The 144,179-nt window shown below is 38.6% G+C and overlaps 5 protein-coding genes across 10 annotated transcripts; 3 read left to right on the top strand and 2 right to left on the bottom strand.

The window, feature by feature from the left end:
• The first annotated feature begins 30,024 nt into the window (after nt 1–30,024).
• On the top strand, nt 30,025–63,055 carry gatad2ab (GATA zinc finger domain containing 2Ab). 6 transcript variants are annotated; one of them, XM_056256453.1, is made up of 12 exons: nt 31,977–32,132; nt 34,567–34,689; nt 52,954–53,212; nt 56,922–57,051; nt 57,165–57,293; nt 57,403–57,474; nt 57,562–57,672; nt 57,758–57,952; nt 58,861–59,125; nt 59,201–59,631; nt 59,722–59,941; nt 61,154–63,055. In XM_056256453.1, exons 2-12 carry the CDS (start codon nt 34,572–34,574, stop codon nt 61,285–61,287), a joined length of 2,064 nt encoding a protein of 687 aa, XP_056112428.1. In that variant the 5' UTR covers nt 31,977–32,132; nt 34,567–34,571; the 3' UTR covers nt 61,288–63,055. The 6 variants fall into 6 exon arrangements, with proteins under 6 accessions (XP_056112430.1, XP_056112427.1, XP_056112432.1 ...); XM_056256454.1 differs by having other exon boundaries at nt 31,979–32,132; nt 34,570–34,689; XM_056256455.1 differs by lacking the exons at nt 31,977–32,132; nt 34,567–34,689 and adding an exon at nt 30,025–30,375 and having other exon boundaries at nt 59,722–59,851.
• A 667-nt stretch (nt 63,056–63,722) lies between these two features.
• On the bottom strand, nt 63,723–64,646 carry tssk6 (testis-specific serine kinase 6). Its single transcript, XM_056256449.1, has one exon. The coding sequence runs from the start codon at nt 64,578–64,580 to the stop codon at nt 63,765–63,767; it is 816 nt and encodes a 271-aa protein (XP_056112424.1). The 5' UTR covers nt 64,581–64,646; the 3' UTR covers nt 63,723–63,764.
• Nucleotides 64,647–66,093: 1,447 nt separating this feature from the next.
• yjefn3 (YjeF N-terminal domain containing 3) lies at nt 66,094–102,622 on the top strand. The gene is made up of 6 exons (XM_056256450.1): nt 66,094–66,273; nt 90,921–91,029; nt 96,886–96,996; nt 100,607–100,720; nt 100,834–100,984; nt 102,245–102,622. The coding sequence occupies exons 1-6, from the start codon at nt 66,215–66,217 to the stop codon at nt 102,439–102,441; spliced, it is 741 nt and encodes a 246-aa protein (XP_056112425.1). The 5' UTR covers nt 66,094–66,214; the 3' UTR covers nt 102,442–102,622.
• A 2,493-nt stretch (nt 102,623–105,115) lies between these two features.
• Nucleotides 105,116–119,306, top strand: cilp2 (cartilage intermediate layer protein 2). The gene is made up of 10 exons (XM_056256438.1): nt 105,116–105,466; nt 110,720–110,815; nt 111,359–111,628; nt 111,755–111,937; nt 112,720–112,872; nt 112,962–113,279; nt 114,188–114,296; nt 114,384–114,541; nt 115,815–118,243; nt 118,326–119,306. The coding sequence occupies exons 1-9, from the start codon at nt 105,403–105,405 to the stop codon at nt 118,229–118,231; spliced, it is 3,768 nt and encodes a 1,255-aa protein (XP_056112413.1). The 5' UTR covers nt 105,116–105,402; the 3' UTR covers nt 118,232–118,243; nt 118,326–119,306.
• A 2,033-nt stretch (nt 119,307–121,339) lies between these two features.
• On the bottom strand, nt 121,340–129,365 carry si:ch211-212d10.2 (uncharacterized protein LOC557710 homolog). The gene is made up of 3 exons (XM_056256448.1): nt 128,985–129,365; nt 128,385–128,500; nt 121,340–121,564 (listed from the first exon to the last, which is right to left on the bottom strand). The coding sequence occupies exons 1-3, from the start codon at nt 129,154–129,156 to the stop codon at nt 121,466–121,468; spliced, it is 387 nt and encodes a 128-aa protein (XP_056112423.1). The 5' UTR covers nt 129,157–129,365; the 3' UTR covers nt 121,340–121,465.
• Nucleotides 129,366–144,179: the final 14,814 nt, after the last annotated feature.

Raw genomic sequence — 144,179 nt, 5'->3', positions numbered from 1 at the left:
CCGACTTTGAACATGCAGGGCATATGCACATGTTTCCTTTATCGCTTAAATCCTTTTACAGTCTGTCTGCTTTATGTTAAGCTGCAGTAGCGTTCTATCATTGGAAATGGGTGAAAAATATGGCGTTAACACACACAAAGCATCTGATGCCTGTGCCATCTGTGACATCTGTGACTGGGTAGTCTAGCTACATAAATCCCTCACTCGCAGGGCCTGGTTCCAGACAGCCTCCCATAATGACCTCATTAGCATGCACAGCACTCCTCACTGTAGGCCCTGGTGCACTGCTGTGCCGTGGGACCCGACAATCCGCGCCCTTCACACAAACGCTTGCCGGGCAACATTGTGTTCCTCCTTACAATACAAAACTTCACACTTGTTTTATTACAATCATGTCAGTGGAGCTGAAGATCTGAAAGGGGCTTAGGCAGTTAGCCTGTATGCTCAGGGAGATGTCTGTGTACATGCCTGTTGGATTTTTCAGCCAGGCTAATGAAGAAGTTGTTGGGTTGATTCAGATTGTATTTATTTTATTTTAAGCTGTATGTGCTGTTTCAAGAAAACACAGAGTTTAAAAAGTCCTCAATAGATGTAAACTATTTAGCTTGAAATTGCAGCATCATAGTAGTCGAAACTGACTAGATCCAAACTCGCGCAAAGACATAATAATTTGTACTAGATGGCAAAATGGCAAGAAATTGTACAAGTTGGGTTTTACAAAAATGCATAACACAAACCGTAAAGCTTGAATGAAAGGGTACTACGTTTATACATTTTTCTCCTATTACCGGTACATTTATGAGACAAATTTTCGCCATCTTGTACGAACCATTACGAGTCATCATGAAGTGTGATGACTAGTTCCGGTCTCTTATTATTATGTTTCATAGTGATAAAAGGGGTGAAATTCTGAAACTAGGGTGGGATGACTAGTACCGAATGGCAGTAAAAATAAAAATTTTTCTCGTAAAGACTGCTCTACGATATTTGTAAGAGCGATACAGAAAAAAAAAGACCCTGCAAATTTCTTTGGTAGCATTGTTAGGGACAGCATGAAGTTGTCTCAGCAACTGTAAACAATTTGACGCATTAATATTGAATGCTTGTATTTAAATCAGTTCATTCAATTCAGCATTTCTCAAAAAAGGTTAAAAAAAAGAGAGATTCTTTTTAGCTATAGCTTTGTTTCAAGTCTCCTTTTTCAATTTTGATTAGTTTTTTTTAAAAGTAGTATATTGGATGCTAGTGATGCTAACTAGAATAACTGTCTGGAATAACCGTTTCTCCTATTGGTTTTATCGTTTGTGGTTCATAGATTTGATATGTCATGTGGGTGGGGTGATTTGGTTTAAATTAGGCAGAGAGGGCAGTTAAATTTTGGGGTGGGTGTGGGGTTATCCGTCTGTCTGGACAAGTTGATGTCTAAAACGCATATTAGCAGCAGAGTGGTACGTCTAGTCAGGCAGTCTGCGTTTGTTCCATATTTGCATATTTACAACAGCTGGGGAGCCCATATGTTTTAGCCTGAGCCAGACAAAATTATATATAGCCTGACACGCTAGCAAGGCTACTGCACTCCATGCACCCCCCCCCCACACACACACACACACACCAAGCAAATACACACACTCACACATGCTGCAAATCTAGTGCCATTCAAGTTCTCTTCAAAACACAAAAATATCCCCCTCCCACCTGAAAAAAAAAGGAAAACCAAAAAGCTTTTATGCTAATCGGAGCGTTAGCCATGCGTGTGAGTACACTAGTGCAATTATGCATAATTCAATGCAAAGCTAGGCTGGGAGGCTGAGTACAGTAAATCCTGTTAGCAGCCCGCAAAGGCGGGAAACGAAAGGAGGGGATGGTGGGGCGAGTGTTACGCCCATTAGGTGCCAGAATAAAGGCCACGTTTTCACTAGGACCCAGCGATATGTTAACCTCCCACCCCTGTTGTAGGTGTACACGTGTGGTGGACGGCACAAGATTTATGTGTCATAAGATTTTTTTTTTGTTAGAGACTTTCAATTAATTTATTAGAGCTGCCTTTTTATTATCTGCTGTAACAGCTACATGTCCCAAAGCTTCAGTTGTTCTCACAATATGAAACCACACTCCTTATGGCTGTCTTACTTGTAAACCTTTTACACTTGAAGGCCTGAAAGTCTTGAAGCTTAATAACTGGGCTGAACTATCTCAAATGAGTGGTATATGGCTCCAACTCTATCAAAATATAAAAACGACAACATAAAAATTCCCCTCGCTGCCTGTCTGCTACAAGCTTTTCTCCAATTACTGATTAGCCTTGAAGAAAAAAAAAAGTCTGGACCGTTTTTACATTCCACGCGTGCTGTAACATCATGTGAGAGCGTTGTGGCTCCCCTCTGTGCAGAGACCGGCTTATATGTTTAATGTTTTAATGTTAGCTGTGCCTTAGTGCTGTCTCACCGTTATGAGGGGGTTTCTATGCTCTGAGTACCCGCTGCTTTTATTTGCTTGGTTATTGATTGAATGTGGTCCACCCACAGAAGTAATAGTTGCTAAAAGCATTTATTGGCACTGCTCAGTTCTGCCAGGGTGATATGCAGTTTTTTATTTTATTTGATTGTGTTCCACCTGTGATCTGACAAGTGGCTAGCCAGGCTAAAGACTCTGGGGAAAAAGGGAATCTGGCTACTCAATGCCTGTGTATTCATTAGCAGCTCATTTAATAATATTTTAAACCTATTTACCACAAAGCATTCATGGATTTTTTGTATAATAAGTCTCTCTTTTTGTCAAACTGATTAGCATTTAGCATGTTAAGCTGTATATGCAGCGTTTAAGAAAAGAAGACCTTAACTGATTTTGTTTATTGCTTTTCTATTTTTTTAAAGCAACTTTCATGCATATTACATACAAGCAGTGCATTTTGTAAGATTGTAAGATGTGTGTGTATATATATATATATATATATATATATATATATATATATGCAGTATATATGATTACCATGTCATGTTTGGCTTCTGTTTAAGCACTAATAAGTAATTTTTAAGATCAAGTACAATATATGCAATATCAAAAGCATCAAATTTTGCTTCATCTACACAACTTGATCCAAAAAGAGCTACTGGCCCTTTAAAACACACTAGCGTCAACCATGGCTGATTACAGTCTGAGAGAAAACAGGCGTTTATCCAAGTCACTGATTATGTCATTTTTAAGCCAAAACACAGCGCTGCGTGCGGAGTGTGTGGGGCGCAGAATTATGAAGCGAGGAGTGGAGTGTGTGAAGGAGAGAGCTGGAAATGGGAATGGAGTGCTGTTTGTATGATTAAACTGTCGGCTCGGTGGCACAGGCCACGTTGAAGAGCCGGGCCTGAGATTTGACCGTAATGAAAATGCCCCCGAACTGCACCCCCCACCCTTTCAAAACATTGCTTCAGACCAGCTCGGGTCTTTCTGTACGCTGAGAAGAGAAAGGAGACGTGGAACAAGATAGACAGACAGGGAGAAAGAGAGGGAATGAGAAAGTACCGTTCCGTGGCAAATGGTTTCGTGGCTGCACGAGATGTAGACAGATGTAGACAGGAAGTGTAAGGTTGGGATGAGGGCTTGATGAGTAAACTTCAAATTGTGCTGTGCCTCATATTCGGGTATTAAAGGGATAGTTCAACCAAAAATTTAAATTTTGTCATTATTTACTCACCCTCATGTTGTTCCAAACCTGTATCACTCTCTTTTTTCTGTGGAACAAAGAAGATATTTTCGAGAAAGGTTTTTTTTTTCATACAATGGAAGTCAATGGGGTCCAAAATGTTGTTTGGTTCCCTATGTTCTTTATAACATCTTCTCTTGTGTTCTGCAGAAGAAAGTCCTACAGGCTTACAATGACATGAGGGTGAGTAGATTATGACAGAATTAAAACATTTTGGTGAACTATCCCTTTAATGTTTTGTTTACATTGCACACCAATCAAATTTGTTTTTAAATCTGATTTTTAGGACTGATTGCATGCTGTCATTTTGGAAATGCTGAAATCTGTTCTGTTTGTTCAAGTTGTTCTTTGTTCATGTTCATCATGACATCTTGTCAGAGAGCTAAAATCATGAGGAACATGTGAACATATTGAACGTGAAATCGTTCAGGAAAGAGTGATAAAAAAGAAGTGTATTCAGTCACATCTATCTATCTATCTATCTATCTATCTATCTATCTATCTATCTATCTATCTATATATATATAATTGCATATTTTATAAGATGTTACACACATTTAGCGTTCTGAATGACAAAAAACAAAAAACCACTTGAAATCTGAGCGTTTACACTGAAACGCATTTTGATTTCATGCCACATTTGGATTGCATTAATAAACATCATATTTTATGTGTTTTTGGTTGTTTAGACTACACAAAATTTAACAGATTTGAGTCAGATATACCCCCAGACACCCCCCCCCCCCCCAAAACTTAAGATGTCACATGAGTCAAAACCTGCTAAGGGGTAATAATAGAACAACAGTTTTAAAAAGGGATTTTCACTATTATTTACAACAGGATCTGCATTTTCATGAATTTAAATAATATATTTTTGTTATAAGAGACAATAAAATTAACTTTGTGCATCAAAACCACTCCTTTTTCTAAATAAGAAGTAAATCTTTTTTACTTGATTTTCAAAAGTCAACGAAAGACAAGCCAAACATATTAGTCACTGTAATTTGTAATTTATTTTAAGTCATGAAATAAACTTCATTCGGTAAAATAAGTAGAATTTTACGCAAAAAGCATTTAGTCTCCAGTGCATTTTATAATTACCCAAAAATCCAACAGTTTACACCTTAAGGTCCTTGCACACTGAGACCGAAATTTTCATATTCGTCATTCGGTGGCTCTGAATTATCAAAACACCATTCAAAATGCTTGCTATGGATTTGAAAAACGCAAAAAATCAAACCTGATCCGAATTCTTTTATATTGGAGTATAAAGTAAAAACATCGACATAACACATTCATGGGCATCAATCACTTCCCTGAATACTTGCCAGCTAATAAATTGATAATTATTACCCTATGATCCCACTGTTTTCAGATCCACATCATTTGAATACCACAACATCAATGTCTGTCAAAAAATAACGTGCACAATACACACTAGTATTTACGTGAAGCTGAGGTTCAGGGAGTAGGCCTACACGCATTTCCTGGAAAACCCACACTACCGGATGTTTTGACTATGTCATCGCTTTCTGAGAAGAGGGAGAAAATGGCGGCCTGAGCGGCTTCAACTACCTGTCTGTCAGAGAAGATAGTGCATAATATATAACGCACGTGAGTATAAATTTGTTCTTCACTCGCTGAAGTTGAATCGGAATGATCAGAGAACTGAGTGAAATACTTCACACTGCATGCTAAAGAGAATAAATGCCAATCCAATTGAAAAATTTCGCCGGGTTAGTGAACATCGTTCAACGTGTTGGTTTTGACAGACATTTTTTTATACTACTACGCATTCTGATTCTGACATTCCTTATTTAAAATTTTTCAAAAATGTTCTATTCTTGACTGATCTTTAAAAAAAAAAAAAAAATTGGCTATAGATGAACTGTTAAAAGAGTGATCTCGAGATGAGTCCCTCTAGTCGTCCAATTTGACTCATAATTCGGGAACTTGACAGGGGATTTTTATCAAATGTAGCTTGAAAACTATCTTAGTTGTTTAAAAGATTAAGGCAATTATCAAAGTTTGGTAAAAAAGTTGTTTAATTTTCCAATAAAAGATGATACATTTTGATTTGTTTCCCCTTAGCAGATTTTGACTCATATATGACTAAAGGCCTACTCATACCAAATATGATAACTATAACAATAACAATAATTGTTTTAATTCAATAAGAATAGGAAAGTCCTCATCACATCTATAACAACACAAAAGAATGATTCATTGTAGTCACTTTGATTGACAGCCAATTAGAATCTATCCAACTTTAAAGACCTGAAGCATTTAGAATGACCAGCAATAAAACTGCAAGCACACTTACTGTATAATAAACAGAAAGGTTTCGTTCCTTGGTGTGGATGCTAATAATCTTTATCATTGGTGTAAACAGGCCTTTAATTAGGAGAAATATCACAGATAATGGTAGAACGAGCACAGCAAACATTACTCCCTTCCACAAATACTTAAGATTGTCTCGGTTGAGCGTGGGAACGAGTAAAAGTGTCAAATATTCCGTCATTCGCTGGCTAGACGGCCCAGCTGCTCTATTCATCTGCAGGTGAAGAAGGACCCTAGAGGTCAAGGTCAGGGGGGTTTGTTGTACGGTCAGACGTCTCGCTACACCCCAAAACGTATTTGACTAGCAAATAAGGGGGCGCCTATTACCGCGGCTTCTTTTCTGCGCTAACCTAGCAACCGTTTTTTTTTTTTAAATGTGTTCATTTACATGATCCTAAGCATGTTTTAATGAAGTCCACAGACATTTATTTATAGCATCGTTTGCAAGGAATCAACATCGCCGCTATGCCACATTTGTTCCTGCTGTCCATCTCCTGCAGTGTAAACAATGATACCCCTTTAAGAGGAGGGCTTTTCTTCCTCTCAACATGTTTCTCCAAAGAAACCAAGTTTTTGAATAGCGGACGAAGACACCAGCCCACCCTCTGGAAGATTCCATTATTCATCTCCACCTATGGTTCATTAGCTCAGCTGAAAAAGCCCCCCCCCCCCCCCCATACCAGCGTCTCAATGGACCGGTCCCCATCTTTCCCAGAGAGCCCCCTCTTCCTTGTCCTTCACCGTTCCCCCTAATCGTCTCAGCTCGCGCTGAAATCAAGCTTAGAAACGTCGCTGCTGTGAGCCTCTCTCCTTCCTTCCCCCCTTTCCGGCTCATTCTCTCACCTAGCTCACACACGCATGCACACACACCCACCCACTGCTTAAATCCCTATCAGCATGTCAACAAAATGTCCGCCCAGCTGGGGTTGACACTCGGTCGCCTCTGGGGCTTCACCTCCTCCTCGCTGACCCCCTCGATCTCTCGTGGTCATTTGTTCTGTCTCTAGAGCTCCTCTCGGACTCAAGTATATGATGTTAGTTTGTGTTTTAATGATGAATTGGTTCTTGCAGAATCCAGTATCTGTGCACTCTTGCGGTCATCAATATGTAGTTTTTAACTAAAATATGGCTGATATAATGCTGATAAATTATTTCAGTATTTACTAAAAAGTAACTCAAATTAGAAAATTATTAGATATTAGTTATTAGAATGAGCGTTAAGTTTAAAGAAAAAAAAAATATATATAGTATTAGGGATGCAAGATATATCAGCCACCATATCTGTATCGGCCGATATATGTTCATTTTTAATGTTATCATTATCGGCCCAATAAGAAAATTTGCCCGATATATTAAAGCAGATAAATAATGGATTATTTCCTTCAGCTGAGACACTTCAGATTCACACTGTTCAGCGTGATGGTTTTGAATGGCTTGAAATATGATTGGAATCACTTCAAAAAAGGAAAATACAGTTAAGTGCAACATGTGCAGCGCCAGTCTGTCATATAGGCTACATAAAATTATGATGAACATTATTATAATTGTGTTTGGGACGTGGCTTTTGAGGGTGAGACTTCTGTTTTTGTAATCAGGCTCTCGAAAATTGTTACAAAAATTTGGATTTAGATTTATCAGACAATATATCGGTTATCGGCTTTCAAATATCGGATATATTTTTCCGAATTATTTTTGTTACTTAAGTCTTTCATGTGAACTATTAAGATAGGAACTATTATTGTTATTTATTAACAAAAACAACACCAATACTTAATGTCAGCCGTTGGCTGCAGTGAAGAGCACGACGATGGAAAATTCAATAACTCATAAAAGTCTTTTATCACAAATATAGCAGGGAAAATATATGAGAAACTCAGAACTATAGATCTTATTCAAATAAGCGCCATCTTTGATTTTCAACGGGAATGAAAGCGAGGCTGTGAGAGATAGACATGCATCTCTTCAGTGGGTTGAACTGTTATTTAAGGTGTTTTTGGGTTGTTCTGCTGATGAAAAACTGAAAAAATATCTTTCAGAGAAATTTCAGTAGACAAAAAACTCCAGACAACATGAGCTGTGGAAATGTTTTATTGATCTGGGAGCTTTATGCAGCTTTATACAGCAGATGCCATTGAAAACACAGGTAAGTCTGTCCCTCACAGCCTTTCATACATGTCATGCTGCTCTAAATAAGGTCTATAACATAGGCCTATAGACACGTAAAACATCAACGCAAACAAGACCGAACACGAACTGAGGAAACTCAGGGCTTAAATACATGGGGAGAGTAATCAAGGTAAAACAGAACATATTTTTAAATGTTTGTTAAAACATTTGGCAAATATAACCAGAATACTGAATTATCTATTTATTTTTTACACATGTGTATGTCCAGTTGTGTATTTATGCATGATTATGTGGATTGTGGAAATTAGGCATATGGACATATTTATACCTATCTGTCCCTTAAAATCGTTTCCATTGGTGTTACCCTGGTGTAATCAGGTTGAATCAGTCATACTCAGTAATAATTTTGACTCTTATAATTATTGTTATTATTCCATTTTTCGTTTTCCTGACCAAAACATTTTTACAGTGTATGTACATGTTGATTTGTGTATTTGCATTAGTTTGACTTTGCTGTTTTATAATATTCTAATGCATTTGGCACATCCTGTCCTGCCTAGCAGCTCTTTTCCCATCTGGATTGTTCAGTTATGATTACGTAATTATGGGATTGCAGTAAGATCGTGACACTGTGGTAAATATGTGGCTGATTTAGTCGAGAAGCTGTCTGATATGCCTGTATATTATGATTTTTTTGGACACTGTCTTGCTCAGTGAAGTCTCTGCGGTGCTTAGTGTCTGCCAGCCTAGCACAATTTGCATGTAAATGTATTCAGATGACAGCAAGCAGGGAGACCACCAGCTTTGCTGGATCTTGTGTACCAGAATACAGGTGTCTGTAAAAATGAGTCACATCCCAGCAGTAGATTATGAGAAGAAGAAAATGCCTGTATTGCCAGAACAGGTCACATAAACCCCCAATAAATCGCATCTGAAAGTAATTACATTCACCTAAAGCTCTGTGATCCACACTGAATAATGAGTTTTTACGTTCAGCTCCCGATACGCCGACCCCGTTGTTTTGCATTTCAGACAGGCACGTTGCAGGCAGCCATAAGGAAGTATCCTGGGGTCCTCATGCTGTCAGTGGAGAGAAACGAGGGAGGGAGCGTGATGGCCTACAGTACAGTACTGGCTGTGTCCGAAATCTAAAGTGAATGACTAAACAGGCAGCATTTTGTGTATGGAGCTACTTTTTACGGAAACTTGTTTCAGATAGACTTTTAAGAGGCCATAAAATCATGTCTAGTGATCTAAAACAGTTTCAAATGAGCAAATATTAAGTACGACAATGCTTTTGTTAATCCAAAGAAAATTTTAAATATGAGCGTTCACACTAGCACATTTAAATCTGGTTTCACACCACATTTAAATTGGATTTGTAAACAGCAAATTTCATGTTTTTTTTGTTTAGTTTTTTTTGTTTCGATTACACAAACATAAACATTTGTGTCAGATATGCCCGAAAAAACTGATTTTTATGCTGCTGCTTGTCTGAATAAGCCTTACAATGACCTATGTGGTCACCGTGATTTTGCCAAGTAAAACATGTTCCTGGATCAACATATCTTGTTGATCCTGGATCAACATTCCTGTCTGAATATTTAGCCCTAACCCTATCGCTACTCATAAACCTAACCCTATACCTATAAGTTATCCCTAAAATCAGAGGGAAATGATAAGGGTGTAGAAGCACCTAACCCTGGTTGTCGCTCAAATCTGATTGGTTGATTGGAATGTTGTTCCAGGTTCAACAAAGGTGTTGATCCAGGATTATGTTGTACTTGGTGAAATAATGTCCCCCCATGGTAGAGCTTGGGAACGAGTAAAAGTGTCAAATATTCCGTCATTCGCTGACTAGACGGCCCAGCTGCTCTATTCAGCTGCAGGTGAAGAAGGACCCTAGAGGTCAAGGTCAGGGGGGTTTGTCGTCTCGCTACACCCTGAAACAAATTTGACTGGCAAATAGGGGCACAATTATTACTGCGACATGGGATGTAAATGTTCGTTTCACTGCAGACCTGGCAACCCTAGGGACGTCTAAATATCCTCTCTTTCTTTTACGGTGCATCTCTGCTGTCATTGTTTTTTTCTTTGCTTAAAGGTTGCTTTGCTGAGTCCATAAAGAAGAGTTGTTTTAAAGCAGTGTTAAACAGGGGAACAAAGCTTGGTATGAGCCCCCCTTTATGGAGAGAGGGGTCTCATTGGAGACTGGATGCTTTTCTCCACTGGCCTTGACTGGTGTCTTTCTCTCATTCAGCCTCTGTATAGCCCAGCAGAATACATGATTGACGAAACAGTGATCCAGTGGCATGTATTTTAATGCCTTTTTACAACTTTTCGAAAAACATAGTTTGCACTTACTATGATAATATGATCAGAAGGCAGAATTTTTACTGTAGTATCAAATTGAAAGTAAATTTAGTATAAATATAATATTATTAAATGTCCATTTTTATTAAATATTTTTAAACATTAAATATAAAAAGACTGAAAAAAGTTTTGTTTTATTAAAATATTATTAAACAGATTTTATGAAAATATTTTAAAAGCACAATAATTATTAAATTAAAATAGTAATACATTAAATATAAGACATTTTATTATATTTATTTTTATACTTTTATATTTTGTATTTATATTACATTTGAATAAAGTATAATTTTAGTTTTAGTTTAATCTGCCACGTCAAGACAGTTCTTGCATTACAGTTTTTTATTATTTGTAATAAATGAATAACATAAATATTATAATTGAAAATAAAAAATATTTTAAAATAAAAACAATTAATAACCATATTTAGTCATATTCTATTTGAATAAAATATCTATTTTATTTTTGATAATAAGATAATCAGTCTCTATATTTTAACAAGCTTTATTTTGTTACAAATTATTTTAAAATAATTTATAAATAATAAAATGGTGAGAAAATAACTAAAACTAAAATGAGACCAAAAATATTTACTTGTAAAAAATATTAGATATTTCATCATGCATTTTATTTTTTATTTATTGTGCTTTTAAAATATTTTTAAAACTTGCTTAATAATGTTTTAGTAATATTTAAACTAATTGTAAAAATAAAAAATGTCCTTAATCATTTCAATAATAAATAAGAACATAAACGTTCTATGTAAATGGTCTAGTGGTTAGTGCATGAGCTCTGACACATTAATCTGTGGCGCTCCTGTGGATGATGCAAGTTCAAGTCTGTCTCACAACATTTCCTGCCATTGCTGCTCCCCATCACTTCCTTTCCTCTCTCCTGACAGTGTGTATCATTAGGCCAAAAGGCCTAAACTAAATGAAAACTAATGCAGGTCATTTCAGCTGCATGATTCCAGGCTCCTCCTCTTCCCTGCAGAATGATGCAACTAACCAGTTAGCGAGCTGTGTTAACCGAGCGAACCCTTTTTTATTCAGTGCACTGGACGTTTGCCAGTACGAGTGTGTTTAGTGAGCATATATATATTCCTTCCATACAGGGCCTCCCTTCTGCGCAACCTTTATTTCAAACGCCGCTCCTCGTACAAGCCCGATTCATGACTGAGTGATGCAGAATTAGTATGCAGCCAACAGCTTGCCTCAAATAATAGGACCCAGGAGCGGTAGCAGAAGTCCAGGGGGGTTAACCAGCGTTCTGCCCCTCACCCTCCAGTCCTGGACTCAAATCTTAATGGGACATCAGACAGGACTGTCTAAATCGAGGACTAGCCCCCCCCCAACAAAATCCCTGCCTGCATCCTAGTTGCTTTCCTTCTCTATGGAGAGGGGGGGGGGTCCCAGATGGGCGATTCCTGCCCCCATCCAAACGCTAGGTACATTATAATGTCTCCTGACGCCTTTGGTGCGACTCGTCCTCCCAACCTGTTCCCTACGGTTGCTAGCCTAGCATCACGCTAGCTGTTTGTTTACAGTAGGAGAATTCAAATAAATCACATCCGCGACTCTCGTCCAATAAAACGCGTCCTGTTTCAGACGCTAGCTGGACAATGAACATTGTATCTCTGTAAGATGGAGATGAAATAACTTAAAAACTAGACCTTTTCTTTAATTCAACACCATGATATTGTAGAGTTGTTGTTTTTCAGCTGTTTACCTCTGTGTTATTCTACTTTATTATCTTGATGGTTTTGGTCTGGTTTGAAAGATCTCACTCAAATTCATCAGAAATCCACTGCTTACATTTGCAAAAATATAAACAATTGCATTCTATTGACAAAATGCATATTGTGTTTGAATTTTTATTTACAGATTTTATTTAAAACTATATGCATGCTTGCACGCATGTTTGTACGTGTGTGTGTATATATATATATGTTAGTGCTGTCAAATCGATTAATCGCATCTAACATAAGTTTTTGTTAACATAATATGTGTGTGTGTGTATGTCCGTGTATATATACATATATAAATATATTTGTGTGTATACAGTATATATATATACACACATGTATATTATGTAAACAAAACCTTTGGTTAGATCCGATTATTCACGATTAATCGATTTGACAGCACTAATATATATATATTTATTCAAATAAAATACAATATGGCAGCCATGTTTGACTTCCATAACGCATGGCTTGTACCATGACCAAGCAGACTAGACGTTGCGCACTGATGATTAAGCAGGGTCAGTCGTTGAGCTGTCTGCACCTCAATCCCCAGAGGTGATATTAAGCACCCTAGACTGGAACCAACAAGCACCCCCCACCCCCACAGCCCTGAGGTCAATCCCACTGCCCAGACAGTCCTTCCCCTGACCCCTGTCTGGCTCTAGGCTCGGGGTCAAACATCACGGCTGATAAAGTCTGCTTCCCCGCCCCTTCAACCTGCGTGCTGGTAAACACACTCATGCCGTGGCGTGGCACACACGCAGCGTCATCCCCACACACACGTGACTCTGAGCATCCCGGCATCTGTGTGCTGTCAATCAACTCTCAACCCCCTCCCTTCTCATCCGAGTCTGCGCCCAAGCCACACCTCATTCAGACGGCGTACAGTCAATGGCTTGACCGTTTGCAAAAAGATTTTATGCTATGAAAAAATTTTCATTATAGGAAGTGCATTATTGGTATAACATTATAATTCTTCAAACGTTGAGTGAAACTGATACTAATTCTCTCCTATTTTCTTGTGTCTCCTCAGGTTTTGTGAGACTGCAAGAGAAACTGACTAAATCTTGATCCCAGGACCAGCAGAGACCATCAAGAGGAGATATTTTTCCATTTTTTTCTTTATTTTTCTATTATTTAATTACTGTACATAACTGTTTTTAGTAAGACTGTTTGTGTTGCTTTTGTCGGATCTCTTTCTTCATCAAGTAAGTATTTTTGGACAATAAAGGTAAGTTCAATATTTGAATAAAGATTTTTGAAATCTACAGTACAATGGACAGTTAGTGATACTGAGACTTTGACTTACTGCTAACTTGAATATTGTACAGAGAGATGGATGGATGGATAGATAGATAGATAGATAGATAGATAGATAGATAGATAGATAGATAGATAGATAGATAGATAGATAGATAGATAGATAGATAGATAGATAGATAGATAGATACTTTTTTGCTATTGCTGTCAAACATTACATTTTATTAATTTGTGCCTGCTTATTGCCTTGTATTAAAAATAGAAAGTTACTTAAATAAATCTTGAAAAAAACGTCCTTGTTATCTTTGTGATTTTTTTTCTGTCTTTTTTTTTGGCAGTTTCCATAAGGAACATGTTGGTGTCCTATGAGTAGTGTTTTAAAGCATTAGATTTGCAAACAGTGCTGGGTAGTAACCGATTACATGTAATCTGGATTACATGATCAGAATCCAAAAATTAAGTTCTTGCAATTAGATTGTTTTAAATACTTGTAATCAGACTACAGTTACTTAATTATTGATTACATGTTATTCTCACAATGGCAGTTCATAATTAATTGATTCTCTGTTCTACTACTTTTTTATCTTTTAAATTTCCTCTTTAAAAAAAGCCATACGTTCAGAAGATCACAATTGTTGTCATGTAATTAAGAATCAGTAACTGATTATAATTTGTAAGTAATCTACCCAGCACTGTGTACAAATCCCATATTGTTTGGTGGTGAGATAATATTTGATATATTTAATCAATTATTATATAACATAATTATCCCACAATGAAAAGTAACTCATTTTAAACACCTTAAGGGCCGTATGGTGATTTTGGCCTGTCCCACCTCAAAGGTCATAATTTTCTTTAACTGCATTTAACAATTAAAATCATACAACTTTATAATTTTGTCATGATCTGTCGAATCGCTATTAAAAATGAATTATTAAGGTAAAATAATAATAATCCTTAACTAATTTTCTTTCCCAGTATAATATTTAACTACCCTCAGCTCTGTTACTGCATGATTCTGGTGTGGAATTGTTTTTACATTTTATGCCTATTTATATTTTTATTACTACTAGAAAATTATATATATATATATCAAAATCACACAAATCAGGATTATGAACTGTTTAGAAATGTATTTGTTAACAGGGTTGAAAACCTGCAAACATCCTATAAATCTAACAGAAACTAAACCACCTTATGTAATACTATAACGGTGAGTTTCGCTCAGCCAGAAAGTGTTCATTACCAGAGAAGGAATCCAGTTGACTCAAACACACACACACACGACACACACACATCAGGCTTCTCCGGTGGCAGTCCTGCTTCCTATTGTTTTCCTTTACTGTCAGCTCAAGCGCTGGTCCAGTGCACTCCAGTGCACCTACTGAAATCTGCCCCTCTTCTCAAAGCGCCTGCGGTCACCCAGCCACACTGACCCGGGATCAGGGCCAAGCCACCCTGGCCATGACTTAGACACCGGGAGGCCAGGCTTTGGCCTGAAAAAAAGCGAGAAGGAGAGATTATCCTATTCTGGGCCGGTCCGGCGGAGGGTACGGTGGTATTGACCAGGAGGGGCCACCCATGGAGCGTCCATTGAGCCATGAGATGGCCTGATATACATGCTTACTGAGCATGGCAGATTCCCTTACTCTCAACGGGATAAACCCACAGCGAACAAGCCTCTTTCGGAGAGATTAGGGTGGCAGCTCTTGTCCCCTTGTTCACCCCCCCCCTCGACCATCCTCTGCCCAGAGACAGGGCTCAAAATCTGCGGTGAAACAGTTCTTGGTGGTCTGCCAAGACATTCATTGTCTTTGCCATAAGAGGTGAGGAGTGAGTTTAGCCGTGAAGTCCAGCAACCTCTGGCTGTTGCGTCGTATTGCTTTTATGGTTCTTGAAACATCAGATGAGAGAAAATACATAGTTTAATCACCTCTACAAAATCTACATGTAAACACCAAGGCAAAGCAATAGAAATAAATATAATTTTGATGGTTTGGGTGTATTTAAATACATGACAGAATGTCCCTTTACCTGCTAAAAATACAAGTTGAAGATGTTTTGAAAATTCCCACTTGTTTTAGCACTATGTTATGAATTCAGAAGTCAAAATAAGTGTGAGTGATTTATCTAACAAAATGTTTCCAGTAAGATTTTTGAATTCACTGGATGTTTGAATTTATTTAAATTATTTGTAAATGTATACTTTTCAATAAAAATACTGCATTTATATAGGCTAGTTTTGGTTCTTGGTTTAATAATAATAATAAATATTTATATTAATTTGTATTTATTTATGTTAACCATTATAAAATGTTTATTGTTGATTGTTGAAATATTTAATGTTGATCACTCACAACAAGATGACTCAAACAAAAAAACTCTTTTACTTTGAAAATCTTTTTTTACATTTTTTTTGTGACTTGCCGTTTCTTTCATCTTTGTAGTGGTTTAATACATAAATAATGGTTATTTCTCTAAACAAACGGATCTGAAAAAAATATTTATGTATTAAAAAAACAATTATTTATACAAAAGTGTTTGTAATGCAGTCTGTGCTGATGATGATGATGATGATGATGATGATGATGATGATGATGATGATGAAAATAGAAACAAAATGAGCCAGTGTTGGCAATCATATTTAAAATAAATAGGTTTGAAGATTAGGAAGATGAAAGAGTGAATTCATCAGTATTGAGGTGAATTATCAATTACATTTAACATTAGTCAAATTATAACATAATACTAACTACATATTAGTATATGCAACATAAATCGGGTGATAACATATAAACAAATGCAGAAAATAACTAAAGGGTAAAAGAAAACAATAGTTTCACAAACACTTAAAATAATAAAGCCATTAGGCTAATTAAATTTAAATAATTGTTTCGATTGAAGATTATCTTGAATATGATATTCTGTGCACGTCTTAAATTTGCACATTAGGCCTACATTAAAAGCCAAACACACACATCACATTAACAAAAAAACTTCCACAATACATTTCCTAATACATTTTAAATGGATAGTGTTGCGTTTTCCGTTTGAATTGCCATGTGAGAAGTGCTTCGGTTATTCCTACATAAATAGGCTAAATAAAAAGAAAAATCATGACCTTAAAAACATTTCCTCCCAAGCAGATAAAGCATTATTGAAATTTCAGAAGTAAGATGCCCTTTGACTAGCCTGAAATAGACTTGAGAATGAACGAGGGTCAACAGCGGGAGTGTGTGTATGTGTGTGTGTGTGGCTGCGTGCGGGACGGGGGAGGTTAGGCTCCTCTGTGAACTTGAAGAGCAGTTTGTCATGCTAACCATGCTGGAGCTATTGAATTCACACACAGGGAGCAGAACTTTCACAGGACCTCGTCTTTTTTTATGCAAAACCAGCGAGACCCCGCACCCCCTGGGTTCATATATGTGTCTGTATGGACTCAATGCTTTTTTTTTGGGGGGGGGGGGGGGGGGGGGGGGGGGGGGGCTTGATCACGTAGCCTAGTTAATAGCCTAATCCGTGTGGAGAGGTATTAACTTGTTTTATTATTTACAAGTGGAATAATGTAGCACCATGTCCATTGCTGATTGAAGTAGAATTACATTTCATTTAAGCAATAACATACGAGAGGCCGTTACATTGTGCGATTAGTAACGGTTACAGCGAGCACGGTATTTAGGCTATTCGGCAGGCCCTGAGTGGTTAATTGCTTTTAAAAAATATATATATATATATATTTTTTTTAAATATGCCTATTATAATAAAAAATATTAGGTAAACAAAAACAACGTAATTTTATTAGCAAATTAAAAGGAATTCTGCCGCTATACAAAATAGTTCTTCGCGATGATGTGGCGAAGTGTCAAATCTGCACTGTAACAAATTGCTGTAGATTCTACAGCAAAATTCTACAGAAATTTATTGTTTTATCATTTTACAAGTTATTACTGTAATTCGCAATGCATTATGGGTCAAAAAGAGTATTACAGTTGTTAACAGTATATTTCCCTATCAACTGTAAATTGATTTACAGGTAAGAGGTGTTTTCACTGTAGTTCATACGTTTTACAACAATTTACTGTGATGTGGCATTATGGGATTGCGCGGGCTGAATACAGGTTTGAAAACTGGTGGACTGGAGCAGGGCAAGAAGCGCTGAAGATAAAAGGCACTATTTACTAAATTTTTGGTAAGTTAACTTAAATGTACATCCATAAATATTACAATCTACTGTATTACTTAATGCTGTTTGAGCGATTCATATTTTGAACAGAATTCATCATGTCAGATATGCAATTAATTTTATCGACTTGTTAACAACTGCGTGTTATCAGGACATTTAGTGTGATGTAAAAGTGTTTGATTCCAATATTAACGTTACGTTTATTTAGTAAAGGAATGTGTCTTTAATTTTAAATGTATTGTTTCAGGCGAGGCATAGAATCGCGACGGCGCGCGCCATAACAGTGGTGAGACGAAGCTGAACTGTTACAAGGTAAAACCATCGTAAATGTTATGGAATGCTGCCGTTTGTTACAGTTTTATTCGCAATCCGCATATATTTGCTCTCAAGAGAGTATTTTTAGAGCATTTGCTGTTTCCAAGACAAGACAAATCCACTGAAGTGTTGGTGAGAAAAAACTAGTAACGTGGCCTATACGCAGTTAGCTTTCTTGACGAAAAACATTAGAATCTATGATATTATTAACATCGTTGCATGCTGCTATTTTCTCATTTATTTCACCAGTTTTGATTTATTATTGAGAGCATGTAAAACCAGTGTTTAACAAAGGCCTGCGTCATAACTAAATTGAACGCAAAGCAATTTGCAGTTTGGAAGACGAGACATAATTACTGATGTTGTGCTGTTGAGACAAAACTACATACAGTATACGCACGTGCAGTTAGCTTTGCTGATTAAAAACATTACAATATGATTTTAACATCGTTGGATGCTGCTATTTTCTCATTTATTTCACTAGTTTGGATTTCTTATTGAGAGCATGTAAAACCAGTGTTTAACAAATCCCTGCGTCATAAATAAATTCAAAATGACTGGCAAACGATTTGAAAGTTCATTTTATTTTCTGTTCAAAGTTCCCATAGTTATTGTTTTCTTAATATAACTTGAACCTAAATCTAAATGAGAAATGTATTACTGTAAATTGTGTCAACATGAGAGCAATACCATTGTAGGTTTTACTAAGCATATGAAAGGTCACAGTAATGTTCCAAGCTGCTGTTTTACCTGTGGTGTACCTGACTGTTCCCGTGCATTTACAAAATTTGCAGCTTCTCATCTATATAGAGACCATACAGGATATCAGAAGTCTCGTAAAGGTTCCAGATTTGACCAAATAGACACAACACTGATTTGCCAGATTGGATATTGTCATTTCACATGCACAACTCTGAATGACTTAATTAGGCATTTAAAATGCCATTTTGATGAGGGCAGGGAAATCGGTCTGTACTGCATTTACTGCATACTGCATTTAATTACATTTACAATGTTTTCCTTTTATATTTTTTCTTGTAGATGTCAGCAACAGCAGCTGATGTAGAAAAAAGTTCTACACTTCCAGACTCTCCGAGACTGATTGTCTTAGGTAATGTATGTTCCAAAATCTTTAGTAACTTAATACATTTTGCCTGTTGTATGTTAGCATACATGTTTATAAAGTGTTTTCTTATATTTATTATTTTTAGGTGAAATTCTCACTGCAACCCAGTGGATGCTGAGTATTGAGGGTCAAGTGTTTATGAATCCACACCCCAATTTCATGGCTGGAATTGCTGCTTTGTTTGCAACTTATACTACAACTTTAATCTGGTGTACGAGCACGAGGCATCCTGCACAGTTGAATTTGTTCAAAGGTAACAGTTTACTTAAATATAAATGTGTATATGTTAAAGGATTAGTTCACCCAAAAATTACATTTCTGTCATTAATTAACTACTGACCTTCATTCATTTTCGGAACACAAATTAAGATATTTTTGATGAAATCCGAGAGGTTTCTGAACCACACATAGGCAGCAAAATCATTGCAACTTTCAAGGTCCAGAAAGGCAGTTAAGACATTGTTAAAATAGACCATGTGACTACAGTGGATCAACCTTAATGTTATGAAGCCACGATAATACCTTTTGGGCGCAAAAAACCCCCAAAATAACGACTTTATTCAACAATCTCTTCTCTTCTGTGTCAGTCTCTGACGCTGTTAATGTAATAAACACAGTGCAGCGCTTCCAGGTTCTACGTTAGAACAAAAAGTATTCTCATCACTTCATAACATTGAGGTTGATCCACTGGAGTTACATGGACTATTTTAATGATGTTTTTACTACCTTTCTAGGCCCTGGAAGTTGTAATGACGTTGTGGTCTATGTGTGGTTCAGAAACCTCTCTGATTTCATCAAAAACATCTTAATGTGTGTTCATGAAAATGAATGTAGGTCAGTTGTTAATTAATGACAGATTAATAAGTAATTAATTACAGAAATGTAGTTTTGGGGTGAACTAACGCTTTTTAGTATTGCAGCGAATGCTTAATGTAAAGTGGTATATTTTCATTAGTCTGCACGTGATCCTAAAGCTTCTGCTTGTGTTTTTCTGACTAATTTTTGTGCAGATGTTTTGTTGGAATCAACCCATCCGGTACCAAGACAGTCAAAAAAAAGTGGAAAGACCTCAGAGAAGAGGAACAACAATATCAATCCTCATGTGTCTACTCTTCTCAGAAGGCTAATGGACTTTGAGTTGTTAAGCATGTAAGTTGTCAAATGTATATTTAAAAAAAAAGTACTTTAAATTAAAATGGTTTAAATGTTTTTAGAGAGAATGTTGTCAATCACCATTGTTGTTTATCACAAACATTTATACCAAAAATAATTAAAAAAAAGGCAGAAATGTGAGTTTTAACAGGAGATGTAAGTTAAAGGGTTAGTTCACCCCAAAATGAATATTCTGTCAGTAATGACTCTCCCTCATGTTGTTCCAACCCTCTAAGACTTTCGTTCATCTTCGGAACACAAATTAAGATATTTTTGATTAAATCTGAGAGCTGGATCACTCCTCACACACATGATCAGCGTTGGCCAATAGTGAGCCTACGTGTGACGTACAACACAGAAGCGCTGCGCTGTTACACTACGTGAAATCTCGAGGCCCACAGAGAAGGAAATGAATTGTTGAATAAAGTCGTTATTTTTGTTTTGTTTTTTTTGTGCACAAAAAGTATTCTCGTCGCTTGATAAACTTCAGATTGAGCCACTGTAGTCACTTGGACTATTTTAACGATGTCTTTCATAACTTTTCTGGGCCGGCAAGTTACGATCCCTTAGAAACCTATGGAGGAGTGATTCAGCTCTCAGATTTAATCACAAATATCTTAATTTGTGTTCCAAAGATGAAGGAAAGTCTTACGGGGTTGGAACAACATGAGGGTGAGTAATTACTGACAGAATTTTCATTTTGGGGTGAACTAAACCTTTAACCATAATGCCATTCTGTTGGTTGAGCTTAAAGGAATAGTTCACCCAAAAATGGAAATTCCGTCATCATTTACTCACCCCCATGTTGTTCCAAACCTGTATGAGATTCTTTCTTCTGCTGAACACAGAAGATATTTTAGATATATTGAAGAATGTTGGTAATCAACAGTTGATGGTAGCCATTTACTTTCAATTGTCTGGTTACCAAAATTCTTTGAAATATCATATTTTGTGTTCAACAGAAGAAAGAAACTCATACAGGTTTGGAACAAATTGAGGGTGAGTAAACACAATGATGACAGAATTTTCATTTTTGGATGAACTGTCCCTTTAACTTTTATTGAACCCAGAATCTTGCTTTTAAGTCTTACAAGTTATTTGTAGTTATTTTGTGACTGATTTTGAAAAGATTTTCTGTACTTGAAAAAGTAAAATTGTTGTTACCAGTCTTGCAGTTATTTGCTTAATATTTTAATAAATATTTTTCAACAACAGCTTTGACTTTGTGTTTGTTTTTTTAAATGTTTATTTTAATGCATTTACATCAATATAATAAAGTACAGTTTACTGTTAAAATGATTCTTTTCAGCTTTTTAAATGTTAAACTATTACAGCATCTTCTTAAATTTTGTGGGTATTTCCAGGATTTTATTGGCAACTTTATTGCCAGGTTAATACTGTACTTTAGTGAAATTACAAAAAATTGCTGTAAAATATATTTACAGGATTTTATTGGCAACTTTATTGCCAGGTAAATACTGTACTTTAGTGAAATTACAAAATATTGCTGTAAAATAAAATACAAGTTTAATTCAATGTTACTGTAAAAAAAACTATAAATTACTGTATTTCATATACAACAATTAACTGTAAGTTGCTTTACAGTCTTATACTGTAATCAATTTTACAGCAATTACCAACATTTTTACAGGACTTTATTGGCAACTTTTTTGCCAGTAAATTCCTGTAAATTCTACAGGAAATTTTTTACAGTGTGTATATGGGCCGTTCTGTAGAATTAGTTCAAAGTCAGAGTTGGAAACGTCTTGATTTTTTTGTGTGTCTTTTTTCACAAATGTTGTATGTATGCAAATTGTATAAAATATAATATGGTACACATTTCTAGTAATTGTGCAGTTAATTATCATATTGTATTTTCAGAAAGTTTTGGAATATTTTTCCTCTCCCCAAATTTGTCACTACCGATACACAATAATTAATACATTTAATAAGAAGGCTTTTTTCGGCTTATTAATATTATGTTTACATCTACCTTTTACAAATATTTGTAACTATTTTGAAAAATGTTTTCACAGGTAAATCAATCAATAACAATTAAAATTTTAACAATATTTCAAGAGCAATTTATAAGATTTGTTGTAGGCCTAATTTGAATCCAATCTTTGTAAAAGGCATTAAGTTAATCATACTGATTTCAAAGTTAAGGATTCATTAGTTTGAATATGCACTGAACCAGGCACTATAATAACATCTTAGTTGATAATTCAATAGGCCTACTTTATTTTAGACAAAACATGCATGTTTCGGTAGTGAGTCACATTTTCGCTATGACAGGCCTAATGTTTTGGTAGCGACCATCACATTACAGAATTTTAACTCGCATACTAAAACACTACTAAAACATACTAGCCTACTAATGATTTGCATAACTGTACTAAAATTTTGTTTATTTCCCCCAAATAGGCTAAATGATTATGTGTTCCCTTTTGTCACTATACAAAACAACGATGACATGTGTCGGTTATGACTGTTTCGGTAGTGACAATTTTAGATACTTTTGAGCCTAACTCAAAGATGCTAATCAGCACATGACTAGCACAGTTCTGAAAAGTTGTACACACATAAAAACTACATTTTATGGAATAACACCCAAAAAAGTTTGCTTAATTGCAGAAAAAAGGTGTTTGGTAGTGACGTTCCTTAAAGTTAGGCCTACACACAGATTTTCAGACTTTTGAACACATTTCCCTCAACATGACAGTGCCTATCTACGATGAAAGAGAGGTATGAGAGAGAGAGGGACACGGGAATATTTCCTGATAAAAAATGTAGGGGTGTGGTTAAAATCAGTCTCAGCCAATGGACTAAAACACACACTGGTTCGGCAGTGACATGAAAATGCGGGGTAATTTTTTTTTTTTAATGTTTCACGATTTAAAAATAAAAAGTAAATAAATGTTGTTTTTTTACTTCACTTTTTAAAAGAAATCAAAATATATATTTTTAAAACAACAATGGAAAAAAACAAACAAAAAAACAACAACATTTCAATATCATTCTCACAAGTTGAAATTTAGGGGTTAGGCTTCGGGACAGCCCCCTCCCAATTGAAAGTACCCAATAAATGATGATTTTATATATATTAAGCTTACTCATATTTTAAATACTATTGTGGGATTCAATAGATAATAGAAGGATCTTTGTAAACATCTCAAATTTGAATACTAAAATTCTTTTTAAATGGTTTTTTTTTGTTTGTTTGTGGGACAGCAGTTTGTACCAATTCTGTAGAATGGCCCATGTTGACCAATCCGATGTCAGGACCGGAAAGTCTTTAAATTATGACGATTTATGAATTAAATACGAGTGTTTAATTTATTTCAACCTGCAGTTGAACTTGAAAATATCAGATATTTTGACATTTAAATAGCATTATTCAATTTTCGTTTCAGGGAACATAAATAAACACCAGTCTGCTCTCGTTTTTGCTTTTATTATGTTCAAAACCAGTTTATTTGTGAATATCTTCTGTCCGTTTCTCGTTAATACACCAAATGGCTTGTTTGAATCAAACAGCCGTGCATTTTTCGCAGTCTATTATCTTCAGATTGTAGAGGAAGGGTCACTCACAATTATGTGTAATTTATTTTTCAAATCATATGGGGGGAGTCTAAAGAATGCAGACTTGCACTTGGAACATTATAGTACGGTGAGCGCATCTGATTGGCCGAAAGGAAACTCGGGCTGCGCGCTTCTTCTAATAGAAGAACCAATCACGATTCAGTAATGCTTTCTTTGAGCCTGAACGCTTTTACTGCACCACTCGCTGATAAGCAACAACACCCTCTTTCATATAAAACCAACAACTGTAGTAGAAACGTGGGAAAGGTAAAAACAGAGGTAGATGCAGATAGCGTGTAAAAATAGATGTTTTTTCACCTCTGAAAATGCCATTGTCTTGTGTGTGTAAATACGTTTTGAAGTTTTTCCTTGCCTTTTTACAAGCCTTTCCATAATGTCGTGTGGGGCATTTTAATGTGGTGGTAATTTATGGAAGGTTCTAGTAAGTGGATGCTTGTGAAGCTGCCAAAAAGGCCATATAATGTGACGTCGCTCACATAGTAACACACACAGTGGCGCATTTGTTTTTACCTGAAGAAAGCCGTAGACTTTGTTTTTAGGGGCCGTTTTCTTTTTTTGTACTGTCCGAAGATGATCTTGAGTCGACTGTTTTTCTGTTTTGCCTTCTTCAAGCCTTGTGTAAATTATTTATGCGTCATTTTAATACATGCAAATGAGATTTCACCCAGCCCTGGTACCCTATTCTGTAGAAACACCGCGGGATTGGCAAGAAAAGCAGCCCGGAAGCCCGGAGAAACAGAAGTTACTCATCTCTAACAATCACTGAGTTTATTAATTAGCAGGCAAATAATTCAAGATAACCTTCATGGTTCAACACACACAATATCTAAGGAGGTTTTGGAACCAATGGGTTTATAATTTTGAATTTGAGATATTATTCTATATTGTATTTACATTTATAAATAAGTATATTTATATTGGTATTGTTTTCTTAATTAATTTGTTAGTTTGTGTTGAAAACCTTATCATACATAACCTATAACCTACATTAGCCGTAAAAAAAACCTTTAAGCATGTTGAATAATAATAATAATAATAATAGAAACTCTATTAAATAAACACACCATAGGAATTTATGTTGCAATGTGTTGTTAAAGGGCACATATATTGTAGGCTACTGCCAAGGTCAAGTTCAGGCCAGAATCTCATCAGGGTTTTTGTCAATACATTGAATTGCTGTATAATAACGCCATCTAGTGGTAGAGACCAAACTGATCCTAATCTGACGTGTCCTTTTAGCCTGGAGAACTATCAGGGTAATTAACTCTATGATGTTGTAAGATCTAAGATTTGGTTCAAAATCAGACGAGAAGTATTTATCAGACTCTTTTAATACGCATATCAACATAATTCATATATTTGCTAATCAATGTAAGGATACCCTAGCCTTTGCTGCCACCTAGTGGTGTGGAAATGGGCGTTTAAGCACGCCATCATTTGAAAAATTATTTAAAAACCCGAATCAAATCTTTAAAATTAAATCAAATTAGCAATTCTATAAAAAAATAAACTGAGAATCGTAGTAATTGCACGTATGTTGCTTGTTTCCAATGGTATTTCATATTAAATATTTTATCTAGCTATAGCCTATTTTGTAAAATTATTAGTAATAATAATTATTAACAGAATTATTGTATTATTTTATGCATATTAAAATAATATAAAGCGTTATTTTAAAATAAACATATTTATTGTTTAGTAATTGATTTGTTTGACTATTTGTTTTTTTTTAAATCCTTGTTGTTAAACTTGTAGGCTCTTATTAATTTTCACTTGAAGATGTAACACACGCCTTTAATAACCCCCATCATGTAAAAACACAAACTTAATTTAGGATAATAACTGATGAAGTTAGTTTAAAATTATTACTGCCCTCTAATTCTAGGTTAATGATTTTTTTAACTTGCTTCTCTTGTGTTTCTTAAGAAATTACATATATATATATATATATACACTCACCTGCCACTTTATTAGGTACCCCATGCTAGTAACGGGTTGGACCCCCTTTTGCCTTCAGAACTGCCTCAATTCTTCGTGGCATAGATTCAACAAGGTGCTGGAAGCATTCCTCAGGGAGTTTGGTCCATATTGACATGATGGCATCACACAGTTGCCGCAGATTTGTCGGCTGCACATCCATGATGCGAATCTCCCGTTCCACCACATCCCAAAGATGCTCTATTGGGTTGAGATCTGGTGACTGTGGAGGCCATTTTAGTACAGTGAACTCATTGTCATGTTCAAGAAACCAATTTGAAATGATTAGAGCTTTGTGACATGGTGGAAGTAGCCATCAGAAGATGGGTACATGGTGGCCATAAAGGGATGGACATGGTCAGAAACAATGCTCAGGTAGGCCGTGGCATTTAAACGATGCCCAATTGGCACTAAGGGGCCTAAAGTGTGCCAGGAAAACATCCCCCACACCATTACACCACCACCACCAGCCTGCACAGTGGTAACAAGGCATGATGGTTCCATGTTCTCATTCTGTTTACGCCAAATTCTGACTCTAACATCTGAATGTCTCAACAGAAATCGAGACTCATCAGACCAGGCAACATTTTTCCAGTCTTCAACTGTTCAATTTTGGTGAGCTCTTGCAAATTGTAGCCTCTTTTTCCTATTTGTAGTGGAGATGAGTGGTACCCGGTGGAGTCTTCTGCTGTTGTAGCCCATCCGCCTCAAGGTTGTGCGTGTTGTGGCTTCACAAATGCTTTGCTGCATACCTCGGTTGTAACGAGTGGTTATTTCAGTCACTGTTGCCCTTCTATCAGCTCGAACCAGTCTGGCCATTCTCCTCTGACCTCTGGCATCAACAAGGCATTTCCGCCCACAGAACTGCCGCTCACTGGATGTTTTTTCTTTTTCGGACCATTCTCTGTAAACCCTAGAGATGGTTGTGCGTGAAAATCCCAGTAGATTAGCAGTTTCTGAAATACTCAGACCAGCCCTTCTGGCACCAACAATCATGCCACGTTCAAAGTCACTCAAATCACATTTCTTCCCCATACTGATGCTCGGTTTGAACTGCAGGAGATTGTCTTGACCATGTCTACATGCCTAAATGCACTGAGTTGCCGCCATGTGATTGGCTGCTTAGAAATTAAGTGTTAACGAGCAGTTGGACAGGTGTACCTAATAAAGTGGCCGGTGAGTGTATATATATATATATATATATATATATATATATATATATATATATATATATATATATATATATATATATATATATATATATATATATATATATATAATTATATATTTATGTCTTATAATTGAGATATGTATAGCCTAGTAAAGTGCTGGAAATTGCATCACTAGTTAAATAGTATGGTTGTTCATCATGAGCTGTCATACCTCAAAACAACCAGTAGATGTCACTGGGTATCGAAACAAGCTATGGGTGTCTGTGGCCTGTCGCACAAAGCCGGTTTCAGTTTCTACCCAGGTAAGTTCAAGATTAGTTTGAGCAAACTCTGGTTTTTCGTGCTCAAGAAGGTGGATTTGTTTGTAACTTACGCTACACGGCTAATCTGTTCCGAAGTAAGTTTTATTCTGGGATAGAGATCGCATAACAAAACTGGACCAAACCGCTGTGAGTAAAGTGACATGTCTCTGATGATATAAAGCCCCTCCCCCTGTATCTCTCGCTCCAAATTAAAGCACTTTGGAAAGAATTTCAGAGAACTTTCGCTGCAGCAGCAGTGTTTATTCCTGCCTTGTAAATGCATAAAACTTCATGATATTTTTTTTCATAATGATCACTTAAAGGGTTAGTTCACCCAAAAATGAAAAATTTTCCATAATTTACTCACCCTCAAGCCATCCTAGGTGTATATGACTTTCTTCTTTCAGACAAACACAATCGAAGTTATATGAAAAAATCCTGGCTCTTCCAAGCTTTATAATAGGAGTGAATGGTAACTGAGATTTTGAAGCCCTAAAAAGCGCATCCATCCATCATAAAAGTAATCCATACGGCTCCAATACGGAAGTTTTTGTATTTGTAATATCCATATTTATCCATACTGGCTTCTGGTAACAGTCGTACGCAAGTCTAGTTCTGCCAGAAGAGTGACCTCTGACCCGGCGCTACATAGGAGTACCGTAAGCTTTGACGCCTCACACGGTTCAAACTAACAGGGCTGGGCAACAAACTCCTCCAACATTTCTTTTTTTTTAAATTCTCGTTTTAGACTTCTAATTCATGACCGGTGTTTTGTTTTGCTCTATCCTCTGCGCTTCCGTGTTTGTCATATGTTGGGTCAGAGGTCACTCCTCCCGCTGGAACAAGACTTGTGTATGGCCGTTACCGGAAGCCAGTGATTATAGTTTATAAAGTTATAAATATGGATATTTTTTCTTAGAATAACGCATCACTTCGCTTCAGAAGGCCTTTATTAACCCCCTGGTGTTGTATGGATTACTTATATGATGGATACGCTTTTTTCAAAATCTCAGACTATTCACTCCCATTATAAAGCTGGGAAGAACCAGGGTCTTTTTTAATATAACTCAGATTGTGTTTGGCTGAAAGAAGAAAGTCATATAGAATGGTTTGAGGGTGAGTGAATTATGGGATCATTTAAAATTTTAGGTGAACTAACCCTTTAATCTTCAACAGAGAAGTGAATCAAACTGACGCTCTCCATGTTTCATGTGATTGGCTGTTGACTGGATTTGACAAAAAAACATTATAGCAAGTGTTATGAGCCCGTTAAACCTGATCTAAACCAGGGGCCTGTCCCATGATGGTAGTTGAACAAACTCAGGGTTACAGGATTAGTTTCAAGTTGACAAAACCAAACCAATCCAACCAGGCTTTGTTAGTACCATGATGCTGATCATCAACTTTCTCTGTCAACTCAGGCTTTGATCCTGAGATTAGAAGAAGTTTAAGTGTGACATCAGTAGCAAACAGCCAATCACATGCTGAGAAAGAGTGAAACTGCAATTCATTTCTCGCAAGAGAAGCAGCGCGATTCACTTCTCTCTTCTGCAGAATATTACGAGATTAATAGCTGTCTATGAAAGAGGACAACTAAAAGAAAAAGGATTGCTATATCAGTGCAAGTAAAAGTTGTGAAGTTAATTTATACAGTGAGAATTGAAAATTTAAGCTCACATGAAGTCATTTTATAGCTTTATCTATTAATTCTAAAGCATATTTATATTACCTTCATGTATTTATTCATTTAAACTGTGTCAGGTTAGCCGTGGAGCGTAAGTTACTATGGCGATGAATACTGCTAAAAGCCAAACCACTTTCATAGTGCCTAAAACCCAGGGTTGGCGAAAACTAAACTGAAACTGAACCGGCTTCATGGTATAGGCCCCAGGTTTGATTGGGTTTGTCAACTCTAAACTTAGTCTGAAACTCAGTTTGTTCAACTAGCTTCATGCAACAGGCCTCAGATCTGAATTCTTTTAGCAATATTGGCCCGGTTTCACAGACAGGGTTTAGCTTAAACCAGGATTAGGCCTTAGTTCAATGAGAACATTAAGTAGCTTTTATTAACTTGCCTTAGAAACATTACTAGTGTGCATCTCGAGACAAAACAATGACAAGACATATTTTAAGAGATATGTCAGTGCACGTTGCTTTCAGTTAAAACAGCTCAAGCATGCATTTTAGTCTGAGGCTATAGCTTAAGCCTCGTCTGTGAAACCATGCAGGGATAATATAATCTCCCTGGTTAAATATAGATGGACAAAATATAGCAGACAGTAGGCTATACGCGATCATTACTTCATGATAAAACTTGTAGACATTGAAAATGTGAAACTAAATCATTTTGGGATGAATAGCCTATGATTTAGTGTAGGCTAAGTCCAAACCACAGCTGACCACGGAGTGAAAGTAAAATGAAAGTTTAGAAAACAACTGGTAAAATCTCTTCTAAACATTTTCAAATGCTTTAAATATGTATACATTTTACGTTTTTATCATCTAAGTAACTATATGTTGTACTACTCAAAATAAAAAATAAAGTTTTGTTTGGAAAACAATGCAACTTCTCCCTATTTCCGTTTGCCGGTGTTCTGCTTCCGGTCCGTCTCATTTAAAAAAAAAGAAAATTTTATTATTTTTATATACGCACACAGCGAACTTGAGTTTAAAATGAGCTCCGGTTCGACCTGTGCTGTATCTGGTTGTTACAACAACTCGAAAAAACTCAAGGGTTTTTAAGAAAATATCTGTATTGAACACCAAAAAATCAGGGATGAATGTCCGTGCCCTGCGCCGTATGCATTACACTGTATGCCGACTAAAGAGGAGAGGAAACAGGCTTGGCTCGCGGCTCTAAAATTAAAAAATCCTCCGAAGAGAGTGTATGTGTGTTCGTTTCATTTCGTCGATAAGAAGCCCACGGAGCTGCACCCGGACCCTGAGCTATACCACAATCAACAAGGCAAGCGGAAACTAATTCAGGAAGCTAACGGACCTGGTATGTTTACGGAATTAGATAATTTGATTTACATGTTTATAAGACATAAAACCATGATGTATAAGACTGTTACGGTATTACTTTTTTCTGTTATCGTATTACTATTAGTTTGAGTCTGCTTTTCGTAGACGGCGTTGCAACGTGGTTTCTGTTACTATTCGCAGCGCTTGTCGGGATGGACAAATTACAGTCGTTTGTGATTACAGGACGAGTTTATTTATTTATTTATTATTATTATTTATTTATTGATATTTGTGCAGAGTATTTTCATTTCCACGCCAGATACTAATAACTGAATTTTTATAGATTAAAAGATTAAAATAGATAGATTAATAAATAGATTTTGTGAGCCGTAGAGCGCCCCCTTTTGGTATACAACTGTTTTGTTGTATACCAAACAGAATCAGTCTGGAATGAGATAATAATAGTTGACAAATTATTAGATGAAGTCATGTAAAATTGGCCAGATTATGTTGGAGTGTTCTAGAATCGCGTTTAAGATTCAATAGCAAATATCTAAATCAATGTACATTACTTTAAAACTTTTTGCCACACCTGAACTGGACATGAAGCAATTTGATTTAGGCCTACGGTACCTGAGAAAAATGTGTGTCTTGACATTTTAAAAATAAGACTGATCTTCATAAGGACCAAAATATATTCGAATGGTACCACTTTACAATAAGGTTCATTAGTTAACATGAGTTAATGTAACTAACATCAACTAACCATGAGCAATACATTTGTTACAGTATTTATTAATCTTATAACGTTAGTTAATACAATTACAGCTGTTCATTGTTAGTTCATGTTAGTTCACAGTGCATTAACTAATGTTAACAACATTTTAATAAAGTATTAGTAAATGTTGAAATTAACAAAGATTAATAAATGTTGTATAAGTGCAGTTCATTATTAGTTCATGCTAACTAATGTAACTTATGTTAACTAATTAACCTTATTGTAAAGTGTTACCATTCTGATTAATGTAGGCTAATTTAATTGGAGAAATAAAGTGTCTTTTTTTAGCCTTTATTTAATCAGTTAAGTCACTTAAAATCTAAATTCTTATTTACAATCACGTCATAGCAAGAGGAAATTATGGTACAATTGATATTTAGGAGGTATTTTATTAATTTAATGGTTTTAATTTAAATATTTCAACTTTGATTTATTTATTTATTTATTTTGAGTCAGTCCTTCGTAATATTTTGGTGAATTATTTTATTGAAACAACATTATCTATTCTAGATTATCATATTTTAATAGTTCTCATTTTGCCTTTGCATTTTTATAGTCGTGAACTATTTTTGTAGCATAATTAACATTTGGTTTATTGTCTGACCATTTCATTGATAAATATCCAAAAATGTGACTGACATCATTGCCTTTACAAAAAAATATACAGTATGAGCGGTCAACAGAATACAACAGTTGCTATTTAATCTGAAACTATGGTTACCTCAGTAAATACTTGTAATGGTGGTGGTGACTATGGTGTTTGGATGCTCTTCCTCATATAAATCCCCTCTTCATTTGGGCCAGTGCGCCACTGCGCATGCGCACTGCGGTCTCTCGGGTCCATGTGTAGGCAGCAGCAGCGAGGATCTTTATTTGGCGACCGGAGCGGCAGCGGGCAGGGCAGATAGACAGTGAGGGGATCCCCGGGATAGTTTTACACCAAAATACTAGGGTAAATAACAACAACCAGACGCGTGGAGGTCCCCCAGAAGACCAATAAGCGTTTCATCTTCTCAGTAAGTTCTTCTAAAGAGAGATTGAGTGATACTTGAGGGTTTTCAGGGTGTTTTGACTTCACATTAGCTTTGCTAGCAACTGGACTGTTGAGTTAAACAGGGGACTTACAAACTTAACCATCAATTTCATCAAATAAATTTGACAGATTCCATCTAACTATATCGATACCGATACAGTGCGATATAATAATCAACTTTAGAGAAGAAACTGCTCAATTGTTTTCTGTTTGGGTGATATAAACTATTCATTTAGCTCGCCTGCTAATTGGACTTGATGAGTAAGTCAGCATTAGCTAATGTTAGCCGGGTTAGCTAACTAGTTTTGCTTCCTCAGCACTAAACTCACCGGGGTCTTATTTATTCAAGAATTGGTTTGTTGCCACTGAGCTTTACCAAGCTCAAACTCCTTTTTAAACACAAGTTATGAAATGTTGGATTTAGTCATTAGATCATCTGTCAGAAATTGATGTTTATGACCATTGTATTGGATTTGATTAATACAGAGAAGTGGGTAGTTAAGTTAATTAACCCATTTAATCCCATATTCTTCCAGATAAGTGGGCATGTGTATTTTACTCTTTGAACACCCCAATGAAACACTTTTTATATTTTTCAAAGTTATGAAAGTATGTGTTTAATTCCTGCTCACAATTGAAACCAGTGGGAAACTACAGGGTTAAAATTACTCAGTTGGTCAATAAGACCCAAGAAAGTTGAAAACAATAAAGTAATACTGTAAGGCAATTTTACTTTCACTTTGTTTTGGTTAAATTTAACAGTACAGTACAGTTAATCAAAATGAGTCTCTGGGTTTCCCACTGGTCACAAATATCTGTTTTGATTATGTATTGTGATTATGATTAAATGAGACGGAGCTCTCGTAATAATATTTTAATAATTGACCGTTTAAATATATACCAAATGTGGTGGTATCTGTATTATTCCTGCTTCCTTTTCTGGACCTTTGACACAGACATAATTCTTCAAAGAGGGCAAACTGGCCATGTGATATTTACACCATCCATGTAAAAGTGTTCATGTGAAACCAAGACGCTCTGAACTTTCATTTACAGTGTACACTGCTATAAGATGTTTCAATGGGTCTGAATGGGTTAAAGATTAAGATTTGTATCCTAGTACCGTTTAAAAAATGTTGTCTGCCTGGTTTACACTGTTAGATTTGTGACTAATAACATGCAAGTCGTCAGTTCAGAGGTTGAGACCAAGGTCAGGGTTCAGTTTCACTAGTTTGGGCTAGTTGTCCTACCATTGATGTTTCATGTAGCGCATCTCAATATGATGTTATTTACACGCTACCATTCAAAAGGTTTGGGTCAGTAAAGAAATGAATACTTTTGTTCTGCAAGGATGCATTAAATTAATCAAAAGTGACAGTAAAGACACTGATAATGTCACAAAAGATTTCCATTTCAAATAAATGCTGTTGTTTTTGAACGGGTAGCACCTTTACAAATATTTGGCCTAATCAAAATGTTTTCAAAATTGGTTATAATCAGAAATGTTTCTTGATCAGCAAATCAGCATATGATGTGACACTGAAGACTGGGGTAATGATGCTGAAAATTCAGCTTTGATCACAGTTATTTTGAATTGTAATAATATTGCACAATATTCCTGTTCTTACTGTATTTTTGAGCAAATAAATGCAGCCTTGGTGAGCAGAAGAGACTTTGTTTAAAAAATCTTACCAACCCCACACTTTTGAATGGTAGTGTTGTTGTTTAAAACAGTTTTAGATGAAATATAGCATAAAGGATTTTGTGTTGTTTACGTGCACACTTGTAATTATGTTGTAATATGTGAATCCAGTAAACATACACCAACTGACCCAAGATGAATTTAGCATCTGTGTTGGTTATAAAATGGCAGTTGTTTCAATTCTGAGACTTTGGACTTGTGTAAAAGTCTAACTGAACGTCAGCTCTGATGATGTATGATATCAGATGATATCACGATCCTCCTGAAATATTTGTGCCGTTTCTTAAGGTGGAGCAGAGGTGTAGTTCAAGGTTGGTCTGCATGGGTGTGGTGGTTGTGGTGGCTTAAGGTGTTTTGTCTGAAGGATGACTTGAGGTGGCTTTTTGTAAATAAATAGGGTGGGACCAATTTACTGTCACAAGAAACCACCAAGTATAATCATAAAAAACATTTGCAAACACTTTGATTTCGGTCCTACCACACAGAATTTCCCAATATGCTCCTGTCGTTATGTGCCGGGTGTTGTCGAATCCTTGCGTACCATGTTGAGTGTCTATTAGGCAACCAGTTAAGCCACTTTTCACCACTCATGTGAGTTGTTGTAGGCATGTCTCTCAATCTCATGCCATGCCAAGGACAAGCCTGAATACCAGTGGGCTTCTCCTCCATAACAGACTTGTTGAAAAATAATAGTTTTGTTTCCATGTATATTTAGCAGAAATGAGGGCTGGGATCCATTCATCAGTACCTGAGAAACACACCAGAGCTGCTGTATCTGAGACGGTGGCTGCTGGTAAACAGGAAGGGCTGGAGACTGATACATGGCCGCTGCAATCTAGTGAGATCTTTTTACTGTTTTACCTCAACTTCCTGAAAACGTCAGATGAGGAAAGTCAGGGGAAGAGAGCTGGAGACTTCTAGATGTGTAATATGAAGGACACACTAGAGCGTTTTCATGGATTGATGAATTTGAAGTGATTGGGTTGATGTGCGTGTTTATGTCTCAAGCTTCAAAGCAGAATTGATTTTTCAAAATGCACACACTGCATGAATATACAGATTCCCGCTGTTTACGCATATTTATCTATTGTGGATCCTTATTTGGAGACGAAAAACACATGAACCAATTTGTCGTGCTGCTTATATTTATCAAGCAGTAAAAATTTCCATTGCCCAATGAGAGTGCGAAGGACTGGTGAGACGTTGTCCTGCTCCACTTCACAGATGATGAATGGAGGGAAATTTTAGAATGACACTTCATACAACAACAGCTGTGACATATGTCATTACGCCATTTCCACAACATTGCACATGCGCAGTACTTTCCAGTTTCGGGTTTTAATCTGATCAAGTGTTTACATTACATGTCCTCTCAATCAGATTAGAAAAGGTTTAAACCACCCCATACAATCCGAATGAAATTTCAATCGGATATGGCCAATTTATTCCGATTGACGTGGCTACATGTGACTTTTTTTATTCTACTATTTTTTGAAAGACTCTTCTGTCTTGGCTATAGACCAAAAGTACACGCCATTGTAACAGTTTGAGCGTTTCACTTTCAGCTGACTGTCATTATCAGTAAGGTGTGGTTTTGTGCAGGGGTTGCTCGCTGGTTTCTTGGAAATCACCACCATTTTGCAGGGTTCATAAAAATGGAATTATGAAATCAACTTGTCTATTACATACTATTAACTGTTTATTACTTGTCAATTAATAGAAAATTGCAGTTTTAAATTGGCACAGTTCGGAAATAGTATTTCTGTTTTGTGCATATTTTATCATTTGTTATTGGTTAAAAACAATATGGTTGTTATTATTATTATTGGGCATAGTAGTTCATAATTATAATTTCCTGAAGCTCAAAATCAAACAGTTACTTACTTTGGAATTTTAAAGGGATAGTTCATGCAAAAATGAAAATTCTGTCAGTAATTACTCACCCTCATGTTGTTCCAACCCCGTAAGACCTTCGTTCATCTTCGGAACACAAATTAAGATATTTTTGATTAAATCTGAGAGCTGGATCACTCCTCCATAGGCTTCTATGTTATTAAAACTTGCCGGCCCAGAAAAGTTATTAAAGACATCGGTAAAATAGTCCAAGTGACTACAGTGGCTCAACCATAAGTTTATCAAGCGACGAGAATACTTTTTGTGTGCAAAAAACCCCCAAATAACCACTATATTCAACTATTCATTTCCTTCTCTGTGGGCCTCGAGTGAGTTCACGTAGTGTAACAGCGCAACGCTTCTGTGTTGTACGTCACACGCATCACACACATGACCAGCGTTGGCCAATAGTGAGCCTACATTCTGACGTACAACACAGAAGCGCTGCGCTGTTACACTACGTGAACTCACTCGAGGCCCACAGAGAAGGAAATGAATAGTTGAATAAAGTCGTTATATTAGGGTTTTTTTGCGCACAAAAATTATTCTCGTCGCTTGATAAACTTAAGGTTGAGCCACTTTACTCACTTGGACTATTTTAACGATGTCTTTACTAACTTTTCTGGGCCGGCAAGTTTCAATTACAATAGAAGCTTATGGAGGAGTGATCCAGCTCTCAGATTTAGTCAAAAATATCTTAATTTGTATTCCGAAGATGAACGAAAGTCTTACGGGGTTGGAACAACATGAGGGCGGGTAATTACTGACAGAATTTTCATTTTTGGGTGAACTATCCCACATATTTTGAGTTTCTGACTATTTGTATTTTGTAAGTTAAATCATATACAGTATACCATTATATCAACAGGTGTGTAATTAAATACTTTTACGTTTAAATACTTTCTCATATCCCAATTTAATATGCTTATTTGGTTTACGGATGTTTGTTTACGTTTTTGCCAAAACCTGATAATTCAAAGTTTCATGAGTTGTTGGAATGACCAGTGATAATTGTTTGGTCGTGCAGAAATTAGGTCAACTTTAACATAGCATTCTTTTGCCCAAGCAAAAGCATGAAACATTTGTGTAAAAAAACAATTTCTAAAAAAATGTGTAACACCCTTAATTTCATAGATTTGTTAATATTTATTTTTTCATGTTATTGTCATTTAAAAAAGCAGCAGAACAAGTTTTTTTAAAACCCCACCATGTAAGAGTTTAACCATAAATGCTAAGAATTTAATTAGTTTTGCTTCTAATTCTGATAATTTAGTTTTACACAGGCAGGTTAAAACTAAGGACTTGTTTAGTAAGAATTTGCCAGAAAATAAGTTTTATCATATCTAAATGTAAAACATCTTGTGTAATTTTAAACTGCTGAATTTTTCTCTCTCTTTTTTGTTTATTTATTTCCTTATTGTATTTATGCAACTCTTGTATAACTTGTAACTCGGCTCTTGCCATGAAAATAACCTCAGCTGCTGACATTGCATTAAAATTTCTACTTCTACTACTAGGCTACTACTACTGCCCAAGGAAGGTTTAGTAGAGTTAAGCCATAGTAATGGTAAAAAGTCTGTGACTAATAAATCAAGGCTAGTGAATTCAAGGTCTTGAAGTTTAAAACCGTTATCATTTTTGGAAGAGAAGAGGAAAATGAAGTCGTCTAATAAACTGCAGATTTATACATCAGACATGTTATTTTCCCAGTGCATTGAGTTGTGTAGGAATGGGGCTTGTTATGAACCAAGAAGCTAATTCTGTGTTTTTCTAGAGTTTCTCCAGTAGTATTTTCCACTGTGTGTCCAAGCTGGACTTTGCTGACGCGGCAACTCTGGAACTCTCTGTGTGCCGTAGTGACATGAATACACCATTAAGGTATTCATCCAGGAGTGAAGACTTATGGGTCCTCGCACACCTCGGACACATTGGGGCTTGTTTGTTTTCCCCTATATGTGCATTTTGCCCAAGCATGTAAGAGATGTCAGCGACGATATTCTTGTCCTAGATATGGGTTGGGTCCCTCCGTCAATGCAAGTTTGGGTTTTTATTGCCCATCTTATTGTGCAAATTGTAAATCTGATCACTTGGAAAAGTTTTAGCACACCTCTCCTCAACAAGCTGCATGATTTGTGGTATGATACCATATACACCACAAATTAAGATGCAGTTGCAAAATTCAGAATCATGTCTGGGGTAATACGCTTCAATATTTGATCAAAATGAAGAAGTGCAGAAGTTTTCAAGATCAGATCAAGCCTATCCACTTGTTTCCTCTGTCAGTTCTTGTAGATCTGACTCTCGGCCCGACAGACCAGAGAGATTAACTGCAGAATCCTGCTGTCATTCAAAATAAGTGCTTCAATCTAAATTTAAGTCTTCAGCCGATTAGTTAAGTTTGACACCAGGATTATGAAGGTGAACTGTCCGTATGGATTTGTAACAATCAAATGGCTGTCCTAGAGCAATTGTTGATTAGATTTAACTAGTCTTAATAATTATATATAATTGAGCTGGTTTGCGTTAAAAGTTTAGAAACATTAGAAAAACATTAGTCTGAATGTGTTATGTAACAGCGCTTAAAAGGGATTGAACTTAGACGCAATTTTTTCCAGAGGGTTTTAATGTCTTTTTGCATGCTAATTAGGGATGTACTCATATGAACATTTTGGCTAATACGATAACCGATAATTCTTTATATCGGAAAGCCCATAACTGATATATTGGCCGATAAATCCAAATTTGTATATAATTTTTGAGAGCCTGATTACAAAAACTCACCATTAAAAGCCATGTCTCAAGCACACAATTATAATGTTCTAATAAATGTTTTATCTAGCCTCATTGAAATGTGACCAATTCCGATTTTTTTGCTCATATGTGACACAGATCGGATGTGTTCGCATCTGCAAAGGGACGGATGGCTCAACGAAACGTTGTGTCGTCGTAGGAGAGGAATGTGGACAAACGTTGACACAACATATCTAGGGCTGTCAACTTTAGTCGTTTAGTCGACTAATCGGTCGATGCCGTCTTGGTCGACTGACATTCTTATTGGTTTACCAATAGAAAGAAATTTTCAATGATTTACTCCTTGATTTGTATTCCTTTATAAGCAGTTATATATTACTGTATTCTAAATATAATTAGCCTATGGTTTATCCCCAACTTTAAATGCTTTAATTTAGGCTATTTTGTAACAGCGCCACAGTTTAGCACACACACATAGAACACTCGGTGGCTGGCTGCGCTGCTGCTTCGTGCTCACTAAGGGATATAGGTAGTTTAGCTGTATTCATTCAGTTAGAACGCTACTTGTTTCGGTTTTTATACACTATATGTTTTATCTCGATGCGGCGTGGACGCACTCGGAAAAAAGAGAGCGTCGCAGCACGACCGCGTTGCTTCCATCATGAGCGCGCACACCGCGCGCCTACATTTGAAATCGAACTTGAGCGCGCAAAAGACGTGAGCAGTCCCTTTAACGGCTTTATCATGCTGACTCAATAGATTGTGTTTTCTTGATATGTTTTTGTTTTTATTTGTACACTTGAAGTATTTGAAAATAGCCTAAATAATGTAACAAAACGAACATAAACCTATATGCGGGCCTACAATACAGCCTATTATTATTAGGATTGTTTTTTAGGCTCTCTGGTTTTTTTGTGTGTTTGTTTTAAAACGCCTAGATCGGCTGGACAAAAGTTAACCCATAGCTTTGAAAGTAAAGAAAAATATACAGCCTGTATAAACGAGAGCTTTTGTTAGGATGTTTCATTATGTGGCAGATAGCAGTTATATTTTTTTGTAGCGTGTGGTGTGGTCAGGTGCGCAATTGTGACTGTCACTATAGACCTAGGACAGTGCTCCTCACTTTTTGCAGTTAAAAAAATCACTTAATTTTCAAAGAATTGTATTATTATTATTATAGTTTTATGTATTTTTGATGTTTTTTCGTTGTTGTTTTATAAATGCTCTATGACAATTGTTAAAAAATGTTCAATCAAAACATTGCGTCTTTTTTTTTTTTTTTTAGTCGACTAATCGTTGCGCATGACAAGACTTTGGTCGACTAAGGATTTCTTTGGTTGACTACAGCCCTAAACATATCAAAGGTTGGCTTGCTCATCCTAAAATTTCGGACCCACTGCTCCTCGTTAAAGCCTGCCACAATATTATCTAGTGGTCGACCGATATTGTTTTTTTGATGGCCGATGCCTATATCTTAGAGAGCAGGATGGCCGATATAAAGCCTATATATATATATATATATATATATATATATATATATATATATATATATATATATATATATATATATATATATATACAGTTTATATTTATTTTAATCAATATTTAATAAATTATAAAACAAATCTTTAAAATAAACATGCTTATACTTTAGATGGCAACTTCTTGAATCTGCAATCCTATTACAGTGTTTTCCACAAATAAATTCTCTTCTCAGGCGCTGGTGTTCTCAGGTGCCGCCCATCAAAATAAAAGTCCCTCTTCCAACACATCGGCCAATCAGAAAAACTTATCGGCCAATGACGATTTTTAAAAAATGCGATATATCGGCCGACCACTAATATTACCTCACCAGTCCTGAGATCTCTCTCGCACACAATAACTGAAGCATATGCGCAGGCTGCAATGATGGCCCTTTATGTCCTCCTCCGCCTCAAAATCATGGTGATGTTTGGCGAACTTTGCATATATCGCAGAGTTAGCATCAATCATATTTCGCGTTCGTCTATCTGTGCAAGAGAATTTAACCCTTTAAGCATGCAGAATGTTTCAGATAGTATGGCAAGTTTAAACACATGAATCGGATATGGGTCACAATTGAAAGAAAGCGTAAACGGACGATCAAAAAAATCGGATATAGGCAACAAATCAGAATTTGGCACCAAGACCTGCAGTGTAAACAAGGCCTATGACTGCACACTTAACTGTATTTTCCCCTTTTGAAGTGATTACAATCAAAGTTCAATGCAAAGGGAGATATTTTATTTTACAGAAATCGCTTTAAGGACTACAACAAACAGCTGGTAGGGACTACAACAAGCTTCTTCCCAGGTTGGTGACATCACAAACCCAAAAATTAACATAAACACACAACAAAAGGGGTTGAGGCCATGTTGGGCTGCTTTAAGCCTAGTTCACACTACATGATTTTAAAACGTCGGGCTGAACTGTGCGGTTCACACTACATGACTTGCTCTCTGTAAAATCAGGAGTGTTCAAGTTGTTGAGCTAGTTCACACCACACCACGACACACCGTGATTGATCCGCAACAAGGGGTAACGCACTACACGAGTTGACAACAACTCTGTCACCCAACGATTCTATCTTGTCTACAAACCACGTTTTGTCACGAAAAATCACGCGATAAAACGAACCGGAAATGACGCGAAACAGCACGCGCGCCAATACCCAGCAAAGAAGACGAAGAAGAACACAACACGCGAACATGCCTTGCTCTGATTGGCTGTAGCTCATGACATCACGTGAGCTTGAGTCGTGCGACAGCTCTGGATATCTAGCATGCTAGATATTTTTCTGGGCTCGGCGACGCGTCTGCGAGCGTCTTTGATGCGTTGTTGGCTCTTTCATACTAACAGATTGGCGAGCATTCAACGCCCGCTAATCTCCCGCGATTTGCACGCGATAACACCATGACCTTTTGGCGAGCTCAACGATTTGTAAATCGGGCTTAAATCGGGCTTAAAATCATGTAGTGTGAATAGGCTTTAGAGAAGAGGAAGAGGAGTTGTCGCTGTTTTTTGTCTTAAGGCTGATGAACGTAGAGAGGTTAATTTATTTTTTACACTGTTCCTGAACATTATCACCTCAATGTTTGTCTTTGCGCTGCACATTTTACGGAGAACAGCTTCCAGAAGAGAGTACAATGAAGGCTATACGCACATAAGCTTCTCCTGAAAGACGTAGCCGTTCCCATTTTGTCTGGATAATCTGTTATCACAACTTGTAAGTAGAGGTCGACCGATAGTGGATTTTGCCGAGACCGATATCTAGGTTTGTCCGTACATGCCGATAACCGATAATTCAACCGATATGTTTTTTAATAGATACTGGATTAAAAACAAACATCATACTCACAATAAAACAGTGCTGAACTGAAATGTGCTCAATTAAATAAATAAATATGAATATATTAAAACTTTATACAGAAAATAATTTAAACATTAAAATATTACAGGTTTCGTTAGCTATAACCTAGAAACATACGTACATTTCATAGGTAACACTTTGCAAGTCCCATTTGTAAACAAGGATGTATTAACTAGCTTTCATGAACTATATGCATAATGCAATATACCTTTTTACTGCATGTATTAATATGAGCAATACAATTGTTCATTAACATTCATAGTACATTAACTAAGGTAATAAAAGATAAAATAAGAATTAAAACTCCATTTCAAATGCATTAGTAAATGTTGAAATTAACAAACTACCGTAACAATGAATAATTCTTCTACAACTTGTATTAACCTTATTTAATGCTAAAAATGGAATGTTATTGTAAAGTGTTACCATTTCATATGATTCCAAAGAGTCGTGCTTAAAGATGGCCATTAAAATGTAATAAAGACCTGTAGTATGTATACGTAATATAGCCTATAGTCTCTCACTTTATTTGCTTCTATATTTTAGAACACTTGATGATTATCTAATCAAAATAACAAGATCTATTGTAGTGATTAAAAAGATCTTAAATCGAACGCGTTTCTGATTGGTTTACGTTTCTGTCGGCTGCATGAACATATCAATGTTGAGAAAGCAATCACGTCACTAGTTTTAAATATGCAACTTCGTCGGCTAATGAATGCATAAAAATGACCAGCCGGATAAAAATAATGCAAATAGATGGTAACAATTGCGCCATAAAACATTTGGGTCAGGTCTGCGTGTGTTTTTGTCACATATATGGTTGACTGAGGTAATGAGTCCTCACAGCCTCGATGCAGCATTTAGTCAACAAATGAATGAATTTGTAATGATATGGCAATATGTAGCTACTTTAGTGTTATGTATTCATACCGTTTCGCTGTCGGTGTTTTAAATGTCAGCGCTCTCGTGTTCTCTCCGTGCTGCGCGCTGCCTCACGTGTTAACGTAAACAACTCAGCCAGTGATAGTTTGTTATTTGTCCTCTAGAGGCCGCTCTCACTCTGTATAATGCCAGCAGTCTCTTCTGTTCTGAGCGCTCTCGTGCTGTGTAATGACCGCGCGCACTTCTCAGCCGCTCCAGCAACGGACGCAACCCGGAAAAACTATCGGTGTGGATTTTTGCCGATAACGATAGTTCCACCAAACAACTATCGGTGCCGATTAATCGGCAAAACCGCTGAATCGGTCGACCTCTACTTGTAAGTATGTCTTATTATTTGTAGTTGTGTTTTCTATTAACAGTCCAATTATAAGCTTTATGTAGTTGCTATGATAGCTATGATGTAAATAAAGGGCAAAGCTTTGCCTCCGCTAGCCTGCTAATTAACATTACAATATTGATGTAATGTTTACTTTAGCTTTTGTAAGCCCCGCCCTTAGGGAAATTATTCATGATTTTGTGATCGATTACTGTTTGTATTACCATAGTTTTCCGACCAATATGATTAAATAGTGGATAACAAAAAATTACAAAAAAAGCATACCTTGCTTCCTCTTAAACGTTCTGTGAAATCCGTGCTTTCAAAGTCCGTGCATTAAATCCGTTCAGCACAATCCTCTTGTTCGTTAACATGTTCTGAATCGGGCTCGTAATGGTTCGAAATTGACACAATCATTAATATTTACACACAGTTTAGAAGGGGTGTGACATTTCCCGAACGCACTAAGCGCTGCGAATCACAATACACGGGGCCAGCTAACCAATCACAGCTCATTTCGGACGGATGAGCTTCATCGAAACAGGAACTAATGACGCGTTCGAGCCAGATAGAGGAAAGAGGAGCTGTAATGTAAAATAAGTGAAAAATTATGCGTTTTTTTTAACAATCAAGCATGAAAACATATTCTAGTACACCCCAAAAACAAAATCAAGACTTCGTAAAAGGGGATAATAGGACCCCTTTAAAAGTTGGCACCCCATTTAAAAAAAAACCCCACAACATTCATGCTGGGACATTCATTAACAAAACCGGTTTTAATTTGTTTGGGTGTAGCGATGGTGCTCAAGAGGGATGTATTTCCAAGAGAGTTTTTGTGTCTTCTAACATGCAGAATAAACCACACTTAATTAGGTTGATGTGTTTCGGGGTACACGAGCTACATAATATGCTCTTTTTCGTGTTCAAAAACAGCTAGCGAGCATTTAAAAAAACAAAGTTGGTATGCCAGCATTCGCGCTGCCTAAAATGACATTTGTTTGAATGTGTTTGGCTATGGCAACATCAAGGGCGCAACTTTTCCAAAAAGCATTCTTTTGCATATGCAATTGGATGTTTCTTAGAGGGCGTTTAAAAAATAAGTTAGGGTTAGGCTAACCCTAACCCTATAGCAGTCGTGCTTTAAAAGGGATTTAACCCAGTCAAATATGACTTTTCTGAAAAGGTTTGACTGTCTTTTATCAGTTAGCTATAGTCATGCTAATTTAAAATATTGAAGTAAAAAAAAAGAAAAAAGTTGACCTCACTAATCAACAAGTCGTTGGTCGTGACCGTCCCCAGTAATTACTGGAAATTTTAACACACTTTTGGTGCCCCAGTGGTGGTTATTCTTATCTACCAATTTGACTATAGCTAACTGATCTGAAGACCAGTATTGTAATTGTGTGTGCGTCAGTGACAGTGTACATTTGCACTCTAGTCTGTTTGAGATCACAGTGGGGGATGGGTAAATTCACGTGCGTGTGTGTGTGTGTGTGTGTGTGTGTGTGTGAGAGAGAGGGGGTGGCTGCTCGCGACTGTTCTTACAGCACAAGTTATTCTTTGTGCCCACGTGAAAAGCAATCGGGTGTACTTTCTTTCTGTGTCGTCCTGTTGTTAGGGGGCACACCAGGTGGATCTTCCAGCAGATACAGGGTTAACAACGTCCATTTTGTTAGGTAACACCCTCGTGGCCTGATCTGTCTGTGGTGTTAAAATGGCAGGGCTTAACCCTTGATATGCAGGACTGGAGACGACAGAGGCACCTTTGGCTCAACCCTCTTGGCAGCCACTTCGCCATTGTTGGATGACAAGATGAGCTAGTTGTTAGAGATCCAGAGGAACATCTGTAGCATGTTAGACTTACCTGGAACTTTGTTGCTTATCTGATTGGTTTTTAGAAATTTGTTGGTGACTCAATCAGGAAGTCCTTCTGAACTGGACAAGCTCTGTTAAAGCAACTCTACTGTCCAGGAAGCACTTAGACTTGGGCACGATAATCCTGTGCAGTTTGGCCCGTGTCTTGATTCTCATCTCTGTTTAAGGTGACCTGTGGTGGTGTTTTTTCTAACTTGAGTATCAATTATATCGCTCATAAAGTACTATAGTTAAAGGCCTGTGGTGAAAAATGAAAATCAAGTTTTTAATGTGGTTTATTTGTCTGTGTTGTTTTTAATATGCTTTAAGACAAACCATGTGCACATTCATTAGTCAACACCATTGCTGAGTATTTTCTCCTTAAAACTGCAGTGAACCAAAGACAGTCTCAAAAACGCGGTTTGAAAACGCCCTTGTTCTCCACGTCACAAATATGGTTGTAACCAATCAACCCATCAGTGTGTGGGCGGGGCTTTAGCATATCTTTTAATATGACGCTCTGAAGCAGGGGAGTGCCAAGACAAGCCAGGTTATCCTGCTATATTTTTCTGCTGATATGAAAAATAGGTTATTATGTATGATGTATATTACAATGTTATAATGAACTATATGCCTTTCTCCACTGACGTTGTTCAAAGCATTTCTAAGGATACTGATTTTTAGAAGGCAGCTGTCTGACTATGAAATGGTGAACAAGACCATGGTTTGTGTAACATTAGCAACACGTTATTAGCTGTTTGATAACTTAGTCAAGCGAAAGGCTAATCATATTAATTACGTTATGTGTCCGACTTTGTAGAGAGCGATACATAAAACGCATCACCATTCTGATATGTTGACTTGTAGACGAGGCACTCTTCCACTTCTTCTGAATCAGTTTCTGTTTCAAACATATATGGCTGAATTAAACCAGTATTTCCACTTGCCATTGTGCAGCGTTTACTACAGTAAAGTTGACCGAGTGGGGATCATTTGCATATTCAAGGATCATTAAACTTGATTTGAATCCATTAAATTCGATTTAATACTCGATTAGTTGTAGTTTGATAAGGATTTAATAACAGTAGTTCAGTTTTCAACTCGTTTTGCAACACACACATACGTCACATACAATATCTCAGACTAAAATGCAGGTTTGAGTTGCTTTAACTGAAAGCAACTTGCACTGACATATCTTAAAATATGTGAGTTTGTCTCAAGATGCACACCAATAATATTTTTTTTCTAAGGCACGTTTATAAAAGCCACTTAAATGTCCTAATTGAACTAAATCCTGGCTTAATCTAAGCCCTGTCTGTGAAATCAGGCCTATAGGTTTTATATTAAATATTGATAGTTTTTTTCACATATACTTTCACATATGCTTCATATATTCTTTACAAAGAATATATTTTTCTTTAAATGTATTTATTTATTATTTTAAAATAAAATTTTATTTTAATTATTTATATATTTTATATTTTAGCCTATTCTTCTTGATGCTATTACAGGTCATTCTTGCGATGTCAACCAGCTTGATAATTTTACCTAGATGACAAGTTTAATAAGGTCCACGAGCAGAATTTGTCACAGAAAAAAATCAAACATGTATGCTTGCAGTAGGTCAGGTGACAATTTCGTCTCTCCTGGCCTGGGCCAGCGGGTCGTCCTTATAGTTGACCAGCTGAATGTACCGATCCAGTTTGGGTTGTGTTGGCGCCATGCTGTGTTGTTGAATAGCACTAGCGATGCCTCCTATTGTCTTGCTCGGCCTGCGCCCTAAGGGCCGTCATTACATCAGACGACTCTTCTTCAGAAGGCCCCATGAGGATAGTCACCGCGCTCCCAGCTCGTCGTGGCGTGGCATGAACAGACATGTTTTTCACACAGCTCAAGACAATCCAATACACCCCTGTCGTGCTGTTTATGCTTTATCGAATGCAGACGTCACCGAGATTTGAGTATTTCCTCAGTGTAATTGTTAGTAAACAAACAAATGCTCAACCTTTATGTGGCAGGTGGTTTACATGACGTCTCAATCCGATTAGTAAAACCCAAACACTGATGTATAAATAATCCTCTGCATACTGTTTGTTGATATTAAAATATTAAGCTTCCTGTCTTGCGTCACACTGTGGTCCGTTTTAAGCTTCGGTTATATGAAAGTGAGGAAAATGTGTAGGTTGACAACCTTTGATTCTTTTTAAAAAAAGGGGTTTGGATTCTTCATTTCAAAACCTGTTTTTGTAGAGGCGCGAGTGTTGCATATATGATGCCATCCGCTTCCCATGAGGCTGTGCAAGCCACGTGTCTGCAGCTTTAGCGACAAGCATCCATTTCCTAACCAGAACAAGTGGCTTGTGTATGACTCAACTGGTCGCTCAGTATGAAAACATGGCAGTCCGGTTCTCAGTATGACATTAAGTGGTGAATTTTTTTTTTTTTTTTTTTTTAGCTTCACTTTGTCTTAGTTGGAGATCATTTGGGATTTACTATGTACTTTTAAAAGTCTCTTTACTGTCATTTGTTTATGTACAGCAAAGACTCCTTTAAGCTAATGATTTTCTTACCGATGGACATGTGATTGTGCAATGGGCTCGGCTGACTGCATTTCTAACTGACAGTATACATTGACAGGTTTGGTGACCTACTTTTAAGAGCCCTGTCCAGTGTTTATTTACATTGAGAGGTTTATATCTGTGACCCCACAAAAAAAAAAAATGGACCAGAAGCTAATTTAAACGTTACTGTGGATCTTTCAGAAGACCGGGAATTGATTCAAATCGAGATTTGATTTAAAAGCTTATTCAGTATTTTTAAAGTGTATTAATAGGAACTTTCGCCAGTATAACTTTCAGGACAGTATAACTTGATGGGAAACATTACAGTTACTTAATACGGTTGTAATATAATTTCTCGTCTGCTCACCAAGGCTGCATTTATTCAAAAATACAGTACAAACAGTAATAATGTGAAATATTATTACCATTTAAAATATTTTTTTTCTATTTCAATATATTTTAAAATGTAATTTATTCCTGTGATCAAAGCTGAATTTTCAGCATCATTACTCCAGTCTTCAGTGTCACATGATCCTTCAGAAATCATTCTAATATGTTGATTTGATGCTCAAGAATGTTTTTTTTGTATCATTAATGTTAAAACAGTTGTGCTGCTTAAATATTTTTGTGGAAACCGTGATGCATTTTATTTTAAGATTCTTTGATCAATAGAGAGTTCAAAATAACAGCGTTTATTTAAAGTAACAATATAAATATCTTTACTGTCAGTTATTTCATTCGTTTTTAGCAAGTTTGACTCAAGACCACCATAGTGTTGTAAGGATCATTTACTTTTATTAGTATTTTAATGATAGGATTATTCAGTTACTGGCCAATTCAAGCAATTCATGATGGAAAAGTTGTTTAAAGTTGATGCATCCAAAAAAATTCGTTTTTTTGTTACATCCTTATTAGCTTTGACGTTCTTCAGAATCTTGGCAATATATGAAATTGTGGTTTCCAGGCCTAATAAAGCCTAGATATTTCATCACCTATAACTTGTGAGTGCTATCTCTAAAAATCCTTGTTTGATAACCACAAACAAATGTGAAAGTCATGGATCACGAGACACCGAAGCCCTTTCAATTTCAAGAATGAAGATTATCACACCCTACAGTTTGTATAAGCTTGTTTGGATCAACATGATCAAATGTGCTCTTAAAGTCGTTTGGTTTATTGACTACCTTTATTGTCGAGACCACTGTGGCGGTTGTTATTTTGTGAGCAACAAAGGGGCGGACACTTCCTCCTCATCTCTGAAAGACTTGTGTTTTGGAATGCGTGCGGCCCTTCCCCCCACTGGCAAAACTCCTGCGTCTGTGTGGCCGCATTCACTGCCAGTCAGTCTCTCAAGGGGTTAAAAACCTGCTTCAGTCTCCCGGCTGCGTCCACCAACCGGTTCAGACTGGTTTTCAGGGGAAATGCTTTATGTGTCCCATGGAATCTTGGGAAGGGTCATGTGGAGCCCTAGTGATGTCATGGCAGATGAGAGCAGGCCTGGGTGTTGAGTCAGCTGTCTTGCTATCAGATGGCTGATATCATATGTAAGACAGGTAGGTCGGCACGTTTCGTATGTGCCTTGATGTGCCCAAATGATGGATTAGCTTCCTGTAAAGTGGCTGTTGGGGTTTGAATGCATGTTTTAAAGCTCACAGCCTGGCACAATTCAGGCTTCTGCTTGGTGCGATTGTCTTTCCTGTTTGTGGGCTTTGCTTCTGTGGTCTCTTTCAGAAATGCCACTTTAAAAACTGTTGTTTGAGTTGTCTTGCTCAGGTACAAACATCATCATATACCTGTAATTCTCGACCGGTCGTGACCCAAAATAGGGGTGCAGATCTGTTCTGAAAGGATTAACAAGGAAACACTCAATGTCAAATGCAAGTAATCGTTTTAAAGTTAGGGATGCTCATGATTAACTGGTCAACCGTTAACCAACAGTAAGAATTTTTACCAATTAATACTATGTTAAATGGTAGGGATGCACGATATATCGGCCACCATATCGGTATCGGCCGATATATGTTCATTTTTAATGTTATCAATATCAGCCCGGTAAGAACATTTGGCTGATATATTAAAGCCGATAAATAATGGATTATTTCCTTCAGCTGAGACAACCGTGATGGTTTTGAATGGCTTGAAATATGATTGGAATCACTTCAAAAAGGAAAATACAGTTAAGTGCAACATATGCAGCGCAAGTCTGTCATATAGGCTACATAAAATTATAATGAGATCATAATTGTGTTTTAGGTCATGGCTTTTAATGGCGAGACATTTTTTTTTATCAGGCTCTCAAAAAGAAAAATTTAGGATTTATCGGCCAATATATCGGTTGTCGACTTTCAAATATAAAGAATTATTGGTTATCGGTAAAATTTTTAATAATGGTGCATCCCTATTTAATGCTTTAAAAAGTAATTCAAGTCATTTTAAAGTATTCTTTCAAGGCTGCATGGTTAAAAAAATACGATACACAGAAAATTGTGTTTTTGTTTATTTTTTGAGGAAAAACAGCCACATATGTTACATTTGATCATTTCCTTCAGAAATAATGTAAAATACCAGTAGATTTGTCTACGAAATGTTTACAAACTTTATAAACATTATGATAGGCTATTTAAGCTCCCCTCACTCCACAAAAAATCCTTTAAATTTAGCAGTATTCAGAACAGAAGAAGAGTGAAAAATATAAGTGACTATAAGCCAAAACTAATTCATTTAAAGTAGGGATGTCCCGATCCGATCACGCGATCGGAAATCGGGCCAGATCACGTGGTTTCAGACTCGATCGGAATCGGACGTTACCTCCCGATCAGGACTCGGATATATGTAAATTAGGGGTGTAACGGTACATGTATTCGTAATTATTGAACCGTTTCGGTTCGAGGCTTCCGGTTCGGTACGCATACAAACCGAACGATTCCCAGGACCATTTTTCCTGCAGACAAAATCCGCGCTGGCGCGACCACCACAACGTTGCGCAACATCAAATGGCAAACGTAATGAAAGCGGAACGAATCTTCGCTACTCATTATATTGTGCTTAACGGGCCATTTATCAGTTCGGACCAGCAACATCTGTGCAGCGGGAGATCAAGCGACACTGTGCTAAGAGATCCAGTCCAGTGAAGAAAACATTTGAATTCGCCACTGAAGTAATAACATTGCAGCGAGATCTAGTGAGAAGCATTCACATTTCTCCATTATTAACCGTAGATCTCTATTAGATCAAACAGCGCTGACGTGGGAACCAGGAGAAACATTGTGAACATGGATTTAATGTTGCACTTCAAAACTCAAATATTATATAAATATATATTTAAATGTTATTTTTAATGTGATGACCAAAACATTATTTGTTCATCCTTCAAAGATTACCCCCATTTATAAACTTGAAAGTTTCAAAATGTAGGAAAACTTAAACTTATTTAAAGGTTTTTCTTTTAATAAATAGGAAATTTCTCTGGCATTTCTTTCTTTTTGCTGTATCGTATCGAACCGAACCGCAAATTTTGTGAACTGTTACACCCCTAATGTATATATATATATATATATATGCTCATTATTTTTTTTATACACTTTTAAAACATTTTTATTTTTTGTTTACATGCCTGCCGGGTATTTTAAGTTGAGGTGCTATTTGTTTTTATATTAGACTTTTTCTATATTTACTGTTGCACTAAAGTCTAAAAGTGAAGATTTTATGTTATTTATTACTTGATTGTTCAAGCTACCTCACAGAAGTGCTCTGTTTGTTAACAGAGTTGTTGAATGTTAAAATAAGGTGAATTAAATAAAAAATAAGGAACATCCTGGACCTGTTTTTTCTCTCTTCTTTATTCTTTTTTTATGTATTATATAAGTATCGGATCGGGACTCGGTATCGGTAGATATTTAAAATCAAATGACTCGGACTCGGAAAAAAAACCCTGATCGGGACATCCCTAAAGTAAAACTGAAACATGTAGCCTCTCTCATTCAGCACAAATCCAAATGCTTACATTCGTGATGTGTTTTGGATGCTAAACTTATTTATTACGTAAACTAGGCTTTGTACCTCACTCGTGTATTAGTATCGACATAAAACATCATACTTCACATGAAATGTGTTTGGCATCATTCACTGTGGTCAGGCTGAACACCACAGATTGTACGGAGGACTAATTTAGTGTTCATTTATAATATAAAGTATTAATGTACTAATTTAAATTGAGCACAGTGTCACTTTTTATATGTTTGGTTGACTATTTTATTTTGATAATGAACAGCCTGCGATGTCAAGTTAGCACTGCTAGAACCGATATGTTGTGCGTGAGGCATCCGTCATTTATGGTCATATGGATAAAAGTAAGACACCATTCGAAACGGTTTACTTTTATTTGTGTATTAATCTCACAATAAAAACAAAACCATGTGCTTTTGTAAAATAAACCAAACAAACAGGATGCGCTTTCTGCTGTCTCGTTTTTCTTTTTTGTGGAGTTGTTCAAAAGCAAGCAGTATGGGAAACATCACAACAAATATTATGTATTTATTCTATTTGTAGTAGTAGTAGTAAATATATATATTTTTTACTTATTCCACAATAAAACATTAAACAAATTATTTTTCTAAAAATATTTTTGTTTAGTCTAGACATCAAGTGGCAACCCAAAACAGTACCAAAATTATTTATTGTCCTACAGTAAAATGTGGGTCCTTGATATGGTATAATGTTGTATTAGTGATAGATTTCAAAGTTCAAAAGAACAGCATTTATTGGAAATAGAAGACATTATAAGTGTCTTTAAAGTCACTTGACCAATTTAATTGTTTTAAATGTTTTTTTTCAAACAAGTTAAAGTTGAAGCATCAAGAAAAAGGAGTCTTTTGTTACATACTTAGATTTGATGTTCCTCAGAATCCTGGTGGAAATATTGGAAATTGTGGTTTCCAGGCTTGGAAACCGTTTAAAAAAAAGGATTTTTCTTAAGTGAAGATATACATGTCTACTCTAAAATATTTTTTCACCTATAAGTTGTGAGTTCAATCTCAACAAATGGGAAAATCATGAATCATATACATGTATATTGATATTGTGTTTTTAGTCATTGTATTTTACAGTTTTAGTCCATTTTTAGATTATTGTCATCAGATGATTCAGTTCACATCCTGTGTGAACGCCACTTAAAACGCATCTGTTCAGGCTCTCTACATACATATGATCATTTCCTAAGTTTATCAATATTGTTGAAAAAAAGCATAATTGTGAATTGACCAAATATTGTGTAAAATATGCATTCATTTGTTTTAGCACTTGTGTGTACATATTATTTGTCATTAAGACAAATGACACTATATAATATAATAGTCTATCTGACCTAATATGCTTGACTGTGGTGTTGTTTTACAGGCGAGAAGATGTCGGAAGAGGCGGTGCGTCAGACTCGTAGTCAGAAGCGGGCTCTGGAGCGAGATGCCCCTGCTTCGGAGGCCGACTTGAAAAAGGTCAAGCTGGAGAGAGGAGAACTGGGAGCTGTAGATGGACTGAAGACCAAAAGTGAACAGGCCAACAAGGTGGCTAACATCCTGCGGGCTGGGGAGGTGAAGGCCACCATCAAGGTGGAGGTACAGACCAGCGACGAGCCTGTGGACATGAGCACATCTAAGAGGTAGACCACAGGTCGAACATAAGAGTGTATTTTTATTCCCGAAACTCCTTTAATGAAATAACAAAGCTGATCTTAGGTAGTCGTGACCTGTGAACTGGAGAATTAGCGTGATCTCGGTCCTGCTGTTTCTCTCTTGTGTTTGTTCCGAGGGCTCTTAACCTCAGGCTGCTCCGCTGAGACTTCCTGCTTGTAGTTCTGAATATAAAGCGTCTGCTAAATGCAAAGTAAACAAGGTATCAAGTAGATGCAAAAGAGAACGGCCCGAGTTCACTCGTTTATATACCATGCGTACAATTCGAGTTTAACTTGAATTCCACGAATTTGGTCCAATATCGAAAAATAACAACTTGGGATGTAGAAAGTCAGAAACCATGCAATAAAGCATATGCAATAACTTTTTACTTTATTTTTCAATAAAGTTAAGTGATGCAGATAAAAGACTAAGTGCATAAATAGGAGAACGTTTGAATATTAATATGGTACCATTTTACAGCAAGGTTCAATTAAATAGCATTAGTTAATTCCCCAAACTTTTGAACGGTAGTGTATATATGTATGGATGTATGTGTAATATATAATAATTTATTATTTTTAATTTGTTCATTCATAATGCATGAAATAATGTTGAGTTATACAACTTGAATTAAGTAATTAGTATACCGAGAAATTAAGGTTAACAAATTGAACTTCACTATGAATGAAGTTTTACTATTAATATAATTACTCATGGACTTTATTTGCATGCAAATTTTTCCTGTTCCTGTCCATTCTTCATTATTGTATCGATAGTAGCGGAAAAATGTAAGTAGATTTCTTGCGTTTTTCTGAATTGCCAGGCCCGTTGCAAAGTAATTGCAAAGCTATTCTTAATGGTTTTTTATCATTAGTTGCTATTCAAAAGTGACCAAATCCATTAATAATAAAAAAAGATCTTGAAATGGTAACAAAATATTCCAAATAGCAATGCATCTTTGATAGTTAGTCTCGAAAAGTTTGTTTTGATTGTTAAACTCATTGCATGATAAACTAAAGGCAATTCCTATTTGTTTGTGATTGCATGATTAATGTAAAAAGCAAACAGAAGTCGTGATGAAGCAGAGTCGAGCTCGTGATAAAGGACAAAGGAGGTGGCCTGATGCCATGTGGGATGGGGGAGGGGCAGAAAGTTGAGTTGAAAGATGTCACACTCCACAAACACGACCGTCATATGCTCAACTCTTCCCAAAGACCACACTCGAGTATGCGCTTGCTCAGCACGCCAGTCTTCCCTCGGGTGGCACGCTGCCCCACTTCAAAAAAGAAAGAAGCAGCAGTCCGAAGCACTTTCCCCGTCGTACCTGAACCCTGACTGACTTTGCAAAAAGAGGCCTATGTCACAAACTGGTTTCAACCAGCCGTTGCCATGGTTTCCACACTGCCAGGAACAGTTAAAGAAAAGGGAGGGTGTGAGTCATGTGACCAGGGGGAAATTCTTGCATCACGTGATCTTGTTGATGCTGGTTAATACACAGGAAGTGATATAAAGTCACTTCTAGTGAAGTTTTGGTTGTGCACGTCATTAGATAAACTCCCATGAAGAACCTCAGTGGTTCCAGTAAACTTGGGCATGTTGTGTTTTGACGGATGGATTTAATTGGTCGGTTTCCTTTTAAGGAAACTGACGTTCTGCCCATGGATGTGTTATGTTTCTTCCTGTCCTTTTTACTTGAATGGGCCGTACTTTAGGAACGTTTACTTGTCTGCCTGATGAAAAGGGTACAATACTTGTTGCACATTTGAGCTTAGAGGGTGATAAAATGCACCGAAAAGTAAGTACTATAAGAAGAACTTTAACCATATCTAGGGACCAGAATGACTTTTTAGTCTTAGACCAGTATGCATCCACTCAGAAATCCCTAGCAACGCCCTAACAGCCTAGAACACTATATCATGAAACAACACATTAGCATCACATCAGCATGCAAACATGTGAGGGTGTGTTTTTGCATGCTATTACTTCAGGAGGCATTTTTACAATTCTAGCTCAGCAAGCGATTAAAATGCACTAACAAAATTTGGTATAAAGGAACTTAAAGCATATTTAGGGACCAGAATGACTCGGGGAATAAGCTCTTTAGACCAGTATGAGTCCATTCAGAAAACCGTAACAAAGGCCTAACAACAACCTAGAACACACTAGCATTGTCAGCACACAAACGTTAACTTGTTGTCTTCAGAAAATGTAGCTGCTACAGTTGCCTCCCAAGAAGCCAATTTCACTATTGACGAGTGTGTTGTTGCGATATGTTTAGTATTTGACCCTTATCCTATAAGCAGCAGATTTCCTATCAGCGGTCGGAGCAGAAGCATGAAAGAGGTTGTCTTTGTTGATATGCGAGCACCCTGTCTTCAGTGAAAGTTGAGGACGGAGTACACACAATAGCCTGGACGCTAGCCATCCCATCCCTTCCCCCTCCTCCTCCTCCGTCGTCCCTCAGGAGGGGCCGTAGACCTACTCTGGGTACAGCTCTACTGTCCTTACAAGTCATCAACGTGACACCGCTCTCGTATTGCTCCTTATGGCTGATTTGAACTTGGAGCAGCTTGTGTTTAATCGAACCGTGAAAATGTTTCATTTTCGTGTTAAGAGGCCTTCTAAAACTTCTTGCGCCGCTTCCTTGAAGAGCATTTCTTTTTAAGTGTTTTTTTTTACCAAATGTGCAAACGGAGGTCATAGGACGACCTCTAGTGGGCAGTGCAGGAAATGCAGCTTTAGGTGAGGAGCAGTGGGCCATTAGTATATAGTATATACTGCATACTTAGCTTTATAATATGTAAATATATACTATTGTAAATAATCAAACAAATAAAATTGTAAATGTCAAACAATGCTAAACGTTTTAAACAGTAGCACACTACATTGTCATGATGTAAATCAGCATGTTGGCTTCCAGTAGTTATCTCTGAAAATAAATAAATAAATAAAAATACAATCATGAATAAAGAAAAATAATAACAAACATAAAATGTTTATAATTATAACAATAATAAATTGATTATGAATGCAAAATATTTCCTTTTATTTTGTGTAATAATAATCATCGTTGTTGTTTTTATTTATGATATAAAATAAAGGAAATATTTTTGCATTTATAATCCATTTATCATTATAATCATTTTATGTTTGTTATTATTATTTTTGTTTATTATTATTTCTTTGCTCCAAATATTTTCTATTTTATATCATAAAAAAACCAACAACGATGATTAGTATTACACAAAATAAAAGGAAATATTTTGCATTTATAATCAATTTAAAAGAAATGCAAAAAAATATTTTGCATTTATAATCAATAAAATAAAGAAATAATAAACAATAATAACAAACATAAAATGATTATAATGATAAATGGATTATAAATGCAAAATATTTCCTTTATTTTATATAATAATGATAATAATAATAATCGTTGTTATTATTACCATTATTATTATATAAAATAAATAAAATATTTAGTAGTTTTAATCCTGTTTTGATTACAAAATAATAAAGACAATATTTTGCATATTTAATCCAGCTTTTTTAATAAAACTCTTTGGTAGTATGAGCAAATAATGAGTCTAGAAAGTGTATTGCATTGTGGGATGAAGTACTTCACATTCTGAATATTCAGGTATTTAACATCATGTTTTCAGCCCTGACTCATGTTTTCCCGTCTGTCTCTCTCAGCGACATAAAGAAAGAGCGACCTTCGACGCCAGATGATGATGTCATTGTTTTGTCAGACAATGAGCCTTCTAGTCCTTGTATGAATGGGGTCAGCTACAGTTTTAAGAAGACAGATACCGAGATGCTAATGGTAACAATGTCATGTCTTTTTGACACGACTTGTCAAGTTTTGCACACAGACTTCATGCTTTAAATGCCCCGTTCACTTGCTAACGTGACCTTCCCTCTTCATGGCACGTGCAGAAAAGCAGCCCGGCAGAACGGGAGCACATCATAAAGCAGCTGCAAGAAGAACTGCGTCTGCAGGAGGCCAAACTCGTCCTGCTGAAGAAACTCCGGCAGAGTCAGACACAAAAAGACGTTGTGCAAAAGGTAACGGGTTTAAAAGAAACGTAAGATGAACATAACACAACAACAAATAATGTCTTTCTAGTCAAATCCAGTTGTTTGAGGTATAAAACTGACCTTTTCTGTTTTGCAGTCAACCAATTCTGTGGCTGCTCCTCCACCTCTCGTCAGGGGCAGCATCTCATCCACTAAAGGACCCCTTCAGGTCAGTGCCAGTCACTCACACAGGACATGTTTTTTCGAGCTGAACTGTGAAGAGCTATTGAGACTTAAATACGTGGGTTGATTTCAGGTCTCCAACCGAAACTCAGGGACAGTCATTCCTCCTCCTCTGGTTCGAGGTGGAGCGCAGGTCTCCAAGCACGGCTCTGTAGTCATGCCACCCTTAGTCAGAGGCTCACAGGTATGCATAGTCTTTGCTATCTTAGCTAAAAAAACAGCTTTAGCTTTGAAATGAATCCTCTTTCTTTGCCGTTTGTGTGTTGTAGCCCATTGCCGTGACCCCGCAGCAGATTGCGACCCTACGGCAGCAGCAGCACCAGCACTCGGGGTCTGGTCCTCCTCCTCTCCTGCTGGGCGCGCGCACCTCTGTACCCAGCGTGCAGGTGCAGGGCCAGAGGATCATTCAGCAGGGCCTGATCCGGGTCGCCAGTGTAGCCGGCACAAACGTCCTGGTCTCACAGGTCACTGTCATTCACTTGCTGTATATTATATATTTATTACAGTAATATTAGTAGATGCAGTAAAAATATTTATAATGCTTAATGTTTATAAATAATATTATAGTATAGTACATTTATTTTAATATTTATGTGTTTTGTATTATATGTATAAATATTTTATATTGTATTTTTACAATTAAAGCTACTAATGAACATATTTATTTAATATTTAGTAATATTTAAGTATAGTATTAAAACATTTAGTTTTATACATTTATTTGAATGATTTTTATACATTTTTAATAATATATATATTTTTTATTAAACTACTAACTAGAAGCATATACAATTTATAATATACATTTTTGCTATTATAGTATTAGAACTTTTACATTTTTACATTTTATAATTGTATACATTGTTATACATTTTATAACATTATTTTAATTATACTATTAAAAACTAGTAAATATTTATAATATTTTTGCTATCATATCCTTAAATTAACTTAGTACAGTAGTTGTATTATACATATTTTATTATTATATATAAACATATTATATTAGCAGTATATTTTATTGTACGTACACAAAGCTACTATAAACTTGGTGTGTGTGTGCTATATGCATATATACATTTTATATTTAATACGGCATATAAAAGTTTATAATTTTACATTTTTGCTATTATATGCTTAGTTAGATGTAGTAGCTATATTATACAAACTATATATATATATATTTATATATAAATGCCATAATAAAAATGTATATACTTCACGAAGTATGCTATGAACAAAAGGTTTATGAAAGAACAAAAATGCTTGCAACATGAAAGATATTTTGTATATTTCTGTGTACAACATCAAATTTGTCTTGATGAACTGATATTCTAGAAATCATCTCACCGTCATGTTTTCCCATGTCCAGGCCTCTTCAACCGGTTTGAAGACCTCTCAGTCTGGTCTGGGCAGCAGCACCTCAACTGTCAACTCCAACGATTCTCCCGCCAGCCGGCAGGCCGCCGCCAAACTTGCGTTACGGAAACAGTTGGAGAAAACCCTCCTTGAGATCCCACCACCTAAACCTCCAGCACCAGAGCTCAATTTCCTGCCCTCGGCAGCCAATAATGAGTTCATATACCTGGTGGGGCTGGAGATGGTGGTGCAGAACCTGCTAGACACACTGGCTAAAAGTGGGTACAGCCTAGAAAAGCACATGCATGAGCTGTGAAACTATACCATGCTAATGTCACTTCTTTTCTATCCAGGTAAGCAGCCGCAGACTGAATCTGCATCAACCACGGCACCCAAGGAGCCTTTTAAGTGTTCCCAGTGCCAGACAGACTTCACCTCTCGCTGGAGGCAGGAGAAGAGCAACGGCTCCATCCTGTGTGAGCATTGCATGAGCTCCAACCAGAAGAAGGTGCTGAAGGCCGAGCACACCAGCCGCCTGAAGGCCGCATTCGTCAAAGCCCTGCAGCAGGAGCAAGAGATCGAGCAGCGCATCCTGCAGCAGGCCGCCTCCTCGCCCGTCTCCAAGACCACCACCACCTCATCTTCGTCGTCCTCATCCTCGCCGGTGATTAAATCCGAACACGTGCTGGTGTCTCCGCAGTACAAGCAGGTGCGCACGTCGCTGGCCCAGCAGACCAACAGAGGGACGTCGGTCGGTCGCTACCACACCATCACCACTAAGCAGGTAATGGATCCGCCTAGCTCGGCTGGTGTGTGTCCACACTCCATAACAAAGCTTTTTTCAGATTTTTAACATGTTTTTTTTTCCTCTCAGACTCCAGGCCAGCTGTCCCGCAGCATACAGCAGGCGGTGAGTGCGGGCGCACGCGGGGTGAGCCACAGCTTCTCCACGTCCTCTCAGCTCCAGAACGCCGTCACGGCCGCCGCGCTGGTCAGCAGGCCAGGTAAGCATGTCGTGAGGGCTGGGGAAAAGGGCTCCAGCAGCAGCAACCCCAACACCAATACCTGGAGGAAACAGAACAGCGGCACCACAGGTAGATGATGCCTACTTAAAAAAGTGTCTGCCCCTTCCTGTCTCCTCTTTTCCTGTATCCTTTTCCTGTATCTACGCACCTTTTTTGGTGTACAGTAGCTGATTGATACTGCAAAGGGCACACATACAAAAATGGCCCAAAAGTGCCCGTTAACAAACATACATACACACAAATCCAGTATATTTTATTTTATATATTCAGTAGTCAACATTTAAAGTGGATCAAAACCTTTCATCAAAGTTATACATGAATTTTGAACAATACCCTTTCTTGTCTTAGGACAACTTTGATGAACTTTAAATGTTGACCACTGTATATTAGGTATATTTTTTTTGTATTTTGATGAACGGAATAGTACAGAATTTTAACAATGATCATACTTGTAATAAGTAAATGTCCTCTTTTTTATCACTTTTTTATTGTATTTGATTTTATTTATTTATTTGACATTTTTTGGTATGTAAAAAATAGAAATTTTTAAGTTGTCAAATCTGTTACCATCATTTTGTGTCACTATTGATTATTACAGTTCTGTATTTGATTATTATTATAAATCAATGATTTTTTAATTAATCAAAAACCATCATATGACATCATCCTTTCATTTGGTACTTTTTGATTATTCAAAAACCGTTTGTCATCTTTTTTAACTCTGGACAGGTAAATGTCTCTTCTCTTCTTTTTTTTTAACCACTTTATCTTTATCTTAAATTTGTAAGAAGTGGACAATCTTAAAATGTCAACCCTGTTACCATCACAACTGTCGATTTATTAAAATTCAGTATTATTCAATTAATTAAAAACTCATATGGCATCATCCTTTCCACTCTTTGTGGATGCGTACATTTTTCCTTTCTGTACCTTTTCTTGCATTATTAGGCATGTTAAACTGAAAATCTTCCCTGTTATCATGAATTTTGCATAGTAAACAATTGATTATTGAAAAAAAAATGGGTATTGGTAAAAAATATCAGCAGTTGTTTTTCTAATAAACAACTTGTAGTGTCATGACCTTTAGCATAGGGCTATAGTAATTGCTAGGTAAATATCAAACTGTGTCAACACGGTTACCTCACAACCCTGTTTTGAAAGGCAAAGCTAGCTTGCAGTGCAGTCATTAACGGTCTTTGTTCAAAAAAATCTTGTAGATATGTATTTGGTCATCCTTTTGAAATGAATGATCATTAACCACTTCACATTCTCCCCCGACAGGTGTCACCATGGCTTATGTCAACCCCAGTCTGTCCGTGCACAGGACTACGTCTCCGGTGGACCGTCAGCGAGAGTACCTCTTGGACATGATCCCTTCCCGCTCCATTTCCCAAACGGCAAACACATGGAAGTAGTGCCCTGATTAAATCACCCTCAATTTTCACACAATTATAGTCCTGTCTTGTTGGACATTTGGTCGGTTATCAGTATCAGACAACCAGCCCTTAAGCAATAATAAAATTAAAAAATTATTATATTTTCTCTCTATTTCTCCTGTGTTCCGAGACCCTCAGTTGTACAGTCTAAGGTAAGACCCCATAGGCCAACAAGTGTCCTAGAGAAGAACTGTACCTGGATCAGAGATCAAGGAGACACAAGGACCTTTTCTTCAGGCCTTTGTATCCATCTACTGAATTTCTCCATTACCCAATGGGCTTTAGTGATCTAATACACATCCATGGTGGTGATATCACCCACAACTCTCAATTTACGGCCCTCCAGGTGGAGAAATTCCTCCATTATGTGAAACTAAAGCCTCCGTTCAGCATTTTCAGAGACTCATGGACATGCTTACCCACAGAAAGTGGAGGACACAGGACCGGAGAGATCCTGCGTGACGCCACGGATTGACCTTTTTGTGGACCATCTACATGCTATCCAATCACTTCAGCTACGATTTCTGCCCCACAGCGTCTCATGAACAGATATGAAAGTGTATGTTTGTGTATTTGATGTCAATACATTGCTTTTTTTGTTTTGTTTTTAAGCTTCACTGTGGACTCATTCCACCCTTTTCAAAATGGCCTTTTTTAAAGGCTACGAGTTTACGGAATTGTTATACTGTTGAGGTGGTTATACATCTGCTGGTGTAGTGTGTGTTTTTAAATACTTTGGGTTGTTTCTTTTTTTTCTTTGTAAGCTTCTTAAAGACATTTAACCAAGAGTTGTGCATCAGGGATGGTTACAGAGATGGACGTAACTAACAAAAAGCAGCAGCCACAACAGGACTACTACTTCTAGACCTTCATGTTTGTGCGATTTGTTAATCAGATGAGTCTGACGGTAGCTCATTTTTATTTTTCTTACAGGAACAATTGATATATTACGTTACACTTTGTTACCGTTGTGATGTGCTCCCCCTTAGGCTTTCTTGTAACAGCATCTAGGTAATATTTGGATGTTGTGTTATTTATAAATGTCACTTTAGATGAAGGAAATCCTGTTAGCTCCTTCCCAAATAGCTTCAAAGGGTTGTGAATTTAAGATTGGACTGTATTTAGGGTGTATAAATGCAAATTTTTTTTGTTTAAAGCACAATTCGTTTGTGTCCCGTCTACCATTTTAGATCCTGTTGGAAGTCGTACCGCTTAAGTCACGGCTTTATCTTTCCTTAAAGGAAATGTTTGGGTTGAAAGCATTTCTGCTTATTGAATGTAGCACACAATCTTAGCTAAATGAAATTGAGTCCTACCTGTCAGGTGGTGGTCATGTTATTTTTACCATCTCTTATTTTCCTTTCATCCGATTTGGTTTGCTAGCAGTACGCTCTGTATTTTAGCAGTTATGTATATTATATACTACAGCTCGGGTCCTTAGTCATTGCAGTACAACAAACACATCAAGTAAGGTCTGCTTCAGTCGATTCATCTTTTTCTTTTCTCGGAATGATCCGTTCCGTGATCTCGAATGCCTGTGTAGTGTTTCGGTCACAAAAGCTGACTGTTGTTCTGACTACTGCCTGCTGCTGACAACTAACACCATTCCATGTCCCCCGGGATGCTGCCATTGTGCACATCTCTTTTATGAATTGTTTAAAAAAAAAAACCACACAAAAAACCTTATTTTTTTTCATCTGTTTCTGCTCTATCAGCTATTAATTATAATAAAAACTAATTTTAACCAGTTTCATCTGTTGTGTGGGTGTATTTTGAGTGTTTTTTTTTAATATATAATCTAATTTGAATTCATTTAATGAACTTTCGGGTGTTTGAGGGGCAATGTGAATGCTTTTAGTCAGGGTGGACAACGTGGGTAATTTGATATGAATGAAAGGGCTATGAGGGATATAGATGTAAGTTTCAAATGGAATAAAATTAAAAATTGCAATTATTTACTCATGTTGTTCTAAACTGATTGCTGTTATGTTCAAGTAGAATGGAAAAGTAGACTTTTTAAATAAATTTGAATGGCTCTAACCATACAAAAGCACAGTGACCAATTGATCATTTTTTTTAGCATTTAAATTGTTGTATGAATGTAATTTTATATCTACAATTAAATGCAATAAGATTGCATGTATGAATAAATAGTGTGAATTGTATTATATTGTCATTTGGCCACCTTGCTCTCTAGATATCACTATCTTCATGGGCCATTAAAAGACACGCTTCGGTCACCCACTTACCTTTCTCAACCATTCTTATTAGAGCAATTTACGAGTTTCTCCATTGCTTGAAGATATTCAGCCTCAGATTGTTCTCCCAAAACAATAAAACTGATCATTTTCCTCAATCATGATTGATGTCCATGAAATTCAGAGATTATGACACTCTTTTCTAAACACTGACTGTTTTTCTGCAATTGCACACATTGTTTTATTAGCTCTTGTTCTTCAGCCTTGTCCCATCTGCAGCCACTGATGTTCTGCCACCTGTTGAATGGTCGGACGTGTGGAAGGATTAAACTGGAGCAGAGTACGGATGAAGACCCGACATGGTTCCTCAACAGGAGCGTCATCCGGATAAACCAGAGACTTCCGCTGAAGCCGGTGAAGTCTTCTCACATTGGTGTCATCGAACGGCATCTTTCCAGTCACCATGATGTATAGAATCACCCCGAGGCTCCATACGTCATACTTCTTTGGGTCGTACGGCGTTCCCATGATGACTTCAGGTGGAGTATAGGCTGCAGAACCGCAGAAGGTGTGACTGAGCTCTGATGGGTCTTGAATGCTGCGGGCGAAACCAAAGTCTGTAATCTTTACTTGTTCTTCGGCTGTCAACAGTATGTTTTCGCATTTGAGGTCCCGATGGACGACGTCCATCTGGTGGAGGTAGTTGACAGCACTGACCATCTGAGAGAACAAGGTTTTGCTTTGGTCTTCTGGGATGCGATTCACTTCATGTATCTTCTGAAGGAGATCTTTTGCAGCAGCTTCCATCACGATACAGAGTCGCTTACCGGCCACCTCGATGAATTCGTGCATTTGGACAATGTGGTCGTGCCTCACTTGTCTTAAAACTGCCAGTTCCCTTGGGAGAAACTTTCGGACGAAATCCTCGGGGGCCTTTACGCGGTCCACGATTTTGATGGCCACATTACAGTGGTGCTTCTGAGAGGTGGCGAGCTTGACTTGGGAAAAACTGCCTTCACCAATCGAGGAGATGAACTTGTAGCCCATGCCTTTCAAAATGTTATTAATAGACATCGTTGTATATCTCACAGGAGTTTAGACACCTTGGATTGAGTTTGGATCATGTTGCTCACCTTTGCTGCAAAGTGTCTTTTAACAGGCATTGGCATTTGAATAGCATTCTATTCTGTGATGTCATAATGGAACACCACATGGTGTTTGACTGGACACATGCTGTTAAGAAACAGTAATTTAGCCCACTGATTTGTATCTTTACTCAATTAAATCCCAATTAATGCCTGATATAGTTTTGTATTTGCTTATTTTTTCTTAAACTTGACTGACTGTTGAGAACTCCATGATCATAAAAAAAGAAAGAAAAGTTTTTGTCCATTGTTGACTGTTGTCAAAATTGCCCAAAGTCATAAACACAGCAACCTTTGAATTGTTTTGGTTTGTTCGCCCTGCTCCAGAAAAATATAAAAATTTGGAAGTGTTTTTCACCCAGACCAATGGATGGTCTGGGTGAAAAACTTTCCGACTTTCTGGCAGTGTCCGACTTTCTGATTAAAAAATAAAGGTAACAACTTTATATCTCTGACTTAATATCTCATATTTGTCATTTTCTTCTAGTCATCTATTAATATCTCACAATGTGACTCAGCCTACTTTAAATACTAATTCACAATGACGTTTTTATTTTTCACTATTGAGGCGGGAAACAGGCTTCCACACACAATGGACGACTCCTCGCGCCACCAAAAGGTTGATTCAATTCCTAATGATTCTACAACCATAATTTTAAAGATGTGCAAGGAGAGACCAGCGTTGAATATTCGAGAAGATACGTCTTGGGAACAGTTTGTTTCACGGAAACGTCCTTAATCCACTTACCAAAAATGCAGTTTGTTCAGCCTCAACGTATTATTTCGACGCCCTACTTTACGCCTATGGTGAGTGATAAGATTAGTCATTAAGTTGATTCTAATTGTACATTTACACATTCGTCTCATTAGTTTTCGATGAACTCGAGTTCAATTTACTGTGTTTATTTCCCCATTCTTTTAATAGGAGAACTTTGTGCTTGTCTGCAATGACACGATACGACCTCTAAACGGCAGTGTGGCGCTAACTGTAGCCATCTCCATTAATCCAGGTATGTTTCCATTAATTATAACACACATTATTTAAAACATTGCATACTGCTTATGTTAAATGTAAACAAACTAACCAATACATATGTATAATAAGATTAAGTACTTTAAAATGCAACATTGTTTTGTTTATATGTTAGTGGCATCACAATTTATATGAATTAGTCTTATATTGTTCTCTAAAATCATTCTTGAATATGAATACTGCAATGCATGAATATATGCATGACCAGTAGTATTTCATAGATGATGTGCCAAAACAGCACAGTGTTTGAACTGAAATAGACATACTCTCGGACTGAGGATGCTACATCTGAAAGGGATGTGGTTTATGCTTGACTGAGCTCTCCAGCATCAGGGGTGCTCAGCCAATCAGACGGCACTCCCGGTGTCTCCCTGCCTCTTAATTGGCTGACACTTCCAGCAAGAGTAGCTGATCTACGCATGGAGCCTGGGTTTATCAGGCAGCAGACAGAAGCAGGGCACACAGACGGAAAAGAGAGAGCAATAACGGGGTGATTGTTGCCAGAGATAAGTGCTACTGAATCAATCAAGATGAACCACAGCTCCAACGAGAAAGACCCTGAGACCATAGAGCCACTGCGTCATCTCAGGTATGCTGTATTTTTTGGGTATTAAGCATCACAATGTGACCAAATTAGACATTGATCCTTTTAAGGCAGATTTGTGTTTAAATGCATCACAATAGGGAGCCTGTTAAGGGTGAGTAGCCTAACATTTGCACCATCTTTTCAGTCTGACTTTTAGGTAAATGAAATTTGTGACACAGAAGGATGGCTGTAATATCCACCACTGTCTAAAGAAAATGCATCTAACTTAATTTCCTCCCAGCTTTCCTGTTTACAAAAATAAGGCACACTGATTATGATCAACGTGCTTTAATAACCTGGAAACGTGGCTTGTAGGCAAACAGGTGGAAGGAACAACACACTTCAGCTCTCCCTACAGCAGTTTGTTGGTGATTTAGGCATGTCGGGAAAGGTGATGTGACATTTTAGCTGCTGGACGTTGTGATGGCAACATCATGGCCAATGATTTGCTCTTTAAACAAGCAGGGGGTCGCCTGTTTCCTGATCTGAGTGAAATATGGCATGTGTCAGAGAGCTTTCTAAAGCATTACCAGTACATAAAAGTGTCTAATTCAGTCTAACATCTAACAAATTGCCTCATATTCGTGTGAGATTTAGATATATAGCAGATGCTACGGAGTGTAACCGGAGAATATCTTTAAAAAATGACACAGAAGTGACAGAGAACAAATGGTGTTTTGATCTGAAGCCTGAGCGGCACAAGGTTTGTTTTCCATACTGGGCTTTCCTGACAAGAGAGGCCCTTGAAGCTCTTCACACCAGCCCACAACGTTTAAATACGCTGGTCGGCAAGAGACGAGGCAAATTATACACTTTAAGGGAGGATAGAATAATAGGATTTAAGGATTTGAGGTTTAACGGCGTGAATTCTGGGGAGATTAATGTTCCTGCTGTAACTTAAAACCCTCATAGCGTGTTGGTTTTGCGTGGTAACCATGCAGTGTGAACGCAAACAATTGGCTTTTCTATTATTATTATTTTTAAATCAAATCAAAACAGATTGATTTGTGGATTCACAATGTGTATCCTGGGGATAATGTGTGTTAATGGCCCCTGCGTCCTTTTATTGATGTCAAGTATTGACGCCGAAACCAAGACGGACAACATTGGGTCACAAAAAGTTGGATGTTTGAGTCGTTTTGCTTGTTAGCATGGCCTGTGCAGGATCTTCACTGATGGCCATTCAAATCTAGCCATGTATTGAAATATTTTTGCTGGCTACTTACAGTATCCACCTTAATTGTTCATCGCGGAAGTAAGCCATTTTATTGTTAATGTGCGAGACTTCTGATTCATTAGCCGCTATAGGTAAAAAAATAATAAAGTGAAGTAAACCGTACAACTACAAACTCGTGCTTTAAGTGTTAATAAATAAAATACAAAAAACAGCTTATGACATCAAGCAGCATAATGTGCTGTTTTGTACAGCTTATATGACACATTTTCAAGTTACAAATGGCCACGCCCACTTTTACGTAAAAATAAGCTGGATAAATCGCTACTATTTTGTTCTACAAGCACGTGAAGGCTTTTTACATTTCAGTCGTTACCTCAGAAAACATGGCACATTTCAAGCCTCCTACTTTTGAGATGAAATGCTTATGGCTAGTTTTCCTCACATATTATATGTTGAACTTTATTCTTTATTTAGGATTGCACACCTTTTCGACCCAACGGTTGCATCACATGAAGAAAAAGGTTTTTGTAACTGGATAGGAGTTAACAGGTGGATCTTCTATCTGACAGGGTGTCCACCCTGTTGTCGTTCTCCACAGCTATGTGCAGCTCTGTTTCTTTTTTGCCGGGCACTGTTTTTTTTTTATAGGCCTAGACTCTAAATGCAATAATGGAGCAGCCTGCATGATTTGTGGTTTGTTACCAGGCAATGTAATACTTCTAATGGAGGCCCCCATTAAAGTTAGATTATGGCGAGGTCTCGATTTACTCAGTTTGTCAAGAGCGAAACAGAGGTGTGTGTGCTTTTACTAGATGTTCTTAGTCCTCATGTATTGATGTCTAATAAGCCACTGATTTACAAGATCATGGAGCTGTGGACACCATTCTGTCTCTTCAGCTTTGATGCCAGAAATGGTTTGATGTGCCATCAATCCAGATCTATCAAACATGGTCCAGCTAGACTCAAACTCTTGAGCACCATTTTTTACTGTAACCACTGGGCTATGGCTCTGACCAGAGAATATTTTAAGAGCCAAAATTCCCATTAAATTTGCTAGGGGAATAATAAAATTGAAACTAAGGCTGATTGAGGCTACACTTCTTTACAAACAAAATTTCACAGAACTAATAAGAGTAGTATGATAGTATGCTATTTCGAAGTCAAACTATGATGCAGTGCATGTCAGTTGGAAATTTTGTCGTAATTTGATCAAATTTATCTGTTATTGGCCAGATTTTTGCTAACAACGATGACATTTCATGTTTATTCAGACACCTTCAATTCTGTTGTCTCTCACAAATCTGTTTTTTTTTTTATTATAAAAATCTCTTTTTGTGTAATTTTAACTTTTCTTTCATTTACAAAATGTTAAAAATATAGGCTAGACTTAAATAATTATTTAAAATTTATTTAAATAATATATGCTTATCTTGTATAGGCCTATACGATACCATACTAAGCAGCGTATACCTTAGCTATTCGATAACAGTGTTTCTGGGTGTTAAATTCAAATGTCTGTAAATGTTACATCTAATCCACTTAATCCACCGAGGTCCGCGAGCCGGGACTCAAACTCGGGTTGCCCGAAGCACAACGGCGCTTTACTCTAATCCTCTTGAGCAAAAAAATAAACATCACGCAAGTGTCACTACGGGAAACTGCGCGTTTTGACTGCTTATATTTCTGCCATGTTGCGCCAGGTAGCCCCGCCCACAATGAAATGCAGCTTCTCATTTCTTATTTGTGCATCCTTGTTTCCTTTCCTCGCCTCCTTTCCTCGTGTCTCAGCTCCACCCCCTTAGGATGCGAGGGAAGGATACACCATGTGCATCCTTACTCATGACTCAGGAAGCTTCCTCGGTCCTCGCCTCCTCACGGTGCAATTAAAGGAATTGAGATGCCCTTCAAGATGGCTGAGTTCGATTGGTCTCCGGGTCACGGGCTGGAGGACGGAGGAGCAAGGAAACGAGGAAGCATCAATTTGAGTATTGAGAAGCACCCCTCGCACCTCACGCGCTGTCGTATATTTCCTACTTTCCTCTTCATGTCCAATTTTTAACTAGGAAACAGCATAAACATCGAACGTGGATGAGGAGTGGCTGGGAGTGTATTATCGAATACTATTCGACAAATCCATGAAATTTCAAAGTGGAAAACAAAATCAAAAATGCAGTCTGGTGAAGCATCATGAAAGTCATAAAAACACGAGGTATGTTCCTTAATGTACGCTTTTCTATGCTGCCCTGCTTTGCGAGTGAACTCGCAAATGGAGATAACTGTTTTGATTGGCGTTTTTGTGCTGGATTGCATCACATCAAGCCATATTTTTGTGCTCTTGACAGACAAATAGCTTGTCAGTAGATAATGGCATCAAGTTTGGTTAGTGCGCACTCGGAGGGCTTGGTGACGTCAGCCGAAAAGGATAGCCGTTTCAGAACGGAGCAAGTTACATTTTATAAAAGAATACGAAAACAAATAGGTTTTAATGGAATAATGTGCTCCATGAATCGTTCACAATAACACCAGATGTATTATGAATGTAAATAGTCAATTTTGATTTGAAGTTGACTATAATTAAAGATAAAATTATTCATAATTGCTAATATCTCTGAGAACAGAGTTAAATAGAGACATGTTTTATTATTAAAGACAGTAAAAGGACAGAATGGAAGATAAAGTGCTTCTTTTTCTCTTTTGGGAGAAGGATTTTAATGTTCGTTTTATTTTAACCACTTTTGCTTATCCATCCGAGAGCTTGCCCACCAGAGTCAGCTCATATAGAGCCTCATTTATTGAGCTATAAAGAGGGGAGATTAAAGTTTATATCACAGGCAAAATAACTGGCTAGTCGCTACAGTAAAACACCACCACTTCAGTTTCAATATCTGCTTTCATTGTTAGTTTGGTAAATCAAATCTAGTTTAAAAAAATAAATACCGGTAGTTTATCATATGCTAAACAGGTCCAAATCTCTCCATATCACACCAATTTAGTGATTACAGAGGTTGACTTTTCTCAAATGTCTATTCTTCAATCAAGGGGTTGAAGGAGATTGACAGTATTTCTTTTTCTCCCTTTGACGTGTATAATGAGTGTCATCACTGCTTGTGGTTGTGGTTTGGGCTGTGAATCTGTTGGATGAGATTGACAGTGCTTCGTTTTTCTCCTCCTGATGTGTTTAATGAGTGTCTTCACTGCCAAGCTGCTTCGTAAAGAAGTGCCTCTATTTCTGATAGACTAGGTGAGATGTAGGAGATGGGGGAGGTGGGATTGTTTATAAGAAAGCACCTTCCTCCATGCAGGCGCGGTGTCCTCAAGAAAACTGAGAAATCAAACTTGATTGAGATCCCCTTGAGTAATTGTCCTCCATTTTTGTCTTTTTCTCTGATTCACACGGCTATTGTTTATTTTGCAAGTCAAGTTACAAATGAAAAGAATAATTTTTGCTTCATAAAAAATTCAAAGGTCTGTCCTAGAATGCCCTACATTTCATTGATCTAATTGAATTTCATGTTTTACTCAGAAATACATCAGATGAGGGAAGCAAAACGCGTTAAGAAAGGAATTTTGTGTAAAGTCATTTTCCTTTGTTCCCCCTCCCCTAAAAACTCGCCCACATTCCAGCATGGTGGAATATGAGTACTAGGAGGGTGGTACAGGTAATTTTAAGACTATCATGCAAGAAAAAAAACGCATCAGGTATGTGATGTATAATCAGTGAGGCTAGACGCATGTAGTGGGGAACCATCAACTGTTAAAAGTGTCAATAGGAGCTGTTTTCACGAGCACATGGTACAATTTCCATTAGCAGAGAACAGCTGCGAATCAGGGACTGATATATGGCCAAGTCACCATAGAAACAGTGGGACTGCAACATATTCCTATGAAGTCCACACACATATTTGACAGCATGGCAGTTTCTATGAGAATGAGGAATGAAAAAGGACCAGTTGACCAGCCACGAACTGAGGGAAATGTGAATATTCTCTTGAACTGTATCAATTAAATTATATTTTGTCATTTCGTCAGACAGAACGATGTCCCGCAGCCTTGTCCAGATTAAACATCCGGAATGTTCTGCTCCAGATCAAGTTCTTTGTAAATCTTGACGGATATGGATGGCCAACATTTTAGCAGTTTTCCGCTGCCATGCCTGTCTTAAATTGTCCCTTTTTGTTTTGCCAGAGACAGCATAATTGGGTTCACTCTCTCGCTCGGTTGGGCTTGTTACAAAGCCATTATGGTCTGGCAAAAGCCGACAGTCTAGAAACCAGGAGTTATAATTTGGCCCATGTCTCTTTTTGCTCCGCGAATATACTTGGTTTATAGCTCTCAAATGTAGTTTGTGTTGTAATACTTAGTCTACATTTATTACTTTAATTTAATAAATATATACCTGTGGGTCATTCTTGGGAGAAGGTGCTGGTTTTTTCCCAGTAAATTTCAGGATTTTGACCATGTATTTTGAGGATGATGTTGTCCTGATGGCTTCATCAAGCTGTGACTTTCAGCGTTTACTTGGGTGGTTTACCGCAAGGAGAGGGAATGAGGATCAGCACCTCCAAATCCGAGAAGGGGGGGCCTGATTCAAGGCTTCTCGCAACCGACTTTTTGTCCAAAAAATCCTCAATTGTGTGATGTCATTATGATTACCCATGATAGCCAGTGAGATTGAGGAAGCTTCACCAATCGGATGTTGCCTGCTTCTATAGCTGAAACTTTGCAGTCACAAACATGCCTCAAAAGTATTGAGCATTGAGAAAGAAGATCACCCATATTCGTTTTTTCCCTTTGTTTTTCTTCCCGTAAAACAAAACTCACGCCAAGAGAACCAGTTGATGACATCGAAATGGAGGACCCATTTGTTTTTCTTCTCAAGTCACGTTTGATCTCGCGAGTCTACGTTAGATCTCATCTCACTGTGCAAATGTTACTACAATCGACAGGTGTGTGTAGTCTCTCGGTCCGGACGAATGTGTGCATTCGGAGGATTATAATGCTAAAAATAGGTGGAAACTGCCCTTATGTCTAAAGCTTACAGATAGTATGAGATGTAAATAGTGACCGCGTTATTGAGGATCAAATCAAATCAAATCACATTTTATTTATAAAGCACATTTAAAACCAACCTTGGTTGGCCAAAGTGCTGTACATGAAAGAAAAACAGAAAAGGCAAAAATTGATAGAAAAATTAAAATAATAATAAAAATGAAGCCAAGAAACGCAGTAGAATTACAAAGAATTGAAAGCACAAGAGAAAAGATGAGTTTTAAGCATGGATTTAAATTCAGCTAATGTAGATGATCTGATATTTCTATTATTAACTTGTGCTTACTTCACTCAAGCAGTGCGACTGGCCAGATACAGAGAAACTGGTAGCCAGGCAACAGACAAGTGACCAATCCTGAGTGGCGACGTCACTAAACGCATTCTACCATCACAGAGAATTTCCGAACCGAGAACGGTTTGTAATCTTGAGATGCCGAACCAACCTCAAGTGGGACTGTAACCGTTCCCTACCGTTCTTAGAACCAGTCGGTCTGACTATTGGTGTTACTTCAGAGAAATCGAAATACCTGTTGCTATTTTTTTGGCATATCTTAAGTAGTCCCTTCCATCTCTTTATCTCCAATACTTCTGCATTTTTGACAATTTAGAACAGACCGTTCCCATTATGAATTTGAGTATATAAACAAATTATGTTGCATTTACCATTGAAAACAGTTCATGTGAAAAGATGAAAGTGCTGTTGGGTTAACACATGTCTTGTTGTTATAGTAGGCCTAACTTTTTTTTTTAAATGCCAGAACAAAAAGGCTCTTAGAGGAGAAATCACTGACCTTTACCAGGCGTTTAAATCTCATCAACTGCATTTTTTTATGTGAATCAGCCCAAAGGCAGCTTGCTGTCTTGTGATCTGAATGACCGTGACCAAGGGTGAGAGGGGACTTGCTCTCGAGGCTGCTAGCGGTCTCTGTTGATTAGCGCTCTTGCTAATCACAGTCAACAATCAACATGTGGCGGCCCTCGGCAGCCCTGGTGTCGGGAAGAATATATTTATATGACCATGCTGGAGGTCTAGAAGATGTAATTTATCTGTTCATCGCTCCTGACTAGAGCAGCATTACTCAGAAGCATTTAACGTCACATTTTGGTTGTAGTAAGCCACACTTAAAAGTAAGACGTGAAAATGAATGCAATCGACAGTTGTGGAGGTAGCCTCAAAAAACGTTAATATAACATAGTTTTACTACAAAAACCAGATTGAACAGCAGCTACGTACTGAGAAAAAAATATATTCAGTCTAATTTGCAAAATTTTTGGAATGGTTTTTATTTTTATTTTTTAATGACAAGCTTTTCACAAAGCGTTTTTACAACGTAGTTGTACTGGGCATGCTTTCAGCAACTTACAAGACCAGAGCTGCAAGGTGTCTACGATATAATAATATCCATTTCTGTTTAATTACAAAATTTTTGGTAGCGGAATCTTGGCAGCTGGCTTGCTTATGCTTTTCCCGCACAACACATTTTCCATGATGAGTCTCCTCAGTAATGTTCCAGCAATGGGAAAAAAGTCTGTAGCAGGGATTTGCCAGCCCCGGGCAGCCATTTTTAACTAATCTCTGTGTCTAAAAAATTCCAGTTTTAGGCAATAATAGACTCATTGTTCTTGTATGAGCTAGTAGCTATATGTCCTGTTTTCTCTTTATTAGAGCCCTCTGAAAAAATAGCAATAAACAAGGTTGGCAGCAGCACATTAGTATCTCATAAAAGTGACAAAATGCCTCACTCCGTGCGTGACCTTTGGGATATTACACTTTAGATGTGCTAGAATTAACAAATTGAGATACTTTAATGTTTATTGCTTGGCACAGTTTATTGAGAAACAAAATTTGTTTGTTTGAACACAGAATCATGGAGAACATCATCTTTCTATGAAATACATATTTTGGTTTGGTTCGGACTTTAGTTTTTTGGCTTTGTTTGATAGGAAAGCACAAAGTAAATTTGACATTTCTGTAATAATGTTATCAAGGGCATCTGAAAGAAAAATAACGTTCTCTTTCTTTCTTTTATTCATTTCTTGTCAGTCTCCTACTGATAGCATCACTCCTCGGTTTTAGTCATATCCTTTCTATTCTGCCTGGGAGATTTTGCTTTATACTGTTCGTAGGATTTGATTTTCTTGCCAATTATGCATGTCTTTTTCCTTCTTGGTTGGAGGTGTAGAGGTGTTTTTCCTTACCGCAACATTTTGCAAAGTGTTTAGCTGCAGCTTTTGGCTAATTTAAAATACTTCAAGTGAAAAAACATTTGTAATTGCAGGTGCTATTCTTAAATATCCAAACTCTCTGTATTAATCTTAATTAATCTTATAAACACTTAATTCAAGATATTAGTGGTTAGCAGTGTTATTTTAGTATTATTTATAGCTTTTATTTATATATTTTCAGTTTCCATTTTAAATTTAGGAATTTTTTATCAGTTTTTTCACTTCTATTTATTTTTAATTTATGATTTATATCAGTTTTAGTAATTTCAGTACTTCAACTTTAACTTTTTCATCTAATATTTATATTTTATTTTATTTTATTCAATCTTTATTCCAAAGAAGGTTTTTAGCTTAGATTGGCTTTATTATCAGTTATTGACTATTTTGAAAATGTTTCTCATAAACGTGAAACTTAATAGTTAGCACTGCATAATTTTTATTATTATAAAATAGAATTTTAAATGTATTATTATTATTATTATATTAGATGTTTTTATTCCAGAATGCTTCTGTCCTCCATCTCCATCTTTTGATAGTCAGATTTGTGAGTGTATACATGCTCAGGTTAACTGACTGCTTAGTGTTATTATATTCAAGTTAAATATTTTTCATTGTGACGGAAGTGTTTTGTCCATTTAAAATGGCATAATTTATTCAATCTCATATTGACTTCAACTGAATGTCCTCCCTTGAATGGGCTTCTAGTACCAGCGCTGTTTTAATCTCCATTAAAGATGTCTATAAAACTTATGAATTGGACTCCGGGCACACGATGCAATCAGATATTGGAATATGAATGCAAGCTTGTTTTCCTTTGAGATGCTCTCAACAGGGGAACATCAGAATGCCAGAGATGAGGAACAAAGCTTTTATTCAGCACGGCTTGATAGCATACTTGTCTCCTGTATGAAAGACTTCTGAATAGGTAAACAAGCTATTAAACCGTCTAAACCAAGATGTTTTATCACATTTTTCTTAATAGAATTTCGAATTGCGAACATATGAGCACACATTCTCCATGTGCCATATGGCCGTCTCAACATAACAAAGCTGGAGTATTATATTGACAGTTGTCAACATGACTTATTTTCAGGATAAATTGTGATTCTCGGTTCAGCCAGATGAGGACATGTCATGGACCCCTGCCTAAATGCTCTGGCATAGTCTGAATGTAGTTTATGGGCGTCCTGAGCAAGAGAGCGCTGAGCTGGATGAAAAGGATGAGAAGAGAACAAGGATAGGTCAGTAGAGAGAGAATCTCAGAGGATGCACTCTCATTGGCTCGTGTTGACAGGTCATGTCAGGACTGGAGCAACGTTATTGGTCAGGATGATTGAACAAATTGTTTATCCTTACTCCAGTGAGTAACATTTTCACAGGTTAAGAGACACTTTGTCAGTGCGTAAAACACATGGGCAGTTTATTAACAAGTGTACCCAATAAAACATTAAAAGAATAGAAAAAAAACATGTCCAGGTCCTATTTCTCCCCAAAATCAAAATGATTTTATTTTCAAGGTAACACTTTATTTTAATGTGTCCTTGTCACACATGACATGTTACATGTATTTACTATAGTAATAACTATAAATTAGGCATAGTTACATGCAACTTACCCTAAATCAAACCCTAATTATCTACCCTAACCCTATAGTAAGTAGTCAGTACATGTAGTTAATTACTATTACTCAGTACTTAAATGTATAATTACACTGTAACATGGACACTTTAAAATAAAGTATAATCAATATATAATTTATATTTTGCTCAAATTTTAGAGCCATTTACGTTTTTTGGGCATTGTGACTTTATTATCATTTCAATTTAGCATTTCATTACTGTATAATAGAAAAAATAACTGTCATGCAAAAATATATATTAGATTTTAGATAAATTGTTTTAAATATTTCTGTATTATAGTAGTATTTATTGTGCTGTGATTATGCAAATTTTATGATAAAAAAAAAAAAACTAATTCTCATTACTGTCATGCAAAAAATATTTAAATATTTCTATATTATGGTATTATTTATTTTACTATCTTAATGCAGATTTTGGCTTATTTTTATAATTATATTATTTAAATGATTTTAAATAAATTGTTTTAAATGTTTCTTTATTATGGTAGAATTTATTGTATTGCCTTAAGCTAATTTTATGTTTGAATATTTTTTTTTTTCAATTCTGTTTTTCAGTAAAGCAATACTGTATTAAATTAATAATTCAGGTAGCCTACAGTATCGTTTTCTCAAGAACAAAAAAATTCTCAACTAATGCTTTAAACTATAAAGTAAGTCAGCGGTTACATTCTACTATACTATTGAAGGTTAACATATACTGATTTGTATAAGCCTACAAACAATTAAATTACACACAAGTAATTTTTCTTTATAATAATAAAAGTAAGTTTAATTATTAAGTAATTACACTTCAATTCTTTCTACTTTAATTCGTTTTTCACTGTCATAAAAACTTGACTGTTTTATTCAAGCATACATTAAATATTGAATATATATAATGAATATGTAATATGCTCCTCTCTAGGGTATTTTTTCTAACTAACTAACTATCGAGTTTATGGTCACTGTCTAAATGGCTTTTCTGAGGTAAATGTAACTAGGCCTGTCACAATAACTACTTTTGGTTTTGATCAATATATTGTCCCGCAGAAATAATTGTGATATACGACATTATTGTCACTTAAAGACCATTTCATGCCACTGAATATATAATCATAATATAACAGTATAATGCAAGTAGGCCTACACACTTTCAAAAGTCAATGAACTTAACTCTTAAGAATATTTAGATACTGGAATTGAAGTTTCAAAAAATAATAAAAATGTTGGATAAAAAACCCAAAAAACTCTTTTCTCAGCAAAGTTAAGTTGCACACTATTGCAGAACACACAAACCCTTCTTAGCAGTCAGATGTCCATATGAACAAAGGCACAAAACAGGTCATATCTGCTGCTAAATCTATTTTTCTAGAGGTGTTTTTTAAAAGTTGAAGAACTTGAAAGAACATCATGCATGTGATGCTGCAAAAGACGGTCAAACACGTCCGTCTACTGCACATTTATATGCAGTGGAATGCAAAAACACCTTCTCTTTGAAAATGAACTTGACACTTGCGACTGCGCATCCCGTGTGAAACGGCCTTAACGCTAGCTGTGAGCGTGCACCATTTAGCTCTGTCATGTTTATATTTGCACTGAAACAGTGGATTGTCACTTCTTTCAACCTGTCGATGTCCGCTCTGGGCTGCCTTGAGCCCCGATATCGCTTCCGTCATGGAGAGCAAATAAGACGACTGAGGCAGCGCAATCGGCGAAATGTTGGTGTAAACATAATGGACAATATATCGCATCACCAAAAATCATCTTGGTCATGTTCATATATTGTGCAATACATACAAAACATTGTTTACAAGCTGTTTTATTGACGTCCTTTCGTGGTTGAAACACTTATTGAGCGATTACACAAGACATGATATGGATTTCTTTATGCAAAATAACTTCTTATTCTTTTCTTTTGGATTTTGTGGTGAAATGTGTGATGGACATGTTTTCGTGACATTCATAATATCATATTATATGGCTTGGCTACTTGAGATCTTTGGAAGTTTTGCATTGTAACGACACTTGTTGTTTGAGCAAGCCCGGTGAAAGAGCATATTAGTATCACTACATAAATAGCACTGCAATGGCAGATTGGGGTCAGATATAATACATTGCCTTACCTAGCTTGTCATGTATCTGAGTTTTCCTTGAGGAAACACTTGAGGTCTGTGCGAAAATGCAGAAGCTGCTCCTGCTGTCCTTTATTTATGTTCTATAGTCCATTCAGAGCTCTGTGTTCCAGTTCATGTTTTAATGAAATAATAAACATCCCCTGAGAATATGAAAGGCAGCATGCTAATGAAAATATATTGCAGAATTCTTTAGGCCGAATTTGTGCTGCTTCCTGCCCTGGAACTATACTAAGCAATGTTATCTAACACTCTTTCATGACAATGTACTAACTTGTACGAGATTGCGAAAATCATATGATATCATCATCATGCAACTTGCTTTCTACGAAAAAAACCCCCAATATTTTTTGTATTGGATAAAGTTTGGGTGGTACATCATAGTCATACATGTTTTTTCTCCATACGATTTGTCACCATTTCGCCATATCGTACGAATTATTATAACTATTTGTAGCGCATGCTCATCACTTCATGCATATTATTCACGCAACTTCGCTTCTTATCGCTCTCATGCTGCGAACACCGAAAGCAGTGAAGCGTGAAACGTAATTCATATTCAAAGCATATTCGTCATTAGATGCCAAAAGGTAACACTTTAACCCTGAGATTGTACTGATCCCACCATTAATTCATGCATAATGACTCATCATACATCCTGGATTATTCCAGATGGCAGTCAGAGTTGTTTTATCACCCCTAATTAAGCCTGTTAAATTACACTTGAATGCTTATAGAAAATAACCACAGGGCATTTTATTCAACCATATCTATGGCCAAACGCAGCTGTTATAACGCTTGAATATTCACTTTCTTCATTTGCCCGGTTTGCTGTCGAACCCCGGTTTTAATTGGGCCTGAAGGACTGTACCTGCGCTATTTTCAGTATCTTTTTCTTATCTACATCCTTCAACCTGTCTGCTGGCATCGTCGGTTCAGTGACCTGACTTGCTCTGTTACCATGGTTTCCTCCACTTGCACAGTCTCCTGTGGTCCTCTGGATATATATCTAGCTGGGCACAGTTACTTGAGAAACTGCCAACTGGCACTGGCCATAATTACATAAGCACATGACCATCGAAAAAGTTCCACTTTGATGTAATGCTGTTGAAGGGAACGAATGGATTCAAGCCCTAAATTGTGGTTGCTAATTACATTTCGTGGTTTCTCCATCTTTGGCAACCAAACTGCTGCTCAGTGTTTCAGTGTCTGGTCTACTTGAACTAAACGGCCTGTGTTAAAAAGTAACATCCCTCAATGGAGCATTCATTATCATGCAAGATCGTATTTTACAGCGGGTGGACGTGACCACAGGGTCTTTGAGTCGAGCCTCCAAATGAAGATCTCCTGTAATCGCTCCCTTGGTGCCAAATGCAGTTCATCAAAATCAAGCCTCCGTGTCACCAAAAACGCTTCCATGGAGACGGGCAGCCGGCCCAGAGCTGACTAGTCGCGGAACAGGCCCGTTCCTGAAGAGGTTCATGCGCTGCATGCTCTCCGCCAGATTCCCAGAGCTCCAAAAATGGAACAGTTGATGTATTATTGTCATTTTGGAGGGGAAGTTGAACCGCCTCAGCAATGGGTTTCAAAATCGAGTTAACAAGCCCATCTGAAGTGTTGTGGAGATGAGTTTATCGGTCAGCGATTAGACTTGAGACGATGCCCATGACCTGTTTATCGATTTTTCTCCGAGTAATGGCCGAAACATGATCCAATAGGGGCATTAGAGTAGCTCCTTGTTTTCATGCCTTCAGAAAAAAAAAAAAGATTTAAGCTCCGATGTAGCCGGCTGTTGTTTACCGGTTCATCTGGCCAGATGAAAGTCATTGTGCAGTGAGATGGCCAGCTGGGTCGAGGCCTGAATGCATTTTCAGAGGTGCCTGGATCCCTTTACACCTAAGTGGACAGTTGAAATGCATTATGAGGGAGGGATTTGGAGTCAAACATTTGGTCTTTGACCAAAGGCGGAGGTGAACATTTAATAATGCAAAAGTGGGGAGGATGATACCTATATGGGTATCATTATATTATTGGCAAACATTTTTTTAATCATAATTCTCCAGCATTATGGGACATTAGTCCTGTCATTTCTGTCAAATCCTTGTCTCTTTGGCCTTCCTGTCACCAGTCCAAGCACCTGATGTTTATTGTGCCTCCACTGCTACCATAAATCTAGCACTGGGGATCTGAAAATGTTCTACCCGCACCACTCACATGCACCAAGCCAAGATGATGATGCTCTTCTGGACCTATTGTAACTACTTGCTCATCCCAAACAATAGCCTGGTTTCCATTACAGATTTGCGCAAAACTTTTGCTATATTTTCTAAATGTCATTTTAATGTCAATTGCCAAATGACGGCGTTTCCATTAACCGATGTTATGCGACTAAACTTTTTTTTTTTTCTCACGGTAAGTCATTTAAAAGATCATGGTGACGGATGTTGTTAGTTTCACGTATATTCCAGCCACCGCACTAGCCATTATTTTTAATTGAAGAAGACGTAGGTGTGTTATCCAAGCATTAATGGCAATGAAAGACCCTCATACTTGGGAGTGCCACGAATGAGATGTTTATGGGTGTTTCTCCCTCATATCTGCTTTGAGGTCTTGATAAATTGTGGGATTTATTTGTTGTTTAGAATCTACACTCACCTAAAGGATTATTAGGAACACCATACTAATACTGTGTTTGACCCCCTCTCACCTTCAGAACTGCCTTAATTCTACGTGGCATTGATTCAACAAGGTGCTGAAAGCATTCTTTAGAAATGTTGGCCCATATTGATAGGATAGCATCTTGCAGTTGATGAAGATTTGTGGGATGCACATCCAGGGTACGAAGCTTCCGTTCCACCACATCCCAAAGATGCTCTATTGGGTTGAGATCTGGTGACTGTGGGGGCAATTTTAGTACAGTGAACTCATTGTCATGTTCAAGAAACCAATTTGAATGATTCGAGCTTTGGGACATGGTGCATTATCCTGCTTGGAAGTAGCCATCAGAGGATGGGTACATGGTGGCCATAAAGGGATGGACATGGTCAGAAACAATGCTCAGGTAGGCCGTGGCATTTAAACGATGCCCAATTGGCACTAAGGGGCCTAAAGTGTGCCAAGAAAACATCCCCCACACCATTACACCACCACCACCAGCCTGCACAGTGGTAACAAGGCATGATGGATCCATGTTCTCATTCTGTTTACGCCAAATTCTGACTCTACCATCTGAATGTCTCAACAGAAATCGAGACTCATCAGACCAGGCAACATTTTTCCAGTCTTCAACTGTCCAATTTTGGTGAGCTCTTGCAAATTGTAGCCTCTTTTTCCTATTTGTAGTGGAGATGAGTGGTACCCGATGGGGTCTTCTGCTGTTGTAGCCCATCCGCCTCAAGGTTGTGCGTGTTGTGGCTTCACAAATGCTTTGCTGCATACCTCGGTTGTAACGAGTGGCTATTTCAGTCAAAGTTGCTCTTCTATCAGCTTGAATCAGTCGGCCCATTCTCCTCTGACCTCTAGCATCAACAAGGCATTTTCGCCCACAGGACTGCCGCATACTGGATGTTTTTCCCTTTTCACACCATTCTTTGTAACCCCTAGAAACGGTTGTGCATGAAAATCCCAGTAACTGAGCAGATTGTGAAATACTCAGACCGGCCCGTCTGGCACCAACAACCATGCCACGCTCAAAATTGCTTAAATCATCTTTCTTTCCCATTCTGACAGTCAGTTTGGAGTTCAGGAGATTGTCTTGACCAGGACCACACCCTTAAATGCATTGAAGCAACTGCCATGTGATTGGTTTAATGAGAAATTGAACAGGTGTTCCTAATAATCCTTTAGATAAGTGTAGATCCAGTATTCCCATAATTCTTTTGTCTTTGAGTTTAATACTCTTTGAATTCTTCATGCTTTAGTTTTTCATTGTCCGTGTTTTAGTGCATTACTACGGAAAGAGCGTGTTCACGACACAACATCCTGACTAGAACGTTCCTTAAGTTCATTTGTGCATTCATGCTATTTTGTGCAGATACAAGTTCACTGTAAAAAATCATATGATCAGTAAGTTATGAGAGCATATGTTTTTACATTGCTGTAACTCATCAAAATAAGTTAAGCAATTTTCAACTTTTTCAACTAATTTAAGTCAGTTTAATGTAATTTAAGTTGAAATTACTTAAACATCCAAGTTGATTGTACTTAAATTTAAGGCAGCAACTTTTTTTTACAGTGTTGTAATATTATGTTTATGTTGTCTATATATCTCATATTTATTGGATTTGGGTGAGCTTGAGTGGGTTAATTAACCCGCTAGCAAAGTGCTTCAGTTTAACAGTTCATTCATTTTTTAGATTCAACATTATTGACTAAGTGGATTATTAGAAACAATCATGTTCTTTCTAGATTTTTGATCTTCAAAAAATATTGTTAGCGCATTGTCAGTCAACATCTTGCGGTGTTGTTTTTAAAAAATTTTTTGACAGTATGTCGTAATTATAGTGTTAAATGATCGTCATGATATATTTTTCTTTTCAGTATTACTGGTGAACATTTACTTCAGTAATTTCTTTGACAATTAAAACTGAAATTTTACATGCACAAATCTGTGTTGAGCTGTTAACTTTCTATGCAGCTAACGCATGTTATGGTAAACTGCTGATCTATTACACAGTCTGTTGTATTTTGCTTTGTACTGTTTGTACTTTGCACTGGTGTTTGGAAAGGTCAGGGGTGGGTATAAGGGCAGAGATGAATAGAGGAAGTGTGACTAAAATATGGTGTGTTTATGATGAGTGTATAAATGGAAGGCAACCATGGAACAATGTGAAGAGCAGACTGTATGTTCCGGCATTTGTTTATCTCTTTAATACGTAGTTCATCGAACACGGATAGGCTCAGGAAAGACGTACCTCTTCAGATGTTAATACAAGACACGTTAAATATGCTCTCTGTCTTCGTAAAATAACACTTCCCTGCTCGATTAATGTCATACGCAGGCTAATCTTAGGATAAGATTGTCACGTTTCATGCATATTTCATCTCCTTTCTAAACATATGTCAGGCAAGCCAGGCTCCTCGCTGCCAAAAACTGTGAAGTTGTTCCAGAAAGCTGTCAGCTCTGTTCCTGTTCTTTGGCTCTGAAATTACCTTTGGAAACCAACGTGTCCGCTGACTCAGACACTATCACACTAGGTGTTATCATCGCTCGCCATACTCTGCTCTTTTTCTCTACATCGAACTCACAATCCCTTCCTGTTCTCTCCACTTCTGTGATTCTTTTCTATTAAAAATACAATTCTGATTGATTCATTGCTCTTAAGTTTTACCTCACATGGAAAAAGGTTCAAATATCCCATGGACCATTTTGTGTTTCTCATTATTCCCAAACCATTTGTGATATTGCGGCGGATGCTTTCATTTCATGTTTCCAGTCTCCAGTCAACAGTCCTTATGTTGACTTCGCCCCAATGCAAGCTGTCCACAGGACCCTGGTGACCATTCCTCCACTCCAGTGCCTCAGACTGGCTTTTATGTCGTTAACGAACAGGAAGTCGAGACACTCATTAGGAAGGAATCAGCAAGGGCTTGATCTTCGCCCCCTTTTAGAAGTTTTTAATTGCTTTAAGAGTAACATGAGAGTTCAGCTCCTGGATCTTCAGCATCATTAGATGTTGCTTCCCGCTTTCCTTTCCATGACTCATTCGAGGCATTTGAAACCTTCGTATGAGCAACCTCTGTACTGTCTGGGATTACAATCTATAAAAGGCAGATGCTGTCAGTCACTTTTGATGCTGTCAGTCACTTTTCGTTAAGTGAATAACCTGAAATACAATAGAATATAACTAAATATTTTATTTCAGTTAGTTGCAGGAGCAACACAAGACAAGAGATAACAAAATAAAAACGGTATAGAGAATATATAAACTTTGATGCACTTCTGTTATGTGGGAACTGGGAAGTAGTTTTCTGACACTTATGCAGTCACTATGGATATTTTCACATTTGATTCCTATTTAAATCTTTGCGTGTAGCGGCTTTTTCATGTTCTAGCTGAGCACGTTGACATGATTATTAGTTTTTTATTTCAAATGTTACATTAAATTGGAAGCAAATGCTCATAGCAGCATTCACACCAGGGCACATATCATCTGTCATTAAATAGTGGATGCGACACTGTGAAAATGATTTTGTGTTGAATAAATTAGCATATGTCAGCCGTGCCACAAAGGCCATCCACCCCCTGTCTATAACCCCTATCCACCAATCGCATTATTGGGAGCCCGGTGGGGCCATGCGCTAAGTTTGGTGGCTATGCAAATAGCAGTGTACTCTCGTGCTCCCTGTAGTCATTACTTTCCTTTGTATCGTTTTCACCCACTCATTTCCTTTGTTAAATGGTCCTCACTGAGAACATTGAGTTGTAAACAGGATCCTTGTCAGAAGCGGCTGGTCCCCTAAAACAAGCCCACTGATTTATACCAGAAAGGTGGTTATTTAGCTGTCTCATGGTGTTCTGAGGTAATTACAGTGGTTGAAAATGAAGAAAACAAGGCAAAAGGGGATTTTTGAGAAGTATCCCCCATTTTCTGCTATGCAAATGAAGGCTTAACACAAATGTCTGTGTATTCTCTCACAAACAGGCGAAACCGTTTCAACTCTCCTTCGTGTTAAGCAAGCTAGCAGACTGGAGGTAAACAACCTCATTAGCCGAGTTGTTATTACAGCTGATCAGCACAATTCATGACTCGCAGATAACGCGGCTCCTCATGGGGACATTAGGGAGACTCTCTGGGCTGATACTGTTGTTCATTTGGCTGTGTATTCATGTGTGTATTTGCTTTAAGGGTGATCAACAACAATTAGCCGTAGCTCTGTGGAATAGCAATGTCAGATGCAAACTTGGTGTCATTTTCAAGGCCTGTTACAAATTAGATATACACATTTACATTTATTCATTTAGCAGACGCTTTTATCCAAAGCGACTTACAAATGAGAACAATAGAAGCAGTTAAACTTAGCCTAGAAATCTAGACGCACCCTAGATTTAACCCTTGAATAAAACAAAATTTTTATTTTGCAGCCAGTGTCGTCTTGCAACTCTCCGTTGGCTTGCGAGCTGGATAAACCAAACTCTAGTCAGGACAATCACATCGTGTATAGAGTCGGTGGGCGGGCTTAACATAATGATGGCAGAGTTAAGACGGTTTCACGTGAATTCCCTGCTACTTAAAACAAAGAAGATGGCTGCTGCTGCTGCTGGTGAACAGCGGTTTTCAAATCGGCTTTGGCCGCGACTCTGGAAGTTCGAGTTAAGCTTTTCTTTGAGAAAAAAAACAAAGAACGTCACTGAAGTCCGTCGCTCTGACTACGCCACCTTCTTCGTTGCTCTGGTTGGTAGCTATTAGGGATGTGAATTTCTGCCAAAAATGACATTCGAAAATCGAGGAGCAAAAGTCGATTATCGTTCGAAAATCGAAAAAAAAAACACACAAAAAACCGCACACTCAATGGCAGAAAGGGAGGCCAATTTCATCTTTAGCGATTTTGTCATCAAACAAACTGTTTATTATTCGAATAATTAACATGTTTTCGTCGGGTTTTTTTTAACATACCGGTAGTTAACATAGAAGAAAAAAACAATAAGCACGACAGTCCGTTTTTGCATCGCCAAACCAGATGCTCGTTAGATAAAAAAAATAATGTCATAATGATTTTATGCAAACCTGCCTTGTTACTGCAAAAGCCTACTTTTTAAACAAATTAGTTTCAATCAAAATTCGTGTGATGCCACTGCGCAATACACACACATTACTGCGGGATGGCGGGTGTTCATTTCATAAACTGTGGACAATGGTAGCTTATTTAATGTAGCCTATAAATGAATGTATGTCCAAAAAACGGATAATGTCATCATACTTGTAGTGCTATCGTCGAGTAATAATCTGTTTGGTTGTAAAATGTATTACCTGAATGAAATGAACTAGAATGTATCGTCCTGTGGAATCATTCATTCACAGACATCATACGAAGATGTTCAACTAGATCTTCATCGCTGGTAAAAATATGATGCATTTGCAGATTTTTTTTCACTAGACTAAACTGTAGGTCCACGGCAACTTCATCCAACGCTCTTGATGTTCTTAAATCTTCCTGTTACGACTCCGTGTCGAGTGTGAATTGAAAGCGCTTCAGAAGATTCAGTGCGCGAGGAACTGAATAGATCATTCAAACTGATTCGCGAACCGATTTAGACAGATCTGCCAAATTTGATCAAGTCTTTGAACAGAATCGACTCAAAAGAGTGATTCATTTGTGAATAGAGCATCGCTCATCATGCCCATAAAAAAGACACAGCGCGCTTGGAATAAACTACGCATTTAACAACATTGCATTAAAATAAAGTAACGAGAGGAACGTCGCCCAACGTAGTGAAGTAAATGTAGCCTACTTTGTTACTACCATAGACGGTTAGCTACTACCATAGACAGTAAAGGTTAGTCTACTACCCACCTCTGTTGGGCGCAGAGTTAACGGTCACGGTGACAATACTCTTCTTCTGTTGTTTGTTTACACTATGTATAAAACACTGGTATCCTAGATCGCGCAGGAGGGGGTTTCATTCATGTTAGTGACACCTTGTGTCCCTGACAGGAAAATACCCTGCTGCGCGATCTGTGACAGTAGGCGCGCCGTCAATTATGTCACATTGGAATTGCGCGAAAATATAACGATATTCGAATAAGCAATTTTATGATCGAATTTCGAACGCAGTTCGACTATTCGACTATCCGAAGATCGCGACTCATCCCTAGTAGCTATCCTATTGCGTACAGAGGGAATTTGGAAAGACAACCGTTTATATCGCCCCTCGGATTGAGCCCTGCCAATAGTGTGTTCCCAGACCCAACATCTTGATGTGGGTCTGGCTTGTCAGGCTAAGTTAAACTAACTATAGGACAACAATATGCAAGTGCTATGACCCTTCCCAGTTTAATCTAACACAGTACGTGTACTTTTTTTTTTTTTTAAGATAATAGATATAGAATAGAAGATAAAGTGTTAGTAGCTATTAATGGATCAAGTGTTGCCGAAAAAGATGCGTCTTCAGCCGTTTCTTGAAAATGGTCACGGACTCAGCAGCTGGTTGAGTTGGGATGGTCATTCCACCAGCATGGAACAGACCAGAAAAAGGTCCACCTGTAGCGTAGCCACAAGGGGGCCTGCGGGGTTCCTCATTTACCATTTTGGTTTGATTAACGTGTACGCTGAAATTCTGTTTGCGTGTGAGAGTTCATTAACATGCGGTGACAATGGCGGATACACAAAGTTCAATATTACGTTTTTTCAGGAAATCACGGAAAGATGAGTGAGAGAGAAAAATGTACATCTGATTAAATGATTTTGTCTCATTATAACAGCAGAAATTTTTTTTTAAATACGCAGTCATTTATGGTCATACAGTTACACATCATCACATGATATTCATTCTATTCATCAGGAGCAGTTTCCATGTTAGGATTGGGTAGACCTTTATTTTCACTGGGTTATTTTGTATATTTTTTAATGACTGTGGAGGCTCATACCAATTTACTAACTTAATTGTATTAACAAAAACTAGTTTGGGACTGCTATTTATTATCTCATCCGTATTAGTCATATTCTTACAATTTATATGTATGTAAAGTAATTGTGTGTGTGTCAACCTTTTTTGTGAAATAAAATAGCTAAATTAGATATATATACACAGTGTATATATATATAATGTGTGTATACACCCACACACACACACACACACACACACATTTTAGATTCTTTTAGGAATTAGATCAAATTCCTAAAAAAAAATTGGGTCACGGCTTAATGACCAGGGGGAAATTTGGGTCCCATGGCCAAACCATTTGAGAATTCCTGCACTTTAGATTATTATTCACACTTAGAGAAAAAATGGTTTTAACAACTGTTTACTGAAAGGTTCTTTGGATAACCCAAAATGGTTCTTTTATAGCATCACTTTAAAAAATAATTTTGGAACCTTTATTTTTAAGAGTGTAGAACCTTCCCATTACACAAAAGGTTCTTTATAGTGGAAAAGGGTTCTTTAGATTAAAATGTTCTGCACGCTATGAAAAAAACCCCATTCTTTTTAGAACTGTTTACTGAAAAGTTCTTTGAGTAACCAAAAATGGTTCTTTTATGGCATTGCAATGTGTAGATGTGCTGATATATGTCAATTCACCTAATATTATAATGCAATTTATACTGATGAGTGTGAGGATGCTGGGAGAACATTCTGGGCCAGGCTGTCCCCTGGTGGTTAGATTTACTTATTGCAGTTTGCCCACCACAAAAAAGCCTAACTTGAACAAATAAGGCTCAAGAATGCATTCAAAGTGTTTTGATGTTTGAGAGATATTAAGTGAAGCAAGATTTCTTTGCAGGCCAGAAATAGTTTTTAAATACTGGAAACGTTACGACATTGAGGTTTTAGATACCTGTGTTCTGGTGCCTAGAACCTTTCTGAGAACTTTGGAAATACAGCCATCAGGATTTCCCCGAATAGGTCGTTGGGGACGGAAATATCAAAAGCGCTAGACTCGGCTGAACTTTACAAATATCACTGTGTCACAGTACGCCAGGAAATCTCCCCTGCAAACTCGGCTTGACGGCTGTGGAGCTCTCTTGGAGACGGTAAATGCCAGAAGGCTGGAAAACTCCATGCCGAGGGTTACGGCAATGATCAGAGTGCATCGCCGACCCAAGAAAAGACTTGGTGACCTGTTGCATTTTAAGTGACCAAAGACAAAAATATGGCTGAGGTAGTACAGACCCTATTAGCTCTGTACATGGCCCCAAAAATGTCAAGCACAGACAGATTGTTCAGGTGACTAGCTCATCATTTTTCTTTAGAAAACTCGATATTATTTTTTCTGAAGAGTGAATGAGAACTAGAGAGTTGCAGATAGATGCTTTGAATTGAAATGAAAAAGGCCTCATTCAGCCAGGGAACTTCATGTACACAGTTGAGAGAACTCAATAATGTGTAATCATTTTTTGTAAATAGTTCTTTCTTCTGTTCCTCTGGTGCCTAAAGCAGTTGCAGACAACAGACACAACACAAACAAACCTGTTGTCCTGGAAACACTGCGGAATATTCCTCGGGGTGAAATACTACATTAACTAATTGCAATAGACAGAAAGGTATGGAGAACATTAAACTCTGAGGAAAATTACAGCCATCAACTGCAAAATCCTATAATGATGTCGCATGTCGGTGTTGTTTTAGTATTATTCATGTACTATTATATTATTTACAAATACTTTAAAGAAGGTTTTATTTTAATTTTTCAGTTTTATTTTATTTTTATTAGTACTTTTTACATTAGTTTTACACTGTAAAAAAAGTTGCTGCCTTAAGTACAATCAACTAAGATGTTTAAGTCATTTCAACTTAAATTACATTAAACTGACCTAATGACTTAGTTGAATCTTGTATAACTTATAAAAAAGTTGAAAATTGCTTACCGGTAACTTATTTTGATGAGTTAAAGCAATGTAAAAACATATGTTGTCATTACAGTGTAGTAATTTAGTATGTTTTTGTTTTCCATGTAATATTTATATTTTATTTCAGCTCTATTTCATACCAAAACAGTTCTTAGTAGTTTATATTTACAGTCATTATTCATTGACATATAACTTTTTTTTGTGCCTTGGCTGCTTTTGTTCCTCAACACTTCATAACCTTTCTAATGTTGAAAATATAAGCAGCAGGGATGTATATACTAATAAATAAATAAACGAATAAATGAATGAATTAATAGGTAGCACTCATTAAAAAAATTAACACTTTGAAGTAAGATTATATTTGTTAACATTAATGCATTAAGTATCATAAACTAACAATGAACAATTTCTACATCACTGATTAGTATAGGATATATCGTATAAATATACTATATTGTTCATTTATCCATGTTTGTTCATAGTGCATTAATGTTAATTTATACAACTTTACTATCAAGATCTTGACAGCACTTCTGTGTACTTCCAGCAGAGGGCTCTGATGTTACGACCGTACAGTTACGGTTACTGAAAGGCTCTTCGTGTTTTAGATGTGAAGTAAGGGCCTGGATTTTACAGATACGTTGTGCTCCCATTAAACTCACAGTAACATAAGCTCTAAGTACGGCTAAACAGGCACCATGCCTGGAATGGATGGCATGTCTAATACAATGTGCTTAGAATACACACGTAAATGTCAGGTGGTGTATTGCAGTCCTTGGTTTCCATGTAATCAAACCTACCCATTTTTTATCTTGGCACTTGTTAACGTTCATGTCGAAACATGAACATGATTTATTTATCGTCCCCACTGGTAAGCTAATACCGTGCGTGTCATGAGCTCTTTTTTAATGCAATTTGTTTCTTTTTCTGTCTTTTATAGTAAAACAGAGGTGGCGACCGTTGAGATGGAGCTCCTGAGGGACTATCGCTTTGGGCAGCAGCAGCTGATTGAAATATGGGGCCATGCTTGCGCTATTGCCGTCACCAAGGTTTGTCCGACACGAGAACATGAATTACACATAGTGTAAAGTGGCAGTTAACGTGTCTAAATCCTGATTCTAATCCTGTATTAACTGCATACAAGCATAACTGTGATTTACACAACACTGCATTTACTGCTCTCAGCATCTGTCTGCATTTGCCGAACTTCAACCAATTCTCTTAAGAGACGAGGCCCTGCTGCAAGTGATGATGAAAACAGTGGGACATCTTTGATCTCGCTGTTTCTGTAGAGGGTTTGACCGCATCTGTAGCTCTGGGGGGTTTCTTATGAAAAGGGGTTGAAGAACGATCCAGAATAGCAATCCAGCATTTTAGATTCCAAATAGACACAATAATTATTTATTTATTCATATAATATATATGCGCATTTATTTTTTGACTGATTTTATCCTGTGCTTTTTGCTAGTTTTATAGCAATTATAGTACTATCACAAATGGATGATAGTGTGTTGCTGCCTCAGAGTAAATAATAAAAAAGATAATTGAGAACTTTAATGTTTAATTTAATGTCACAACCGAGTAGCAAAAAGCCGTAATTATGAGAAATAGATGCTGTTCTGGGGAAAAAGTTGCAATTGCGAAACATTGTGAGATATAGTCATTTTTTTCTGAGAAATAAATTCACAATTTTGAGAAACAAAGTGACTGTGAGATTGTGAGATTGCAATTCGGTTATTATAAAGTAATAATTTCTAAGATGTAAATTTGCAATTACAAAAAATTTCGCAATTTAGTAGCAAAAAGTCATATTTAGTCATGTTGTGTTGTTTTATGAAAGTAAAGACACGCATCATAAAACAACACAACATAAAATCAGGCCTGTTCCTCTCTCCATCTTCACTGTCGTCGCTCCTCCTTTATGCTTCTGCTCCTCCGTGAGAGATACGAGACCGGTGCGTCGCGCAGGTGTGGCTCATTATCAATCACGCCACCGGCCTCGCGCCGTTCTCCTACTGCCCTCGACCTCGTCCTGCTCGCCACAGTCACAATTACAAGAAATGTCGCAATTAAATAGCAAAAAGTCATAATTATGAGAAATAGTTGCCGTTCTGAGAAAAAGGTGCAATTGCGAAACATGGGGAGATAAAGTCACAATTTCTAAGATATAAATGTGTAATTATGTAAAATAGTCGCAATTACAAGACATGTCGCAATTAGCAAAAAGTCATAATTATGAGAAATAGTTGCAGTTTAAAAAAAAAAAGTCACAATAGTGAAATATAGCCACATTGTGAGATATAAAGTAACAATTTCTAAGATATAAATTTGCAATTATATTAAATATAGTCACAATTACAAGAAATGTCATAATTATGATTTCCAAAAGTTGTAATTAGAAAAATTAGCTGCATCTGAAAATAATCGCAATTGTAAACATATTAAGTCACATTATGATATATATATATTCATTTCTGAAATAAAACATAGTAGGATATAAGGTTGCAATTATGCGAAAAAATATGGCAGAAACAGGCTTCCATGCAAAAAAAGGGGATTTTGCTTTTTTGTGGGATCTTGCCGAGTTCCTGTGAGCACAGTAGGGTTCACCCACCTCCAAAATCCCACTTTAACTTCTGCTTAAAAATCCCTTGTGACAGATCCAATGCACCATCATGGAAGGTGTTGAAAGTCTCTCGTCTGTGTCCGGCCTGCAGTCAGGCTGTCTCAGGGCCTTACGTTTCAGGGCGGCCTAAGGGTTCCGATAGAGCCAGGCCAACCCAAACCAGACTACTGCGGTCACCATCCCATCTGGATTCAGTCAGGCTGACAGGCAGCGCGGGGCTCCTCTTGACCTACCTGAGAGTCGGTTAAAGCCCAAAATTGTTTCCTGATTTGGCTTGTGTGAATTTTCAAGCGCTGTTAGAAGCGTTTTACAGACTGAACCTTCCACCGCTCAAAGGCTCCCGGTCACCAGCAGTCGCCGCGGTTAGCATCAACAAAACTTCCTGTGCTGTGACCTCTGTGAGGTAGCCATAAATTGCAGCTAAAGAAAACATGCCAACTAGTAGCTGTAAAACAAGCATTACATCAGCACACATCAGTGTGTGTGTGTGTGTGTGTGTGTGTGTGTGTGTGTGTGTGTGAGGGGGACGGAATCTCGGTTGAATTTTACCACATTGTGATTTCACAACCAAACTATCCACCACAGTGGACGCCAAAATCAACGTCATCCGTCTACATCGGGGGGATAAGGGCTTTGGCGTTGAGCTACGTCAAGGCTGATGTCTGTGATCATTCCCTGCTTTAGATATCAGGAAGTTATTTTTATCACTATGGCTCATGAAACGCTCTTTGTGTGTTGAGTAAAAAATGCAGACTGACATGACACTCTCTGTGATCTCTCTGTATTTGCCCTTTATCTCAACATGACTACACGATAAAATAGAATAAATGAAAGATGTAACAGTTATCCACAGAAATTATAAACAAAGGAAATTTGTTTTTTCTTTATTCTAAAAATGATAAATGATTTTTGTTTGTTTTTAATAATTCCGTTTTAGATGTCAGTTTTTGTTAGTTTTCATTCTATCATTGTTGGTTTAAATTGAGTTTTAGTTTTAATTTGAGTATTTTAGGGTATTTAAGTATTTTCTCATAATGGAAACAAAGATGCCGTGAAGCCAAACCCCCTCATGGAAGAAGAACACCGTCGTGCTTACAACTGTGACAATGAGCGCTTATCAGGATCAACTAAACACTGGATTATCAAAAGTATGTGAAGTTCACAGCACCATTGTTGCAGTAAACTTGCACAACATTTTTGAATGAATAATTTAGTAGATGCACACCGGTCCGTTATTGTAGGGACATCGACTTTACATTTCCACGCCCCTAAACATGATGTGGAACAAAACAAACTGTGATTGGTTGCGTATACATGTTTTTTTTTTTCAGACAGTTTAATATAACTTTCAAAAAGGTCCAGTACAAACGTTACTGTCACTGCAGCTGTCACATTTACTAGACAACAAGAACAATCCTCCGTAGACCAGACCGTCCCATTTAACAACGCCCAGTCCAACCTTCGCAGCCTTTGAAGGATGCAGCTGCTGAATTGGGAAACAGCTTAGAGACCTTTTTTTTGTCATTGAACTTACGTCTTTGCGGAAGCTCTGTATATTTCTATGGCATCGGTGTCGAAGAGTAATTAACTGGTGAAGTGTATTTACTTATTGTAGAGTTAACGAAAGTTATCATGAGCTTTGTACTGTTTGAAGCAGATGTCATAACAAATGTCAGTTAGACCCGGAAGATTTTAAAACGAGCGGTTCATTCATAAATACGCAAGATCTTACCTTCATGCTGTGGAATAACAACCCAAACTTACCCAAAATACAGAACACAAGTGAAAATGGGCAAATGGGAATTCTTTGAATCCTCAATTCAAATTTCCCGGTTTACTTTAAATTTAAAAATCATTCTTAGTTCAATTCTGAATTAAACACAGCCCTGGTGTTTATGTGTGTCATGTTGAGGGTAAAAAACTGCAAGGCTAATTAGTCAAGACCCTCTCTAGAGAGCTCATTTGCTGGAAGCATGGAAGCGAAATCTAGGGGTTGAGTTGCTCCGAACAGGAGCAGATCAGAGCGGCGGTCTCCAGAGTCCTGGCAGGAGGTGATACGACGAATTCCAGCACAGCTCAGCAGACCTGTAAAAGAAATGAACGGTGAATCCATTGGCTACGGCTCACAGGAACACTATTCCATGTCATTTTCCAGAGAAGAAGGAATGGACAGAACAGAGATGGAGGGAGAGGTTATTATTTCATACGACACATACTCACATGAGCTTCATGTGAATCGACTGTCCATATCACATGGTTGAATCTTCCGGAATTATTCATCAGTATACCATGAATACAAATTTGAAGCACTAGCAAAGGACTCAATCCATTACATTTTGACAAACTGATGACTCAATAACCAACAACATGATTGTGAGCAGATGATGCAAACTGGTTTTATGGTGCAGTGAATTTCTGCATCTGGGAATTTTTCTGGTAGGGAATGTTGTAGTGCACTTGAATTTGACAATGAGACAGCCTTGAAAATGGTTTCCTACTACTTTAGGAGACCACTAGGGAGCATATTGAGACGCCTTACTTTCCATGTCTATACTGCCTATACTACTGTCTATACTAAAACTACACCGCACCCATTATCAGTGTTGTGGAAGCTACTTTAAAAAATCAAACATTAAGATTGTTTTTGACAGAATACTTGTAAAAAAGATGCAAAGACTTCTGTTCAAATCTGCAAATTATTTCCATCACCATTTGAAAACAGTTTAGCTACAGTTCCTCTACTGAAAATGGAGTTGAATTAACAGCTTTGCTACTTTAAGCAAATACTGCCCACTATAATCAACTTCATTGACAAGCTCAGTTTTGGCCAATGGGAATTTTTTCTACTCAGATTCCTCTCAAAATGGCAACAGATGAAAACAGACGTTCATTTTCCACACTCAGACGTGTGTTCAACTCTTGTTCACCCAGCACTGAGACTAAGAAGCCCAGCAATGATAATGTAATCTAAACTTCATCAGCTCGCTAATGGAACATCCATGTCAGCTGATAATTTCTCTCCAAAGTGCCATTAGCTTCATTAGCGTCTGGCTTCTTCTCTTTCTTGGAAGTCTGCAATTACGCCCACAGTTGTGCCGAGGTTCCATATTTCAGCGACGGTTAATTGGAGATGAATAAAGCAGGCACATTACCTTAACTGTTGGTTTTACTTCATTAGTCTGTTCAAAACATAAGCTTTATGGTAAGATATGCACCAGGTGGATGAGTAACAAATGTCCATTCAGGTTGACTGCAAACATGTAAAATGTTAAAATGTTTTAGAGCATAATATGCATAAACGACGAAGTACGGCATTTGCAGTCTGATTTCCCTAAAGAGTACTTGCTCTGTGGCCTATCAAAACATTGCTGTATGTTTAAGTATGAGCAGCAAGGCATAGCAACAGCTCAACCAATGGCATGCATTTGGGGCGTGGCTATGTGTCTTGCTGTCCAATAGCACATGGAAATAGCCTGGATGCCAGCCGAACTTAGCCCCGCCCACAACATTTGAGGTCGGGAAGTTCGGTCTGGACTTGATCCGTTGTGAAGCAAGTATGCCCGAACCAAAGCTGTTCGGACCAATCATATTGTCAGGGCGGGCTTTATACGATGATGAACAGATGATCAACAGTAACGTAATCATCCACGTCACCAAAGAGCGCTTGGGTTGAATTCGTTTACAACAAAGGTGGCTGCCGCTGGAGAATTGAGGTGTGTAGATTCCGCCATCTTGTCTGTTATAGAAGATATCGACAGGCTCAGCACATTCATTTTAAAAGAGGAAAAGAGAACCACGATCGGAAAGATGTTTTTGTTGTCCTTCCTATGGGATTCGGTCTATCCAATTGAATGCAGAGGCATTTTCTTTCCTGGTTCGGTTGAAACGCCCCATAATCACAGCCCAATGGAGCAGTATCAGACTCCCATTCTGACTAGAATCTGAGTATGACGACGTCAGGCTAACATGTAAACCTATTAGACAACAATTCATATTTTAGCAATTCTGTTTAGTGACAGAAAATACACTCTTCACCTTTAAAGACTTAGTTTTGTGAGTGTGAGTTGGACACACTGTGCAGGCCTAGTTTAGAAACCTGTCAGAAAGCGTGTTATTTTAAGCCTGCAGCCTGTGGTAATGTCTCCCCAGCTTTTTACTATAGTTGCAACTGTTGCTGGGTTATTGTGATGAACATTGCCTCTCCAAATGCAGATATAGAGCAAAATGAGACGTCTCCCTGCCCTGTTTAACTGTGTCCCTCTCCTTTGTCTCCCCCCAGGCTTTTCCTTTGAGCTCTTTGAATAAAAAGCAGCCCACCCTGCTGGTTGTTTGTGGTCCTGAGCAGAACGGCTCTATCGGTCTGGTGTGTGCCCGCCATCTGCGTATATTTGTAAGTATAGAACACCATGCCAAAGGGCACTGAGACAGAATGGATGCTGACAGGGTGTATTTGCTTTCCTAGTGCACTTTTCTGCTATTATTGTGTATGATTCATTGCACATTGTTCCAAAGTTACTTGTATAAAGTAAGTTGTGATCGTTCATTAAAACGTAGCATTTTTCTACGTTTCTTAAATTACTTTTCTTTCTGGTGACATCAACAAACCCTCTTAGGCCCTGTCCCAAATGGCACCCTAAACACTTGCGTTCCTCCCACTAGTCGCACTTTCGTGACGTAATGGCGCGTTGGATAGATGTCTGCTGAGGAGCTCGCTTCAGTGCGGGCGCGACAAAATTGTGAATCGATGGCGCATATTGGCCACAAAGTGAGCATCGTGAGCTCGTGAGCACCCTTCTGAAACCTAAAATGACAGATGGCATCCTACGGTCTCATGGACTTCACGATCATGCGAATGCGGAGGCCAATGTATAGTGCATACGAAGTGTGCCATTTGGGACAGGGCCTTTGTTTTCCAGCCCTTCCCCTCCTGTCATATTCAAACCACTTTTATCTAATGGATAAAATCAAGTCCCTCTCTTCATTTGTGTCATTAAAAAACCTGTTTAACTCAGAAATGCAGAATATTATGAATGTAAAATGGGTTTCTGAATGCTTTTTATGTTGATTTTAAGTGTATCTTTAGAAAGAATCATTGCATCTGTTGCCTAGCGGTTAGCATATGCTCCAACATTTCCAGATCAAAAGAAAAAAGAAAAAAATGATATGCCATATATGTCAACCTCACCATGCTCCTCTGTGAAGCTAGATTTATGGAGCATCAGTATTCGTCTAATAATCATATACTCTGTTAAAGTTATCCTTCTTTTCATTCTGATGGAGTAAAATTTGGCCAGTTAAGATTTGGCCAGTTTACATTATGGGATTCTTGGAACGGATTAAAAAAAAAACGGAACGGAAAACTTAAAAAAAAAACTAACAATAGAGGGTCATCACATGATGACAGCTGTTTTATACATTCCCAGTGTACATCTGCATGGAGTCTTGTGTCTGTACCAGCGTTATGTAACAAATACATTAAGTTTAACTGCAGGATTGTAATGAATGTACCTGGCAACTTATCCAGGATGTGTAGACTTCATCCTGTATTTTGAGCAAATGAGGTGTTTAAAACCATACATTTTAGTCCACATTAATCACTACTAATGTTCTTCTGAAATGAAATTATGAGGTAATTATGTAATGTGATTTATGGACTCAAAAATCCCCCTGCATATCCATAGGGGGAAAGAATATTGCTTTAAAAAACAGAAAGCTTTTTGGAGACCGTTTGTCCCGTTTAGGTGAACGTGTTTTCACCAAGTACATGTTCATCCTGGAACAACATTCCAATAAACCAATCAGAATTGAGGGACAAATTTACAGTTTATGTCAAGTTTAAGCTTAAAATCAGGGTTAGGTGCTTCTGTTATTCACCTATCATTTCCCTTTGATTTTAGGGATAACTTTAGGTTTTGGGGTAGAGATAGGATTTTGTTCCAGGATCAACAAAATACTATTTGACGATCCAGGAACATGTTTTACTTGGTAAAATCATGGTGACTGTCTGGTTCATATGGAAGCTTGTTTCCGCCACAGAATGAAAAATAAAAAAGGTAATTGCGACTTAAGAAATAGAAATAAACTATTCTGAGGGGGAATACGTTTTTTGCCCCCTTAGAATTGGCCTGATAACTCGCAATTGTGAGTTTATATCTCACAATTCTGAGAAACGATGTCAGAATTTCGAGATATAAACTCGCAATTATGTGTTATAAAGTCAGAATTGCGAGATGTAAACTCGCAATTGTAAGAAAAAAAGTCGCAATTCTGTTTTTTTTTTCTCGCAATTGCGACTTTATTTCTCATAATTGCGACTTAATATCTCGCAATTGCGACTTTATTTCTCATAATTGCGACTTTATATCTCGCAATTGCGACTTTATTTCTCATAATTACGCCTTTATATCTCGCAATTGCGACTTTATTTCTCAGAATTGCGACTTTATATCTCGCAATTGCGACTTTATTTCTCAGAATTGCGACTTTATATCTCGCAATTGCGACTTTATTTCTCACAATTCTGACTTCATATCTCGCAATTGTGAGATAAAAAATTTCGCAATTATTTATTTATTTATTTTTATTCAGTGGCGGAAACAAGCTTCCATAGGTTCATGTATGGCACATTTTCATGTGTGTTTTTCACAACCTAGGGACAGATTTTTGAACAATTAATATAAATATACACACAATACATTTTAAAATGGTTCACTCTTTGTTTAGATGATTCGAGTTTTCAAAATGTTTTTTTTTTTATTAATCTCATAGTTTAACTGTCACCCCCCTTTTTGAGAATGGACATTAAAATGCACTATTCAAACTTAAATGGTTGTAATTCAAGAATGCTTTGGAATATAGACCTAAGTTTGGTCTTGTTTTAAAGAAAACACTCAGCAGATTATTGCTGAAGTGAAAGCACTTCAAAAAATGAAAGTATGAAAAAGTTATCCCCTTAATTGTCATCGTCCCGCTAGTGGGGCGCCTAAGTTTACTTCACTATATTACAATTAAATCCTAATTTAATCATGACAAACTATATATTGGTGGAAAGGTCTAAGACTCCTAAATAGATATTTTTGTTACAAATTATGTAGGAAGAGTAACCGATGAATTTATGGCAAGAGTGCACCTAAAAAAATCTACATCATAACAGGAGTTCTGACCTTTGTCACAAAAAGTCGACACACACTTTTAATAATTGAAACTTTGGTTTTCATGCTAAAAGTTCATAATAAAGCATATAATCTAGTATTTGTCTATAAAAAATTATAAAATAATATTATCCTCTAAAAAGTATAATATATTTATATTATCCTCTAAAATATAATATTATCTTTTTTTATTGCCTTTTTATTACATTACATATTTTAGTAGTTATCATAAATTAAGTATCATTTGAAAGCTTACGAACTCAGAATTCATCCTGTGAAAACCATTTTGAAATTGGATGTTGCGTTACCATAGAAACGGTACTCTAAATTCTTTTATCGGGCTCCTCCCCTTTTGGGCGTCATCATGTTTCATAATTTATGATCAAAACCTTTTCTAATCTTGACAAAAAACATATTGTCAGAAAGGTCTGAGTCTCAAGGTTCCATATTTTGGGACAGAAGTTATATTTGGACAGAAATTTATTAATTTGTTACGGCAGAATGCATACAATTAAATTCAATGGAATGTATGTCACCCGGTGGCTTTTTTTGGTATTACGCCTAAACAAAATCTCATGAGAACTTCAATTTTTGTGATATCAACTTCAAATTTGGAACACAACTTGGTTAGATATATGGCTTTGATTTTATACTATATAATATTAAGTACCGTATATTTGATTTACTGTAAATTTAAACTTGGAAAGTCCGAATCTGGGAGAAAAATAAATGAAGACATAATAAAAACTGGCTATGTGCTAATCATCACATAACAGGAAGAAAAAGATTGAAATCTGAAAAGTGATGTTCTGGATGGAAACTCATTTTTCCCTTGTCTCTCACTTGTAGGAATATGAGCCCACCATTTTCTATCCCAAGCGTTCTTCTCAGGGTTTGCACCAGGACTTCACTGTTCAGTGCGAGAAAATGGACATCCCTTTCCTCTCCTATCTTCCGACAGAGGTGGGTGTCGGTCTTAAATAATGAAGCTCACCGGCAGAGAGATGTCAATGTGATGTTCACTCTTCTGGACATTCTGTCAATCCTAATCGAGTCCCGTCTGACCCCACGACCAGGTCCAGCTGTTAAATGATGCCTACAATCTGGTGATCGATGCCATCCTGGGACCAGAAACCGACAATACGGAGGTGAAGGAGCCCTATGCTGGGATGCTGGTGACTCTTAAACAGGTCAAAATACCCATCGTTAGTGTGGACGTGCCCTCAGGTATTTGCTCATTAAACACATCCTGAATTTTAGAGAAATGCACTTTATTGTGCAGTGCCACAATGAAAAAATTATGTGACATTCAGTAAATATGGTTACTCGCATGGAAAAGAAAAAGATAAAAAGTCTCAATCTGTTCAGAAAAATGTTATGGTTATTTTTGTCAGACTGCAGCTTATCAAGACGTACTGTAAAAATGCTCATTAGCAATCATCAGCACACTCAAGAAAACTGCTAACAAATCTGAAAAGTCTATTTTTATACACTGAACATCATTTGTGGAATTCATTACAGCTAACGATATGCAGTAAAGTAGGCTATATATGTTAGCAATAGCATCCTACAAATTCATTTACATTCACATGATTCCATACTAAATTCTGTTTGAGTGTTCAAAAAACCTGTTTCATCATTATTTTGCAAATCTAGTTTGGTCACTGTTGTGGAACAGATATTACTTCAGCGTTGACTTTAGCTAATAGCTAGTAGCTGCACTGGCTAAAAGCTTGCTAGCAAATCAATACTACAAAGGTCAAATCAAATACTAGGTAAAAAAAAATTTACATTCGTGCAAGTGAGCAAAATAGTCATAATATTAATAAGAAATGGATTACTTACACCTTCAAGGCTAATTCGCTACCACTGTAAAAAAAAAAAAAAGTTGCTGCCTTAAATTAAGTACAATCAACTTGGATGTTTAAGTCATTTCTACAAAAAATCCAATCTTGTATAACTTGTATAAAATTGCTTAACTTATTTTGATGAGTAATAAAGAAATAAAAGAGATTTTTTTAAGTAGGCAAAATAGTCATTCTATTATTGAGAAATACATTACAAACCAAAGTTAATAGTTACTAGCGCAAGTATGCGAAATGGGTTACTAACACCTCCAGGGATATTTGAGTGATGAAATCTGTTTGAAATCCAGTTTTTCTGATAAATGACCTGACCAGAGACCTTTATGTGCAAATGTGTTGCACTGGACCTGAAGTGTTCGCAACAGACAAATAATAAAACTAATGTGAACTCGCAGCCATTATGTCATCAGGAGACCTTATTTGAAAATTGCAGCTGATGGCTGACACAGTGCATTTTTGCTGCTCGCTTTCCACATGACAATATTGTGATGAATGTTCTTTACGAGCCAGTTTTCCACCTCCTATCTGGGAGAATTTGGAAACATTGTTATGTTTCAGTTAATGACCAGTGGCTTGTGATGGTGAGAAAGGATTCACTTTTCCTATCTCTCTTTTCCTGAAGGTTGGGATGTTGACGAACCGGCCAAAGATGGGATAAATCCAGAAGTTCTCATTTCTCTGACAGCTCCCAAAAAGTGCGCAACAGGTTTCTCGGGAAAACATTTTCTGGCGGGACGATTCCTGCCCTATGACATTCAGAAAAAATACGAACTTAATCTGCCAGAATTCCCCGGCACGGAGTGTGTTATAGAACTGTAGCCGTTTATACAAACATGTATTTTGAATAACAAGGATGTTTTTCCCCTTTTGTATTTTATAGATTGTTCTGTGGCATTCAGTTACTGACAAATATGACTAGATACTTTGGGTAGTTAAGGTGAGTTTTCGCTGCTAAGAAAGTGGGTTTAGAATTATCTATTGAATTTTGCAAATTTTCGACATTACCTGTTGATTCGTCAAAATCGCCAATACAGTTTTGTTCAATACGCAAATCTTATAGTGTTCTGATAGTAATCTGATAGTGTCTCCAGTCCAATGTGCACGACACCTACAAATCCAATGCATTTCTGCTGGAATTTTACTCCAATACATTATTCACCGTACTTTATTTTTATTTTTTATTTTTTTGGTAAAGTTGTATAGTATATATCTGAGGCTGACAAACAACATGTAAATCATTTTGTTTTTACTTTACATTCCTCAATGTACATGTGTTTTATTAGTTCTTATAGGTTGAATGAATAAATTATCTATGTAAAAACTGTTTATTCATTGAGATGTCAAATTCGGGTGTTTAAAGAAACGTTGGATGTTATTATTTAGCCAAACCTTGAAAAATGTGCTCTATTAGCCAGTATTTGGGAACAAGCGGTAGCTACGATATTCTTTAGACCATACAGTATATTATTTCTTCCCAGAGATTTATTCAAAAGACAGGAAAAGGCGTGGGTGATATAAAGGAATGTTTCTGTCTATAGCAACAACAGTTACAGTATGTGGACAGGAATACCGGAGCAGCGTAATGATTCATCACTAATGCTGTTTCAGGACATTGTGTAAACTCGGATATATTCATCAAAAGGTGGACATGAAATCATCCGGAGATCATATTTCTTATTCTGCCAATAAACATTTTACATTTCTGTCACCCCACTGAAGGCCAAAAAGTAGGTTTATTGTCTTTAAACACGCATAGAGAGCTTCACAAAGGTAACCGGCAAAAGAAGCCATATGCACTCAATATGGTGACAAAGGAAAATATGAAAATCTGTTTAGACTGAGAAGGAATCAGGGGAAAAATATTTTGGTCTGTGCTTTTCTTTGCAAATTTGGCTGTTTATTCTGTTTTGATACCACAGTTTCCCTAATCTATGATCATGATTTTTTTTTCAGACTCATTTAGTAAAATATTCCCTGTTTGCCAATGCTTTCAAAACAGTTTGGATGACACCATGAATTGGCAAGTGACCGCATCTTCACATCATGGATGTGTGGATCATGCATGACCCAGACAGTGGAACAGTACTGTACATGTAGCATGCATGGGGATATTTACAAATGTTTAAACACAATTACCATTGCTCATGAACCATGAGTTAGACTTCAAAGCTCTGCCTTTACGCTCTGGCTTAAAAGCCATCGTGCACAACAGTCAAAAAAGATTATTATTAGTGGTTGATGTTAGAGATTTTATGCTCATTTCTTCTATTTTTTACATTTAGATTGCCTTTGCTGTCATCTAATACACTCTTAAAGTTCATCTTTAAAAACACTAACGATTTAAATATATCTTTAGTAAATCTAAAAATCAATATAGGCCTACATTTTTCATACTGCACTTTGTAATATTGTTATGCCTAAATTCTCTTTAGCGTTTCAATTGATTTTTGATTTTAGTGTTCTTTATTTTTAATACAAAGCTCTGTCATGAAATCTAGATGGCGCAGGCTGATTCTCAACTCAACCTGCTTGCATTCACATCATTCTCTATAGGGCACAGCTGATTGGTTCCTGCTGTATCAGTAGCCAATGAGCTCGCTGCTCAACTTCTTTTTATTTACTTAACCTTTATTTAACCAGGATAAGTCCCATTTAGTTACAGTAACTCAGTAATTTCTGCGCAACTTGTGGCATTATACCGAATTACGAAAATAATTAGTTTCAAACAGGTTTCCTGAACACTCCCACAAAATTCAATTCCAAATTCGCACCATCTTTTATGCACTTGTCCTATTTTTAGTTGTCTGTACACATAACGCTGAAGGTGATGATACACAGGGCAACTTTTTGAGCAATGTTGCTGGCCAATGTTGCCGTCAACGGGCAACCAGATGAGACACAGGGCCCACGACCGATCTAAATTATCCAGATAGAAATGTATTGCCCATTTTGAAAGTGCCCAAGCAACAATCGCTCGGCAAGATTGCCCAGCATCATTGCTCAAAAAGTTGCCCTGTGTATCATCACCTTTAGATATGAACAGAACAATATTACACACTTCACCTTCAAACAATGCAAAACAGTTATTGTGAGTCAGTGTCTGTGACAGTTAGACATTTTGAACCATTCAGCTGTTTGCAACTCCCTTTGTATGCACCTATTTTTGCAACAGTCATTTCACTGAACATTGGAGGAACATTCCTGAAATGCTTAACAGTTGCATGTCAGTAAAATATGAAAATTACATGATGAAATAAACAGATAAAAAAAAAAAAAAAAAAAAAATCAATACATCTGCTGCCATCACATTATCATCTTCCTTTGTGGTTGAAATGATGCAATGCGCCAGGTCAGAACATAATACAACACACAATGTGATTTATATCTGCTCATGCACACAGATCTCTGGTAATGCAACATATCTTGATTAAAAACACAAACATATAATTTTTTTCTGTTGCAACATTCACCTTTCTCCTAGATCTCTGTCTGTTGTTTTTTTCTGTTGGAATGATACAAGGACACAGATGTTAGCGCACTGGCCAATGGCGAGCGTGAGGGGGCTGGTCCGGACCATTCTCCACTCCATCCTGTCTTTTAAAACTCTGGGAACTTCACAAAACTATCAGACTTGATATTGAAAGACGGGGGAAACTAAATCATTGGTCAAATCTCTCAAAAAAACTTGACAAACCCATAGCCTATTTTTCTTTTTGTACGTGTGTGTTTCTTTAATTTATTTTTTGTTACCAACAGCTGCCCATCAGTGACAGTGGCACTATGTGGGACTTCACAGTCTTGACGTCGGTGCTGTCTACCGTCTTTGTTGTGTCACTGGCACAAGGTAATGTAATTTAAATAATCTCATAACTGTCATGTAAGGATGTTATTAATAATAGTTTGGTACAGCTGTCAGCACTTAGAAAGACATAGACAAACAGCAAAAGCTTGTTTTTTTGTGAGAGGTGTATTAACTCAAATGGCTGGAGTGCTCTTTAGTAAATTTGCTAACAAATCTGCGAGTTTGACTCATTGCATATTAATTGACACTTTGAAAAGAAAGCTGTTAGGCTAGCCTAATTAAGAAATTTCAGTAAGATGAATGTGAATTTTAAGCAACTACTATCTAATTCTATTCAAGTATTCTGACATGAGAACAGAAGTGTAAATGGCATCTTATCATATTGCCATTTATGACATTTCCCGCAAAAACCTTATACAAAATAGTAAATGTATCACAAAGCAGCACGAGCCTATTTCTGATTCTGTCATTCAAACGTCTTTACTTTGGAAAAAGTATGACTAGATGTAGGCTATTCGTTATTTGAATGACCGATTGTCGCGAAATACTGGGAAACTGCAGCCCCAGACTGAAATTTGGAGCAGCACCGGTTTATCCCTCATTCACTGTCACTCCACAGTGGTCTCCGGTCCTCAACCTCTCTGCGGAATTTATTACCTGTTTCCCAACACGAGTCGACAGCAGGCACGGAAAATACCGCCTGACATTTCTGAGGTCTAAGTCAAGGCTTTTAAAAACCTTTAGGACTAAAATTCGGTTTTAAATAACCAGATGTCGCTCAGTCATCCGGTAATGAGCTGCAAGCCCGCGCGTCCGTGCCAGTTTCATCCAGGGCACGGCGAAGTCATTTTCAACGCGCCAAAGTAAATATTGCCACTCTGTAATCTGCTCCATTCAAACGATTCATTCTCCAGATGTTTCACTTTGCTCTGAAGTTCAGCTGCCCGTTACATCGATTTCTGTTGCTTTGATGTGGAAAAGAGTGGATAGTGGGATCAAAGGTAATGTGCGAGAGGTTTTTTTTATATATATTTACTTTAAAACAAACAAAAAGGCTGATAAGAATCTTTTTAATTAGAAAAATACTTTTGTCCAGTGTAAAACGAATTTCTGTATTCAAGCTGACACTTCAGCTCAAATACATGGTTCAAACAGTTCAAAGACTGAGGCGGGAAACTAATCCAGATAATTTTTTTTTTTTAAACTCACCAATCTGGCTATGATATCATTATTATGCAGTGAGAATGAGGCAGTTCAGTTTTGAATAATAGAGCACAGATGCATCACCCCTGAGAGTCTGTGGAACAGTTGGTGTCTTCTAATCTTCTTCTCAACCCAATCAGACAGAGCTCATCATCTTCCATTCGAGCACACCTCAGCCAGGACATGTGCCAGATGCACAAAACTACTTCCACATGTTTGCCGACGCAGGATAAACACACAGACAAAACCACTTTGGAGTTCTCATTTGCATTCATTAAAACACGATGGGATGTGGAATGCAATTTTGAGACCGCTGCCTGGGCACACTGCCTTCTTAAATGAAATGCCTCTGATTTCAAACAAATCCCTACTTGTTACCAACCTTGTATACTGCGTTAAAGACATCACAGTGTTTTCGCACTCGCCCTAATACATAGAGAATGCTGGTTAGCACTATAGAGCTTTGTCAAAGGGATTACATAACATGCCAAAATGATTCACCTTTCCATTTTGGAAAAACCTGGGAAAAATGTTCAGAAAGAATAATGCTAGAGCCAGCAAAATGTTGCCATATTTTTAAGTCTATATCCTGGGAGGCTTTTATTTACAGACAGTAGAGGGGACCAAAAATGATTCCCGCATAAGCAGCATGTCTACAGCATGCTCGCTAACCACTTTGCCACAGCTTTGACGTAGCTCTTTTATTAAAATCCAACCCTTGCATGTTTTTTGATTAGCTTCTGGCTTGGGTAGCAATACTCCAAACGCACATTAAAAAGGGGGAATGTCTTATTAAAAGGCCACAGACTGTTATTTGCATAAATGGATTAATTGTCTGAGTATGGCTATTGGACAATGTGCAGACTTTATGAGGTGACACGAGAAGTCCTAAAAGAGTAATGATACTGCACTTTATATTGTGGGCTGAAACTCCTGGCAGTACAAAATAATCACAAAATTGCTGAATGAAGTTTAAATTTCCCTCTTGTGTGAGAGCCATCTCCCAATATAAACTTGGCATGAGTGGTTTGTTATGGGAGGGCAGGGTGTCAGTCTATGTTAGGAGGACACTGATATATAAATAGTTGCTAGTTTCCACTGCAAGGTAAATAACTTTTACACACCTGATCCTAATAATGCCCTGTTACTGGGTGTGGATATTACAAGGTTCCACTGAGGCCATGGACACGCAGTTCTTCCGTCATGGAATAAAACAGACTATGTGATGTGGTTATTGCTAATTATATTGGTGGCCTTTATAAAGATTTATTGTTCAAGTTTTTGGAAAGACTTTGGGTTTAAGCCATAGCCTATGCAACTCAGATGCTATGTATTCAAGCTCGGCGTCATTTGTTGTTGTGATCACAATTCACCAACCAATTTTCAGGCATTACTGAACGTTCTATGTCTTGTTCTTACTGAATACTTGTCTTGTTCTATGTTTGATTGTCTCTTTCAGATCAGTTGAGGCATGCTCACACCAAGAACGAGATCTATAACAATAACTATATTAGCATCCACAGCAACAGGAGATGATAACATTCTTTTAAAGTGCACACTGCACATAACTGCACATGTGCCCTTAAAGGTGCTCTATGTAACTTTTCTACTAAAATGAAACCTTTTTTTATTGCCTGTGTGTGAAGGGGTTGTAATCACACATTAAAATGATCCACTTGTCGAGTTTTGCTATTACCTCTGAAGGCCAGTATTCCTATTTCTATGTGAAGTCTCCGGGTCGGATTTACCGCGAAATCCAACGGATGTGACGTGCATGCGCGCTCCCGAGCCTCTCTCCTTATATACAGTCTATTGTAGACGGTCAGGGAGTTACGTCCCGTTAAAGGCGCACGTTTTTTGGCTTATATCTCAGTCAATCTTTGATCAATATTCCCAAGACTCTAATCGTTCGTAGTGCTGGACGGGGCCTTTCGAACGAGCCCACCCCCGAGGTCCAACTCGCCCGGCTTCCCGAGTTATAGCCGTTCGAAATCGGGGGTCCCAGTGAACGGCGATCCGGTAGGGGGCACCCCCGAGGCCCGCCACTCTAGCGTTCAGGCAAGGGTTCCCCTGGGACCTCCTCCCCCGAATTTGAGCTCTCTGGGTCTTTGCGTTCCAGAGATACGAGCGATTTTCTTCTGAGATCGTGACGTCACCGGCGTCCGCAATTTTGCAGCGCGCCCGATGGTTTTCTGCTAATATCTCCGCGAAAACACAACCAAAAACTATGGTAGCCTACTTATATGGTTCTTTTCACCTCGACTAGATGGTCCCAACAAGCTCGGTGCTCGCCGAATCCGTCAAGTATTCGCCGAGATATTTACGTAATAGACGGTATTGTCTATGAGTTCGAGCACGAGCGCTCTTGTAAAATTTGGTTGCAATCTGAAACATCACCACTAGAGGCCGCTAAAAGTTACGTAGAGCACCTTTAAGGGGCGGCAGTGGCTCAGTGGTTCATGTGGGTTGTCTACAAACCAGAAGGTTGGTGGTTCAATCTCTGGTTCCACCTGACCAAGTGTCAAGGTGTCCATGAGCAAGACACCTAACCCCAGCTGCTCCCGGCGAGCTGGATGGCGCCTTGCATGGCTGACACCGCCGTCGGTGTATGAATGAGTGAGTGAATGGGTGAATATGAGGCAAAATGTAAAGCGCTTTGGTGGCCATTGGGTCTGTGAAAGCGCTAAATAAATGCAGTCCATTTACCATTTTACCATTTAAGTTATGATTATGGTTATCACTGCAGTTATCATCCTTGGTTTGAAGGCCCTTTACTATCACGATTGAAGTTTGAAGAGAACCTAGCTAGCTATCTGAATAACATCAAATGGCGCAGACAATTGAAATGACTGCGCACTTTTCTTAATCATTATTTTTTGTGGTATTTAGAAAAGTGGTTTAAAAGCGACACAATGCCAACAGGCCACTCAGGATAAAAGTATAACTGCAATAATGACATTCTCGTATTCTGTGATCTATACTTTGGGAATGACAAGCTCTCTTTCAGGTGAACCTGCAAGGTAAATCAATGCAGTATTCGAGAGGCATATAATCACAGTAATGGTGGCTTGGAGTAAGTCCTGCAAAGCTTCTACTGTGACTGACATGTCTGCCGCAGATAAGCGCTTCAGTGTGTGTTGAGTAATGCCAGTAACGATCCACTGTCAAGACACTGTGCTGTTTCTACTTGAGCATGTTAGGCTTGGCTATATCTGTGGGACACGTTGCCTTTGGGAAAAAAAAGTAATGGCATTGGTGAATGAATCCCTCGGTCTATGATTTCCTTATCACAGCACACTATAAGCAAGTTCTGGAAAGTGGTTCAGGGATTTACCTTTGACAGGCAGGACAGTCAGCATGAAGCACCAGAGGCCCTCTGTCCTCCGCCTGGGATTTGGGAGTGTATCTTCTGGTAATGTGTCATCTAGAAAGCATGAGACACCTTGTGTTTGTTCCCATTACTCTATCTTCTCCTTTGGGGCCCTGGCTAGTAAGTGTCTCCAGATTAGTTTGAGAATGGATGTAGGGGATCAGGCCATCGTGCGTGCTCCACTACCATATGTTTGCAGCATCTCCCGATGTGACCAGACAGAGCGGAAAGAGATACAGTGCAAAATGGACCAAATGTGTCCTCCTCAGGCCAATCATGAGATCAGATATCAGGTGCTAACTCAAAACTGGTTGGACGTGGTTCAGAAGGGCCGTAGATGCCAAGGGATGCTGAGCCGATAAAAGTAGGCCACTTGGACTCTGGTGGCACCTATGCCGAGAGCACAAAAAAAAGTCAGTACTTAAATATTGAATGTCTTTAGCACACATTCCATTTACCACGAATCCAAGCAGGATTTTCCGATCACATTCGCAGACGTGTCTGCAACCTAAGGAACGTGCAAGGAATGAGTTTTTCTGATCTATTACATTGCAAATGATATTGCGCTGTAATAGATCAAACAAATTTTGTGTCCAACTTTTTAAGACCAAATTTTGTTAGTCCCTAAGGAGGTCAGTGTTCCTTGTAGATTTAGTTGCAGCCAATGTTCCTTTGGTAGCACCTTTGTTGAGTGCGCTGTAATAAAGTTTGCATTCCCACAGGACCCATCTGGGACAGCTCACATCTTCGGAGGTTAAACCAAACGGACAGGAACAGAAAGCTGCCTTACAACAGCCTTGTGGAACCACAGACCACAGGTAGTTATGGATATATTAACATGCTCTCTTTATGCAATCAACTAATTTGTGGCGTCCTATTTGATCCAAACCGCATTGTGGATCTTTGTGATGCTAAAAATTGTGATGTAATGATTTCTAGAGTCATCCGTCTTCATTAAATGTGAGCCTTAATGATGAAGGCATATAGCCACTGCAATGCTGAAACAATAAGACATTGACTCGTTTACGTGTAAATGAGTTTACACATGTTCCTAATTGGAGAAAAAGAATAAGTTGTCTCTTAGACAATTCAGGCAGCTCTCTCTGCCTCGAATAACGTCATCTGATTCATACCTCCCATGGGATAGTTAGACATATAGCAACAAGCACTTTTGTGAGACACGGATTGTATTTTAATATGATGCAAAAAAGCTGGACTAATCTCTTGGAGTAAACCGAGCACAATGGGGCAGAAATTTGACGTAATCTGGAAACTCTCTTTCTTCACATCTTTGGGTCACTGGTAAGAGCATACTGTTCTTGTAAAACATTTTACTCTGATCTTTGTTTTGTGTAACCCAGGCGTGACCGAGTGGACATCCTGGTTCAATATCGACCATCCGGGAGGAAACGGCGACTATGAGAGGTTAGAAGCCATTCGCTTCTACTATCGGGAAAGGGTTTGCTCACGACCTGTAGCCATGGAGGCCCGCACCACGGACTGGGTTGCAGCTGCGGAAACAGGGGAGGTGGTCCATTCCAGTCTGGAGAAAGGCTTCTGGTGCATCAATAAGGAGCAGCCATTTGGTCGCAGCTGCTCCAACTACCATGTGCGATTCCAGTGTCCACCAGGTACAATTAGTCAAGAGACAATCCATCAAAGTAGAGAAGTGTATTCCATATGGAGGCATATGCATCATTTGAACACATGAGTGTTATGCATTTTAACATATGAGTTTTTTGTTGTCGTTTCTTAAGTCCACTCATACTGGACCGACTGGAGCGAATGGACACCTTGCTCTGCCACCGCCTGTAATGATGTTGGCATCCAAGTGCGTCAGAGGAAATGCATGAGCACACAACCTCTTCCCTTGCTGCTTTCGCCCGTCTGTGTGGGACCTCACATCGAACGGAGAGAGTGTTCAACCCCACCATGTCAAGGTAAATGTCAAACGAATATGAATTTGGAGACAAACTTTACATTTTTATAACACTTACTGATATAATATGCATTTCTAGTCTTCATTGCTAGGTTTCAGTAGCGTCTGCTAAAAAACACTTAAAACAATGGAAGATTGTTTTTAGTTAGTTTTGATCTGTTTTAGTTGATCTCCCAACCTGGCTAAGATGGCACTATGATGGCTTAGCTAGTCAACCAGTTGTTTCAAAGTACCCCAAAAAAACCCATCAAACCATCTTAGGTTGGTTTAAACTTTTTTCGGCAGGATAAGCCAGATTTTTAAACAGCAGCGAGGTGTCACGCGCTCATTGTAATGCTCTTCATAGATACGTCCAAAGGTTTGTTTTCGACGCATTTTTGAATCACCTAAATTATTATGACAATCAACTCAGAAATGAGGCTTATTTTCCACTCATGATCCTCGAGAGCGATCACATCCTGCTGACATTTACATGACACATGTGGTGCCCAATTAGCTGGTTAAACCTAAACATGTTTCTGTATGTACAGACTAAGCTTTGTTGTCTTTGATCATAAAATCAATGTAACCACACTGGCAAAGATGTCAAAATGGAGTCTGACATTTCTGTATACACACACACACACACACACATCATATTTTAAAATAGTAAAATAATGTGAGTGGCATTTTCATGTGCAAAACTTTCCGCCGTGATGCTAGGGCGTTGTGGGTGTTTGCCAAGATGTTGCGATCTAGTTATGTTAATTAACCACTTTTTTCCCTCAAATCTCGACTAAAAAGCCTTATGGAGCCAATGGGGTTCATGGAGTGCTTGCTCAGTGACCTGTGGGAAGGGACGCAGGACAAGACGTAGGACATGTCACAGATCTTCAACTAAAATTCAGTGTACAGGACGACCAGTAGAGGTCCAAAAGTGTGGAAATCCATGCCCAGGTATTGTGTATTACAAAACACACAATCTTTGAAAAGCCATATTATTTTTTGCTACCTTGAAATCAAAACACCTATATTATTTTTTACAGTGGCATGCAAACGTGTCTGTCCTGGGGGACGTCCCAATAAGGACTGCAGCTACTGTATCTGCGATGGACAGACACTACAAGGGGAGGTCTTCAGCGTTACAGGTGTCCCAGTGGCTAACGCCACAGTGGCTCTGGCCAGCCAAGCCAAGGTCATCCGTGCCTACACTGATGCCAAGGGTCAATTCAAGATTGAAGGACTGTGCACCAACCCTCAGACCCGAGTAGTCATACAGAAGGATAAATTTTCACCCATCACTCTCCCTGTTTCCATCAACAGCACTGATGAACTCTGGGTACGGGGCGTCTTACGATCCTCAGGTAAAGAAACGAAGAAAACGTGAAAAAGTTATAATATTAATACACTGAAGTTGGATATGAATTATCCCACATTGATAACTTAAAGGGTTAGTTCATCCAAAAATGAAAATGATCCCATAATTTACTCACTCTCAAGCCATCCTAGGTGTAAATGACTTTCTTATTTCAGCCAAACACAATCTGAGTTATATTAAAAAATATCCTGGCTCTTCCCAGCTTTATAATGGGAGTGAATAGTGAATAGATTTTGAAGCCCAAAAAAGCGCATCCATCCATCATATAAGTAATCCATACGACTCCAGGGGGTTAATAAATGCCTTCTGAAGCGAAGTGATGCGTTTTTGTAAGAAAAATATCCATATTTATAACTTTTTTAAACTATAATGACTGGCTTCTGTACGCGAGTCGAGTTCCAGTGGAAGAGTGAACTCTGACCCGACGCATGGCGTTTAGATGAATGTGGAAGCACAGAGGATAGAGCAAAACAAAACAACGGTCACAAATTAGAAGTCTAAAGCGAGAATTTTAAAAGAGAAATGTTGGAGGAGCTTGAGTTTGTTGCTCCGTTGTTAGTTTGAACCGCGAGAGGCATCTACTCTCACCTAAGCTTACGCTACTCCTACATCCTACGTCATATGATAGAACTTGACTCTCTTGTGAACGCACGGACGGCTGCAAAATCTTAGTTACTATTCACTCCCATTATAAATCTTGGAAGAGCCAGGATAGTTTTTTATATAACTCTGATTGTGTTTGGCTGAAAGAAGAAAGTCATATACACCTAGGATGGCTTGAGGTTGAGTATATTATGGGATAATTTTAAAATTTTGAGTGAACTAACCCTTTAATTTGAACAAATCTTACCATGAGTTGTTGCATTATTGGTTTCTCTGTTTTATGTCTTACAGAAAAGCCATATATTGATAAACATCCTGAAGACAAAGTACGTTATGAGGGACAACGTGCAACCCTTTGCTGTAGAGCAACAGGAACACCAAAACCTGACAAATATTACTGGTAAAAACAATGATGTTTATAATTAGATTTTCTGACATGTGGCGTTAATGTCTTAGTTACAAAAAAATGGATTTGTTTGATTCAAAGGTATCACAATGGAACTTTATTGAATCGCACAAAATACAAGTACGATGAAGATTTGATATTGAGGGACCTGAAGACAGAGCAGTCAGGACAATATCACTGCAAAGCAACTAGTCTGACTGGCAGCATCAAGTCTACTTCAGCCGTCCTCACTGTTTTCGGTAAGTGCAAAACCATTTTAGAGGGCAAGAGGGATATGTTAAAATGTCCCTAAAGAAGAAAAATAATCCCATTAAATATTGAGGTCTCCAATGAAATATTAAAGTCTATAATGTCTAGTGACATGTGCGGTACAATGTTTTATTATGTTTAAGTTGGTAGAAATTACCACTTTCTAAACAAGGAATGACTGGCAAGAAGTCGTTGTGAGCAGACTAAAATCCTTAAATCCCACAAACTCTCCATATTAAAGTGAAATCCAAGCTCTTCAATAAATCCTGTTTTTTCATCCTCAGACAAGTATGTATTTCTACTTTTGCGCACATAAGTACACATTCTGAAAATTCCCATGATGCTTATTATCCAAGATATAGATTGTCAAAAATAGTCTGCTGAAAACGTGTGCTAAAGCAATCAGCCCTAGACTTTGTCTGAGGGATCTCTTTGCTTCTTAATCATTATGGCATATGAAATGTGCTTTTCTGAATGAAACACTAACACCTGTCACAGCAGGACTCTTAATGGAGTATGATTAATGTGTTTTGTATTCACTCTGGCATTTAAACAACAGCTACAGGAGAAAAGTTTTCTGTAAATTAAATTTCATCAACCTCAAATAAGATTACATGGTTGCTGTCTCGAATAAGTGTCATTTTAAAGGAAAAACAGCTCTCTAATGAATAAATGAACAGCATTTACAGTGGAGTGGTAATGTGACAATAATGACTGCAGTCATTAACATGCTAACAGAATGAGATTTAATTTAATCAGAAACAATACTTTGGCAAGTCATCAGACTCCCTTTTCAGTGACCCAGTTTTATTTGTTCGCAATTGTTCATTACCATATTATTGAAGGCAGTTTTTTTAAAACTTATTAATATTTTGCTTTAAAACAAAGTGGTATGTAAAGTCTTTGGCTCAGATAACAAGATAAACACTGTAAAATATTTTTGTAAAACATTTTTTTTACAAAATACTATCAAAACATCTTTATAACAAGGAAAATATACTTTATAGAATTTTCTTTCTCTCTGTTTTAAGAATTAATCTTACAAAGTTTCGTGAGTTTTATGCTTAAAAAAGGAAAAAGCCAGTGGGATAAGAAAAAATAAACTTAATTTTTTAAATGAACAAAATAAAAATTCTCATCAAGTAAATTGATCTGTTTTAAAATATATTCAAATATTTGAGAAAACAACATTTTTACAGTGCCCATAAATATTCTGTATGCATTGAAAATGTAGCACACTGATCTCGCATTTTGTTTTCACAGCTAAAGGATCACCAGCATGCAACTCGACACCTGATTCTCACTTGATCAAATTGCCATTTGACTGCAAGCAGCCAGGAACAGACTCCAAGTTTTACAATGCAGGTCGCTGTCCACACAACAAATGCCCTGGGTCGCTGGACTTTGATATGCGCTGCAGGGATGGATCCGGCTTCTGCTGTGGGGTCAAACAATTGGACACTAGAGAGATCAACTGTGGCCGTTACACCCTGCCTATCAAGGTTGTGAGTGAATGTGGCTGCCAGACCTGTGTGGAGCCCAGAGTCCTTGTACGGGGCAGGGTGGTGGCGACAGACAATGATGAACCCCTTCGCTTTGGATACATTTACATAGGGAAGGAACGGATAGGTACCACGGGATATCAGGGTGGGTTCACAATCCAGGTGTCTCCAGACACACAGCGTCTTGTGGTAAACTTTGTCGACCCTTCTGAGAAGTTCATTGACACAATCAAGGTTTTTATTTTTGACAAAAGAGGTGGTGCAGTCTATCATGATGTAAAAGTGATGAGGAAGCAGGAACCTGTTGATATCAATGCTGCAGAAAGCAATACCATTTACCTAGGTGAAATTAAAGGCGAGGACCCTATCGGTCAACTGGTCATACCTCCAAACTCTTTCCATAAAAACACAGGGGAAGTGTATGAAGGGACCGTTAAGGCCAGCGTCACGTTCCTTGACCCACGCAACATTACCATGGCTGCTGCTGCCCCTGGTGATCTCAACTTTGTAGACGATGAAGGAGACATGCTCCCTCTCAGGACATACGGAATGTTTTCAGTAGATTTCCGAGATGGGGCAAACCAGGAGGTTCTAGGAGCCGGCGCAGTCCAAGTTCTCCTCGATACAGAGCATGTTAAAATGCAGGAGCACATTCCTACTATGAAACTCTGGTCCCTCAATCCCGACACAGGCATTTGGGAGGAGGAAAGTAACTTTCAACCCACACAAAGCACCATTGCTGGCAGTGGGAGGAATAAACGAGAGGAGCGCACTTTCCTAATCGGAAATATGGAAATCAGGGAGCGTAGATTGTTCAATCTCGATGTACCTGAAAATCGCCGCTGCTATGTCAAGGTGAGGGCGTACATGAGCGACAAGTTCCTGCCCAACGAGCAAATAGAAGGAGTAGTAATAAACTTGATAAACCTGGAGCCCAAGCCTGGTTACTCGTCAAATCCAAGGGCATGGGGTCGTTTTGATAGTGTGATAACAGGACCAAACGGTGCTTGTCTTCCAGCTTTCTGCGATGCTCAGAGGGCTGACGCGTACACGGCTTATGTCACGGCAATAATGGGAGGTGAGGAATTGGAAGCTGCCCCCTCAATGCCAAAATTGAACCCAAACATTATTGGAGTGTCTCAGCCTTACTTAGGGAAGTTAGATTACCAGCGCTCAGATCATGAGGATCCAGCACTTAAGAAAACAGCTTTCCGAATCAACCTGGCCAAACCAAACCCTAACAATTTTGATGAAACGAACGGTCCAATCTATCCTTACCAGAGTTTAATTTCATGTGAAAATGCACCTGTTGATGCCAACCACTTTCGTTTCTTCCGTGTCGAAAAAGATAAGTACGAGTACAACGTGGTACCCTTTCAGGAGAGTGACCTCACATCTTGGACTGGAGACTACCTTTCCTGGTGGCCAAATCCACAAGAGTTCAGGGCTTGCTTCATCAAAGTTAAGATTCATGGAGCAACAGAAATCATGGTAAGGTCAAAAAACCTTGGTGGCACTCATCCTCAAACAAGGGGTCAGTTGTATGGCATCAGAGACATTCGTAGTACCCGTGACTTAAACCATCCCAACACCTCTGCAGCTTGTCTTGAGTTCAAGTGCAGCGGGATGCTCTTTGATCAATTTATTGTAGACAGGTCACTCATTTCTGTGATTCCACAAGGCAACTGCCGTCGGATAGGCACCAACGGTCTCCTGCAAGAGTATCTAATAAAGCATCCTCCTGTTGTTCAGAACAATGAATCTCATGCATTCAATATGTTAGCTCCTGTTGATCCCCTTGGACACAATTACGGAATATACACCGTCACAGACCAGAACCCACGCGTTGCCAAAGAGATCGCCATTGGCCGTTGCTTTGATGGAACTTCAGATGGTTTTTCCAGGGAGATGAAGTCAGATTCTGGAGTGGCACTAACGTTCAGCTGCCCTAAAAGAACTGTGAATCGTGAGAGCTTATTCCAGCGCTTGCAAACAAATCCTGGCCTAACACTAACACAGATGGCGCGGGAGATGAGGGAGTCCCAGGGACTGCAAGTCAGAAGAGGGTCAACCCAAATGGTGGCCTACCCCTTTGGCCAACAGGGCAGGAGCCAGAACCGCAGAGCCACGAACACTAACAGAAGGAGACCTGCTACAAGGACACAACCAAGACAGTAGACATTTCTTTAGGTGAGTTCTCCGAGTGCACTTTTTAAAAAATAATTTCAAGATGTTGATGAAAATTAAGTGTATGCTTTCTGTCCACATGCAGGCTTTTCTGGTTGAAAAGAATGAAGAAATGAGACCAAAAAAAAAAAAACCTGCAATGGAAATCCTAAACTTGGCCAGCTGGGTGATATTGGATGCTTTGTCCTAACGGAGCAAAATCCTTACCTGATTTATCCGAACACATTTAAACTCTTTCTGTTTGTGTATGGAAAACTGTCCTCTCAAGTTTACTTCATTGTTTAAGACATTAATTTTTTGATTAGGCCAAATACTAATACAGGATGATGTCATTTATTTATTTTAAATGTCAAAACGTGCTTATGTGGAGTGTCCTACTTTTAGATTATTGACTCATTTTCTCTAATTGACCAGTGTCTTCCATTGATTACAGGCTAAATAGGTGAGACAAGTCTGTATGGGTTAAGGTCAAGTGTGACAGCTGCTAATCCTTTCATCAACGACATATTGATGCAATGAACTAGACCTGAGGCAGTAAAGATGCTTGTTCTGTCTCGTCACCTTTTTGTTGTGATTTGGCCTACTATCGGTCTGACCAAAGCATGACTGACTCTAGCCAAAAATTGCACCCCTTAACCGAATAAGGAAAATTAAACAAACATGTGGTGACATATAAAGAATGATATAATGGCCCTGACTTGCAAAATCGCCTTTTTTGAAATCCCCTCCTCATCCTTTTAATTGCATGGCTGGCCTAATTAAACGTTTTCTTTTGATATGAAATCCAACTAATACAGTACATCTCAGTGTATGATGTCTAGATCTTAGGGTAAACTGATTGTATTTTGTTTCTTGTTTCTGTCTGTCTCCTAAAGTGCAATATTGTGTTCCAATAATGACTTGAGAGTCCTAACAAAAAACGTCTTATGTAATGAGCCAATCAGCCATAGGTCTGTTTAAAATGTTGGGCTATTCCCTCAGTAAGTGTATATCTGAATTTCAAATGACATAGTACCTGTTTTTTAACCTAGATATAATGAATCTGAGCTTGCTAATCCAATGCAGCCTTCTGACAATGCAACATAAGTGCAGTTGCAGTATTTTAAAACCACCCTGAAGTAACTATGGACATTTACAAAAAAACTTCTACATTTATTGGACCATAAAAAATAATGCAGACCTGCATGAGCAGGACAACTGTATTTTCTGAGGTTTGTTTTGTATAGTTAAACATTGCGAATAGGATTTTGTTATGGTAATTCTGCTTTGATTTGTCTAATCCCTTATGCGTTAAAATTCCTCATTATCCTGCGTTGGTTCAGAGAAGGTAGTTAATTGGGTTGAGGGATTACGGTGCATGTTTTAACAGATAATGGAGGAAAAGTTTATTGTCTGTGTCTCCAAAGATGTACAGCTTGCCCAGTGCAGGTAGAATATAAACAATTTTGTGAAATAAAATCAAATTAAACAACAATATCATTCATCAGATTCATCTGAATAAAAGATAGATGATCCAATGAAGAAATGTACACTATAAAATTGTGGGAGAATTGTTCTAAAATTGCAGATGATCACTATTTGCAAAGTTAATGAACTCTCCTAAAAGACCAAATGTAATCGGATATTAAAACAGACTGCAATATGTAAAAAGTATGTTAAATTGTGCCATTAACAGCACATTGTTGTGGCCAACTAAATTCATTAGGGAAATAAAATATCATGAACCTCCAATCCATTTTTCCCATTTAAACTGTAAAACACATTGCTGTACACCAAGTACACACTTAAAACAACTAAAATCATGTTTGTTTGTTTGTTTTTTCTATCCCAGACAGTCTCACCTGTAAGTGATGTTGAGTCATAAATTTGTAACTTGAATAAACTTCTGTAATTTTGTAATATATCCAGTTAATGTAACCTTTCAGCATATCTATACTGTACATTTTTATTTCAGAGGCGAGGTGGATATTGGATGAATACGGTGCTAAAAAATAAAAAGTTGGCCTCCAGTTAGCTTTCAAAAGAGTGTTTGTCCTCGCTTCAACTGTCTGGCTGGTCTCAGGGAGACTACAAAATTTCCAGGAATATCCTCTGGCAAAATGTGCGTTGATAACTCTACCGCATTGTCTACACTACAAAGTGAGAGTTGAATAATCGCCTCGGCGCTCTCGGAAATCTCTCTTCATGCTTGCTTCACAAACATCTTACGTAAAACAAATGCTGCAAATCATATTGTAGCTTAGACTGCATGAAATTTCCTGCCTTGCTATCTCAAAGCCAGTTTTATGTGTAAATTGTGGATTAAAATGTCTGTCAATTTTACCAGAATGTAAATAAAGATCTCTTGTAAACATGTTCGATTGACATGTTCGATTTTTATTCCATCAAAGTTAAATACAAAATGTGTAAACAAACAAAACAACAACCCAGAAATCACAAGCAGCCAAAATGTTTGAGCCAATGTTTGAGCATTGCATAGCTTTAACTACAAATAACCTATATATATATATATATATATATATATATATATATATATTGCATTAAATTATATTTTATAGGGGTAGGATAAATTGGAAGAATGTTTGAAATAAGAATGTATATGTAATTTTTTTCAACAAAGACAAGTACACATCATAATGGAATCATAAGATTAAAAAAACAAGTCAACCAAGTAATTAGAGGAATCCTCAGAAGTCACTTAATGTCCCTCCGGTGAAAGTCATTTCTACCTGACACTCAAGAGGATTGGATCTAAGAGGGTATAATTATGGCAAGTTACAACTGTAAACATTAATTACAGCCCTAGAGAGAAACACATTAACATCTATGGAGTACTAACAATTATGAAGCTAAAACTAAGAATAATTAAGCCGCTGTCTGTGACCTTATTTTCCCTGAGTTCAATAAATCTTGCATATAAATATTGACAATTTACATTTTAAAATATTTATAACAATTCAAATAAATCATTCAAATATATCATCTAAATGTCAGAAAACAATGTTAATGTTAGTGTCATTTGAAGCAATTTGCTTACAACATTAAAGAACGATCTTTAATTCGTAGTGTAGGCCTATATATACAAACTGTCACAAACATTAACAACTGCTCCAATGGAGAACAGGAAAGTTTATTCAACTAAAAGACTGCATCATTTTCAAATATTACCCACAGTAACTGGATCCAAACAGATGATTTAGTTCAAGAGAAGAGTAACCAAGAACTTCAGTGCTCTTTGACCTGTCCGAAAGGCTGTAACGAGAGCTCGCTTGCGTGCTTGACGTATACGTTGCCGTCCTCCAATTTCACTTCATAAACTTGTTGCTAAAAAAAGAAAAGGAAAAAACTATACATTTTGAAGGAGAAATAAAACGAAGCCCGCCTGCAATGCATCTGACTCTCTATTTCTGCTTGCACAGCTGTAAAAGCCTAAAGCTAGGAAGGTACTTTGATATACGAGCACGGTGGATGTGAACCGGTGGTGGGAATAGAGTATAATTACAGAACATTTCAAGGTGTCGAGCCCCCCAGGATGACTGTCGTAATTATGGATTGGTTTACAGAGACTTTGCCTTATATTGATTGGACGGAGTTTGCTGTCACGTCCAACCGCCCAATTATTTATTCGCAGCATGAGAGAACACATTTCGTCTGTTTATTAAAAAAGCAGATGCTTGGCTAAATTGAAACGTGCCAAAATGATGGAAGTTGAATTCTTAGGAACTTTCCAAACGTCTGTTTGGCAGCAATGACTTCTGTATGTTTCTGTGGATGTACAATCCATTACCGCGTGAGATAATGTTTGGTGCCATACTGAGTTAAAGTGATGGCACAACAAATGTGGTTTTAATTTTAAAATACAAGTGTTTTTCGGGGACGCTGAATCATCGGCTGAATCACTGCCTAACTTAACTGGTTCAACTGGCTGACTGCTGCCCCTTTACTGCTGAGTAATGAAATCTAGTGTATACAATGATCTCTAGGAGGAACATACAAGCATCTCACTGATTCAAGAAATGCTACTTATATTAGAGATTCATATAAAGTAACATAGTTAGATACTTCTCGTATGTGCTGCTTTTCCAAACATAATCACGTCTGATATAACTTTAAGGAATGTTCCAGAGTCAAAACAAATTAGGCATTTTCAACAGCATTTGTTGTATGAGTTACCCCAGAAAATAATTTTGATCCGCCTCTTAGTTTAAAAAAGGTATGTAAACAGCGCCAGCATATGGAGAGTTTGAAGGACGAAATGTGAAGCTCATATTTTTTTAAGCACTTATTAATTCTTACTTCAAAAAAATATATAGCCTTTTTTTTTTACAGCGGGATTACTGTTCAAAAGCAATGTAATATATGTAGGTGTTGAACATAGATCATCTGATCTCATCTGTTGGCTGAAATAATAACTATTTTATTAGTCTTTCAAACTATTTTGAAGACTATTTCTCTTTTTTTGCCATTGGATCTGAATGTATGTCGATAACTAGAACATAAGTGTTATGTTCTTCTGATTAAAGAGAACAGTCAGACAATTTACCCGTTCAACAAGAGAGTTATGTCACTTCCCTTCATATCCTGTAGAGGAGGTATCATGACAACAAAGTTGAAAGATTGGACAAGATTTCACCACACTCATGTTAACCTGTATAATATTTTGGCCATCTTGCGATAAACCTTTGTTGCCTGGCCCCAATTACTTCCATTGTAAGTGTCCTACTGTAATAGTGATTTGAAAGGAAGCTTGTTTCCACCACGAAAAAAAAGAAAAGTAATTGAGACTTTTTGAGATATGACTGAGAGATATAAACTTAAATTGCAAGAAAAAAAGTCTGAATAGTGAGATAAAGTCAGAACTGCGATTTTATATCCCGCAATTCTGACTTTAACTCGCAATTGCAAGTTTATATCTCACAATTCTGAGAAAAAAGTTGTAATTGGAGATAATTTTTTTTAATTATTTATTTTTTCATTCCGTGGCAGAAACAAGCTTCCATAGATTTTTGCAAAGGTACAAGTTGAAATAGTTCCCTTTCGAGAGGTTCCTCTTATTGCGTAAGTAGCTTACGCTATGGGGAAAACTCCTTTTCTCGAGAAATATTGAAGTCTTTATGTAAAACGCATTGCAGCTGCACAGCATACAGCAATGAGCGAGGCAGCTCGGTCATTGGCTGTGCTGCAGCAACTGCACGAACCTATGAGGGGGCGACTCTGAACCCGCTTCCAATGAGCGTGCTTCGCGCCTACGCGCGTCAGAGCCCGCCAAGATGGGCGTGGCCAAGGGCTATATATTGAGCGCCCCGTCATCTGAGTTCTTTAGATTTAATCTCCTTCAGCAAAGAACCTTCTCTTCGCTGGATCCTCCGGATTTATTGGAGTCTCTTCGCCGCCGCCGTCGACAAGCCTACAGCAGGACTGCTTCGAGGACGCCGGCGCCTTCAGCCGCCTTCGATCGCCTTTCTGCTAAGCCATCCGGCGCACATCATCTGAATATCCTTTTACAAAGCTTTCAGTGTTCGCCCCCGCGACACTTCTAAAAGAGCAAATTTTACGAGGCGTTGTTTCAAATGCCTTCCTGCGCCTCGTGTCGAGGCCCTCTTCAGGACGGGGATCGTCACATCATCTGTGCCCGCTGCCTGGGACCGGACCACGCAGAGGCTGCCCTTACTCGAGGCGGATGTCCCGAGTGTGACGCCCTGGGCCTCGCAAAGAGCCGCCAAAGGCCGCCTCAGCAGCAGCGAGCTAAGACGGCGCCTCCCGTCTCTCAGCCCAGACCTGAAACAGATTTTCGACGCCGCTCGCGCTCTGCCAACAGGAAGCAACCGCCCGAGCGACGGGGACCTCGGCCCAAGATTGTGCTGAACCCAGAGCCTCGTAAGTCCTCCTAGCTACAGGGAGAAAAAGGGGGAGCGCGTGTCTCGCAAGAGCCGGACCGTTCTCTCCAAAACGTTTAAAGCATTACCCAGTCCCCTTACAGGCGGCTGGAAATGTCTATACAGCAGCCAATATGCCAGCAACACAGCTCGCCCACCTGCAAACAAACGCCGTTTTTACGGCGACACACAGAAATCACATAAAGAGCTATTTTTTGCCTGTGTCATTAAAGGGTCACGTGTCCACACCAAAGTGCGCATTCCCACATATCAAAACTGTCAACGCAGTGCCAAATGTTTTCCCAGCTCAAGCTGGACGCCCCATAAATGTAGATTGTGTGCCAACTGTCACGTATGCACCACTACACATAAGCACTGTTCCCAGAGTTATAAACACTTCCCCAGTAAAAGCGGGAAGTTTTATAAGAGTGGCGCGTGTGCCCGCTGTTATGCATGCACCCCAACTCACAAACACTGTTTATATGACCAAAAACCTCCCGCCGCGAGCGGGAAGTTTTATGAAAGTGGCGCGCGTGCCTACCACAGTTTATGCACCCCCACCCATAAGCACTACCCATACAGTGTTAAACATTTCCCCATCTCGCTCTGTGAGCATTACGGCGAGCGTGCCTGTAATCTCACACACACCCCTGCACTCGACATTCAACAAAGCTGCTCAGCGCGCGCCCGCGCCGCTGAGAGCTGTAAGCTCGACATTAGCACAAGGCGATTCGCTGGCGGGAGCCATACGTCACTGCGACACGCCCCCAGCCAGCATTCAGCCCATATCTGTGCGAGCGAAAGCTTGGGAAAATATCCCCGACATGCCGAAATGGGTTTTGAACATAATAAAACACGGTTACTCGCTTCAATTCGCTCGCAGACCGCCCCGCTTCACAGCAGTGGTCGAGACGAAAGTGAGAGAAGATGTTTCACGTTCTACGCACCGAGATGCTCAAACTGATAGAGAAAGGCGCTATAGAGACAGTCCCTCCCTCTATGAGCGAGGCAGGTTTTTTACAGCCGCTATTTTCTCGTCCCGAAAAAGGATGGCGGTCTCCGCCCCATTCTGGATCTCAGACATCTGAACAAAGCTTTAATGATTCGCTCGTTCAGAATGTTAACAACCAAACATATCCTCGCGCAGGTTCGCCCAGGGGATTGGTTTCTATCAGTGGATCTGAAAGACGCTTACTTTCACATTCCGATAGCGCCTTTTCTGAGATTCGCTTTCGAGGGACAGTCATACCAGTACACAGTACTACCATTCGGCCTGTCACTGGCACCCCGTACATTTACGAAATGTATGGATGCAGCACTTTCCCCCCTGAGACAGCGGGGAGTGCGAATACTAAATTATCTCGACGATTGGCTAATCCTAGCACAATCAGAGAGCCAGTTAGTGACACACAGGTCTTGGATTATCAGTCATCTAGATCGCCTGGGTCTAAGAATCAATTTTGCAAAGAGCAGGCTATCCCCCAGCCAGAATATTTCTTTTCTGGGAATAGTGCTAGACTCAGTGCAGATGACGGCGCGCCTCTCGTCAGAGCGCGCGCTCACTATCCGGCGCCTTGCAACATCGTTCAGAGCGGGTGCGCGCGCCCCCGTCAAGCGATTTCAAAGGATGCTCGGTCTCATGGCCTCAGCATTAGCTGTACTCCAGCTAGGATTGTTGCACATGCGTCCTCTCCAACGCTGGCTCAAAAGCCGTGTCCCCACTCACGCATGGCGCTCGGGCCACTTTTTAATCAGAGCGAATCACGGCTGCATAAAAGCCCTGACGCCCTGGAAAGCTGTAGACTGGTATCAGTCCGGCGTGAGTTTGGGCGTGAACACAAGGAGAAAAATGATCACGACAGATGCCTCCAAAATAGGCTGGGGGGCCCTTTACGAGGGCAGGCCTGTCTCCGGCTTGTGGTCAAACCCGGAGAAGCGCCTTCATATAAACTGTCTGGAATTGAAAGCGGTCGCTTTGGCTCTCAGAGCCCTGCTCCCGTACCTGAAGAACGAGCACGTCCTAGTCCGAACGGACAACATGACGGTAGTCTCGCATATAAATCGTCAGGGTGGACTCAGATCGAGCTCCCTGCACTCGATGGCCAGGGAGCTCCTCCTATGGTCCCAGCGCAACCTGCGCTCGCTGAGAGCAGCGCATGTGCCAGGTGCTCTGAACCAGGGAGCGGACATGCTGTCCAGAGACAAGGTTCTCCCAGGAGAATGGTCTCTCCACCCCCTGACGATTCAGTGGTTATGGCAAACCTTTGGCAGAGCAGAGGTCGACCTCTTTGCCTCCGAGGAAAATGCGCACTGCCCTCTCTTCTTTTCAAAGAGCACAGACGCGCTCGCCCAAGTCTGGCCGAGCCGCCCGCTGTATGCCTTCCCTCCGGTCGCGATGCTACCTCAGGTCATCAGCCGGATCAGGGAGGAGAAATGTGCAGTGCTCCTGGTAGCCCCACTCTGGAAGAACCAGACGTGGTGTCCAGAACTGATGCAGATGATGAAATCTGCCCCATGGCCGATTCCACTGAGGCTAGACCTCCTCAGGCAGGCCAACGGGATGATCCTCCATCCCCGCCCCGATCTGTGGGCCCCCCATGCGTGGCCCCTCAACGGGTTCCCAGGAACCTCCCCAGTGGAGTGTTAAGAACCATCACTGAGGCGCGAGCACCCTCTACGAGGCGCTTATATGCTCAGAAATGGAAGGTGTTCAGTGACTGGTGTAAATCCAGGAACCTGAACCCTGAGTCATGCGAAGTACCGAGTGTGCTCGTCTTCTTACAAGAGCTGTTGGAGGCAGGCCGCACCCCCTCCACGCTCAAAGTATATGTGGCTGCCATAGCAGCATCGCACGACCCTGTGGAAGGACGCACACTAGGGAAAAACTACCTAGTCGTTCGTTTCCTGAGGGGCGCCAGGAGGATAAATCCCCCACGCCCCCCCTCGGTGCCGATCTGGGACCTGGCCACGGTCCTGGACGCACTCAAGCGTGCCCCGTGCCCCCAAGGTGATATCTTTGGCCGCGCTATCGTCTCCAGCAGACGAAAGCGACGCTAATTTACTCTGCCCGGTCAGGGCGCTCAGAGTATATTTGGAACGTTCTGCCCTGTTCAGACAGACAGAGCAATTGTTCGTATGCTTTGGCGGCCGCACCAAAGGTCTCGCTGTTTCAAAGCAGAGAATATCGCGCTGGATAGTTGATGCTATAGCGCTGGCTTATGAAGCCAAGGGCCTTCAGTGCCCCTTGGGCATTAGAGCTCACTCTACGAGAGGCATGGCCTCCTCGTGGGCGTGGTCGAGTGGGATACCCATTCAAGATATTTGTGCGGCAGCAGGCTGGGCCTCACCGTCAACATTTATCAGGTTTTATAACCTACAGGTCCCCTCATTGCACTCTAACATACTGTCGGTCTAACTATGCATAGGCTGGGGTGTGTACATGCTGAGCGCTGTCTCCTCCCTCATAGAATCCGTCTCTGACTGATGTAGAGGATTTTTCATACATGACAGTACATCAAATGTGCTTGTGTGTTTCTCTGGACGCCCATCGGGCCGTTCCACTTTGTCCTTTATAAAGCCCGCCTTCGGCTGGCTCGTTGGATAATTACTTTGCTTAAAGGCTCAGGCATCTGCCTCCGGCTTAATAGAGCGAAGTCAGCACGCACGGCGTTTTACATGGCGTTCCCATAGCGTAAGCTACTTACGCAATAAGAGGAACCTCTCGAAAGAGAACGACTCGGTTACTAACGTAACCTCGGTTCCCTGAGAAGAGGGAACGAGTATTGCGTAAGCTGCCGTGCTTGTGCTTGGTCAGTTTGCTTCAGTCGATTGAACCTAAAGAACTCAGATGACGGGGCGCTCAATATATAGCCCTTGGCCACGCCCATCTTGGCGGGCTCTGACGCGCGTAGGCGCGAAGCACGCTCATTGGAAGCGGGTTCAGAGTCGCCCCGTCATAGGTTCATGCAGTTGCTGCAGCACAGCCAATGACCGAGCTGCCTCGCTCATTGCTGTATGCTGTGCAGCTGCAATGCGTTTTACATAAAGACTTCAATATTTCTCGAGAAAAGGAGTTTTCCCCATAGCGTAAGCTACTTACGCAATACTCGTTCCCTCTTCTCAGGGAACCGAGGTTACGTTAGTAACCGAGTCGTTTTCTATGGTAATCAACAATATACTACAAATGTTATTGTTGAGCTTAACTTGTACTGAACCTGGAACATTCCTTTATATATGAGTTAAAATGTTGAACCAAAAAATTACTTTACCTGTAAACCTGTGCTCGATTTCCCTGTTTTGAGATTGAAGTCATAGTCATGCCAAGGACAGAAAACCTTAAGAATCCCATCGGCCTCCTCGATATCTCCATCACACAGCGGACCTCCTGAAAGTCATTTGACTTAATTTCACAATTCAGATAACGTTAGCATTTGACGTGTAACGTTAGACATATTATCTGTCACATACATATCAAAACAGAAAAGAAATGTTTCATAGAACGAACCTTTAATGGAAACTTCATTAGCTGCCACAATATTATCATCCTCATCAATAAAAAAAAGGGTGAGAAATACCCTGAAAACGTATTACGTTTGCAGGACATCACATTATCACATAATGTTAATGATTTTACAGCATACGCACCGCAGTGATGTAACTAACATTTAGGGAACTACGGTTACCATGGTGATTTAATGAAATGGCGCGTAGAGAATGAACACACCGCACAACGGACAAAACAATTAAAAGCCTATTTACCATTTCTGTCCTTGCTGCAAGCTAGCTGGCTAGCTAAAGTAGCTTTACATCCTTTTCTAGCGCTTTAAAAACCGATACAAGCTACAATGTGGAATAATTCATTGTCATACCCGAATGAGCGCAGCGAGCGTCCATCGCCAAGAATTCACCGCTCACATAAAACAGACAAACATCCGCGTCGCGTCCATCAGATGAATAGATCAATCTACATTGTTTCTTGGACAGCTCGGACACAGGACCTACTAGCCTCCAGGGAACACTTTCATCTTCTGGAGAAGTCATGGAGGTGGGTTAACCGACTCATTAACGTGTTGTATTTCTTGTTTGATATAAACAACGCGATCTAATTGGGCTCACCGACAGTCGCTGGTGTCGCCGGGTTGTCGCTTCCTGGAAGCTGCACTGCACCTTGTCGCCAAAGAGGGGTCTCCAAAGGCTCGTTTAACAACCCTGCTGGGAGAAAAAGAAAAAAGAAAAACAACAACACCAAACCCTGCCTGGCCCAAGCTGGTGTTCACTGGTCTCCCATCCTGACAGGCTAAAGTGGTCAAAATCCCTCTAAAAAAACTAGCCTGCTAAACCATATGACCAGGATGGAAGAACAGCTCATACCACTCAACAAGTTTGGCAGGTTTTAACCGTTTGTTCATCAGGAAAGACTTGAAAAATAACCATATCATACTTTGTGGACTGTAACTATTTTTTAAGCTTTTAAACTAAGCAGTTTTGAATGTAAATGAGGAAAAAAGTGTTTCATGCAGACTGATACGTTGCTGGTCCGTGTATCATCCGATCATTTGATTTCCAATTTGAAATGAAATAAGCAGAAATGAGAAAACGGCACCTTTATTCGTTTTTTCGTTTTAAAAAAAAAAAACGAAAACCGAGATTTCGGCTTGATTTTTCGTTATTTAGTTCACAGGCAAAAAACTACGGAAGCCCTGAACCGCAACGTAAAAAAAAAAAAACAGTAAAAAAAAAAACCTGTAAAAAAAAATCTAGCATTTCGAGATTAAAGTCGAAATTTTTCGACTTTAATCTCGAAATATTTTGACGAGATTAAAGTAGAAACATTTCGAGATTAAAGTTAAATAACTTTAATTTAACAACTCAATTTAAATTGTTCAAAATTAAGTAGATCCAACTCAATAATTAATATTTAGAATTAAAATTTTCCAAAATTGAGTTGGCCCAACTCAATAATTAATATTTAGAATTTATATTTTCTAAAATTAAGTCGGCCCAACTCAATTTAAATTGTTCAAAATTAAGTTGTCCCAACTCAATAATTGATATTTAGAATTTAAATTTTCTAAAAATTAAGTTGGCCCAACTCAATTTAAATTGTTCAAATTTAAGTTGATCCAACTCAATAATTAATATTTAGAATTTAAATTTTCCAAAACTAGGTTGACCCAACTCAATAATTAATATTTAGAACAAAAATTTTCCAAAATTAAGTTGGCCCAACTCAAAAATTAATATTTAGAATTAAAATTTTCCAAAATAAATTCCAAAATTGAGTTGGCCCAACTCAATTTAAATTTGACAAAATTAAGTTGACCCAACTCAATAATTAATATTTAGAACTAAAAGTTTCCAAAGTTGAGTTGGCCCAACTCAATTAAAATTTTCCAAAATTAAGTTGGCCCAACTCAATAATTAATATTTAGAATTAAAAAATACCAAAATTGAGTTAGCCCAACTCAATTTAAATTGTTCAAAATTAAGTTGGCTCAACTCAATAATTAATATTTAGAATTACAATTTTCAACACAAAATAGTAGCTTTTTACTTTTATCTAGGCTTTCAACAAAATTCTACACAGGTGCTAATCTACCAACAAGAATTACCATGGCGTTATAGACGAGCGCACAGACTCCGCCGGAGTAGGTATCACAATCTGGTCCAAACTTTATGTGGCAGTGTTTTTGAGGTGTTTTCGTGCTCGTCTAGGCAACACTATCTGGGTCGAGAACACAACAGTAACCGTTCTGTCTCCCTCTTCACCGTAAATACGTTCTGGATACATTTTAAGTGCATCATTCTGTATCCAATCATTTGGCCGGATCCCGTGATTTCCTCAGATTTAATAACTAATGGTGGTTGAGACTGATATGATTGTAAAGCGCTTTGAGTGTAGGCCTAGTATACATATGAAAGCGCTAAATAAATCCCTCATTCATTCATTCATTCATAAAGCTGGATATCTCCATCCAGTCTGAAAAGTGTTTTCCGGGTTGGTTTTCCTATAGGCTAAAGTCTATTCCGGCGCAGTATAACGTCCTATAATGGTAGCCTAATGCTGGTAGATTGGCACCTGTTGAATTTCCTTTTGTTGAAACAAAACACACACACACACACACACACACACACACACACACACACACACACACACACACACACACACACACACACACACACACACACACACACACACACACACACACACACACACACACACACACACACACACACACACACACACACAGTGTGAAACACTCGCTATGCACCATTATGAATGCCTGTGTGTGTGGCAATGTGAAACAATGGCAAGCACACACGCAACTTCTACGGAAGACTGTATTCTCGTACTCTCGAATTTAATCTAAAAATATTTCGACTTTAATGTCGAAATATTTCGACTTTAATGTCGAAATATTTCGACTTTAATCTCGAAATGCTAGATTATTTTTTTTTTACGTTGCGGTTCATGGCTTCCGTAAAAAACGAATACATGACTTCAAAATTCGTTTTCCACATGTGGGCGGTCATCAGATGCCCCCTTCCGCTGATTGGTCAAGTAAATCTGAGCATGTGACGTCATCAGTCATCGCTCAGGTCTGTTCAACAAAATACAGTTTTTTACAATCACTTTGTTACTATTTTCAGAACCGTGATGTCATTTTTCACAACTCTAGACACAAAACTCACAACCAATGATCAAAATACACATTTTTCAAAACTCTAACCCTTTTCTCAATTGCTTGGATACAATACACATAAAACTTAGATCATTTGTTCATTCAACAAAAATCACCTGTTCAATATGACACAACTTAACATCACAGTACCACTATTTCAAAAGGCAATTCACACATTACATTTCAAATGAGTGTCTATTCATTTCCTTACAATGATCTAGTTACCAGTAGATTCTAAAGATGTGTTTGGGTTTTCAAAAAGACAAATTACATCCTTAATGAGTAGATTACCGTTGAGGACTATTACAGTTTTTTACAATCACTTTGCAACTATTTTCAGAACCTTGATGTAATTTTTCAAAACTCTAGACACAAAACTCAAAACGGTTATCACTTGTAACACAGGCTGTCTAATGTTCAAAACATTGCATTGTGCATTCACATCTTTAAAGAAATCTTGCACTTGCACAATCATTGGTTCAAAAAACAAATTTACTGTGAAATACCATTGAAACATAACTATAGATCACCCACACACAAGCAACCGATAGTTTCACTGTCATTGTTCGTACAATCATTAAATATTGTAGAACAAAATAGGTGATACAGGTTTCATTATGGCACCTTATCCTTGTGGCAAACTTTTACTTTCACAAACAAAAGTTTCTTAAGAAAATTCCTACTTTTAAAGATTTCTTATGTGAAGTAAAATATTTAATCAAATCACTAAGAATAATTGATAATAGAAAATGTACTTCTTTTTTGAAGAAATATAGAGAGAGTTTATGTACCATGATTAATATCTGTTTGCTGTTTTTTCTTCTTTGTTTAGCTCTTTCCATTTTTGTGCTATGATTGTGCACGAATGAGTTTACTTGTTTAATATATACATTGTTGGAAATGTTTGATTTCTAAAAGATGTGTGTTTGCACTATTGTATTTAAAAAAATAAAAAAAATAATAGTCCTCTACTACCGCTTCTTAAACTGTACAGGGCAGGTCCTAGATTGGGCTTTCTTCTGTGCAACTTAACGCGTTTCACAGAAATATTTACATCAGAAATATTAAATATTAGTCTGCCACCAGCCTGTTTTATTTAGCTGTGCGGAGTTAAATCTGTGTGGTGCTGCGCTAGACAGCGCAGAGCGGGTGAGGCACAGACCAGTGTTCAGTCAGCAGTCACAACTTTTCTTTTAGACAGTATAAGCTCCGTTTTGGACATGGGATGGTCATCGCAAATACTGTAATTATGCCAATCGGCTGAGGGTGGGTACCGATGTTGGTGAAATAAAATTTTCAGGATGATAGTGGAGGCAATTAAAGGGGCAAGATAACTTCTGTTAACAACAAAAAAAAGTTTAATATAAGTGACTTATTGTTTTCAATAAAATAATAGTGAACGGTTGACCACAAACTGAGCCTTCGTTTTAAAGGGCAATTTCCAAATATATTTTATTTATTTGTTATAATATGGGTATTTTGGGTCACCCGTGTGTTATTAATAGTATATTTGGTAATAAAAAGTTGTTGTTTTTTTTAATTGTGTTTTCATTAAAAATATAGGCCTATCATAACAACTTATAAAGATCAAAATCTACAGAAGACATTAACAAATAAAACTGGTGTTGTCATAAGTTAATCAGTGGTAAAATTTCCTCACCGGCATAACCCTATAGGCCTACTTAATGTTGGCTACATGTTACAGTAAATTAAATTAAGTTGGCCAACTCAATAATTAATATTTAGAATAAAAAATTACCAAAATTGAGTTAGCCCAACTTTTGTGACCTGAGCGATGACTGATGACGTCACATGCTCAGATTTACTTGACCTAATCAGCGGAAGGGGGTGTCCCATGACCGCCCACATGTGGAAAACGAATTTTGAAGTCATGTATTGGTTTTTTGCCTGTGAACTAAAAAATGAAATATCAAGCCGAAATCTCGATTTTTCGTTTTTAAAAAAAAAAAACGAATAAAGGTGCTGTTTTCTCATTTCTGCTTATTTCATTTCAAATTGGAAATCAAATGATCGGATGATACACGGACCGTTGCTTACAGCATTCTGGTAGTACTCAAAAATATTGAGGATAAGGAAGGAAATTAAAACAAGCCTACCCTGACTGGTTTATTACAATATACATAACTCAAACTCAAAGAATAAAGCTCTCAGTGATTACAACAACACACAAAAAAGAACAAAAACAGATCAAGCTATTTCACAATGTCCATAGCTATTTCTCAAAGCTATGATGTCCACCTTTGTGTTATGCAATCAGCTATTCTCAATCAACTGTGTCCCTCGCTTTTGTCTCAATTATTCATAATCAGCATAACTTATTAAGTCAGATTAGTTCCATAAGCATATGTACCAAAACTTAGTAGCAGCATACTCTACAATGTGCATTACAATGCAACTTTCTTCTCCAGAATAATTTGTGCTGATATAGTGCAGGTTGCTAGCATTTATGTTGGCTTGCATTTACATTAATATAAGATGCTTGCTAGATGCGATATGACTGAACATCTGGTCGAGCACTACGAAAAAAGGGACAAGGCCAGTATCAAAAAAGCCTTGTATTTTCTCTACACTATAATCTTTAGTGAGTGAGCTGAATAGGCCTACTTAAATGAGAGAACAATTCTGAACCCATGCTAAGACAGCTTCACACAGCACAAGCATTAAATGTATAGGTTCTCCGGTCCAAGCTCTAGACGAACACTCAAAGGCTATTTTTCATTAGAAGCACATTTAACATTCTCATTTCCCTCAAATTAAAAGTTTTCAAAACCCACTTGAGCCACTCTGCAATTGGTATTTTTAGTATTTATTCTCTTATTTAATTTTTTTTTTTTTTTATCTGTCATCTAAATGTTTTATTCAAATTTTATTTTATTATTGAGAGTCTGCATGGAATATAAAAAATTCATGTGACATGCAAAACCACTAAATTAGTGAAGACAAAAACGTACACTTTCCAATACAAATAATATAAATTTTAAAGATAAAGTATATAGTTTTTGCTATTAAATGAAATTGCTAAATTCCAGACATTTCACGATTTGAAATCAAAGAATCGTGTCCATTTGTCAACTATTGCGGAAGCTCAAAACAATGCAGTTTACTGCATTAAATGAGGATTGTTCTGATTGTATGTAGTACAATTATGTGTTGCCCAGAATTTCCATTGTTTGAAACAAGCCAGACAAGGGACTTGCACCAGCCTTCTGGCACGCAAGCAGACTCAGTAAGAGCATTTGTTGAGTTTTCCGTGCTTGGTACACGTTCACGCAGTGACTCATTCTTTGCCCGCACCAATTCAAGAACCGAACTCAAATCATCATAATTCTGTGTGAGAGAATATTTTTTTGGCATGTTGCTCTAAATATTCCCCCATATAATGTTTAGTTACACAGTGATCTTAAAAATATAGGCTTGCAAAGGCTCAAAATGTGACTGAAACATGACGTCATTTGTCAAATGAATGTTCTGAGCACAGCTTATGTCAGTCTTAATACTTCAGTCATATAAACCTGTTGGCCTCCATTTAAATAGAAACAAGTTCAAACTCATTCACAGTCAAAAAAATGACATCATCCTTAATAAAGGTCAGCTCTGAATATGCACATAACTTGTAATACATCCAGAGGTGGACAAAGCACACAACTTCCTTATGAGTGAAAGTACAGATACTACTCCGTTACAAGTAAAAGTTGTAAAGACCGATTTTTACTTTGTACAGAAGTACTCGGATTTAAAAGTTTTTAAAACTTAAGTATCAAAAGTAAAAAGTAAATGTCAATGCATTGTTTTAGTAATGGTGCATTGTAGTATGTAATACTTACAGTACATTATGCCTCTGAATCTATGCCATATACCTACCATCAATATCAAATTTATTTCTAGAACACAGTTCCAGTAGTGGGACTGAATGTGAGATTGAATAAGTGCACTCAATAACGTCCACAATGGTTTCGGACACCCAAATGGCTGTTTCCTCAAATAGTGCCCTATTTAAAGTTTTTTGGCTTTTAGTATGAATATGTTAGCCTTTACTGTTATCTATAAGCTAGTGTGCTCCAAAACAATGACAAAATTCACAATTAGAAGACCAAACCCAACATTGAAAATGAAAATCATGTTGATGTCAGAATCCAACGTCAGATTGACGTTAATCTCCAACGTTGGACAGACGTTGTATTGGGGTTGAAAATGAAAAATGGGTTGACGTCAGAAACCAACATCAGTCGGGTTCTGACATCAACCCTACTTTCATTTCCAACCAAAATCCAACGTCTGTCCGACGTTGGATAATGACGTCAATCCGACGTCGGGTTCTGACATCAATCTGACTTTCATTTCCAACCAAAATGCAACCCCTGCAAGCTGCAACCAAAATCATTCCCTGACTGACGTTACTACTTTCTACTCAAGGATCTTGACAGAAATGTAGTGGAGTAAACAGTACGACATTTGTCTTTCAAATGTAGTGGAGTTAAAGTAAAAAGTTTCCAGAAAAAATAATACTCAAGTAAAGTACAGATACTCAAAAAGTGTAATTAAGTACAGTACTCAAGTAAATGTACTTTGTTACTGTCCACCTCTGAATACATCACACACTTTTTTAAAAGTCAGAATTCAAAGGTCAACGTTTATTAATACATTCCCCCAGTTAATATATATGGCTATATATATATATGTATATATGTGTGTGTGCACACACAGCAGTTATATTAAATACAATTACCTCTGCAAAGCAGTTTCTTTAATGGTTGATTATGGATGTCAGTTCGGTTTCTTTTTTCACAACCATTGCATGCATTGTTACAATTACATTGTTTTATGAGGACTGTGATTATGATGTCATAGAACTGACATCATGCCAAGGCACAAGTCTGGCAGTTAAAAATGAACACAGCGCTTTTTAGACAGTGATATAGCAAAGCAAAAATGCCAGACAGACAAAATGACTTTTGCACAGAAAAGCTAACTTGCCGCAGGCATGTTGGCCTTTTTGAAAACGCTCCTAATGACACAATATGGAAGCTTGGACAAAACTTTACTCAAGCTGTGCAGGATCCACTGATGCAAAATATGGTTGTTCTTGTTCCACCAGCATCTGTACCCTCAAAAGTCTCCTGATCCTCAAGCCCAGAGCAGACACTGTGATCTCCCAAAAATGTGGTTTTCATTTGTGTAAGTCCTGCTGAAAGCTTCTATTACATCAACAAAAAATCAGTCAACACCATGATTTGTCCCTTGCACAAATTTCTCACTTGCAATTAGTGTGGCAGTCCAGCGGGTAAGATTGATTGAAATATGCGCAAATTATTCCCTAAAACACCTGTCCGGTGTTTAAAAAGGTTAAGGTCCCCGGTATCCCTGAGGCACTGGAGAATTATTGTAATATCCATTCTCCCTTTCTACCATTACTTTTCTTATCCAGACATGACTGAGGAGCAAGGGGAGTTCCACAGGAAACAAAGCCCAACTTTGAACTTGGTTTACTGCTCTGCGAGAAACAAAAGCCTTTCCTTGGAGAGGCAGCTGATTAGAGTTCATCCGGGGTGTGTGTATATTTTGTCCAGAAGTTGAAATGGAAGAATTTTAAGTGTCACCTCTCAATAGCCTTATTGCTAAGTGGTTAATGGTAATAGTGACTTTTTATCTTATAATTCTGATTTTATATTTTTTGCAATTCTGAGTTTATATATCGCAACATTTTATCGTTTGAATTACGAGATGGAAGTCTTGTATTGTGTGATATAAACTTGAAATTCTGAGAAAGACTGAATTGCAAGATATAAAGTCGAGTTTATTTCTCAAAATTCAGACTTTCTCAGAATTGTGAGTTTATATCACACATCTCAACCGAGATAGACAGAAATAAAGTCTGTGAGATAAAAAGTCACTATTACTTTTTATGTATTTTTGTGCCAAATTTTTGTACCCCATCAAGCATGAATGATGGGGCACAGCTGCTAGTGCCTGCTGGGCTGAAGTCGGGATATCGACTGGGCCCTGTAGAACGGAGGAAGTTTGGATGTTGATAAATGTCCTTAAGGGAGATGATGAACACAAGCGTGGAGGATATATCCATTCTCAAGCCTCTCCTGACCTCTGTGTCTGCTGAAATTATCAGTGCGTCCCTGACCCATCATGTCTTAACTCATAATTATATCCAGATACCGTGCTTGTTTGTCTGGAAGAGGCTGTTATCAGAGGACGACACATTCAGAAGATGAAAGAGGAATAAACAAACAAGCCCTCAAGTCTTGTACTGTTGTACATATTCCCAAGGGTGGCCAGTCTCGCTTCGACCAAAATCTTTCATCCCTGCATACATGATTCATGATTGTTATTCTGGTTTATGCGTGAAAATCTCGGCGATCAGCCCAAGCGCAATCATTGCTGTTTGTGGTATAATTTGAAAAGGAGGTTGGTTTTTGGTTTAGCAGCTAGTGCGGTCAAGGTTTGGCTGGTTAGTACGGTGCTGTTAGCCTCTGCTGGCAAATGCATGCCGTAACTACACCACCAAAACAAAGAACATATTTTATCCATTGACAGCCAAAATTATTCAAAATGTTTTGCTGAGTTCTTGGACATTTATGAAAGGTTTGAGGAATTATATGTATCAAAGAGAGATAATTATGGCTTTCAAAGGCGCAAACTTTTACAGCATCGCCAATCAGTCAACCTTGATATCTTGATATCAAATGTAATCATTAGAGATCTGGTATTTACCAAAACCCAACAAAGCCCTACAAACCACAGGATTTTTCATGTTTATCCTAAAGTTTATTAGGTTTGGGTTCATAATATATATTTATATATAACGTTTTCATATTAAAGTTTCAAAAAAGTTAAGTATTTCAACAAAGCAAATAAGTAATAATTAAACTATTATTTAAAGTCCCCCTGTGGTGAAAATCAAGTTTTTAATGTTCTTTATATGTCTGCGTGGTGTTTTTAATATGCTTTAAGACAAACCATGTGCACATTCATAAGTCAACACCATTGCCGAGTATTTTAAAACTGCAGTGATAAGACGCGGTTTGAAATTGCTGGTGTTTCTGACGTCATAAACTACCTTGTAACCAATCAGGTCAACATGCTGGCGGGCTTTAGCATATCATTAACTAAGCTGCGAAGCAGGGGAGTCTCAAGAGAAGCCAGGTTATCCCGGTATATTTTACCATTTGCTACACATTATTAGCTGTTTGATAATGTAGTCAAGCAAAAGGCTAATCACTGTTGTGTGTCCAACTTTGTAAAGAAAGAACTTTTCCTCAGTAAGTTGGCCGTGTGGATCACTGAGCGAGTGGAGGCGGGGCTAATTTGCAAATTCACAGTTTGGCATCTAGGCTACTAAATGAAGCAAGGGTGTTGAAGCAAGTTACATTCAAGATATTTTAAAGCATGAAGAATTTTTTTTTCACTGGAAATATTTTTTTAAATATGTCATTTTGGTGATCAAAGATGAGTTTTAAGGGATACAATTATTGACTACAGGCCAGGGGGGCTTTAAATTGAACTTTTAAATGATTTATTGCACACTGTTTATTATTATATATTTTTTAATAAACCATTGTTTTTTATACATAATATTAAGATTATGTTAAGTTTGGATTTAGAAGAAAATATTTAAAATATTTTCTATAGTTTTATGTTCCCCTTCGTCAGCTCACTACTACTTAAGTGAGAAGTGATTCTGACTAATGGGGGTCGCTTGCGAGAGCCTATCGACTTTGAGTGAAATAAAACGAACCAATACACATTGGCATGCGATAATTGCACCAGCTGCTGTGCATCGCGGCGCGAGCATATAGTGCGTCACATCCTTGTCTTTCGCTTTGGAGTCAGATGGTGTATGCTGTTCCTGTCTCCTGCAAAGAACTACTGAGTGTCTTCGAGTCTCTGTCAAGAGGAATCTCTGCTTCGTGGTGTTGGTGTGACGCCTCGGACAGCGAGGGTCGCGGTCTCTCTGCGTCTTCTCTTCAAGAGCATAAACAGCTGTTTTCACAGCTTTGTTGGTTCGGTGGGCGTGACAATTGAGAGTGAGTGCTTCACTAGGTTGCATTCCTGGTGTGTAGCCGCGGCTATCTCCCTGTGCGTTTCAGCACCTCGGAGCACTTCTGAAAGAGCTAACACGATCTGTCTGCGTCTTTTTCAAGATGTCATTCAGATCGTGTGTTTCCGGATGCGGCCAATGTTTGACTCCTGCTGATGGATTGCTGTATCACATTCTTGGGCTATAGGCACGCTGAATGACTCATGTTCCCATTGCGGGAACATGAACATCGCGGCGTTACGGTCGAGACTCCGTTATCTCGAAAGAGGTGGAGCCCCTTCGCTTATTCCCCGATCTAGCGCTTCTTCTGGCCAGCACTTCAGTTAATAGCCTTGGTGACCTGAGGATCACAATGAGAGGTTACCCGCCGAGCCAGTCTCCTCGGGCCCCTCACTCCTCTATAAAGCTACCCGTGAAACCTCCAAGACATCGCGCTGGGCCGTCCGCGGCGGTCCCAGTCGTTTCTTTTGGAGCTCCACCGAATGATCAAATGTCGGTCGCTGCATCGGAGGGTGAGCTAATGTCCTCTGAGGATGAAGACTCAGCTGCGCTGCCTCCTTCGGGTGCGCCAGCGTTGTCCGAGTCAGACCCAGAGCTCACGGCTATGCTTTCCCGGGCCGCCGCAAGTGTCGGGCTCGAGTGGAACCCTCCACCGTGTCCCGAACCTTCACCGCTGGACGATTGGTATCTCAGGTCGGCCTGTGCTGGTTCTCAGCGCCAGTACCTTTCTTTCCAGAAGTGCATGAAGAGGTTACCAGAGCATGGACAGCACCTTTTTCTGCCCGAAACCGTTCTTCCTCTTCCTCCCTCACTACCTTCAACGGCGGAGCATTTAAGGGTTACGTGGAGATCCCCCCGGTGGAGCGGTCTGTGGCGATGCAGCTGTGTCCCAAGACCGCTACCTCCTGGCAGAGAAATCTGCACCTCACCTCCCGGGCGTGTAAGTTCTCATCCGCTCTCGCGGACAAGGCTTACTCAGCCTGTGGAGAAGCTGCCTCCGCCCTGCATGCCATGGCGCTCCTGCAGGTCTACCAGGCCAAGCCGCTTAAGGAATTGCACAAGGGTAGTTCCGACCCAGGGGTTATGCAGGAACTGCGTACAGCGACGGACCTCGCCATCCGAAAGGTCACTGCACGCTCCCTGGGTCGGGCGATGCCCACGTTTGTGGTCCAGGAGCAACACCTGTGGCTGAACTTGTCCGGCCTCTTCGGCGACGCTGTGTAAAACTTTGCCCAGCAGTTTCCGCAGCACAGAAGCAGACGGAGGCGATTAAGCACATCCTGCCTCTGCAACCAGCTGCTGCCTCCACCCAGTCGTCGGCAGCGCCTCCGCCTGCTCGTCGCCGAGGGCGCCCCCCCTGCGGCCGCCTCCGCCTCTGCTCAGCCTAAGCAGCAGCCTCCACCCAGGCAGCAGCCTCCACCAAGAGGAGTGCCCAGCCCATCCAGGCCCCCGCTAAATCAGGCAGCAAGCGTAAGGGCAAGCGGCACTGAGATGGGCGACCCAGCGATGGAGGAAGTTGCTCTCCGGAAGATAGTGTCCGCTCCCATGCCTTGCCACTCCTTTCCACCTCTTCCATCGCTAGCGGGCAGCAGTGTACGGCTCAAGGGACGCCACCAAGCCTTACCACGCACCCTCTGCCCCCCCCTGGAACCAGGTAAGTGTGGCACAAAACACTCAGTGCCTCCCGGGCCGAGTCCCTGTGTTCCACCTCGTTGCCCCGCCCCGTTTGTGGTCCCGTTGGTCCCGCTTGCGCGGTGTCTGGGAGCCTGGCTAGTCTCACTGGCTCATCCGTACCATCAGACTCGGCTATGCGATTCAGTTCGCTGGTGCCCTCCCAAGTCCAAGTTCTTGCGGGCAGAGATCGATGTCCTACTGGCGAAGGACGCGATTGAGCCGGTTCCTCCAGCCGATATGAAGCCAGAGTTCTACAGCCCCTACTTCATTGTACCCAAGAAAGGTGCCATAAAGGGTCAAAGAAGCCTTCTTGTGGGTTACGGCCAATTTTGGACCTGTGAACCTTGAATCTCCCGTTCAAGATGCTCACGCAGAAACGCATTTTCGAATGCATCCGTCCCCAAGATTGGTTTGCAGCGATCGACCTGAAGGACGCATACTTTTATGTCTCGATTCTTCCTCGACATAGACCATTCCTGCGGTTTGCGTTTGAGGGACGGGCATATCAGTACAAAGTCCTGCCCTTCGGCCTGTCCCTGTTGCCCCGTGTCTTCACGAAAGGCAGCCATTGTTCTACTCCGAGAACACAGCGTTCATATTCTCAACTATCTCGACGACTGGCTGATCCTGGCTCACTCTCGAGATCAGTTGTATGAGGGACATGGTGCTCTGTCACCTCAGCCTGTTGGGCCTTCAGGTCAACTGGGACAAGAGCAAACTCTCCCCTGTGCAGAGGATCTTTTATCTCGGTATGGAGTTGGACCCGGTCAACCAGACAGCTTGACTCACAGAGGAGCGCGTCTGGTCAGTGTTGAAGTGCTTGAGTACAATTAAGAGCAGGACAGCGGTCCCACTGAAACTTTTTCAGAGACTCCTGGGGCATATGGCATCCACAGCCGCAGTAACGCTGCTCGGATTGCTTCATATGAGACCGCTTCATCACTGGCTTCACGGCCGAGTCCCGAGATGGGCGTGGCAAAGTGGAACCTACCGGGTGCACGTCACCTGGCACTGCCTCCAAACCTTCAGCCCGTGGTCGGACCCTTCGTTTCTATGGGCAGGTCTTCCCCTAGAACAAGTCTCCAGGCATGCTGTGGTCTTCACGGATGCCTCTGCCACCGGCTGGGGGGGCCACGTACAACGGGCATGCAGTTTCAGGTCTGTGGACGGGTCCTCAACTGCATTGGCACATCAATTGCCTCGAGATGCTCACAGTACGCCTTGCGCTGGGCCGCCTCAAATGGCCACTACATGGTAAGCACGTACTGGTCTGTACAGACAACACTGTGACTGTTGCGTACATCAACCGCCAAGGTAGTCTACATTCCCGCAGCATGTCGCAACTCGCCTGCCATCTCCTCCTATGGAGTCAGAAGCATCTGAGGTCGCTTCGTGCCATTCACATCCCTGGCGTGCTCAATCGTACAGCCGACGAGCTCTCACGACAGCCTACGCTTCCGGGAGAGTGGTGTCTCCATCCCCAGGCGGTCCAGCTGATATGGGCCTTCTTCGGAGCCGCTCAGATAGATCTGTTTGCCTCTCCGGACTCGACCCATTGCCGGTTGTTTTACTCCCTGACCGAGGGAACCCTCGGCACGGATGCACTGGCACACAGCTTTATGCCCAAGTATGCGTTTCCCCCAGTGAGCCTTCTCGCACAGACACTGTGCAAAGTCAGGGAGGACGAGGAGCAGGTCTTGTTAGTTGCGCCGTATTGGGCTAACCGGACCTGGTTCCCAGAACTCATACTCCTCGCGACAGCACCTCCTTGGCCCATTCCTCTGAGGAAGGACCTGCTTTCTCAGAGACGGGGCACTCTATGGCACCCACATTCAGACCTCTGAAAACTCCATGTTAGGTCCCTGGACGTGATGCGAAGGTTCTAGGTGACCTACCCCAAGCGGTGGTAGACACCCTCACTTCTGCTAGAGCCCCCTCAACGAGGCGCCTCTATGCTCTGAAGTGGAACCTGTTCGTTAAATGGTGTTCTCCCCACCGGGAAGACCCCCGAAGATGTCCGATCAGAGTCGTGCTTTTTTTCCTGCAAGATGGGTTGGAGCGAAGGCTGTCTCCGTCCACCCTCAAAGTGAATGTTGCCGCTATCGCCGCACATCACGATGCAGTTGAAGGTAAGTCGTTGGGAAAGCATGACCTGATCGTCAGGTTCCTGAGGGGATCGAGGAGACTGAATCTGCCTTGCCCCCCCTCTATACTCTCTTGGGACCTGTCTCTGGTGCTCAGCGCACTGCAGAGACCTCCCTTTGAACCACTGCAGTCAGCTGAGTTAAAGATCCTGTCACTAAAGACAGTGCTCCTGACTGCTCTGGCTTCCATCAAGAGGGTAGGGCAGGCAAACATTTTCGGTCGACGAATCGTGCCTAGAATTCGGGCCGGCCAACTCTCCCGTTGTCCTGAGGGGGACCAGGTAGTGAACCTGCAAGTGCTGCCTTCGGAGGAGGCAGACCCAGCCCTGGCTTTTCTCTGTCCCTTCCGCTCTTTGCGGTTATACGTGGACAGAATGCAAAGCTTTAGGACCTCAGATCAGCTCTTCGTCTGTTACGGAGGCTAGCAGAAGGGAAAAGCTGTCTCCAAGCAGAGGATGGCCCACTGGATAGTGGATGCCATCACCTTGGCTC

Source organism: Rhinichthys klamathensis, unplaced genomic scaffold (assembly GCF_029890125.1).
Source record: "Rhinichthys klamathensis goyatoka isolate OS25496 unplaced genomic scaffold, OSU_Roscu_1.1 h1tg000127l_1, whole genome shotgun sequence".
NCBI lineage: Eukaryota > Metazoa > Chordata > Actinopteri > Cypriniformes > Leuciscidae > Rhinichthys > Rhinichthys klamathensis.
This window is presented reverse-complemented; position numbering and strand designations above follow the sequence as displayed.

Excerpts from the sequence above, each read along its gene's own strand:
- tssk6 (XM_056256449.1), bottom strand. The coding sequence starts at position 64,580 with ATGTCTATTAATAACATTTTGAAAGGCATGGGCTACAAGTTCATCTCC.
- cilp2 (XM_056256438.1), top strand. The coding sequence starts at position 105,403 with ATGTGGGACTTCACAGTCTTGACGTCGGTGCTGTCTACCGTCTTTGTT. Across the intron at positions 105,467-110,719 it reads TGTTGTGTCACTGGCACAAG|GACCCATCTGGGACAGCTCA; the intron begins GTAATGTAATTT and ends GCATTCCCACAG. Across the intron at positions 111,938-112,719 it reads TTCAACCCCACCATGTCAAG|CCTTATGGAGCCAATGGGGT; the intron begins GTAAATGTCAAA and ends TCGACTAAAAAG.
- yjefn3 (XM_056256450.1), top strand. The coding sequence starts at position 66,215 with ATGAACCACAGCTCCAACGAGAAAGACCCTGAGACCATAGAGCCACTG. Across the intron at positions 100,721-100,833 it reads TCTCCTATCTTCCGACAGAG|GTCCAGCTGTTAAATGATGC; the intron begins GTGGGTGTCGGT and ends CCCCACGACCAG. Across the intron at positions 100,985-102,244 it reads TAGTGTGGACGTGCCCTCAG|GTTGGGATGTTGACGAACCG; the intron begins GTATTTGCTCAT and ends CTTTTCCTGAAG.
- gatad2ab (XM_056256452.1), top strand. The coding sequence starts at position 30,189 with ATGCCGACTAAAGAGGAGAGGAAACAGGCTTGGCTCGCGGCTCTAAAA. Across the intron at positions 30,376-52,953 it reads TCAGGAAGCTAACGGACCTG|GCGAGAAGATGTCGGAAGAG; the intron begins GTATGTTTACGG and ends GTTGTTTTACAG. Across the intron at positions 59,942-61,153 it reads ACAGAACAGCGGCACCACAG|GTGTCACCATGGCTTATGTC; the intron begins GTAGATGATGCC and ends CTCCCCCGACAG.
- si:ch211-212d10.2 (XM_056256448.1), bottom strand. The coding sequence starts at position 129,156 with ATGACTTCTCCAGAAGATGAAAGTGTTCCCTGGAGGCTAGTAGGTCCT. Across the intron at positions 128,501-128,984 it reads CGCTCGCTGCGCTCATTCGG|GAGGTCCGCTGTGTGATGGA; the intron begins GTATGACAATGA and ends AATGACTTTCAG. Across the intron at positions 121,565-128,384 it reads AATCGAGCACAGGTTTACAG|CAACAAGTTTATGAAGTGAA; the intron begins GTAAAGTAATTT and ends TTCTTTTTTTAG.